The sequence below is a fragment of the Symphalangus syndactylus genome, chromosome 5 (assembly GCF_028878055.3).
Source record: "Symphalangus syndactylus isolate Jambi chromosome 5, NHGRI_mSymSyn1-v2.1_pri, whole genome shotgun sequence".
Taxonomy (NCBI): Eukaryota; Metazoa; Chordata; class Mammalia; order Primates; family Hylobatidae; genus Symphalangus; species Symphalangus syndactylus.
Window position 1 is genome coordinate 117,418,531 of NC_072427.2, and position 144,179 is coordinate 117,562,709.

Consider the following 144,179-nt stretch of genomic DNA (forward strand, 5'->3'; position numbering starts at 1 on the left):
ATTTTTTTCCTGCGAAATTTTTTACTTATTTTTCTCCCATGTTATTTCCAGGAATCCTGGACTTTCCCTTGCCCCGGAAAGGTCGTGTACAGGCCGACCTAAGCCAGGAGCCGCAGGGGCGGGAAGCCAGGGGCAGGGGCGGGAAGCCGGGGGCAGGGCCGGGCCTGGGACGCCGCCTCAGGAGCCGCGCGGACTCGGGAACCCCGGGCGGGGCCGGCACCTCCGGCTGCTACGGTGGCGACCGCGAGCTGATGCCCCGGAAAACACCTTTACAACACGGCTTTTGGGGGAGGTGAATAGGGGAGAGTCCCTAAACGACACCTCGCCGCGCACCGGTCCTTGGTGCAGTTTGTAAATGTCCCTCCTGTGTCCCCAAAACGAAAACACTCCTTTATCTTCTAGCGCCTTCCAGAATGGCGCAGTGGAAACTAGTGTTGGGACAAAGCAGGCGAGCGGGGCCTTTTCGGGGTTCCCAGAGGACCCCTCGGAGGCGCGGCCGCCGGGGAGAGCGAGACAGCCGGGCGGGGGCCGCTCCCGAGGTGACAGGAGGAGGCGGGAGGTGGAGGAGAGAAGGTCCCGCCCCACCTCGCTCTCCTTTACGGGAAGTGATGTGGGGCCAGGCGGAAAATACCCGCCAACGACCCAAAAAAGGCCGGCAGCGGGTGGACGCGGCGCGCGGGGACCCGAGCCGGGCGGGGACAGGACGGCGGGGCGAGCCAGGTGAGGGGGCCTGAGGAGCGGGAGGCGCGCGGCGGGTCCGGTCCCTCCGGGAGGGTCGAGCGAGGCGTCCCCCTGGGGCCGTCCTAGGGCGCCCAAGCCCGCCTGAAAAGTGGCTTCTTTCCCAGGCCCTCAGCGCAGACCCCAGTGATGACAACTGCCTGGTGCTGGCCAGGTGCGGTCCCAGGTCCGGCCAGGGTCTCAGGTCGCCTCCGGGTTGCATCCAGGTGCGAGGGTGCCCATCAGGGGTAGGAAACTTTCCTGGAGGGAAAGGAGGAAAGTCCCCGACCTCCCGCACGCCCCCCCCCGGTTCATTCCTCCCTCTTTTGCTTTCAGTTTAACTGTTTAACCTGGTTGCCCTCCGGTGGGCGAGGGTCTGGACTGCAGACCAGCTGCGAGGGAGGGGCTCTCCCTTCTCCTGTCGGTTAGACTGAAAACTGTACCTGGCAGCCAGGCCCTCCGGCCGGGACTGGCGGTGGGGCTGATAGGATGACAGGCTTTGGTAACTATTGCCAAAGCCTGTCTCTGTCCCAGTAGATCACCAGTTCAGCCAAGTCAGGCCTGAAGCGAAGGGCATCTTGTGAGCCCTGGACTGAGGAGCCTTCCCAGCCTTTCCGTTCCTGCTGGCCACCTGGGCCCATATGGCCTCGGGGTCTTCTGCCACAGGGTCCTCTTCCTTACCCCTACGGTTTGACAGCTGTTCTTTCCTTCTGGATGGATTCTCACTTTTTATGGTTGGTTGATTAGTCAGATGCTGGAGCTGGGGGTAGAGGGATTATAGAGTTGTGCTATGTAAGTTTTCTGTAATCATTGCTAATTAAATTTGTTGATTCTCCACTCACTGTTCTTGTTCTTTTTTTTTTTTTTTTTGGCCTTCTTAAAAACTTGCTTTAGAGGGAAAATACAATCTGGAAAACAGTTTCTGCAGATGGTTAGAAGTGAAGAAAGGTTAATATAATGCTGAAGGAACTTGACTGAGGATCATTATTTTCTGTATTTTATGTTGGTTTATGTTGTTTTACGTTTTCATTCCTACTTTTTTCTTCCTTCCTTTCTACCATTCTCTCTTCTTCCCTCCCTCCCTTTTTTCTTCCTTCCTTAATTTCTGTGACCTGCCTTGACTTTTAATTTTGTTGAAGTATATTTAATCTATTTTTCTTTTTTTTTCTTTTGAGACAGAGTCTCACTCTGTTGCCCAGGTTGGAGTGTGGTGGCATGATCTTGGCTCACAGCAACCTCCGCTTCCTGGGTTGAAGTGATTCTTTTGCTTCAGACTCCAGAGTAGCTGGAATTACAGGCATGCGCCACCATGCTTGGCTAATTTTTGTATTTTTAGTAGAGGCAGGGTTTTGCTATGTTGGCCAGGCTCGTCTCGAACTCCTGACCTCAAGTGATCAACCTGCGTCAGCCTCCCAAAGTGCTGGGATTATAGGCTTGAGCCACTGCACCCAGCCTATTTTTCCTTTTGTTGTTTGTGCTTTTGATGTCAAATTTAAGAAAACATTGTCAAATTCAAGATCATGAAGATTTACACTTATGTTTTCTTCTAAAAGTTTTATAGTTTTTAGCTCTTACATTTCATTCTTTGACTCATTTTAAGTTAATTTTTAAATATGGTGTGAGGTAGGGGGTCTAACTTCAACCTTTTGCATGTGGATATCCAGTTCTTTCAGCACCATTTGTTTAAAAGACTCTTCCTCTTTGAATGGTTTTGGCACCTCTGTTGAGATAAATTGACCATGAATGTGAAGGTTTATTTCTGGACTGTCAGTTCTATTCCATTGATCTGTATGTCTGTCCTCAGGCTAGTTTCATACTACTTTGATTATTGTAGCTACATAGTGTTTTGAAATCAGGATATGTGAGTCCTCCAACCTTGTTCTTTTTCAAGATTGTTTTGACTATCCAGTCCCTTGAATTTCCATATGAATTTTTTTTTTTTTTTTTTTGAGATGGAGTTTTGCTCTGATTTCCCAGGCTGGAGTGCAATGGCACGATCTCGGTTCACTGCAACCTCCGCCTTCCCGGTTCAAGCGATTCTCTTGCCTCAACCTCCTGAGTAGCTGGGATTACAGGCATATGCCACCACGCCTGGCTAATTTTATATTTTTAGTAGAGACAGGGTTTCTCCATGTTGGTCAGGCTGGTCTCGGACTCCCGATCTCAGGTGATCTGTCTGCCTCAGTCTCCCAAAGTGCTGCGATCACAGGCGTGAGCCACCGTGCCTGGCCTTCCACATGAAATTTAAAATCATCTTCTCAGTTTCTGTTGTTTTGGTTCTAGAATAGATGTAAGGGTTTTGAAGTGAGCAACGATCTCTAGGAGCCAGACTTTTGAGTTTTCTCTCCCAAAGCTGCTTTCCCCTAGTTTTCTCCATCTTAGTGAATGGCAACTTCACTCTTCCAGATGCTCACACCAAACACCCTGAAATCACTCCTGATTCTTTCTCTTATACCCCACATTAAATTCCTCAGCAGGCCGGGTGCGGTGGCTCACGCCTGTAATCCCAGCACTTTGGGAGACAGGCGGGCAGATCGCAAGGTCAGGAGATCAAGACCATCTGGCTAACAGAGTGAAATCCTATCTCTACTAAAATACAAAAAATTAGCTGGGCGTGGTGGCATGTGCCTGTAGCCCCAGCTACTCGGGAGGCTGAGGCAGGAGAATCGCTTGCAGCCAGGAGGCAGAGGTTGCAGTGAGCTGAGATCACGCCACTGCACTCTAGCCTCGGCAACCTAGTGAGACTCCATCTCAAAAAAAAAAAAAAAAAAAATTCCTCAGCAAGTCTCACTGATTCTACTTTAAGAATACATCTGGCTGGGCGTGGTGGCTCATGCGTGTAATCCCAGCGCTTTGGGAGGCCGAGACATGTGGATCACCTGAGGTCAGGAGTTCAAGACCAGGCTGGCCAACATGGTGAAACCCTGTGTCTACTACAAATACAAAAATTAGCGGGGCATGGTGGTGGGTGCCTGTAATCACAGCTACTCAGGAGGCTGAGGCAGGAGAATCGCTTGAACCCAGGAGGCAGAGGTTGCAGTGAGCTAAGATCGTGCCACTGCACTCCAGCCTGGGTGACAGAGTGACAGTTCGTCTCAAAAAAAAAAAAAAGAATACATCTAGGATGATAACAATTTCTCACCACTTCTGCTGCTTCCACCAAATTCTATCATCTCCGTCACCTGGATTACTGCAAAAGCCTTCTGAAGGGCTTCCCTGCTTCCACCCTTACTGCTCCACACTCTATTTTTAACACAGCAGCCAGAGTCTATTATGTCACTCTGCTTGAAACTCTCCGATGGCTTTTTATCTCAGAAGAGACAGAGTCCTCACCATGGTCTATACAGCCCTTGCATAGAGTGTGGCTTCATCTGCTATCACTCTTTCCTTTGCTGACTCTGCTCCAGCCATACCTCAGGACCTTTGCACTTGTTTCCTCTGCGTGGAATGCTTTTCCCCTCAGATGTCTGCATGGCTTTCTTATTTATTTCATGCAGGTGAAAAGCTATTTTTCTGGAGAGGCCTTCTTTGACCACCCCATCTAAAATAGTATCCCTCACCCATCCCATCATTTTCTGCCCCCCTACCTTGCCTTGTTTTCTTTAGAGTATTTATAGAACTGTCATACACAAACCAGTACACACACACAACATTTGTCTTTCACTGGTAGAAGACAAGCTCCAGGATGGCCAGTAATCTGCCTTGTTCACTGTGATGTCCATAGCACATAGAATGGTTTCTGACATATATTAAGCACTCAGAAAGATATGTGTTGAACTAATGAAAAAGGGAACGGAAGACGGAGCAATAGGGATCATTCTGCCATTTCTCCCATCCAAGTACTAACCAGGCCCAATCCTGCTTAGCTTCCAAGATCAGAGGAGATTGGGCACATTCAGGATGGCATGTCTGTAGAGGGTTCTGTTATTTCTTTCCCACTATTCCATCCATTTTTTCTAAGAGAAGCGATGTCTATAGATACACCAACATCTCCTAAGTCTCTCGTCTTCTGTCCTACTTTCCCAAAAATAATAGTCTTATCTTCCTTAAAAAGGGAAAGGTCAAATAAGTAGAAAGGTGAGGCTTTTGGTCCTTCCCACAGTGGCAGACTGGAGCCCTCTGTATGTATCCTGGGCAAACTGGACAGGGCCATTCAGTGCCCATCTCCAGGGTGTTGGCCTCTTGTGCTGATTTAAGAAGAGTGAAGTTTTTTGGAAATTTAAGAAAATGGAAATTCATTTCTTATTTATTTATTCAATAGAAACGGGGTTTCACCACATTGGCCAGGCCGCTAAGAAGGGAATTTGTCTTGCCATTGCTAAAACAAGATTGGTTCTTGAAGAGAGTAATTTTTCTCTTCTATAGCCTTCACTTTTTATGCCGCTTACAGGTTTTGCTTGGACCATATTTGTTCTTCTGCCTCTTGGTCAGGAAGTTTGAGTTTATGATTTGGTTTCCCTTAAGCTAGGTGCAGACATGAGCCCTGAGCTGGAGGCAGAGATAAAGGGTTTGTAATTTACTTATGTTTGTAGGGTAAGGTGTGTGGAGTAGAGAGCATTCAGCTCTGTTTGGACTCTCTGGTTGTGCAGGTTCTTGTATGTTTGAGGTCTAGTAACACTCATATTTTATTTAGTGTCAAGTAAAATTAGATGCCTCTCTTACTCAAGAGGAATGCTGAAAGTTTGGTTCCTCCTTTCCTGTTTTTGTTTGTTTTTTCCTCTGTATATGTTGCCCTTAAACGGAAGTTTGCCGTGTAGTGCTTTAGTCAGCCAACCTCCCATGTGTGTGGAGTGAGAGTTTTGATTCTATGTGGGGATGGAGGTGGGGTGCCAGATTTAGCAAATTAAAAAAAAGTTAAAGTTGTGTTGCAGATAAACACCGAATAATTGTTTCATATATCTTATGCATTATTTGGGACATACTTTTACTAAAAAATTGTTCTTTATCCAAAATGCACATTTAACTGGGTGTCTTGTTTTGTGTCTGGCAGCCCTAGCTGGAGGCTATGCTTATGCATAGGAAATGCATCGATCGTGAAAATGTCCAAAGAATGATTGAGCCATGGCTGATTTTTGGTGATTGTGCATGTATCCAAAAGAGAGGATTTGTAAACCCAAGGAGTATTAGAATTAGAAGGAAGTCAGATAACATTTCATTTTACTCTAGTCTTTTATAGTTAAGGGAATTTACTCCAGAGAGGTTAAGTCACTTTGTCAAAGTCACATAGAGTTAGTGGCAGAGCTGGAAGTAGGACTCTGGGACCAGCGGTTGTTCTGCTGCATAATCCCTTCCCTTAAGAGGTCATAAAAAAGTTGCTTATGTTTTCATGTTGACCTTTAATCACGTCTCTAGCCATCCACTCCAGATCACCTCATTATCATACTGTCCTTCAGTCCCCAGATCCAACATGTGGCAGCCAAAGCCATTCTCATGAGACACCTTGACTTTTCTCTGAGAGCCGCATGACTGTTGAAGGCCCCATGTGGTTCTTGTCCCTGCTGTTATGCCAGAAAGCCTATAGTTCAATGTGGTTTTATTTTTTTACGGTTTTGTTAACACTTTTGACCCTCTGGAGTACCTTTTGTAAGGTGCTTTGATTAAGGTGGTCTTACTGAGTATAATTCCACAACAACTAAGTGTTGTCTTATGGAAAGCCTGCTTGCTTTGAGTGGCCTATTCCCACAAAACTCCTCACCCCTTTTTATTTTAGTAGAATAAATATGGAAGATATACATATGACAAGGACCAAGGTAGATGGACAGGTGTATGTGACTTGCTCACTAGAGATCTGTTCTTTTTAAACAAGATTTGATTATTTTTTATTACAATTATTTATACCTATTTAAAAGAAAGCAGCCGGCCGGGCGCGGTGGCTCACGCTTGTAATCCCAGCACTTTGGGAGGCCGAGGCGGGCGGATCACGAGGTCAGGAGATCGAGACCACGGTGAAACCCCGTCTCTACTAAAAATACAAAAAAATTAGCCGGGCGTGGTGGCGGGCGCCTGTAGTCCCAGCTACTCAGAGAGGCTGAGGCAGGAGAATGGCGTGAACCCGGGAGGCGGAGCTTGCAGTGAGCCGAGATTGCGTCAATGCACTCCAGCCTGGGTGACAGAGCCAGACTCCGACTCAAAAAAATAAATAAATAAAATAAAAGAAAGCAGCCTTGAAAATGAACTGCTTTCTCTAACTGCTATTTGAATACCATTATTTCAGAACCACTAATCTTGTTTTTTCATAGTCTCATTGGTTAATTCATATGAAGTCTTACCAGCTGCCAGGTCAAAGCATAATAATAAAATTGGTTGCCAAGAGACTGAAAAATCTGTTCATTCTTACTTGCTACAGTTTATCTACCTCGGCCTGATCCCACCACCTGGGAGGCTGGTCAAGTCCTATCAGGGTATGGCTGAATACTAATCTCCTGTGTATTTGTATCATTAAAAGCAAAGTCAAGGTCTAAATCAGCTAGTTAAACACAATAATAGGATACTTTTATTCTTGCTGTACTAGCCCTAATAAGGGGGGAAATGAAACATACAGAAATAGGTCATGACTTAAATGTTCATTTGCAAAACTAAAGAATTTTAAAATATAACCTATGATTGTGGTCAGGATTTCTTTGTTTCTTGCTAAGAAATCATTATGAAAATAGTGATTTTCATAATAAATCTCATCATTACAAGGAAACAACTCCAAGAATGAGTGAAGAGGTGTAACAGTCCTTGAAAAGATAAGGCATTGTCCTCACAGTCAAATGCTGGAGACCTAATGTGGCTTTTCTCATTAGGGACAAGGTCAGCTGTCCCAGGTCCCACATCTGCCCTAGGCTGTGTAGTGAAGTGCGTTATGTAGTGAAGTGGGTTGTGTAGTGAAGTGGGTTATGTAGTGAAGCGGGCTGTGTAGTGAAGTGGGCTGTGTAGTGAAGTGGGTTGTGTAGTGAAGTGGGTTGTGCAGTGAAGTGGGCTGTGTCGTGAAGTGGGCTGTGCAGTGAAGTGGGTTGTGTAGTGAAGTGGGCTGTGTAGTGAAGCGGGCTGTGTAGTGAAGTGGGTTGTGTAGTGAAGTGGGCTGTGTCGTGAAGTGGGTTGTGTCGTGAAGTGGGCTGTGTCGTGAAGTGGGCTGTGTAGTGAAGTGGGCTGTGCGGTGAAGTGGGTTGTGTAGTGAAGTGGGCTGTGTCGTGAAGTGGGTTGTGTCGTGAAGTGGGCTGTGTCGTGAAGTGGGCTGTGTAGTGAAGTGGGCTGTGTGGTGAAGTGGGCTGTGCGGTGAAGTGGGTAGTGGTATTTCTTCAGGCGGTGGCTCATTCCTGTGTTCCGGAGCTCCTGCTTGAATGTGGAAGAATCAACACAGTCAGGAATCAGTATGTCGGTTTTTAGTCTCCATATTCCTGAGTATTAACTATGTGATATCACCCCAGTGTATGTCAGTTGGGGGTGATTTTCTCCCCTGCCCCACCCCACATGGGACATTTAGCAATGCCTGGAGACATTTTTGACTGTCATAACTGGGGAGTTACTCCTGGCATTTAGTGGGTGGAGGCCAGGGATGCTGCAGAACATTCTCAGTACACAGGATAGCCCCCAGCAAAGGATTATCCTGCCTAAAATGTCAACAGTGCCGAGGCTAAGAAACCCTGCATTAGACAACTCATTCAACCTCTTTGGCTTGCAGTTTCCCAAGTTACACGTTCTCTCCATCATGTAAAACTAACTAAGCCTAACTCTACCACTGTTGTCTTTCTAACCTCTCCCTCACCCCAATTCTAAGTCAGTAAACGTGGGGTAGGGCTCAGGCTGTTATTTATTTATTTATTATTTATTTATTGTCTCCACATGGGATTCTGATGGGCAGTTGCAGTTGAGGCTGAGAACCACTGCCCCCAGGGATCATGCAAAATGGGGTTCTCGTGGAGGTGCCAGGTTGGCCATAGGAGAGCAGTGGACCCTTTGGGAACAGCCTACAAGCAGGAGGAAGTGAGAGGCTGGTCTTCAGTGCCTGTCTACTGTGTGCTTCCACATGAGCGGAAGCCACGTGAGCAGGGGACCACAGAGAACGTGTACCTGAAGGGTTACACAGGGACTTGGGTTCTCAGTCTCTGCACGATAAGCTCTCAGCTGCCAGGAATGTCTACTTCCCATATTTCCAGCTGACCACCATACCCTGGATAGGAAACAATAAAACTGGACAGTTTCTTTATTAACACCCTGATTCTAGCTTCACTAGAGCTTCTCTGGGAGGTTGAAAATCTGTAACAAAAAAACCTCACCCTGAGTCATCAGCCCATTTTGCCACCCAGATAAGGAAACCACATTTGTTACACTTACAGAATTGTGTAATTTAAGAGCTAGTAGGGACCTTGGAAATTGTAGCCCAGGCTCCCCTCCCAGAAGTCCAGAGCTGTGCCTCAGATAACATAGCTAATTGATGGCAGGGATGGTTCCAGAAGCCTGGTCTGATGGTTCCCTGGTGTGTTCTTTTTATGTTCTTATTCTAATACTTCTTGATTGGAGCCAGTTGTACTGTGGACAATCCAAAATTGTATATGTTGTTCAAAAGAAGTGACATCTAGATGGAACTTTGCTAACACCCAGAGTCTCTTCCTTGAGCTCCTCTGAAATACGTTAGGAAGTGAAACAAGTATATTATGATTTCCCTATGTTAAAGCAGTGCAGAAATATCCAAGTGCCTGCCCTGTGCCAGCTGCTGGTTAAAGGCCTGTACTGCTACTTTTCTGTTCCAATTCTTGCCCCTCCCTGCCATAGCCCATTCTTCACACAAAGCCAGCGATGTCCAAAAAAAGGAATTCACACCCTTGAAGAACATGAGACAAAATTTTAAAACATTAAAGGAATTCAGGTCATATCCTTCTGCTTAAAATCCCCTAGTTGCTTTCATTGTAGTAGGTATAAGATCCAAATATGTAGCTGTGGTCTCTAAGGGCCTCTGGTTTCTTATTTTTCCTCCCTTCCTTTCCTACCTTCCTTTTTCCCTTCCGTTCCCCCTTCCCTTCCCCCTTCCTTCCCTTCCTTTCTCTTCTTCCTTCCCTTCTTTCTTGTCTTTGTCACCCAGCTCACTGCAGCCTCAACATCCTGAGCTCAAGTGGATCCTCCTAGCTCAGCCTCCCAAGTAACTAGGACCACAGGAGCGTGTCACCATGCTGGGCTAATTTTTGTATTTTTAGTAGAGATGGGGTTTTACTATGTTGGCCAGGCTGGTCTCGAACTCCTGACCTCCAGTGATCTGCCTGTCTTGGCCTTCCAAAGTGCTGGGATTACAGGTGTGAGCCACTGTGCCCATCCTGGACTTTATTTTTTAAATGAAACCAGAATGCCAGTTTACCGATATATGAGAAATGGAACTGCTAAGCAGAGTAGATTCCTTTTTTTGAGGACAGTGTATGCTTCCTTTAGGAAGAATATCCAGGTGAAGAAAATATAAAAGGAGAAGGCTACTGGGTAAGTATAGACTCAGGACCCAGTGAATTGGAAATCAAAAAGACCCAAGAGCTTTAATGCTGAAGAAAGATTACCATGTTAATGCTTCTCAAAACTGGCCGTACATGAAAATCGCACAGGGAGCTTTTGTTTAAAACATGCTCACAAAAGAGTATAAATTGGTTCAGCCATTGTGGAAGACAGTGTGGCGATTCCTCAAGGATCTAGAACTAGAATTACCATTTGACCCAGCAATCCCATTACTGGGTATATACCCAAAGGATTATAAATCATGCTACTATAAAGACACATGCACACGTATGTATATTGTGGCACTGTTCACAATAGCAAAGACTTGGAACCAACCCAAATGTCCATCAATGATAGACTGGATTAAGAATGTGGCACATATACACCATAGAATACTATGCAGCCATAAAAAAGGATGAGTTCATGTCCTTTGCAGAGACATGGATGAAGCTGGAAACCATCATTCTTAGCAAAGTAACACAGGAACAGAAAACCAAACACCGCATGTTCTCACTCATAGGTGGGAAATGAACAATGAGATCACTTGGATACAGGAAGGGGACCATCACACACCGGGGCCTGTCAGGGGGTGGGGGCTGGGGGAAGGATAGCATTAGGAGAAATACCTAATATAAATTATGAGTTGATGGGGGCAGCAAACCAACATGGCACATGTATACCTATGTATCAAGCCTGCACGTTGTGCACATGTACCCTAGAACTTGAAGTATATGTATATAAAAAAATGCCATACCCACAAGAAACAACAACACATTTTTCAGTGTCTCCTTTGGTGATTCTAATTTATTAGGTTTGTGGCTAGGGCCCGGGAATCTATGTTTTATTTTAAATACTGCTCTAGTGATTGTTGGTGGACAACCTGGTTTGGGAACCAGTGCCTAGCTCACCTTTACTCCCAGCCTGAGTAAACTCAGGCTGGAAGAGATCATATGTCTCATGCCGAGTCACACAGCAAGTGAGTGGGAAGATAGAACTCAAATCTTCCTGTCCTCTCGATGCATTGTTCAAACAACATAGTAAGATTCTCAGGGACACAGGCAGCACAGCCTCAGAAATTGCTGGTTTCTTAGTTTTTTTTCTCTATTTACATGTAACTAACCAGTCTGGTGTCAAACAGGAAATATGCACAGCATAGTTTTTCTTTTTTTATTGCAAAGTGTGAGATTAGGACCAGTAACATCAGCACCACCTGGGAACTTAGGAACGCAGATTTTCAGCCCCACTCCAGACCTACTGAATCTGAAACTCTGGTAGGGCCTAGAGTCTGTGTTTTAAAGCCATCTAGGTGACTGATGCACCCCGAAGCTTGAGAACCACTGTCTACAGGTACATTTCATGACTCAATTGCTGGTTAAAGCTGCTGACCTCGGCCTTTGTAGTTGATGAGTCATTAACATTGAGGCCTTAACTTTCCTAGCCGTCTGCTTTCCTTGGTGATATTTATTCAAAACAGGTGATATTTATTCAAAAACTATTGGTGTAAGTCTTCATTAGAATGCCATACACAAGCGAGGGAATGGACTTTTTTTGAGCGCCTGCTGTATGTGAGACACTGTGTGTGAGGCTATTACTTATTTCATTTAATTCTCACAGCCACCTTGCTAGGTCAGTATTATCCCTATTTTACAGATTTGGTATCTGAGGCTAGTAGAAGTTAAATACGATCTTGATGTACAGGCTATTTGCCTAACTATAGTTGTACATTTTTGCCATCTGTTGTCTCCCTAGAACAGTGGCTTACAAACTTGATTGTGTATAACCAGAAAGCTCCTGGGAAACTTGTTATAAATGCAAATTCCCTAGGCCTCCCTCACAGAGATCCTAATTCAGAGGCCTGGATGGGACCCACAATTTCAGATTTTCATCACATACCCTAGATGATTCTGCTGCCAGTCCTGGATCCATTTTCACCTGCCCTAATTGGTTGACCAGTTGCCCCTCAAGGTTTCTCTGAGGTTCTGTGTTCTCCTGTGTTTTGTGGTCACAGGCCTCAGACACTGGGTGAAGAAGAAATATGAGTATGGGAGGAGAGGCCGTGGGAGCCTTTATGAAGAGTCTTATCTGCCTGGCTCTTTCTGCTGTCTCTACTGCTTCTTAGAGGGTTCCTAGGCCCTATTTTGGCTTTGAGTAACTTGTGATCTTTTCCATTATCTATTCCAAAGTTTGGAACTGTTCTTTTAGCAGCTGTGCCCTTTTGTCTGTGGGGTGCATAGATGTGAGCAATTTCCTTCAGGCTGTAACTAAGAACTGTGGAGTAGGGAGTTGCTTCAGCTTTTGAGTTCAGAAATGGTATTTCATCTGTTTGGTGATAAAAGCCCTTATTTTTCAGGGATAGAATTGACATATTTAGTGAATGACTTGGCTTAGAACTTAGAACTTAGAAATGCAGATTTTCAGCCCCACGCCAATGTACTGAATTCACTAAATAATTAGAAGACTGCACCGGGCGTGGTGGCTCACGCCTGCAATCCCAGCACTTTGGGAGGCCAAGGCGGGCAGATCACAAGGTCAGGAGATTGAGACCATTCTGGCTAACATGGTGAAACCCATCTCTACTAAAAATACAAAAAATTAGCCGGACGTGGTGGTGGGCGCTTATAGTCCCAGCTACTTGGGAGGCTGAGGCAAGAGAATGGTGTGAACCCGGGAGGTGGAGCTTGCAGTGAGCTGAGATCATGCCACTGCACTCCAGCCTGGGTGGCAGAGTGAGACTCCATCTCAAAAAAAAAAAAAAAAAAATACTTAGAAGACTGAATAATCTGGTGCTATTATGAAGGAAGAAAGTGAAATGGAAATTAAAAACAAATTTCAGATATGATGTGTGATGTCCTTCTTTGTGAGGTCACAGGCTGATTTCTGTTCACAAGTTTCGAAGCAGCTACTGACATCAATACCCCAGGCTCCCATAGTGTAAAAGAGTCATGTCTATGAAAGGATAGTGGAAACCTGCCAGGCTTTTGTCCAGTAGAGAAATCAGAAATGTTGAACTATTAAATTTCTTTAATATGTTTTAGTCCCTGAAACAAAATGTGTGTTACAAAATGGGAAGGAAATTCACAAAAGCAAACATTGCAGCTTCCTGAAGTCCACTATACATAAAGCAAATTACAGGTTATGTTTCTAAGAATACTTTCTTTTGCTACCTGATATTAGGGTTGATAATAACAATATGCAAGTGAATATAATAGCTACAGCTACCATATGTGTCAAGAATGATACAAACATTTTCTCATTTAATCCTCAACAATCTTTCAAAGCAGATATTATCCTTCATTTTACAGATGATGAAACAGGTTGTAGAAGATGAAGTAATTTGCCCAGTGCTGGGATATGGTTTCCAGGGATGCATGACTTTCAGTGCTGTAACTCAGTCCCCACTAAACTGGGATGGTTGGTCCCACTGAGTGTCACCCAGCCTACTGACCCATAGTTGATAGTAAGGCCAAAGGGTTCTGAGTTAGACAGATGGTTAATGTATTGAAAATTGCCAACCTGCATCACAGAGCAACTTTCATAACATTTTTTGGTGCCCATTTTTCTTCATTTTACACACAGTTCTAATAAGCTTGGTCATTTGGTTTCCAGGTGTCTTGTCAATTAAAAACAGTGCATCGGAAGGGGTAGGGGTTGTCCCAGGAAGGCACACTGATTACTGTGGTGAGGGATAGCTGCCTGACAGCAAAGGTGAGGGGAGGGAGAAGGAAATATAAATTAACAAAAGACACAAAATCAATACAGCGGTCAGGAGCCATTTATTATGGAGGCAAACAGGCTGGTCTCGAACTCCTGGACTCAAGTGACCTGCCCGCCTCTGCCTCCCAAAGTTCTGGGATTACAAGTATGAGCCATCATGCCCCGCCAAATTTACCAAAGTTATACATGGACATTGTTCTACAAGGGCTGTTAGAAAAAACCAGTAGACTCCTCTCCCCCAGCCCATTTCCTGCTCCCCAGAGTTAACCACTGAAGTCTTGCAGTAGTTTACACATCTGGTCTCTAAATGACATATTTATATTTCTGTGGTCAGTTTTTCAGTTTTAGTCATTATCTATTGACACTTTATTACAGAAGGAGAGAACTCAGCTCATTCCTCCATCCACCCTGCCACAAGTATACCATTTTCATCTCCTCTTTCTTACCTGAGTTTGTTCATTTGTTCCTATGTTTGTTTGTTCGTTCTTTCCTTCCCCTACTTAACAGCTTATTTTTAAAAAAACTACTTTATGGGAGATATTATTGACAGATAAAAAGGCTGTACATATTTAATGTATACATCTTGATGAATTTGGGGATAATTATTCACCCATGAAACCATCGCCACCATCAAGGCCATAAACGCATCCATCACCTCCCAAAGTTTTATCCTGCCTCCTTTATTATTATTATTGCATTTTTTTGTGTGTGTGGTAAGAACAATTAACACTGGATCTATCTTCTTAGCAGATTTTCAGTATATGATACAGTATTATTAGCCATAGACACAATACTGTATAATAGCTTTTCAGAACTTATTTATTTTGCATAACTGAAACTTGTTCTGTTTAACTATGACCTTCCCATTTCCCCCTCCTCCCAGTCCCTGGCAACCATCATTCTGCTCTCTGCTTCTGGGAGTTTGAGTTACTTTTTTTTAAATTAAAAGTTTTTCTTTTAGAAACAAGATCTTGCTCTGCTGCCCAGGCTGGAGTGCAGTGACGTGATCATAGCTCACTGCAGCCTTGAAGTCATGGGCTCAAGCAATTGTCGCGCCTCAGCCTCTTGAGTAGCTGGGGCTACAGGAGTGGCCACCATGCTTGGAGAGTTAGACATTTAGATTCTATATATTAAATATATGGGAGATCACATAGTATTTCTCTTTATGTGTCTGGCTTACTTAACTTAGTGTATTATCTTCCACCTATCCGTATTGTCACGGGTGGCAGGATTTCTTTCTTTTTTAAGGCTGAATACTTTTTCATTGTATGTGTAGACCACATTTTCTTCATTCATTCATTGTCAATGGACATTGAGGTTGTTTCTAAGTCTTGGCTATTGTGAATAACGCTGCAGTGAACATGGGAGTACAGATATCACTTAGAAATCCTGATTTCAATTCTTTCAGATGTATTATACCCAAAAGTAGGATTGCCAAATCCTATGGTATTCTGTTTTTAAAATTTTTGAAAACTTTTTTTTAAAGAAGCCCCATAATGTTTTCAATAGTGGCGGTACCAATTTGTATTCCCACCAACAGTGTACAAGGGTCCCTCTTCTCCATATCTTTGCCAACACTTATCTCTTGTTTTTGTTTTTTTTTAAATTAGTCATCCTAGCAGATGTGAGGTAATCAAAATCACTGTGGTTTTGATTTGCATTTCTCTGATGATTAGTGATGCCGAGCACTTTTTCATATACTTGTTGACCATTTTTTATGTATTCTTTGAAAAAATGTCTATTCAGGTCTTTTGCCCATTAAATTTTTTTTTCTTTTGGGGGGTGTTTTTTGATATTCAGTAGTATGAGGTTCTTGTATATTTTGAATATTAACCCCTTATCAGATTTACATTTTTTTTCCCTTCTATAGGTTGCCTTTTCTTTCTTTCTTTTTTTTTTTTTGAAGTGGAGTGTCATTCTGTCACCTGACTGGAGTTCAGTGGCACAACTTCTGCTCACTGCAACCTCTGCCTCCAGGCTCGAGTGATTCTCGTGCCTCAGCCTCCCGAGTAGCCAGGATTACAGTTGCCCACTACCGTGCCCAGCTAATTTTTGTATTTTTAGTAGAGATGGGGTTTTGCCATGTTGGTCAGGCTGATCTCAAACTGCTGCCCTCAAGTGATCTGCCCTCCTTGGGCTCCCAAAGTGCTGGGATTACAGGTGTGAGCCACTGTGCCCGGCCAGTTGCCTTTCCATTTTGTTGTTTCCTTTGCTGTTCTTTTTTTTTGTGCTTTGCCCACTGTTTTTTTGTCTTTATTTTGTTGTTGTTTTTAGATGGAGTCTCACTCTGTCACCCAGGCTGGAGTGCAATGGAGCAATCTCGGCTCACTGCAACCTCTGCCTCCTGGGTTCAAGTGATTCTCCTGCCTCATCCTCCCAAGTAGCTGGGATTACAGGTGCGCACCACCATGCCCCAGTTAATGTTTGTATTCTTAGTGGAGACGGGCTTTTACCATGTTGGCCAGGCTGGTCTTGAACTCCTGACCTCAAGTGATCCACCTACTTTGGCCTCCCAAAGTGCTCGGATTATAGGCGTGAGCCACTGTGCCCGACCGGATTATTTAGAGTATCTCTTATTATTCTTTGTACCTCTGTGGTATCAGTTGTAACACCTCTTATTTCATTTATAATTTTATTTATTTGAGTTTTTACTCTTTTTTTAGACTAGCTAAAGTTCTCTCTCTCTCTCTCTCTCTATATATATATATATATATATATATAAAATTTACTTTTTTAAGGATGGATTCTTGCTTTGTCACCCAGGCTGGAGTGCAGTGGTGCAATCTCAGCTCATTGCAACCTCTGCTTCCCAGGTTCAAGTGATTCTCCTGCTTCAGCCTCCCAGGCAGCTGGGATTACAGGCACCCGCCACCACACCTGGCTAATTTTTGTATTTTTAATAGAAACGGGGTTTCACCATGTTGGTCAGGCTGGTCTCAAACTCCTGACTTCAGGTTTTCTGCACGCCTTGGCCTCCCAAAGTGCTGGGATTACAGGCGTGAACAACCACGCCCAGCCAGTTTTGTCAATTTTGTTTATTTTTTCAAAAAACAGTCTTAGTTTTATTCATCTTTTCTTTCTTTTCTTTTTTTTTTTTGTCTCTATTTCATTTTGGCTCCAATTTTTATTATTTCATTCCTTCTTCTAATTTTGGGCTTAGTTTGTTCCCTTTTTTCTACTTTGTTGCAATATAAACTTAGGTTGTTTACTGGAGATCTTTCTTTTTCTTAATGGAGGCATTTATCACTGTAAACTTCCCTCTTAAAACTGCTTCTGCAGGCGGGGCGCGGTGGCTCAAGCCTGTGATCCTAGCACTTTGGGAGGCCGAGGTGGGCGGATCACAAGGTCAGGAGTTCGAGACCATCCTGGCCAACATAGTGAAACCCTGTCTCTACTAAAAATACAAAAAAATTAGCAGGGCGTGGTGGCGGGTGCCTGTAGTCCCAGCTACTCGGGAGGCTGAGGCAGGAGAATGGCGTGAACCCGGGAGGCGGAGCTTGCAGTGAGCCGAGATGGTGCCACTGCACTCCAGCCTGGGCCACAGAGCCAGACTCTGTCTCAAAAAACAAAACAAAACCAAAACAAAACAAAACAAAACAAAACTGCTTCTGCTGAATCCCCTAAAATTTTGATGTGTTATATTCTATTTTCATGTATCTCAAGATTTTAAAAAAAATTCCTTTTGATTTTATTTGACCCATTGACTGTTCAGGATTATGTTACTGAATTTCCACATATTTGTGAATTTTTCAGTTTTCTTCCTGTTATTGATTTCTAGTTACATATCAGTGTGGTCAGAAAAGATATTTAATATGATTTCGATCTTCTTAAATTTGTTGAGACTTGTTTTGTGGCCTACCATATGTTCTATCCTGAAGAATATTCCATGTGCACTTGAGAAGAATGTATATTCTCCTCTAGTTGGATAGAAAGTTCTGTATGTGCCGTTAATTCCATTTGTTCTATAATGTTGTTCAGACCTGCCATTTCCTTATTGATTTTCTATCTGGATGATCTGTTCGTTGTTGAAATCAGGGTATTCAAATCCCTTACTGTTATTGTATGGTTATCTATTTCTCTTTGCAGTTTGATTAATATTTGCTTTATATATTTAGGTGCTTTGATGTTGGGTGCCTACATGTTTACAACTGTTATGTCTGCTTGATGAATTCACCTCCTTGTCACCACATAACTACCTTCTTGGTCTCTTGGGACTGTTTTTTACTTGAAGTCTATTCTGATGTAAGTATAGTCACCCCTGCTTTCTTTTGGTTTCCATTTGCATGAAATATTTTTTTCCATCCCTTTACTTCCAGTCTGTCTGCCCTTAAATCTAAAGCAACTCTCTTTCAGGCAGCAAATAATTGCATCTTATTTTTTATATATATTCTGTCATTCTATGTCTTTTATTTATTTTTTATTTTTATTTTTACTTTTTTTGAGATGGAGTCTCGCTCTGTCGCCCAGGCTGGAGTGCAGTGGCACGATCTTGGCTCACTGCAACCTCCGCCTCCCGGGTTCAAGCAATTCTCATGCCTCAGCCTCCCTAGTAGCTGGGATTACACGTGCCCTCCACCATGCCTGGCTAATTTTTTTGTATTTTTAGTAGAGATGGAGTTTCACCATGTTGACTAGGCTGGTTTTGAACTTCTGACCTCAAGTGATCTGCCTGCCTTGGCCTTCCAAAGTGCTAGGATTACAGGCGTGAACCACCGTGTCCAACCTCTATGTCTTTTAATTGGAGAATGTAATACATTTACATTTAAAGTAATTATCGATAGATATGGACTTACTATGCCATTTTGTTCATTATTTTCTATTTGGTAGTTCGTTCTTGCTTTTCTTCTTCTCTTGGTGTGCTGAGCTGCTTTTTAAGCAGATGACCACCATTTGTCTGTTTTGAGTCCCTATTTTACTGTCCCCCAAATTCCAGAAGTTTTGGGGTTCTGAATCCCTGAGACTTTCTGGAGATTCTGTGATGAGTTCCTTCTTGGATTTCCCTACTGGCAGATGAAGAGTCAGCTTTCCGAGGTCTGCTAATCACTTACCTCTAGTCCATCTACTCTCTAGCTTCTACCGTTTTGTTGCTTCCACCACCTGATCTTTGTCCTTGTGAGTTTATGTCTAAAAGAAATAAAACATTCCTTATTGTTATATTAGTGAGATTTTGGGAGGCAGCAGAACCACATGTACATGTTGAGCATGCCATCTTTATTCTGAAGTCTGAAAGATATTTTAGAAAGCTTTCAATACAGAAGCATCCAAAAAAGATTTTGTTGCTTTAAGCAGACTATGAAAAATGGTATTGTCATAATTTTGCTTGCCATTCAAATTGTAGTTCCAGAGTTAGGAATGTTAATATTACCTGGGCATCACCTGGGTGCTTACTAGGAGAAATACAGACTCCTGAGCCCCCTACAGGATTTTCTTGTTTGTTTTTGTTTTTTTGAGACGGAGTCTCGCTCTGTCACCCAAGCTGGAGTGCAGTGGCACGATCTCAGCCCACTGCAAGCTCCACCTCCCGGGTTCATGCCATTCTCCTGCCTCAGCCTCCTGGGTAGCTGGGACTACAGGCGCCCGCCACCACACCCGGCTAATTTTTTGTATTTTTAGTAGAGACGGGGTTTCACCGTGTTAGCCAGGATGGTCTCGATCTCCCTCTACAGTAATCTTGGATCAGAATTAGCATTTTGAAAGATCCCTAGGAGATTCCTATATATCCTGAGGGTTGAGAAGTGCTAATATGAACTTGTAATTAAAGGAAGCTAACTCTGATGAATTTTAATCTGGGATTTAAAAATCTTGATACATTTTCTTACTAAATTGTTCTCAAAATTCTCGAGGTTGCTGTGTGATATAAAAGAGAAAGGGGTGCATTTTCATGAGACTTTCGTCAAGTGTGAAACAAAAATTCCATTTCATTTACCGTGAGAAGAGATGTCAGACTGGTTGTGCTCAGACTTTTCTTAGTTGCCCACAGTTCTTGAGGCCAGTGGCGGTTTTTTTAGATTGGACAGATTGAGTCTTCAGTCACACTTTGAGCTGCCAAAATGAAAGCGTAGCTTTTCCTAGAGGCAAGGGATAGATTGATTAGTTCTATGTCCAACATTTCACCGAATAATTCATAAGTGCTCAATAAGTGATTATGGGGTGAATGAATAAAAAACAAGATACAACCCCTGTCTTCAAGATTGTCACAAAACAACAACAAAGACCAAGAAATAAATTGAATAATTAGCATACAGGGGTGACCAGTTCCAGAAACAGTAAGCACAGGGAAGGTGTATCCAGCTCAGCATTGCTGGCATAAGGAGCCAGGGAGCTGATTGTCTTAGTGAACAGAGCTTGGTGGATTTAGAGCAGCAGCTCTCACACTTTAGTGTTTATCAGAATCACCTGGAGTGCTTGTTGAACCACAGACAGCTGTGCCCTGTCCTCAGAATTTCTGATACAGTGGGGTGGGCCCAAGAATGTGCAAATCTAGTAAGTTCCCAGAAGATGCTGATAATACTGGTCTTGGAACCACAGTTTGAGAACCGCTTAACTTAGAGAATTATAAAAAGTACTGATGGCTGGACTCTAGCGGCTTATAGGCAGGAGGCAGGTGATACTGAAGGCAGAAACTTAAGGAGTAGGGATTTTATTGTGGAGATTGTGGGGAGCCATTAACAGGAGAGTGATGGACTCTCATTTACCTTTTGGAAAGATCACTTTGGGTGTGGTGTGGAGGATGGATCAGAGTCAAGAATACGTGGGGACCAGAAAACCAAATAAGTGGTTTATTATAGCCATCCAAGAAATAATCAAAACTTGGAGTAAGAGCGAGAAGATGAATATCCTTAGGACTTGGTGGCCAATTGGAAGTGGGAAGGGCAGAGAGGGAGGAGTTAATGAGAACCATCAGATTTCTGGCTGTGTTGGGATTGTGTGATTCAAGACACAGGAAGAGAAGTGGGTTTGAAGCAAGGTTGTGGAGAAAAGCAAAGGAGGTGAGTACGGGACATGTTGGATTTGAGATGCCAGCAAGATATCTGGGTGGATTCCCTCGTAGGCAGTTTTACTTGTGGAATTGGAGGCCAGCTGCAAGGTCTGGGTAATCTAGTCCCATCCCTCCTGTCACTTCCATTTGATCTCCCATATTGTTTGTTTGGATCAGGCATTGTATTTGTAAGCAACAATACGAATATAACCTTTAAGGGCCTTGAGAATACAATACTTTTCTAAATGTTTTCTCAAGAAAACAAATGTTGTACTTTTTTGATTCACGGGGTAGGTGGGCAGAAGAAAGAGCTGAAGTGCGAGTCTTCTAACACCAGAAGAGGTTAATAAAGCCGCCCTCTGAGTGGCCAGTCGAATTGGAACTTGGTAAGCTTGAAAGGGGCAAAAATCACTTGACTGGTCTGCAGTGCCATATGACAAACAGCTGAGACTAATTAGCTGGATTGTGGGTTTTTACAGCGATGCCTGTTTTGAAAGTTGATGGAGCGAACTGCTTTTCCAAAGACTCTTTTGAAAAACTTTTTAAGTAGGCCATTCTGACTTTAACATTTCTCTTTGTCTTAACATTAGACAAAAAGTAACCTTCCTGAAGAGGACATGTGATTGGAAGTTGTCAATTGTTGAAGCATCGGTAACTCCAGTCTCTAACGTTTTAGAAAATCGTAACAAGCTGTTCTCTACCCTGTAAAGGTATGGTTTTGTATTTATCTTTTTTTTTTGGTAGTGGTTTTGAGCTCTGTCATGTCAATTTTCATGTGCTTAAATTATGTGTAATATAATATACAATACCATTGCACGTACTGTTTTTAAATTAAAGACTTAATGATGTCTACTAAATTTCTTGGGATTAGTTTGAAAAGTGCATTTTCAGTGACCGGGGAGTGGTTATGAATACTGACTGCATTCTTCCTTTCTTTTCTGTACTTGAATAAAGAAACACAGGTTTTTACTTTCAGGAAATTGTTGAATATGAGAGCTGATTAGGAAATTGAATTATTCTGAGAGACTTGCTTATCCTCTGAGGGTTGTTTGACAAAATTTCAAGCTTATTGGTGTTTTGTTTTTGATAGTGTTAATAGCTTTTTTTTTTTTTTTTTTTTTTTTTTTAAATTTGAGACAGAGTCTTGCTCTGTCACCCAGGCTTGAGTGCAGTGGTGCAATCTTGGGTTACTGCAACCTCTGCCTCCCAGGATCAAGTGATTCTCCTGCCTCAGTGTCCTGAGTAGCTGGGACCCCACGCTACCATGCCTGGCTTATTTTTGTATTTTTAGTAGAGATGGGGTTTCACCATGTTGGCCAGGCTGCTCTCTAACTCCTGACCTCAGGTGATCTGCCCACCTCAGCCTCCCAAAGTGCTGGGATTGCGGGCATGAGCCACCGTACCCAGCCTGATAGTGTTAATAGTTTTAATGGAGGAATGTAAGTGTGTGTTTTAGTATAAGGTTTATTTCTTCTGGGAATTAAATCTGTTAAATTAGTTTTAAATTAAATTAATTCTGTTTTAAATTAGTGTTAATTCTGTTAGGTTTGATAAGGGTATTGTTATGTAAGGAAATGTCCATGTATTTTAGAGATACAATATGAAGTATGCTGGAGTGAAAGATCTGGGTGGTGAGTGTCATGGGAGATTTCACTATATAATTCTACTTCTGGATATTGTGTTAGTTTACTAGAGCTGCCATAACAAAGTACCATAACCTGGGTGGCTTTAAAACTGTGTGATTTCAAAAACAGAAATTTATTGCCTCACAGTTCTGGAGCCTGAAAGTCTAAGATCAAGATGTCAGCGGGGTTGGTCCCTTTTGAGGACTGTGAGGGAGAATCCGTTCCAGGCCTTTCTGCTTAGCTGTGGATGGCTATCTTCTCCCTATGTCTCTTCATACCATCCTCCCTGTGTTCATAGCTGTGATCCCAGTTCCTTTCTTGTAAAGAGACCATGAGGGTGGATTAGGACCCACCCTAACGACCTCTTTTTAACTTGATTCCCTCTATAAAGGTCCTAGCTCCAAGAAACATTGTTTTCTGAGATACTGGGAGTTAGGGCTTCAACATGTGAATTTTAGGGGGACACAATTCAATTCATAACCGACATGTCGGAAAAGCTTCATAATATGACATTTTAGAGATTTGCCTCGAATGCATGCAGTAAACATTTGTTAAGCCCAGTGCCTGGACTGGGCTGGATTTTGAGTGCGTGAAGATGCATGAGACATGGTTCCTGTCTACTAACCCATGGTTTAATCGAATATAGGGATCGAACTTTGTGAGTGTGTATGTGTTTACTTATTGCTTCCATTGAGTTGTAGCCACTCTCATACTTGTGTGTCCCTGGGGGCACAATCAGGGTCCTGACACGTGGACAGCCTAACCACAAGAGTCACCTGGAAGGGTTCCCGTGCCCTGAGCACCCATAAGCATAGGTTAAGAGAGTGGAAGGGCTTCATATTCACCCAGTCCATTCTTCTCATTTCACAGATGAAGAAATTGAGGCTCAGAAGTGCTAAAGTCATTTGCTAATTTGTATTAGTGCCAAGGCATCCTTCAGAATGTCCTGGCTTCCATTCCAGCGTGGTGACCAAACAATACTGTTTTCTTTGCCACAAACTCATGCTTTTCACCTGGGAATGAACCCCAACCCCCAATATCAGAAGTCACCGTGGGAAAGAGCCTTGATAAAAAGCTGACATTCTCTGTCAAGGTTCTTGGATTATAAATACCAAAAAAAAAAAAAAAAAAAAAAAAAGATGTTTTGGGGTTGAGTGTTTATTCACGAGGGCATTTTATCCACAGAATGAAGTTGGATTTAATACATTCCAAAGGAGTTTACCCCCATCTTGGCGGCTTTCTCTGTCTCTTACCACTTTCTCCTTGTCACTTGTAGAAATAGTTAAGTCATAGAGATATGACCCTGCAGCCATAAGAATACAAACAACCATTTTTCTTCTTTCTTGGTGCTTCTGCTGCCCACAAGACAGGAACTGTGGCAGAAAGGGAACAGTCTGGTGAAACCTTGCTGGCTGGCAGGATGGCACCATGGCAACTAGGCTGCCTCTCTCTGCGGCTGTTTCAGCTTCCGCCCTCTCTGGACCCTCGGTACCTGAGTGCTCAAAGGGGAAACTGTCTTCTTCCTGCCTCCATTTCTGTTTTTCCTCCGTAGGATTAAGGTTTCTTGAGATATCTGCTCATCTTTTGCTGTTATTCCTTTCTTCCTCCCTTTGAACTTGTTTGATTTAGAGCCAGAGCTCAGGCTATAGCATACATGATAGCTGATGAGTCATGTGAAGCCCATTAAAAACAAAAGCTGATTATCACAAGAGCCATTATTTGCGCTGTCTATGCAACAGCACGTTTTCTTGTGCGCTTCTGGTGTTGCTGCAGCGTGGCTGGGGCCCTGCCCTCTTGGCAGAGCAGAGGTCCCATGGAGTAGGCTGGGGGGCAGGTAGGGGAAGTGGGTGATGGATGAGATGGGGTGCTGCTTGAGAGATGAGCTAGCTTTGCTGCTGCTTCTCTGAAGGCAGAATCTGCTTTGCTCAAACACGGGTATAAATCATCCTTTCAAGAGCTGAGAGCATCCATTTTTGTTTGTTTGTTTTTCTTGTTTTCCCCATTTCGTACTCTATCAGGCCTCCTTTCTTGATGACATAATCTAAGCTGGAATCTTTTAGCTATCTTTTGGCTAGATGGTAAATCCAGCAAACAGGTAGATGGTAAATCCATTCATCCAGCAAATAGTGAATGGATTCGCCATTTTCACACGGAGAAGGTCCAGACCACTTCAAGTTTGTACCGCTGTGGTGTGGCAACTGAGCCAGCCTGTGGACAGTCACTGCTTGAAAAATCTCCTTCCTAGTGTCCTTCTTGGATCTTTCTTGCTGCTCCTTACATTTTGGTTCTCTCTTCACTCTAAATGTCCATCTCATTTTTCCCATGGCCTCAGGAAATACAATTATGTTGATGACACTAAAATTCATAGCCATATTCTTCTTGTGAGCCCTAGGTCTGTTTTCCAAATGCAAATTAAACACAACTCCCTTGATGTCCCTCAGACATGAGAGATGTTTAACTGGTTGTGTACCATACAGTGTAATGTGGTAGTTGAGAGTGTGTCTGAGTTCACATGTTGGTTCTGCCGTTTCTGGCTGTGTGACCTTGGGCAAATTTATTAACCTTTCTGTGCGCTGGTTTTTTTCATCTGTAGATTTAGGGACCTTATACGGTTGTTGTGAAGACTAAATGAGTTAGTGCTTTAAAGGATTTAGAATAGTGCTCAGTGTTAGTCATAATAATTATCATCTTCTCAAACCATCTTTTCCTTTTTCAGTTAATGATATACCATTTATTTACCAAACTAAAAGTTTCGGTTATCTTTAATTTCTATACTAGTCTGTTAAGAAGTTATATTGATTTCTACCTCCTGAATATATCTCAAATTAATCACTTCTTTTTCATCCCTGCTGTCGCCAACACAAATCAAACCCTCAAAATCTCTTTCCGTATGTCTTAGCCAGTTCAAACTGTTATAACAAAGTACCATAGACCAGATAGCTTGCAAACAACAGAAATTTATTGCTCACTGTTCTAGAGGCTGAAAGTCTGGGATCAGGGTGTCAACATGCTCAGATTTTGGTGAGTGCTCTCTTCCAGGTTGCAGACACTTGACTTTTCACTGTATTGTCACAAGGCAGAAAGGTAGCTCTCTGGCCTCTTCTTAATAGGGGCACTAATCCCCTTCATGAAGGATCTATCCTCAAAACCTAATTACTTCCCAAAGACCGACCTCCTTATACCATCACATTGGGGATTAGATTTCAACATACAAATTTTGGGGAGACACAAACATTCAGTCGGTAACATTAGAGCCTCCTGATGCTCTGTGTATTTCCCATCTCCATGTGGCTGCCATAGAGGTCTTTCTAAGGCACACATCTCATGGTCCTCTCCTGCGTAAAGAGCCCATAGTGGCCTTCCCTTGCCCAGAGGATAACACACAAACTTTTTAGTGCCATGTCACAGTCCTTTCAGGCCCAGGTCTCAAACACTTTCCCATGTTTTCAGCCTCTGTTCTGAATACATTCTCCCCTACCTCCATGTCCACTGCTGAAGTCCTTTAATGCATCCTAATTTACCTTAGCCTCTTATACCTTTGCAAGTGCAAACCCTCAAACCCTTACCCGCCCGCATCAGTCAGCCGAAGATGTGTTCCCTCCTGATGGATTTAAACCTGGTAGTTTTTTTTTTGTTTGTTTGTTTTTTTAATTTTGAGCATCAGGCATTCCTTACCAAATTCCATCAAAACTCAGTTACATGTTTTGGATTGGCATCAAGAATTATTTGCTTACAGTTTCTGTTATCTTGAAAGGATAATGCTTATTTGGCTGACATGTGAGGTAAAGTCGTTCCCCACATTATCTAGTGCACTGTGTAATTTTTGTCCATTCACATTTGTCACTTGTCCCTCTGTGTGCCTGGACACTCACATTCTGACTTTAGTCCTTGGCTCAAATGCCCCTATGTGAAGTTTTTCTGATTCCCTTTTTAGACATGGTGGGCTCCTTCTCCTCCCTCTTGTGCTAGCTCCCCAGCCCTCCCATCTCCCCAACGGCTTGCGCATACTTCTGTTACAGTTCTTCTTCTTCTTTTTTTTTTTTTTTTTTTTTGAGACAGAGTTTCACTCTTGTCGCCCAGGCTGGAGTGCAATGTGCGATCTCGGCTGACTGCAACCTCCACCTCCTGGGTTCAACTGTTGCTCCTGCCTCAGCCTCCCAAGTAGCTGGGATTACAGGCATGCGCCACCAGGCCCGGCTAATTTTCTATTTTTAGTAGAGACGAGGTTTCTCCATGTTGGTCAGGCTGGTCTTGAACTCTCAACCTCGGGTGATCCGCCCACCTCGGCCTCCCAAAGTGCTGGGATTACAGGCATGAGCCATCATGCCAGGCCCTATAGTTCTTCTTTCCATGCATTTTCTTTGGGCATTTCCACGAACAGCTTATCTATTAGACTGTGTTGCTCTTCTAGAGCCACATTCTTGGTTCTTCACATAGTGGCACATCCACAATTCTTGTTTGTTAGATGTTTAATTGATGTGCTCATTAGCTACTGCTTAAATGACTGAATGAATTTCAGTCATTTAAACCAGGCTCTCTTAATCCTCAGTGGCATCAAGCTTTACTAGTATATCTTTGGATCACTGGTGGAGGCCAATTTACTTATCAAACCTCGTTTAAAATTATTAACAGATTTTGGATAGGTATATGTATGCTATTCTGCATTTAACTTCTGTTATATTTGAAGTACATTTAATATATATTTTTTGGGAAATACTTTCCTACGTGCTGTGAACACTGCAACCCTTTCCCACATCCTCCTATGCTTTGTAATTTTGATAATTTCACATTTGTCATTTGAGCCAAGTTTATTTTTCTCTAAAACAGCTTAAAATTTCTGTTAAAAAACAGATCCCCATCTATTCTAGCTTATAGAGGTTGGAAAAATGTTTAAAATCTAAAAGTGAGGCCAGGCGCGGTGGCTCACGCCTGTAATCCCAGCACTTTGGGAGGCCGAGACGGGTGGATCACGAGGTCAGGAGATCGAGACCACGGTGAAACCCCGTCTCTACTAAAAATACAAAAAATTAGCCGGGCGCGGTGGCGGGCGCCTGTAGTCCGAGCTACTCCGGAGGCTGAGGCAGGAGAATGGCGTGAACCCGGGAGGCAGAGCTTGCAGTGAGCCGAGATTGTGCCACTGCACTCCAGCCTGGGCGACAGAGCGAGACTCCGTCTCAAAAAAAAAAAAAAAAAATCTAAAAGTGATTAAAGGTTTGTAGAAATCACAAAATAAAGATTTTGGCCAGGCACAGTGGCTCACACCTGTAATCCCAGTACTTTGGGAGGCTGAGGCCGGCTGATCACCTAAGGTCAAGAGTTTGAGACCAGCCTGGGCAACATGGCGAAACCCCGTCTGTACTAAAAATAGAAAAATTAGCCGGATGTGGTGGTGCATGCCTGTACTCCCAGCTACTTGGGAGGCTGAGGCACGAGAATCACCCGAATCCAGGAGGCAGAGGTTGCAATGAGCTGAGATCGTACCACTGCACTCCAACTCCAGCCTGGGCGACAGAGCGAGACTCTTGTCTCAAAAAAAAAAAAAAAAAAAAAAAAAAAAAAAAAAAATAAATAAATAAATAAATAAAAGTTTTTTTTGGCTATAGTTGAGGGACTCTTTGGAGTCAGGTGTGAACTAAATGTTGTATTCTCTTATGATGTTTAATGTGGTTTTTTGTAAGACTAAAGACTCCAGAATTCCGTTACAGAGTTGTTTGCTGATTTGTTTCTTTTGTGTAAGTGCCCTTTTCATTTCTAGATCATGGTTACTCTAACATCTTTCCTCAAATAGATGCATTTCATGGAGTTAAATGAAATACAGACTTTAGGACAATTAAATATAGACTAATGAAAAAACTTGGCAAAGTTTTTTGAAGTGGGTCCTAAATTGTTAGCTAGAATTCAGAAATTTGGGTTCAGCTTCTTTAATTTTAAAATTAAGAAGAGACATGGGCTGGCCTCTTTAACATACAGTGTTGAATTACAGAATGCATAAACATTATTCCTTGTCTCTTTTAAGATACTTGGCATTTTTATAATCTAGTACCCTACTTTCTAGGTATTAAATGGGGGAACCCAAGCGCTAGTAGTTAAAATTAAATATAGTACTGTGTTCAAAAGAAAATTCGGACGATAGCTAATGCATTTTCGATGTTTCTCTAGAGGGCGAAACCCCATTTCTGTTTAAAGCATTCTACTATAATTCTTCCTCTAGTGACTGCATCTCAAGTAGCTTTTTTTTTTTTTTTTAAGCCCAAGACGGGAACGACTTATATAAATGTAATATGGCACATTTCCAGACTGGTTTTGGGTAAGGTCACCTCAAGGACCTGGCACCTATTAGGTATTTCACTTTTTAGCCATTGAAATGTTTATTAATTACCCTGAGATCTACCTCCCTTTACTCTCCCCTACCCCCGGCGAATACAAAAGGAAGAAACACACTTACTTTGAAAGAGAAATTCTAGGTAGAAAGTATAAGAAAAGAGCAGAAACCAGGAAAGTGAGAGAAGAAGCTAGAAGAAAGGAAAGAAAAATATCAAAGGCAGAATAAACATAAAAGCTGGTAAATTAACAGATTAAGGGAAAAAAGTAGCAGTCTCCTTGATACATGCTGAAACAAAATGTGATAAAGTTGACACCCATTCATACTTAGCAAACTAGGATAGATGAACTTCCTTAACCTGATAAAAATGTGTACCAAAAATCCACAGCAAATGTTATTCTTAACAGTGAAACGTTAGAATCAAGACATGAGGAGACTGGGCTGGGCGTGGTGGCTCACACCTATAATCCCAGCACTTTGGAAGGCTGAGGCAGGTGGGTGGCTTGAGCCCAGGAGTTCCAGACCAGCCTGGACAAGGGAGGCTGGGGCGGGACAGTCGCCTGAGCCTGGGAGACCGAGGCTGCAGTGAGCTGTGATTGTGCCATTGCACTCCAGCTTGGACAACAGAGTGAGATCTTGTCTCAAAAAAAAAAAAAAAAAAAAAAAAGAAAGAAAAAAAGAGGTAAGACTACCTGTGTCACCATGTCTATTCACTGTTTTTTTTTTTTTTTTTTTTTTTTTTTGGAGATTCTCAGTAGCACAGTAAGACAAGAAATAGAAATAAAAGGTATAATTAGACCTTATTTTTTTTTTTTTCTTTGAGTCGGAGTCTCACTCTGTCACCCAGGCTGGAGTGCAGTGGCGCGATCTCGGCTCACTGCAAGCTCCGCCTCCCGGGTTCACGCCATTCTCCTGCCTCAGCCTCCCGAGTACCTGAGACTACAGGTGCCCGCCACCACGCCCAGCTAATTTTTTTGTATTTTTAGTAGAGACGAGGTTTCACTGTGTTAGCCAGGATGGTCTGGATCTCCTGACATTGTGATCTGCCTACCTCGGCCTCCCAAATTGCTAGGATTACAGGCATGAGCCACCGTGCCCGGCCAACTTTTTATAATTAGACTAAAAGGTAAGATTAGAAAAGAAGTAATTTTTTTTTACCTAATATGTTTAACAAACTGCTGGAATTAATATGGCTATGTAAGAAATAGAAGATACATGTTTAAGAGTTATCACTTACAGTAGTGACAAAAACAAAGTATCAATAAGTTGAAAGATGTACAAGATCTTCATGAAAAGTGTTTATTGAAAACTTTTTTTTTTGGGATGGAGTCTTGTCCTGTCACCCAGGCTGGAGTGCAGTTATGCAATTTTGGCTCACTGCAATCTCTGCCTCCCGAGATCAAGCGATTGTTCTGCCTCAGCCTCCTGAGTAGCTGGGATTACAGGTGCATGCCACCATGCCCGGCTAATTTTGTATCTTTAGTGGAGATGGGATTTCACCATGTTGGCCAGGCTGGTTTCTAACTCCTGACCTCATGATCCACCCACCTCAGCCTTCCAGAGTGCTGGGATTACAGGCATGAGCCACCGCACCTGGCCGGAAAACTTTTTAAAAAGATGCTTTTCTTTTTTTTTTTTTTTTTTTTTTGAGATGCAGTGAGCGATCTCGGCTCACTGCAACCTCTGCCTCCTGGGTTCAAGCTATTCTTCTACCTTAGCCTCCCAAGTAGCTGGGACTACGGGCACACGCCACCAAGCCCAACTAACTTTTTTTTTTTTTGGTATTTTTAGGAGAGATGGGGTTTCACCATGTTGGCCAGGCTGGTCTTGAACTCCTGACCTCATAATCCGGCTGCCTTGGCTTCCCAAAGTGCTGGGATTATAGGTATAAGCCAGAGCACCCAGCCAAAAATCTTCTTTTCTTAGAGTTTATTTATTTTTTTTATTTTTTTTGAGACAGAGTCTCACTCTGTCACCCAGGCTGGAGTGCAGTGGCATGATCTCGGCTCCCTGAAACCTCTGCTGCCCGGGTTCCAGCAATTCTCCTGCCTCAGCTTCCTGAGTAGCTGGGATTACAGGTGCCTGCCACCGCGCCTGGCTAATTTTTATATTTTAGTAGAGACGGGGTTTCACCATCTTGGCCAGGCTGGTTTTGAACTCCTGACCTTGTGATCCACCCGCCTCGGCCTTGCAAAGTGCTGGGATTACAGGCCACCGTGAGCCACCATGCCCAGCCGAGTTTATTTTTTAGAGCAGTTTTAGGTTCACAGTAATACTGAGTAGAAAGTACAGTTTTCATATATTCCCTTCCCTCCCAACCCCCCTCCAACATGCACAGCCTCCCCCACTATCAACATCCCATACCAGAGTGGTACGTTTGTTACACATGATGAACCTCTATTGATGCATTATCACCCAAAGTCCATAGTTTAGATTGGAGTTCACTCTTGGTGTTGTACATTCTATGGGTATGTATACAAATGTATAATGACATCTGTCTATGTTATAGTGTCACACAAAATAGTTTCACTGCCTTAAAAATCCTCTGTTCTCTGCCTATTCATCTCTTTCACTTCCCCCACTCCAACCCCTAATAACCACTGATCTTTGTACTATCTCCATAGTTTTGCCTTTCCTAGAATGCCACGTAGTTGGAATCATACAGATTGGCTTCTTTCAGACAGTAATATGCATTTAGGTTTCTTCCATGTTTTTTTCATGGCTTGATAGCTCATTTCTTTTTAGTGCTGAATAATTTTCCATTGTCTGAATGTACCACAGTTGATTTATCCATTCACCTACTGAAGAACATCTTGTTGCTTCTGAGTTCTGGCAATTATGAATAAGCCTGCTATAATAAATATCAGTGTGCAGGTTTTTGTGTGGACATGAGTTCTCCCTTCATTTGGGTAAATACCAAAGAATGTGATGGTAAGAGTAAGTTTAGCTTTGTAAACAACTGCCAAACTGTCTATAACAAAAGGCCTGTACCATTTTGCATTCTTACCAGCAATGAAGGAGAGTTCCGGGTTTCCACATCCTCACCAGCATTTGATGTTGTCAGTGTTTTGGATTTTGGTCATTCTGATAGGTATATAGTGATATCTCATTCTTGTTTTAATTTGCAATTCTCTAATAACATATGATGTTGAGCATCTTCTCATATGCTTATTTGCCATTTGTATATCTTCTTTTGTGAGCCTTGAGAATATTTTTAAAGGCACTAAAATACGTAAATAGATGGAGAAATATGCATGTACTTAGGTAGGTAAATTAAACATCATGAATATGTCAATCTTCTTAATTTGATCTACAGATTTATGCAATCCCAATGCAATGCAATGCAATTCCAATAAAAATCCCCATATGGTTTTCGAGGAGCTCAGATGGAAATGTGAAGGATCCATGTCCGTGGTAAGGGGGGTACCAGTCCTACCAGATAGGAAGTTATATTTTAGGGTCGTAGTGATTAAGGCATTGTGGCACTGGCCCAGGGATGGTCAAAATGGCCAGTGAAACCAAATGTAAAGCCCTGAAACAGATACATTCATTTATTGCATATCACTGGGCAAAAGATAATTTTACCCAATAAATGGTGCTATGACAACTGTATATACTTAAGGGAAAAATAATGAAATTAGATCCCTATATATACCTTGAATTCTCAGTGTATTAAAGACAAATAAAAAGGCAGTATCTTTACAAACATAATATAGAAGAATATCTTTATTGCTTTAGATAAGAATTTCTTGGCTGGGCATGGTGGCTCACACCTGTAATCCTAGCACTTTAGGAGGCTGAGGTGGGAGGATCACTTGAGACTAGGAGTTCAAGACCAGCTTGGGCAATATAGTGAGACCCTAACTGTACCAAAAAGAAAAGAAAATTAGCTGGGCATGGCGACTGATGCCTGTAGTCCCAGTTACTTGGGAGGCTGAGGTGGGAGGATCACTTGAGCCTGAGAAGGTGAGGCTGTAGTGAGCTATGATTGTGTCATTGCACTGGAGTGAGACCCTGTCTCCATTAAAAAAAAGAGACTTTCTTGATAAGATATAAAATAAATAACTATAAAAAAAGAATAAATTTGACTACTTTAAGAGCCACTAAAAAATTGAAAAGACAGACCAAGAACAGTAAGAATATATTTGCAACATACGTAACCGATAAATAGTATCCAGAATATTTGAAGAACTGCACATCCATAGAAAAAGAACCTGGCTGGGCATGGTGGCTTATGTCTATAATCCCAGCACTTTGGACGGCCAAGGTGGGCAGATCACTTGCCACTAGGAGTTCGAGACCAGTCTGGCCAACATGGCGAAACCCCATCTCTACAAAAATTAGCCAGGTGTGGTGGTGCATGCCTGTAGCCCCAGCTACTTGGGAGGCTGAGGGATGAGAATCACTTGAACGCAGGAGGCGGAGGTTGCAGTGAGATGAGATTGTGCCACTGCACACCAGCCTGGGCAACGGAGCGAGACTCTGTCTTAAAGAAAAAGAACCCAATAGAAAAATAGGAGAAAGATACAAATGTGCAGTTTAATAAGAGGAAACTAATGGCCAAGAAACTAATAAAAAATGCTCACACTCATTAGCACTCAGAGAAATGTCAATTTAGATCACAACGTGTTACCATTTTGAGAAGTCTGACAACAAGCACCAAATGTTGGTGAAGATGTGAAGTTGGGAGTGTAAAACAACTATAGTGGACAGCAATTTGACATTATCTTGTATTACTGAACATGTGTGCATAGGTATAGCCCAGGAATTTCACACTTTGATGCCTACCCTAGAGGAGGTGATCTCCCCCTGTTGTGCACTGAAGTAGTTCAGATGTGTTGAGATGTTGAGTCCTTTGTCCCTCAAGGTGGCTGGACAGGGCCTGGCCTTTCTGGGGCCCTCAGACCTATTGCCTTTGATCAAGAGCATATGCCCTGGTAGGTCATACAAATACCATGAACAAGGTTGGAAAGCAATTTTCTAGAGAAACTCTTGCTGGTGTGCATTAGGAGACATGCACATACATATAGCAGTGTTAAGTGAGACCAAAAACATGGTGGACGTGGTATAGGTAGTGAATTCTCCTTCTAGGAAAACACAGAGACATTAAGTAATTAGATAAGGGTAATAAGAGAAGGGTTCTAACCTCTTATTTCTTAGTGTCAGTGGTTTCAAGGAGAGTGAGAGGGGCAGAGAAGGAGCTGGAGGAAAATGATACTACAACTCCTATCCACTGTGTGTTTCCTTTTTTTTTGAGACTGAGTCTCGCTGTATCGCCCAGGCTGGAGTGCAGTGGCACGATCTCAGCTCACTGCAACCTCCGCCTCTCAGGTTCAAGCAATTCTCATGCCTCACCCTGGAGTACAGTGGCATGATCTCAGCTCATTGCAACCTCTGCCTCCCAGGTTCAAGCAATTCTCATGCCTCAGCCTCCTGAGTAGCTGGGATTATAGGTGCCCACCTGCACGCCTGGCTAATTTTTGTATTTTTAGTAGAGACGGGGTTTCGCCATGTTGGCCAGGCTGGTCTCGATCTCTTGACCTCAGGTGATCCGCTGGCTTTGGCCTGCCAAAGTGCTGGGATTACAGGCGTGAGCCACCATGCCCAGCCAGTGTGTGTTTTCATTGAGATACATTCAGATGGGTGGTGGATGATGATGGGCAAGGCCTAAGTTTGGAATCTGAGGAGGTGCCGATTGCAGGCTCCTAAGAGGAGTGAATTCTGTGCAGGACATCTAGCTGTCTTCCCTGACATTTTTTTTTTACTAGCTGCCAGATAAAGAAATTTACAACAGGGAGATAGTATCTGGAAACCAAGTTTAATCAGAACAGCAGGGACTGCCCATCATGTCCTGTGTAATTGAGTTTGGCTGAGAGCACCCTGCTGTTATCCTTGGTCTTGTTCATCCTGGACTAACAGCATGTTCCCTATTCTGTGGCTTGTACAGTCATGGCCCTCTTTTTGGAGCTTTCACTGTTGGCTACTTTGCCTCTGTCTCAAGGACAGAGGTAAATGTGGGCCACAGGGAATGGGGATGATTTTCAAGCATTTCTCGGTGATGTGGCTTTGATCTCTCACACTGAACCTGCCCCAATCCAATCTCATCATCCTTCCCTTCAGAAAATCTGATACCACCCACAAACACCATATGCCCATTCCAGCTCTTTCCCTTCCCCACTTCAAATGTCCTGCTTCTGTCGGCAACATTATTTTGGCCTCCTGGCCCCCTAGGCTTTATTCTTTGGTGTTCTCTTTGCTGTGTCCTTTTCCACCTGATATGGAACTCTGTTTTATTATTTTAAAATTAGTGTCTCTTAGATCCCCTTCTTCCCATTCCCATGTGGCTGCCCTCATCTAGGCTCTCATCTGCAAGGAATGAGAGGTGATAGAAGGGACAACTGTCACCATGACCCCACTTAAATTTCTCATGGCTAAGCTTTGAACTTTGAACCTGGAATCATACAGCATAGAATGTCTGTGTTGGAAAGAGACCATTGAGGTCAAACCTCTTATTTCATATTTGATAAAACAAGGCCTGCAGAGGGATGGTGACTCATCCTGGGTCTACACAGATGGTGGCAGAGGAACCCCATATACCAATGGATTAGTCGTCCTGCTCTCCTCAACTTGCCACATTACCTCATAAGCATTCCTTTGAGTTTACAGCCAGTTTTGTACTTAGAGGATTATATCTTAGGCACATTTATATCCTTTGAAATGATTAGCAAGCCTCCTCAATACTTGTTAAATTGAAGTCAAAACGTGCCCTTGCATGAAACATGCTGTGTATCCTATTCTTCACTATCTAGCTACATCTTGCCTGGCTTTGAAGAAGGTGCTCAGCTCAGGTCCTGGCTCTTGCTTTTAGTCATGGTCAGATTGCTCCCTCTTTCTTTCTTTTTTTGAGACAGGGTCTCCCTCTGCCACCCAGGCTGGAATGTGGTGACACAGTCATGGCTCACTGCAGCCTTGAACTCTTCGGCTCAAGTCATCGTCCCACCTCAGCCTTCTGAGCAGCCAGGACTACTGGCACAGGCCACCTCACCTTTCTAATTAAAAAATTTTTGTACAACAGCGTCTCATTATGTTGCCCAGGTTGGTTTTGATCTCTTGGGCTCAAGTGATCCTCCCACCTCAGTCTCTTGAATAGGTGGGATTACAGGTATGAGCCACCATGCCCAACAGATCGCTCCCCTTTTCTGACCTCCCATACTCTACTTGACTTGTAAAACAACCATCTTACATGTACCCAGTAGTTTACAGTTTATAAAATGCATTTCATGTAATGTACCCTTTAATCCTTCCAATAATCTTGCTAGATAAATATTCCCATATTGAGGAAACAGTGAGGGGAAGCTGTCTGGCTCACCACAGGACACATAGCTAGGAAGGAAGTAGCAGAGGTCAGGTCTTTTGACTTGAAGCCCCTTTCACTTTTGATTTCTTGTGCTGGCTGGTCCACATGGTGTACCAGACGTTTTTCTCCCTGATAATATTGTCTTATCTGTCCTTTTTTTTGTAAATGAGTACATCATTCCACCTCACCCTGATTACCAACTTCTTGAAGGGAGCAGCTGGATCATGTGTTTCTTTCATGCCATTCGTAGTTGCTAGCACAGTACTGGATAGGTAGTAAGTGCTTACCAAATACTGTTGAATTGGATGTAAATATGGTTTAATTATCAAAAAAGCACAGCTATCAGTGGAGTCCTCAAACACTTTTTGAGTCACTCCTAAATAAAATTGGCAGGGAATGGAGGGAACCAGTGGAAGGAAAAGGCTATTAGAGAAAGCAGATGGGAGACACAATTAGCATTTGAGTGACAGCTGGCCAGTTGTCTGTCCAGTGGTGAGGGGTAGTGGAGAAGCAATACACAAAATGAGACTCTTCAGGAAATATGCAACTGTACCAAAGAGATGAAACACACCCATGAGGTGGGAATGGAGTACTTAAAAGTGGCAGATGACCTGTACAATTTAGCCAAAGCATTCATTCATAATAAGAAACATTGATTAAAGGAATACCCCGAGGAGGATGGATTTATGAGAACAGGCTTCCAGGGTGAGAGTGGAAGGGATAGAGATGCAGTGTGGTTTCAGTTTATGATCATTCTGTTAATTACTGGAGCCATGAGTAAAGAGACATACGTAGGTGAGGATGTTGCCATTGAAACAATTTCTCTTCCCTTTCTTCTACTATGTGCAGTCAATAGGACCTCAGCCCTGAGCCCCGGCAGTCAGAAGTGAAGGAAAAACAAATAGTTGCTCATGTCATCTGTGCATAGAGGTGTGTAGTGATGAACAACTTGCTGGATTTTCTGGTACTGCCTCCTTTAACGTATTTTTGTGCATTTTCTTCATAGATCAAAGAGATGCTTTAAAAGTTCTAATACTTGGACAACTAAATTGTGTTTCCAACTCTGCCTTTTCCCAAAAGGGTTACAAAAATCCATAGACATAAGCCCCAGATTTTGATTTGGAAAGTCATGCTGCATTTTATCTTTATGTTTGGGCTGCTCCTGAGTTCATAAATATTTTGTGCCTGAATGAAATGTAAAACCCCTTCCACTGTAATATATGTGAAAAATGTCCAATTTCCTAATAGTAGAAGCCAAACATTTTCTTTTGTGAGTTTCTGTCTCCTACAGAGAACATAAGATGGAGGGCTTTTAGATTAGAAGTGATAGAATTTTAATATCTGTTCCTTCCTGTGTCAGGATTTTTCACAGTTTAGAAGTATATTATAAGAGCTAAAGGAATGTATATCTAAAATGCTTACAAGCATCAGAAATTAATGGAAATTATTTCAAATTAATTAAAAATTATAATTTTTATACAGAATAATTTTATCATGTTCTATGCTGTAGATTCTAAAAGAAAAATAAAAAACTTTTATTTCTTGTACATTCATATATGGTTTTAGAGTGATATATCTAGGAAAATAGATTAGTACCATTGAGGCCTATTGTTAGATGTGTTGGTTTATTTTTAATGCTTGATGGCTATATAGCAATTATTTTTTTATGTGATAAGCAAGTATATACAGGAAAGTAGTAACTTAAAAGGAATATCATTATAATATTTCTTTCTTTAAAAATAGGAAGGTATTTCTCAAGGTCAAAACTCAACTTACAAACCTTTGCAGCCAAATTTATTGGTATATAAAGTCTAACTTTATACTTTAAAATGTGGACATACTAAAATGTGATCGTAGAATTATGAGATTGATTTTCATGTGTGGCTTCTGAAACCTTTTTACTACTTTACAGTTACCTCGCTCATGCAGAATCTCATTTCACCCTCATTTAAAAAATTAAGTGTAATGTTGCTTGTTTTTGTGATTTCCCCTGAACACTCAAACATAGTTTCTGAAGACGTACTCATTGCTTATCAATTATCCATGTTATAAACACGTGGATACTTACATCTTCATGGTTTATGCTCCTCCTGTCTACAATTTCCTTTATCCTCTTGGGTTGTTCTCTTGCCCATTCATAGTCTCTTTGCTAACACAAAGTCTTTATTTCTGTGTTAGTAAATCTGTATTGAGGTTTATCCCCCGACTCTTTTTTTTTTTTTTAAACAAGGCTCTTGTTCTTTCTGAGTCACCCTCTTGCCTGCTTATTTTAGCCCTTATGTTCTTAACCTTTAGGCTTCAAATGTCTTTCTCAGAGGCATGTTAAGAAAATAGGAGCTTTGTTTCCATAGATGGCCTTATCCTGGGCTTAGCTGAGGACAGAGACAAGGTATGGCCTTGGGGGACTAAATTCCAACCTGGATGCCTGGCTTTCCATCTGTCTAGGCAGGAAAAGGAAACTTAGTGAAGGAACCTAGTTGGAATAGTTAGGGAGCCTTTCTCTTTTTTTCCTTTGAGCCGGAGTTTTGCTCTGTCACCCAGGCTGGAGTGCAGTGGCACGATCTTGGCTCACTGCAACCTCTGCCTCCCTGGTTCAGGTGATTCTCCTGCCTTAGCCTCCGGAGTAGCAGGGATTACAGGCACCCGCCACCATGCCTGGCTAATTTTTGTATTTTTAGTAGAGACGGGTTTCACCATGTTGGCCAGGCTGGTCTCGAATACCTGACCTCAGGTGATCTGTCAGCCTTGGCTTTCCAAAGTGCTGGGATTACAGGCATGAGCCACCACGCCTGGCCATTAGGGAGCCTTTCTTTCTTTCTTTTTTTTATTAGAGACAGAGTCTCGCTCTGTCACCCAGGCTGGAGTGCAGTGGCACGATCTTGGCTCACTGCAACCTCTGCCTCGTGAGTTCAAGCGATTCACCTGCCTCAGCCTCCTGAGTAGCTGGGATTACAGGCACACGCCACCATGCCCAGCTAATTTTTGTAATTTTAGTAGAGCTGGGGTTTCACCATGTTGACCAGCTGGTCTCGATCTCTTGACCTCGTGATCTGCCCTCCTTGGCCTCCCAAAGTGCTGGGATTACAGGTGTGAGCCACCGCGCCTGTCCAGGGAACCTTTCAAACTGGATGGGCAGACTAGAGGAAAGCAAGTTGATCAAATAAATTGCTGTAACTTAGAAGGTTAGAAAATTTCTCTGGCTTTTGATAAAGCAACAACTACTATGGGTCTTTTTTTTTTGTATATAGATAGATGGATATAGATATACATATACATTATCTATCTATCTATCTATCTATCTATCTATCTATCTATCTATCTATCTATCAGCTTTTGGGGTTTTTGGCTGCATGGATGAATTATTATTTTATTTTCTATATTTTTTTGAGATGGAATCTCACTCTGTCGCCCAGGCTGGAGTACGGTAGTGCAATCTTGGCTCACTGCAGCCTCCGTCTCCCAGGTTCGAGCCATTCTCGTGCCTCAGCCTTCAGAGTAGCTGGGATTACAGGCATGTGTCCCCACGCCTGGCTAATTTTTGTATTTTTTAGTAGAGACGGGGTTTCACCATGCTGGCCAGGCTATTGAACTCCTGGCCTCAAGTGATCCACCTGCCTTGGCCTCCCAAAGTGCTAGGATTGCAAGTGTGAGCCACTGTGCCCAGCTACTTGGATGAATAATATAGTGGTGAATTCTGAGATTTTAGTGCACCCATCACCTGAATAGTGTACATTGTACCCAATATGTAGTTTTTATATCCCTCACCACCCTCCCCCGGTCTTTTCTAGCTACTGTTACTGTGGGCTGTAATGAACCGTGTTGTCTGCCTAGATGTCCTCTTGAATTCTGGGAATGCTGTCCTCCGAGACTCTCAGATCCATAAACTACTCTTCCCCTTTGTTGACCTGCTCCTTAGTCTCTTGGTGTTTGACCTTGATATGACTTTGAACACCTGTCTGAAAACTCCCTTTGTACTTAATCCCTGTGGGTTGGAGTTGATTTTGTGCTGCCTTGACATGAAGGCAGGTAGGGAATGCTAGGGGTTTCTCTGTCCCCTCTACCTCATGCCCCTTTCTCCTTCCCTGGAACTTTGTAATGGTTTTAAGCAAGGGTACTTTCATATAAAACACTCCTCATGACACAGCCATTAGCTGAGCCTAATACTAGAAATTTCTTCTGAATTCATAGAAAGAAAATGAAGTTAGTAGAGAAAATCTGAAGTTTTACTTTAATCAGTATTTTAAAAAATTTTTGTACCTCTTTATGCTCTTTTATGCTATAATTTAGTATGAAGTGGCTTCTGATACAGCACAAAATAATATATTCTCAGTTATCTGAAAGTTGCTATACCAGCATTTCATTGTGTTCTTCAAACCATATCTTGACTTTTGAGGGTTCCATCCATATATAGATTTTTGAGCCCATCAGGACTAATCTGGTCATATTTTCTAATGGCCTCAAAGTGTCCATTTAGATACAAGAAAGGATCACCAATGTAGCTGGTTACAAAAATCCTCCCAGCAGTTTTCTCTCTTGCCCCTTTAAGGACACCAGTTTCCTATCCCATGGTCGATGCTGCTTCTTTGGTTACCTTTTGGGCACTTTGGCCTCGATTTTTCCCGGACTCATTTCCAGGACCCATTCCCCAGGAATGACCCAATGATGGTTGTTCTCAAGACTCTTCCTATGGTCTTGTTTCATTCTCTCAAGCTTTAAATAGCTCCTCTTGCAGTTCTTACCAGGGACACCCAAAGCATTCCACATCCCTCCCAGATAAGAAGTGTGTTAAGGTGATACCTGAGAGGTGGCATCTTTAGGAGATGCTGAATAAAAGAGTGTGGCAGACTTTACAAATGAGCTGTCAACTGAAGTGGTCAGACAGAGAGGAAGTGTTTAGGGACAAAGCCAAAGGCAAATGAGATGATTCAGAGCTGCATTGTAGGTAGACCTTTCTGCAATGATTTTCCAAATGTGTACAGTGAGATTCTTCTTATGTCCTTGTTGGGTCTATGGGCGTTGGTGTCTTACCCTTCACTCCTTTCATTAGAATCATTCTGCTGCCATCTATTTTATATGTTGGGGTACCATGTAAGATTTTATTTGAAGAAACAGTTTTATTGCTAAAGAAAGTTTGCAACCAGCTGGGCGAGAGCAGTTTTCTGAGGCAATGAAACGTTTGTTGCAATGACATTATGTAGGTTTCCTATGCAGGAACTGACTATGAAGACACTGATCTGCTATGATAAAGAAGTAGCCCAAACCTAGAATAGCCCTTTAATGCTTCTAGAAGTCAGACAACAAGCTTCCCAAAGAATAATCTCTATAGTGATCTGTAATAAAGTGTTATGATGCAACATGTTGTGTTCACTCTTTATTGCTCAATTGACTGTTGTAACAGGATGAAAGCAAACATCTGCTGAAACATGTGCCTGAGCCTTGACTGCCGTTTATTGAATGTTGTTCACATGTGCTTCCTTAAATAATTTCACAATAGACAAAGTAATCTATTCTGATTAAGAAAAGGAGAGCAGTCTAGTGCAAAGTACAGTCTTCTCAACTAATAATTATAGGAATTCCAAATAACATGTATACGTTAAAGGCAGCCATAAATAACAAAGTAGCATAAGTAAATAACTTGGAGGTCTCTAAATTTGGTATATAACTTATTTGACTATATACTTTTTTTATTCCAGTTTTTAAAAAACATAACAGAAGGAGTCCAGGTGCGGTGGCTCATGTCTGTAATCCCAGCACCTTGGAAGGCTGAGGTAGGCGGATCACTTGAGGTCACGAGTTTGAGACCAGCCTGGCCAACATGGTGAAACGCCATCTCTACTAAAAAATACAAAAATTAGCTGGGCGTGGTTGCGCAGGCCTTTAGTCTCAGCCACTCGGGAGGCTGAGGCATAAGAATCGCTTGAACCCGGAAGGCGGTGGTTTCAGTGAGCCTGAGATCAGGCCACTGCACTCCGGCCTGGGTGACAGAGTGAGATTCTGTCTCAAAAAAAAAAAAAAACAACAACAAAAAAACCAAAAAACAAACAATAGAAAAATAAAATCTTAATAAGTTTACAGAACTGTTAAAATATTTTCATGAATCCCAGAGTTTCATAGAACACAAACTGAAAAGCACAAATTTAATGCTTCTCTGAATAAGGACTGCAATGCTTGTTCTTTTATTATGCTTTATATTCATCCTCTTTAAGACATGACCTTGGGCTTATTTTCTAAAAATGAATATGATCTAGGAGTTTCAACACACGTTTCTTAGATGAAGTAGCAAAAAGATAAATAAGGATATATCAGATAAAAAACCACAACTAACTAGCTTGACTAGAATGTATGTAATTTTGCATCCAACTAACAGGGTGTACAGATTGTTTTCACATAATCATGGAACATTTATAAAACTTAATTCAGACCAGGCATGGTGGCTCATGCCTGTAATTTCACCACTTTGGGAGGCTGAGATAGGAGGATCACTTGAGCCCAGGAGTTCAAGACCAGCCTGGGCAGCAACATAGTGACACCTTGTCTTCCAAAAAAAATTAAAAAGAATTATCCATTTTTGGTGGTGCATACCTGTGATCCCAGCTACTTAGGAGGCTGAGGTGGGAGGATTGCTTAAGCTGGGGAGGTCAAGGCTGCGGTGAGACATAACTACGGCAGTGCACTCCAGCCTGGGTGACAGAGTGAGACCCGGTCTCTAAATAAATACACTTAATTCCTCTTAAATTCCACCAAATTTGATGTTATGCAGACCACATTTAGTGATCACAATGCAATAAAATTAGAGATGGACAACATAATAGCAAAAAAGCCAACTGTAATCTGACAGGCTGAGTTAGAAACTGGCTGGATGGCTGTTGTTCCTCAGTCCTTTTGCATAAGCAAACGCAAGTCACACCCCATTCTATAAACAGCTGCTGATAGAAATGCAAACAGTCAGTTCTGAGACTCTGCATATTGAATAATAGGTGAAATAAGGAAAGACTTTGAGAAGCAATAAGAAGTATATCTGACTTGACCTTGCCCATTAGGTGAGTTTCCTTTCTTTTATTTTGGTTCAGTTACTAAAGAATATGATATTTAGGGAACATTTAAACGTGTTGTAAATATCTATTAATGGAGACAGTAGACTTGACAAATACCGAAAAGACCTATATGTCCTATATATAGCTGGCTGTCTACAGCTTATTGACACCAATTGGAAGAAGCTAAGAATCCTAGCATCCTTGGTTTAGTGGTATTAAAACATCAGGAGAAGCCTTGATTTTTCTGAGCCTAGTTTAATGTTTTTAAAAGAACTAAGTTGGCATATAATAAACATATTTATAGATACTAATATTTTAAACACATGACCTATTTGTATCAGAATGCTACCTTTTCATTAACGTTATGGTGAAACCCAAACTGGCATAGTATTAAGAAACACTTGGTTTTCCAGAATGGCTCTTTTCCCAGACTTTGCAGTGGAAAAACTCTTCCTGATTGGAAAAGTAGGAGTCCCTGAAGATACAGCAGCATTATGAATTTATTGAGGAGGGTTGAACACCTTGAAGTTGACGTAGCAACTCAGTGTGTTACAAGAAAAGCACTAGTATTGTTAGTTTCATGTCACTTTTTGCACATGCAAACCGGAGTTTGGCAACAGTACCTGGAGATGAGGGACAGGAAAGCCAGAAGAGGAAGACTGTAGAGAGGCTATGGCACCCAGATGATGGTTGGAAGTGAGGCTGTTGGAACACAGCATGGGGTGTGGTAGGGTGGATGTTTGACTATGGAAATGAAAATCAGCTGTGAAGAGATGGACGTCCTGTGTGCTTTAGCATGCCACCATGTACCTGAAGAACATATTCCTGTGGGCAGAGAATATATCTGCTTAAATGTGGCTAGTGCCTGTAGTCCAGGTGAGGTGGCGGGCGCCTGGAGTCCCAGCTGCTTGGGAGGCTGAGGCAGGAGAATGGCGTGAACCCCGGAGGCGGAGCTTGCAGTGAGCAGAGATTGCGCCACTGCACTCCAGCCTGGGCCACAGAGCGAGAGTCTCAAAAAAAAAAAAAAAAAAAATGTCGTTAGTGAGGATGAGGGTGTGGGGTAGGTAGGACAAGGGAGGCTTGAAGCCATACCTGGTGCCTCTTAGTAGTCTTTGTAAGTATCTATGTGTCAAACTGATGGTACTCATATTCTCATTTTTTAAAAAGTCGATGATAAATGCCTCCCTCTCTTCCCCAGTTACTGCCAACCCATGGTTAGTTGTCTAATTGTTTTTATTATTTGGACAGTCATCTTTAACACGTCTGGCCGCTTCTAATTCATCATTTTTCTTGGAAGGAAAGAAGTATCATTGCTCCTTCAGAAAGCAAAGGGTTTGCTTTTTGAATTGGTGCGTTTCCCTAACAGATTAACATCTTTCCTGTGTTGCAGCAAACAAAAAACTTGAGGAAGGTGAGATGCAAGAGGGGAGTCAGTCTGTGTTGGTCAAAGGCTTTCCATGCATGTTTCATGTTCTAGGAAGATGAATCTTGGCAGATTCCTTGACACTGTTTTTAGGTCTGCGTTTTGCAACTTGGAAATTCTCTTTGCAATGTGAAGTCCTTTGAGTGCTATCTGATTTTTTTTTGAGTGCTGTCTGCTTTGTAATTCTCTCAGTCCTGGCTGTGGTAGCAGTGCTGTCATTTCTATTTTTTTCTGCCTTTGAGCCTTGGGCCCATGAGTTTGGTGGCACTCTGAGATAACCAAAGCTTTTCATTTTACCTCTTCAGAGCTTGTTAATACCAGAATTCCCGGTACTTACCAGTTGGACTTGCAGATGTTCTACCTTCCAGGTAGCTTAAGTTGTTCCTCCTTTTTCATTTTCGGGAAATATTTCTACTCCATTCTTTGATAGCTTTATGAAGTCTTAGTGTCATCCTGAAGGCAGAGTGGAAAAAGCACCAGGCTTAGTGCTCAAGCCTTGTTTAAGCCTTAATCTGTCATAATCATAAGCATAGCTATGATTCATTGATCTTCATCAGGCATTTTGCTGTTCACTTTTACAGGTAGGAGATGGTATACTATTATTTGAATTTAGGAGAACTTGACTCCAAAGTCTGTGTTTCATTGTCTTCTATGTGCTCACAAAAAGCAACCACTCAGTGGGAGCATACTTTATAGATTTTGCACTCATTCCAAATTCTTGGAGACTTCTTGCTTCTTGGTGGTGGTAAGAGGCATGTTTAGCTATGGGTTGAGCAGACTTTTGGAGTGTCAAGTGGTTGTGTCCATTCTGAGACTGCCGTCACATTATTTGAGATATTACTAAGCAAATCAAACAGCCACACCTGTTTCCACTGTATTGCCTGTGTTTTACCAATGACATATATTCTATGTGTGCTTTTTTTTTCTATTACCCTATATATATGAAGCAAGAGGTACTTGTCACAAACTATAAGTACTATAAGACCCAGTATTTTGGTGAATTTACTTTCCATAAATCTCTATAAACATTCATATTCTGATCCTGGAAGAGCCTTGGGCAACAAATAATGTCTTTTGGGTAAATGAAGTCAATGGTTTCCATAAATTAAAAAAAAAAGCCGATATCTCATTTGAGTTATTGACATTGGTCTTCCAGAACCTTTTCTGCTTTCAGGAATCATTTCAATGCCCTCTTGTTTCCCAACATATAGTTGTTTGTGTTATTTGCCTACTGGGTTATGTTGGTCACCCACTGAGGTGATGGTAACATTTCAGAAATAGTTCATGGATTTCTGGGCTATGACTGCTTATTTTTTTCTTCATCTTGGTCTTTCTTTTTAAGAAAAATTATGAACATCTGGAAGATGCTGTTAAAAATGAGGTATGTTTTGGTGTTTTGGAAGCATTTGTAAATGTATATATATATTTATATGTATTTTATATATATCCATATCATATATATATCTTAGACGAAATCTCACTCTGTCGCCCAGGCTGGAGTGCAGTGGCATTATCGCCTGTGAACCTCCCGGATTCAAGTAATTCTCCTGCCTCACCCTCCCGAGTAGCTGGGACTACAGGCTAATTTTTTTGTATTGTTAGTAAAGTCAGGGTTTCGCTATGTTGGTTTTGAACTCCTGACCTCAAGTGATCCGCCTGCCTTGGCCTCCCAAAGTGCTGGGGTTACTGGCGTGAGCCACCATGCCCGGCCTAGAAATGTATATTTAATTCAACAGTATTTACAGATAATTTTATTTTTTGTCTGAAGAACTTGCTATACTGGAATATCACCATCTGCTAGAAGTTGGTCTAGCAGTTTTCTAGCAGTTGGTGAGGGAAATGGAATATTCCTATGTAGCAGGTGCATTTATAAATATTAAGCCAAATGCTATACAACTTAAGATCTCAACAGTTTCTAGCCATGAACTTCTCTGCTGCCTCAACATCACTGTTAAGGATGGACTTATGTTATTATTATAAAACACTGTACTGATAGGAATGAACTTATGATTCTTAGGTTATAGGTGAATATAAAATGCAGTTATCTAATATTCTGAATTTAGATAAAATCAAACTCATCTTTTAATAAGAAACAAGAAAGAATCATGTTCCTGTTTCCTTCTACTTTTCAAAGGTGTTAGATTTCCACTTCTCTCCGCCTGAGATTTTGCACAAACAAGACAAGCTCTTTGTTTATAACGTCATTTTTTCCACTCTTGACATACTAGGGAGGGCACAACCATATCTACGCACATCTAGACCAGAAGTTGAGATGAGTAAACTGCACGGAAGACATAGGCTGTCTCCACTTATGGAAATGGGGTTCCTGCTATTGGGCAGTATGCATCTTGCTTTTGAAGTGAAAGTAGCTGTGTTTCACCTCAGGGTGTAGGAATTGTAATGGTCTGTGAGAGTTGTGGCCAGGGCTCATTTGGTAAATACAAGTGTCCCTACTCATATATCTTGGTACATTATAAAATGCCTCTTCTAGCCTGCCTCATGCCATGTGACTTCTCTTCCTTGCTTTTGGTGTCTCTGTTATGTGTTTCCTTCCAGAATGCTGGGTGTTTGTCCACAATGGCATTATTAAAACAAAAACAAAATAAAACAAAACAAGCAAGAAAAGCCTACTGGTTTTTAACGTTAAACATAAAAACACTGATAAGCTTTATATTTCTATGCCAGTCATTTGTATATGAACATTTTCTCCAAATGAATCACTGAACAAGGGGATGTTAAATTATATGAAAGAACATGTGGTGTTATAATTCACATAAATGCTGATGTTCTGTGCTATCTGAAAAGTAACAGTTATATTCACCTGCCCCTGTTTCTCTGCAAAAATAATTTTGCACTGCAAGAAGTGAAGTCCATAAACTACATAGGAACACTCAAATATTTTATTAACCATTCTAAAAAATTCAAAATATTTTCAGATAAAAAATTCTTTATAATATACCATATGTTTCTCTTTACAAAAATTTCTCCTCTTGAGCTCGGGAGTTTGAGACCAGCCTGGGCAACATGGGGAGACCTCATCTCCCCCCGACAAAAAAAAAAAAAAAAAAGCTGGGAATGGTGTATGGTGTGCACTGCTGTCATCCCAGCTGCTTGGGAGGCTGAGACAGGAGGATCACATGAGCCCAGGAGGTTGAGGCTGTCTCTTTCTTCTCTACTGAGCTTTATGTGTTTTTTTTGTTTTTTGTTTTTTTTTGTTTGTTTTTTTGAGATGGAGTCTCCCTCTGTCTCCCAGCTGGAATGCAGTGGTGCCATCTTTGCTCACTGCAACTTCCACCTCCCAGGTTCAAGTGATTCTCCTGCCTCAACCCCGCTGAGTAGCTGGGATTACAGGCGCCCATCACCACGCCTAGCCATTTGTATTTTTGTATTTTTAGCAGAGATGGGGTTTCACCATGTCAGCCAGGCTGGTCTCGAACTCCTGACCTCAAGTCCCGCCTCAGCCTCCCAAAGTGCTGGGATTACAGGTGTGAGCCACGGTGCCCGCCCAAGCTTCACACTTTTATTCCTTTTGCATCTTTGTCAAACATGTGACTTGGGATATGAATTTTGATGTCATATTGTGTTATGTTTATGAGAGAAGCTTAAAATGTTCAGAAAGATTGACTTAGTTGAAAACCCAAAGGCAGGTATAGTTGTTGGGAGAAGTTAGACTGGGACATGGCTAAGACTATAAGGTCTAAGGCAAGAGTAAGAGATTTTTCACACTGAATATAACTGAGTTGGATCCCCATTGTACCCTGGCACCCAGCATATAATAAGTATTCAATCAATATTTATTGAATGAAGGAAAAAGAGAGAGGGCCAGAAGTATCCTTACAGAGGCATGATGTCAAAGAAAATAATGTTTTTTTTTTTTTTTTTTTTTTTGAGATGGAGTCTTGCTGTGTCGCCCAGGCTGTAGTGCAATGGTGTGATCTCGATGTTATTCTCCTGCCTCAGCCTCCCAAGAAGCTGGGATTACAGGTGCCTGCCACCATGCCCAGCTAATTTTTTGTATTTTTAGTAGAGACAGGGTTTCACCCTGTTGGCCAGGCTGGTCTTGAACTCCTTACTTCAGGTGATGCACCCGCCTCGGCCTCCCAAAGTGCTGGGATTACAGGTGTGAGCCGCTGCACTTGGCCTAAAATAATCTTATTTGAGAGGAAAATACTTATTTGAGAGAAAAGGGGCTGAGCAATTCTACAGGGAAATGAAAAATTTCTTGATTGCTCTGCTTGCTTTTCATTTTGAAACCATAGGAAAGAAAGATGATTTATGGGATATGGTACAAGTATCAAGAAGAGTTATTTTTTTTTCTTGGATTTGCAATGACCAACAAGAAGCAGACAACCTCCCAATTTATGACTTCTGTCCTTGGCAGAGCCCATCAGGATGAAGGGCTTCTTGATAGAGGGGCTCTGAGGACAGAAGTACAGATTCCTCAACCCAACCTCTCTGAGAGCCCAAGCCTTAATTGTAAAGCATTTTATCACTGCTATAACTGCTGGCACTGAAGAAAACTTTTGATTCTTGAATTCAAGCAGCTATAACTGAGCAGCTCTGAAGGAAGGAATACAGACAGAAGAAAAATATGCATACATGACTGGAATTTAGGAGAGTTGAGATCTAGACTAGCCTCATGTCTAACTAGCTGGTTTATTTCAGACTATTCATTTGCCTTCTCTGGGTTTCAGTTTCCTCTTCTGGAAATTAGAGCATTCAACTGATGGGTACTTCTAGGTCTGAAATTACCAAAAATCACCCAGATACAACTCATTTTTAGATTGGAATGCCAAGGTAGATTTTGTGATGGATAGGGCACCCCAAAGTCATTGTACTTAAATTGAATTTCTTTCTATGATTTTTCTGAAGGTTCAGATACTGGTTACATTAAGAATAGGTTATAAAATTACATGCCTTGCTAATGAAGAACTTGGTGAAACTATTAATAATAGTATTTTTAATAAGTCTCAATTATTGAACACTTAGCACAGGGCAAACAATGTGCTAAAAGCTTTCTGTGGGTTATCTCACTTAGTCCTTAAAACAACCCAATGAGATTAGTACTGTTATTATCTCCATTTTACAGTTTAAAGAATAAGGCTGAGTTTAAAAAACTTGGATCAGATCATACAAAGTAGAAAAGTCAGAATTTGAACTCAAGCCTATTTGCCATCACACTGAGAAAACATCACTCTCTCTATGGTATGAGTCTTGTCCAGACATGAAGTTCTTTTTAAGGATGATGAGCAGATAAAATAAAATCAAGTATATTTATTACATGTAGCTGTTCAGTTAATATTATTCCTCCCCTTTCTTTTGTTCTGTACTAAATATGGATAACAGAGGGAAAATTTGGCTTTCAGAAAATGGCTGACCTATCTAGAGTAGTTTTAGAACGATTCTGCCTAATAATGGGGGATCCTAAGGTTGGAGTCTATGATTCACTTTAATGTGACACTTTATGGAAAATCTGGGCTGTGATATGTCTGTGTGTGTGTAGCAGAGAGAGAGAGGGAGAAATAGAACTAGATCTTCTCTTTGCTCTTAACTAAATCTACTCTCTTCTATCTTATTTCCTAAAAAACACTTAAAAATATTTTTAAAAACATTTAAAAATCTTTAAGTGTTTTTTCCTTCAACTTAAGTTCAGGGGTACATGTGCAGTTTTTTTTATTTATTAAATAAATTTATTTAAAGATGGGATGTTAATCTGTTGCCCAGGCTACAATGTAGTGATGTGATCATATCTTACTGAAGCCTTGAACTCCTGGGCTTAAGCAATCCTCCTGCCTCAGCCTCCCAAGTAGCTAGGACTATAGGCTAATGCCACCACACCTGCCTAATTTAAAAAAAAAAAAAAAAAATATATATATATATATATATATATATTTTTTTTTTAAGAGATAGGTCTTGCTAGTTGCCTGGGCTAGTCTTGAACTCCTGACCTCAAGCCATCCTTCTGCCTCAGCCTCCTCAGTCACTGCTATTACAGGTGAAAATATGTTTTATTTTAAAAATAAGGAAGATGATAGACTTTCTCTCACCAGGCAATGAACACCACATGGTACATGTTGAGGAAGTGGGTGTTCCTTGCTTTCTATTGTTAATCTGATGATAGTGAGGGTGGAGAGCACTTTGAAAAAATATTTGTATAAGGAGGAGAGAGAGAAGTGAGCTGAATAAGAAAGTCTTTTGCATATCCCAAATTGAGGTCATTCTTGACTTTTTAGAAGATATTTCCTTGAGGTAGACAGCACTTTTCTCAAGGCGGTACAGAGTTTAAATATGTAACCTTGGCTTCAAATACTCTTAGCAGATCCTTATTTTTAAAAATTAATTTTTGGTTTAGGGGCTCAGTGTACTTTCTTATACTTCTAGGAAAGAAAAGAACATTGCCTGCATATTGACCCTTGGAAGCCAGATTGCTGGATGCTGCTGCTAATAACAGCTAACACTTACATAGGACTTACTATGTCCTGTGCACTGTTCCAAACTTTGTGTGTATACACTAGCTCAGTCCTCACAATAGCCCTCAGAAATAGCTGTATTATTGTGCTTCATTAAGTCTAAAATATATTGATGATGCATTCTTGACCTTGCTAGAAGATGCTAACAAAAAGCTTTCACACAACTGTATCTCTAGTGACACCTGATTTATAATAGCAATTGCAAGATGTCTTGGATTGTAAGACTGAAATGTAAGATGCACCCCAATTTTAAAGAAGTTAAAATAAGAAAGCGTGTTAGAATTGATAAAATAGAATCTCTTTCCTATTTTACAGATGAGGAGCGCAAGGCAAAAGAGATTAAATAAATTTTCCAAAGTTACGTGACTGGACTCAAATACCGGTGGCTTGGTTGTAGAGTTTCTGCCTTTAACCTCCATTTTTTTTTTCCTGTCTCTCAATAATACATTGGAATTGCGCCCATGCTAATATGTGGGTAGACTGGCCAAGACCCAGTTACTTATGCCCTCACTGAAGCACTTATGACAGAACAGCCCCAGATCTTTCTGAGCGAGACTGTGTATATGCTATGTATAGGGCAGTGATGAGGATTGTTGTGCTAATGCGTGTGAAGTGCTTGACATGTGGGCATCTGACCTAGGTTTCAGACCCATTTTCAGCAAGAGAGTGTCAGAGGGAAGCCCCTGTGAACCGGCTTCCCAAACCTCAGTAGGCTGCAGTACAAGCAGGAAATGGTGAGCATACAACGTTGTTTGGGTGCCCCAAATGTCAAATTCTGCTACTGTGTGTTCTCACTGTTGACTCCTTCCTGAAATGAAATGCCAACACAAAAATCATTTACGTTATTAGATTTCTGTATTTGAGGAGTAGAGTATTTTCTTTCTGGAAAACAGGCCCTAGGAATACTACTCAGGACTCGAGTAATAAATAAGAGAACAAAAATTATTTATATGAAAATATACCATCAATTGAGACTTAACATTAAGTTGTCTTCACCTAGTAGTGATCAGTAGCGATGAGAAAACCACGTATGGGCTTGCAGGATGGAGGTGGGAGTATAGTCTGCTGTAGACTAGAATGATCTTCTGCTGAAAGATGGGGTAATTCCATTAACTCCAGGTTTTCACTAATAGGACTGCAAGCTCAGATAAGAAGGCTGTCACCCTCAACACCATGCCCAAACCTTGAAAGATCTGTTATTTTGAAAACTTGCCTGCCCCCAGCTCCCTTTATTTCTCTGAAATTTTCTTATTCTTTGGAATTCTGGTCTCTGTTAACCCAGACCAGCCTGGTCAGCGTGATCAGTTTTGGACAAACTCTAGACAGCCTCCAAATTTGCTAAAGGTTTTCCCCGATCATAATCTTCATTGTTGGGTCATGGGTGAATGTTTTCCTGCCAGGTCTTTCAGGTAAAATGGGAGGTGAATTCTCAACCCAGGAAGCCTGTGTCACTCATCACATCTTTCCTTGTTATCTGTCATCTCTGTCATCTTCTCCTATGCCAGTGCTCCTTCCTCCCAGTCCCTTACTGTGCTCGACACATATATGCTGTTCGAGTGAGATGATACAATATATAATTGTGGAGATAAATTTTTGGATACAGAATATCTACAAATGAGGTAATTTAAAAATCAAATTTTAAGTTCGTTGGTTTGGCACAAGTTTTAAACACCAAACTGTTGTTTTTGGTGCTTCCGATTGTCATTTTACATTTCTAGTTTTGAACTGTTTGAACATCTGAAATTAATTTGAAACATTTCAGACTGTTTTGAACCAATCTATATCAGTCTAAACCAGTAAAAACAATTTTATAGATAACTATAGTTATCAAACTAGTTTCCAGCAGTTTAATAGAGTTAGAACAAGTGTGACTCAATTGAAGGTAGATTTAATTTGTCAGCACAGTTTGATTCAGTAAAATATACTCAGAACCAACTACAACTTATAGAAGCCTGTCAGAACCTGCATGTCCAAGTCAGAGCCTATCTGAGCTAGCTAAAACCAGTCTGAAGCAATTAAAGCTAATTACAGTGAGACTCCAATAATTTTGGTTCGATACATCAGGTTTTAGCCAAAGTCAGAAAGTAGTTTTGTAGGAGAACCTCTTTTAACTCACCTTAACATAATATGAACCAGATTCTTTTGAACAACTATGAACTTGCTAAAATGGATGGGTGTATTTTATATGGATTTGAGTCTGTTTTTAAGTTGATCAGAACTCTTTTGAAGTAAACATATCTGTATTAAATGAATTGCAAATGGTTAGAACCAGCCAAAAAAAGATCAGAATTATTTGAAAGTGATCTTTGTTGACTCAGCTGACCACTTTGAGCCAGTTAGCAATCGTTTGTGCTAGAAAGACATGTTTTAAGCTGGCCAGAGTCAGTCTGAAATTTGTTCTAGATCTTCAGACCCAGTCTGAACTCCCACAATGGAGAGAACAAAGTGAGCTAACAGTTAAGTACCCAGTATATGCCAACCATTGTGCTGGGCACTCCATAAACAGTATTTCATTGAATCCTCAGAACAATGGTGTGAGGTAGTGTATATTCTTTTTGATAGAACAGAAACCTGGAAATCTAAGGCTCAAAGACATCCAAGTAATTGGTGTCTGGGAGATCTGGCATTCAAACCCAGCTCTGCTTGACTTGGTGAGTTTCCTATTAGGTTTTCTTGTGAGATACCGTACTACTGGTCACTTGAAAGCCCATTGTGCATTTGTAACAAAAATGTGTAATGGATATGAAGCTTGGGGTAGAATAGACATTGGACTTGGAGCCAGGAGATCTAGATTCTAGATCGTGCAAATCAGTCTACCTCTCTGGGTTCTGTTTTATCCTTTGGAAAACTGAACCCAGAGAGTGGAAGGTCTGAACATTTATTTTCAGATCAAGAAAGTAGATAATTGTCTTAAAGATACAATCTGAAAATTGCGAACTATGACTAATATTGATGGTGGTGTCTATACCTTCAGTTTGCGGTATGTGGTTTGTTAACAGTCCCTTTATGATTACTTGGTCAGTATTGCCATTGTGAATAGAAAACAAAACTCATGAAGATCATTTGTAGACTTACATGTGTGATTACCCATGGAAATGAAACACCTTAGAGATAGTTTCATTTAAGTCTTTGAATTCCACTTAAGTGGGTTTAGAGAATTCTAGAATATGATGCCTTGGTGACAGCGTTTTTTCCTGTACCTTAAGTGATGTAAAAAACATAGTTATACCAACTTTTTTTTTTCAAATTAAAAATAAATAGGAAATAAGGTAGCCACAGTGTCTTCTTGCATCATTCTCACTGCAGGATTGGTATTGTTTTCTGCTGCTCCATTCAGTTTGAGGGGAAGCCCTCAAATGAGTCAACATTATCTGGACTTGCTTTTCAATTCTTAGCTCTTATTTCCAATAAGTTAGAGCCAGGTGTGATGCTGTGATGTGACATGCTATAATGTTGATGTCCAAGTTGTCGTTTTTTGGAGAGGAATTCTGTTTTATGTCATTAATACTGGTGACCTACACTTGCAAATATCCAAGCTATAAAGATAGGTAAGGCATCATCTGTGAGGTGTCACTCTTTATAGTGTGCAAATAGAATTTTGAATGTTTGTAGAGGCTCTGCCCTTATCCACGGGCTAGCCATACCTGAAACGTGAGGTTGCAGATCTACACTGAAGCACTCTGAGGAAACACACTGCAGTGACTCTTGGGGCTTAGCATTCAGGAGTTTTCAGCATAAGGTGAGTCCCCAAGTTGACGATGGGGTGAGGAAGGCAACACTGAAAACCAGTAAATATTCTTGTCTGAGTTTTTATTAATTTTATGGATATATAGAAATAGTCCTATAGGAAGCACTGAGTATGGTAGCCAAGTTTCTGGATATAGGACTGGGTAAAAAGGGGATAATGCCGGGAGTCAGTAGCATCTAATGTAGGACATCTGGCATGTGTATAGATGGATAAATATGTATGCTTGAATAGTCATGTAGAGTTGTCAGTGTTAATGAGATAACTAGTTATTTTTATGATTTTCAGGACAGTTTATTTGGCATTGGCGGGGGGGAATGGAGAGAGGTCGGTTAATGTGTACAAGTATACGGTTAGATGGAAAGAATAAGTTCTAATGTTCAACAGTAGACTAGGATGACTATAGTTAACAAAAATGTATTGTGTATTTCAAAATAGCTAGAAGAGAGGACTTGAAATGTTCCCAATGCATAGAAATGATAAATATTCAAGGTAATAAATACCCTAAACACCTGGATATGATCATTACATTCTATGCATGTAACAAAATATTACATGTACCCCATAAAAATGTACAAATATTATGTATCAATAGCATTGTAATAAAAAAGTAAACCTCCCCTGGAGAGAGATCCCATTTCTAGTTGGACTGGTATTTTGGGTTTGAATCTATTTAGAACGTAAAAACAAATCATGAAAAGTGCTGATTGCAAAGAACCAAAAATGGCCATGGTTAGGCATTGCTGACATAAATGAATTTTTCTTCTTTAAGGTGGACTTTTGTTTTAGTCAGTATTGAAGTGCTGAATTTTTAGCAATTCTTGATAGCATACCCAGGTAAATATAGGTAGGCGAGCCCTTGGTTGTGGCACTATGGTCTCTCAGCAGTGACTGTTCAAATCTGGAACTCAGTTCCCAAGTGAGCAGTGATACTCCAGAGAAGTCTGACTTAATGTGTAGTACGTATTAATAGTAATACGTAAGGAAGCAGGGACTCAATTTACTTGTGAAATAACAGTGTCTTTGAAGGAGCTGTAATAACAAGTGAAAATGAATAGAATAAATGAAATTGCCTGGATGTCCATGTAAAAAGAGAGAAAAGGCAAGGTTCTAGCACTAGGAGACGTTCTTTCTTTTTTTTTAAATTTCCATAGGTTTTTGGGAGAACAGGTGGTGTTTTGTTACATGAATAAGTTCTTTAGTGGTGATTTCTGAGATTTTGGTGCACCCATCACCCAAGCAGTGTACACTGTATTCAATCTGTAGCCTTTTATCCCTCACCCCCCTCCCACCCTTTCCCCCCCGAGTCCCCAAAGTCCATTGTATCATTCTTATGCCTTTGCATCCTCATAGATTAGCTCCCACTTATGAGTGAGAACATGTGATGTTTGGTTTTCCATTCCTGAGTTACTTCACTTAGAATAATGGTCTTCAATTCCATCCAGATTGCTGTGAATGCCATTATTTCGTTCCTTTTTGTGGCTGAGTAGTATTCCATGGTGTGTGTGTGTGTGTGTGTGTGTGTGTGTGTGTGTGTATATATACATATATACATATATATACACATATATATACGTATATACATATATACGTATATATATATACACACACATATATGTATATATATATATATCACAATTTCTTTACTCATTGATTGGTGAGCATTTGGACTGGTTCCTTATTTTTGCAATTGCAAATTTTAGCACTAGGAGACTTTGAAAAAGGTGGGGAAATTGGAACCACTTGCACTCTAATGATTACTGTTATTCCTTATAACATTCTTCTTCCTCTGTTTTTCTTGTATTAGTTTTTGTTCTATATGGTCTGCAGATAAGACTTAGTGACTATTACCTTCTTGTTGATTATCATTCCCACTTGGAATTTTTGTCCTAATGGTACTATAATATGTATGTTTTTATTTTTATTTTTATTTGTTTTTTTATTTTGAGATGGAGTTTTGCTCTTGTTGCCCAGGCTGGAGTGCAATGGCACGATCTTGGCTCACTGCAACCTCCACCTCCCGGGTTCAAGTGATTCTCCTACCTCAGCCTCCCAAGTAGCTGGGATTATAGGAATGCACCACCATGCCTGGCTAATTTTTGTATTTTCGGTAGAGATGGGGTTTCTCCATGTTGGTCAGGCTGGTCTCGAACTCCCGACCTTAGGTGATCCGCCTGCCTTGGCCTCCCAAAGTGCTGGGATTACCTGCATGTTAAATTAAAACTACACTGTTAATTACTATTTCAATAGCTTCTCATCTAGCTAGTTATTAGGTCTTCAAGGATGGTGAACAATATGTATGTAACTCTCTTTTCATACAACCTGTAGACATACAGGTTAACATTAGGTGTTAAACTGAATATTGTTGTCACTTTTTAAATGGATAATTAATGTTTTCTAATGGATTTTAATTAAAAAAATTTGTGTGCATTTTACAGGTGAACCACTGAGTTCTTCATTATGTCTGATGGAGATTATGATTACCTCATCAAGTTTTTAGCTTTGGGAGACTCTGGCGTAGGGAAGACCAGTGTACTTTACCAATATACAGATGGTAAATTTAACTCCAAATTTATCACAACAGTGGGCATTGATTTCCGGGAAAAGAGAGTGGTAAGTTCTATATCCTTCTATGTAAAAATGTAATCTTTGAGTCAACATTTGCTGGTCTGTTTAGTTTACTTTGTAGGAATTAGGAGGACAAAGGTTGGGATCTGAAATTAAAGGGTACATATGAAAGTGAGTTATGTTCAATCCAGGCAACATGATTGAAAAGGCTGTGCTGACAACACTTCATATAAAACCAGGCAGACAAAGTGGAAGTGGACAGTACTTTAAAATGTCACCTTGGTACTCTTTTGGCTTGTATCTTCCCTCTGAACTCCAGAAATTATTTGTCTACCTTTGTCTTGAAGCCTGCCAACCACCTGGCCCCTCATACTCTTGTATTATGGGCTGTGTCTTCCACCTTTGGTATCTTATTATTTTTAATGGCATTTCTCCTAATAAAGTCTCAGCAGTTCCACATGGAACACTAACTGGAAGAACTCATCACTGCTGCCAGGAGGGTGAGGTTGGAGTAGGAGTGGGGAATGCCAGTAGTGAATGTGATGTTCTGCAGAATGTTGAAGGGAGAAACTTTTATTTATTTATTTTTTAAGGACTTTGAGACTGAAAGTTATTCTAGTGTTGGAGGCGAAGGCAGAAGGTCATGGTGTCACAGTTGCAGATAAGGAAAGATGGCCTTCTCCTTAGACTACATTTCTTGCTGAAAAATCCATTGTTAGCATGAAGCAGGTAAACAAGTGGTCAGGAAATTAATGACAAAGGTCCTTTAATGGATCATATTCTGTCAGGGGGAAAGGTCCCTGGCTTTTACGACAGAAGAATATTCCCTTTTGCCCATTCTAGTATTTTATTCTACAACCAGAGAGTCTTATAGAGATTAAGACCCACTGAATAGCAATAGGGCCTTAATGAAATATTTAGTATTAATGTATATTTGATAGAATCTATATGTATGTATGTGATTATTTTTGTTGGTTACTTATTTTATAACTTAAAAAATAAATTTGTTGAGATATAATTCACAAAAAAAGGAAATTCATCCATCTAAAGTATAAAATTCAGTGGTTTTTAGTATATCTGGAGTTGTGTGGCCATCACAGCCATTTAATTTTAGAAGAGTTTCACCACTTTAAAAAGAAACCTCATACCTATTAGCAGGCATTCCTCTTTCTACCTCCCCTTAGCCACCATGAATTTTCTATCAATGGCTTCTGCACACATCATATAAATGGAATAATACATGTCTTTTTGTGTCTGGCTTCTTACACTCAGCCTGATGTTTTCAAGGATCTTCCATGTTGTAGCGTGTATCAGGACTCCGTTACTTATTGTGGCTACATAATTTTCTATTGTATTGTTACACCGTTTTGTTTATCCATTTGTCTGTTGATAGATATTATTGTTTTTCTATTTTCTAGTGTATCATTTTAATTCCCTTTTTTATTATATATTTTTGAGTTCTTTTTTAATAGTTCCCTTGGGGATTACAATCACAATCTAATTTTGATTAATAGCAGCTTAATTTTAATAGTGTGTAAAACTTTGCTCTTATATGGCTCTGTTTTCTCCCCTCTTTTTGTGCTGTTATTGCTGTACTAATGACATATTTCTACATTGTGTGCCCATCATCAACACAGCTTTACAATTATTGCTGTATGCAGTTAATTTTTTTTCTTTTTCTTTTCTTTTTTTCTTTTTTTTTTTGAGACAGAGTCCCTCTCTGTCGCTCAGGCTGGAGTGCAGTGGTGACATCTCGGCTCACTGCAACCTGTGTCTCCCAGGTTTAAGCGATTCTCCTGCCTTAGTCTCCCAAGTAGCTAGGATTACAGGCACCCACCACCACACCCGGCTAATTGTTTATATTTTTAGTAGTAATGGGGTTTTGCCATGTTGGCCCGGCTGGTCTCAAACTCCTGGCCTCAAGTGATCCACCCATCTTAGCCTCCCAAAGTGCTGGGGGATTACAGGCGTGAGCCACCACTCCCAGCCTGCCGTTAAATTTTAATCTGGTGGAGGAAAAGGGCTACAAAGAAAAACACATTTTTACTGTTTTTTATATTTACTGTACAGTTACATTTTTACTGGTGCTCATTATTTCTTTGTGTGGATTTAAGTTACTGTCTAGTGTCCTTTCAGCTCAGTCTTGAGAGTTGTCTTTAGTATTTCTTGTAGGGCAGGTCTGCTGGAGATGACTTTTCTGTTTTGTCTTAATTTATCCTTTAATTTTAGAGGACAGCTATGTTACTGATTTTTAACTTCTTTGAATAGATTTATAATTCCTGATGTAAAGTCTTTGTCTAATACATTTAACATCTGGGCCTTCTCAGGAATAATTTCTATTAGTTGCTTTTTTCTTGTGCATGAGCCATACGTTCCTGTTTCTTTGTGTGTCTTATAAGTTTTGCTGAAAACTGGACATTTAAAATAATGTGTCTATTCTAGAAACTCAAATTCTTTCCCCTACCTGGGTTTCTTGTTTTTACTGCATATTTAATTTATTTTTGTTGTTGCTATTTGTTTGTTTAATAATGTTTCTGGGATAATTCTGCTAAATCTGTATTCTTTGTTTGCAGCTACTGAAGTCTCTGCTCAGTCAACTTAGTGGACAGCTAATGAGTAGACAGAGTTTATTAAATTCCTTGAACCAATAAGTCTCTTAGCTTTTTCTGAGAGTCTCTGTGTGTTTGTTGGGGTATGTGTTTAATACTACTGCAGGCAGTTTACAACTCTGCCTTAGCTTTTATTTTCTGCCTGAGAAGAACCTCACAGTCAGTCAGAAGTGAGAGATTAGGACCTTTTTAGATCTTTCCTGGGCATTCGTAGAGCCCTGCCCATGAATATGGCCTTTTAGGTTCCAAGGAATATTTGGGAGCATTATAGAAATCTCATTTCCTATTTTTTTCTTTAATTTTGTTTGTTTGTTAGACTTTTGTTAGCCCTAATTGGTATTGTTACCTTTGGTAACTGTGATGTTAGATAATTACTGCTGAGAGTTTTCAACAAATGCCCTCGGGATAGGGCTGTTCTCAAAGAGCAAGCTTTGAGTGAGGTCAAATAAAGACAAAGCTGGGGCATGGAGCTTTCCAAGGGGCTTCCTGACAGTTTTCCTCAGTATGGGACTTTTAGGGAGCTCCAAGCCTATTGTGCCTCACTGTCCACAGTGGTGGCTAGGCTGATGTTTTCACAACTACCACATTTGTGCAAATGGCTTTTAAGTCTTCTAAGAGCTGGAGTGAGGGGGATGGGAATGGGGCAAGGTAAAAAACACCTCAGAGCCTACTGTTTTTACTGATATTCAGCTGGTTTTCTTGAATAAATGCTCCTTTGAATGTTGCAAGTCTTTGTTAATTTCTAGAGTACTGAAAAAATTGATTTGGACAATTTTTACCAGTGTTTTTGTTGCTATTGTGGAGGAAGAAATTTTTGACGGTCCTTTCTCTGCTGTTCTAGGAGTGTTGTCTATAAAATTATTTTAAGAGCACTTTTAAAATGTGGTATGGGACAAGGGAAAATTGTTCTACCAAAAATACACCCGCACTCAAACGTTTATTGTAGCACTATTCACAATAGCAAAGTCATGGAACTAACCTAGGTGCTTATCAGTGGTGGATTAGACAAAGAAAATATGGTACATATACACCATAGAATACTATGCAGCCATGAAAAATGAAATTATGTCTTTTGCAGCAACATGGATAGAGCTGGGGGCCATTATCCTAAGTGAATTAATGCAGAAACAGAAAATCAAATGCCACATGCATTCTCACTTATAAGTGGGAACTAAACAATGGGTATGCGTGGATATAAACACAGAAACAGTAGACACTAGGGACTCCAAAAGGGGGAAGGGAGCGGGACAGGGGCTGAAAAACTACTTATTGGGTACTATGTTCACTGTTTGGGTGATGAGTTCAATATATGCTCAAACCCCAGCATTATGCAATCTATCTACGTAACAAGCCTGCACATGTACCCCCTGGTTAAACAAACAAAAAAGATGAGATTGGGAAAAGCCATAGAAATGTAATATTTCCTGAAACTAGTGACCCAAGAGAACTTTGAGGAAAGGTAAACTAATTATTATATTTTATACATTATTTTATATTCATATTTCACAATATATTTATAAAATATATATGTATATATTTCAATATAACTTATTACATTACCTGGATATAATTATTTGACATAAATACCAACATGGTTGTATTCTGGATGGCATTCTCTTTGGAAGTTTAGATGCCTTAGGGATTTGTACTGAATAAAAAGGTGAGAAGGGTTCACTGGTGTTAGAAGTTCTCCTTTGTCTTCTCTTTCACTTTGCTGTTTTAGGTGTACAGAGCCAATGGGCCGGATGGAGCCATTGGCAGAGGCCAGAGAATCCACCTGCAGTTATGGGACACAGCAGGGCAGGAGAGGTATGAGATCTTCAGTTATGTGCTCCTTACTAAAGGAAAGGGAAAAATAGGTACGTTCTTCCAACAGTGACCTGAGCAGGAAAAAGCCAGCCAATTTGTTGGTTTGCACTTGGATAAAGAATGCTGCCAAATTAGCAGGAAATTTGTCAGTCTGAGATGAGAATGGTGGCCTTATTTCATACAAGGTCAAAGGAGAGGTTAGGATTCTTACTTGTGGACTTTTTTCTTTTCCTTCGTTTAATTTTTTGACTTAGACACTTTGCTCCATTTCCTTTTGCTATTTACTCAACCACAAGAAAGCGGCCAAGTTACATGCATTATTCTTACCCAATTGTTGAAACCTAGTGGGAAATCTGGTTGGAATTAATTCATATGACCAGAGGTTACTTGACCAAAATAAGCCACATGAAATCTTGATATAAAGTTGCTTTCAGTTAGCTAAAACTTCTGTTTTCTCTCACAGCCACCTTGAAAGATTTTGTTTTTTAACTTTTTATTACGGAAAACTTCAAGGATATTCAAAAGTGGAAGGATTATATGATAAACCCATGTACCCATTACTCAGCTTCAACAATTATGAAATTGTGGCCAACAGAATTTCATTTATACCCCTTACCTCTTCTCACCCCCACCCCCTTACCATATAATTTGGAAGCAAATTCCAGACATTATATTATTTAATTGTTAATACTTGTGGTATGTAGCTCTAAAAGATAAGAACTCTTTTGTTTTTGGGTGGAGTTTGATTCTTGTTGCCCAGGCTGGCGTGATCTCAGCTCACTGCAACCTCTACCTCGCTGGTTCAAGTGATTCTCCTGCCTCAGCCTCCTGATTAGCTGGGATTACAGGTGTGCACCACCACACCCAGCTAGTTTTGTATTTTTAGTAGAGATGGGGTTTCTCCATGTTGGTCAGGCTGGTCTCTAACTCCTGACTTCAGGTGATCCTCCTGCCTTGGCCTCCCAAAGTGCTGGGATTACAGGCATGAGCCATGGCCCCTGGCCAAGAACTCTTTTTAGTAAAAACATTGATTAAAAGTATTTGAGAAAAACCTAATATTGCTGATTAGATGACAAATTCATACCAATATTTTCTTCCCTGGAGCCTGCCTGTCAGTTACAGGTTTTACCTATAGGCAAAGACGAGAGGAAAGTGACTGATGATAGGGTGGGGTTGGGGGTGGGGAGAGAGAGAGAGAAGACAGGGAAGACAGGAGGATAAAGCCTTGGAAGGTAGAGTACCAAGACAGAATGTCTGAGTCAAGAGATTCTTACCTTCAAGCCAAACAAATGGCCATCAGAGATAAGAGATCTCTGCATATTCTGAAGTTAAAAGGTCATGGAACACATTGTAATGTCAAGTCAAGCTTTCACAAAAGGAAAACATACACTATATTGCTTTTGGCCAAATTAACTCATAATTGTACAATCAATTCTTGGCTGAGACTAACGTCACAAGCTGGTTCTTGTCATCCCTCTCCAGCAGGTTGGGTTTTCAAATCACATGGTCTGTTAACACTTAAACTGATATAAGTGATAAATAACTATCCTGTACACTTTTGAAATATCACCATGTAGCTTGTTATTGGTAAACTTTTGTAAGAGGCTGAAGGCATTGCTTGTAGCTTTATATTTCAGGAGTGGGGCCATGGTTTAACTGACCATTCTGCTTTTATGTTCCTAGGTTTCGTAGCTTAACAACAGCGTTCTTCAGAGATGCTATGGGTTTTCTTCTACTTTTTGATCTGACAAATGAGCAAAGTTTCCTCAATGTCAGAAACTGGATAAGTAAGTGTTAATGTTCCCCAGTGTCCTGCTACACACTCCCCTCTTATTTATAGAATGCCCTCTTAACGCTCTACTTCTGTGACAAATTGTTTTGGAGGAGATCTTAGTGCAAATACTATTTTAAGGAGCAAGGTTTTTAGTTTAGGGACAAAGATAATTGAAATACTCTGCTTCTCCCTGGTACTGATAACTTTGATTTGTTGAGAACTTCCTGTGCTCCAGGTACAAGGCAGCACTTTATGTGTGTTCTCCTCTTCAGTCTATCCCAGAGAAGAGACTCTTATTCCCATTTTATAGATGAGGAAGTAGAAGCCTAGAGAAGTTAAATCTCTAAGTATCTGCTTGTCTATTGTATGCTATCAATTCTTCTATCATCTCTGGGCATTAAATGGATATTATATATATTATATAGATGCAGATAGCTTTTAAAGACTTAATGGATCATACCCGTGGCTTCATGTCTTTTCTGTGCCTAGAGTCCCCTTCTAGCTTTTAGGGTTAGAGCATCTTTCAGGAGGATTCTGCCATGGAAAATTCTACAACTGCATTGGTAAAAGTGGTCACCAGTGCAATATATGTCAACCTTCATTTTGGAGAGATTTTAACTTCCTAAATGATTGGTTCATAGCCATTTAGAATTCTGCCACTTGACTGCATAACAGCTTTCAAATGTATATTTTCCTTATTTGGTCATGTTAGTGTAACCCTAGAGGATTTATTAGCGAAGGCTGTAATATTAAATTCTTAACATCTAAATCTTTAAAACACTGACTTAAAAAGATCTGCTACTTAAACATTACTTACTGTTTTGGGATTATGAAAGGGTAATTGGCTGTAGTTTTGATAGTAGAAAACCTTAGTTTAAAAATGAGTTTAAAAATAATTTAGTGCACTGTGGTTTTCACATACTTTGTATCTGATCCTCACAATCACCCTGGGCAAAGATTCGGGTCAGTGTCGTGCCCTTATTTCAGGAGAAGGACATTGAGCCTTAAAAAGCAGTAGACTTATCCAAGGATATGAAGCTTTGGCTTTCAGTTTAATGGCCTTTTTTTGCCCGTTCTCAAGTCCGTTGGCCACTAAGAGTTGAAGAGCTATTAATTACTTTAAATATGAGTTCCCCAAATATAGTAATGCTTACTGGGGCTTCACTTCGCTAGATGCCTGGCTAAGTTGCATACCTCATTATTTCCCTTGTAGCTGAATGACAGTGGCTATTTATGGTCCCTTAGTCTCAGCCTGTGTTCATCATCCCTCCTTTGCATCATCAGAACAAGTTCTGGGGCTTTTTAAAATCAACTATTTTATAAGGATCACTAGAGAGTGTTCACAGAATCTTAGCATCAAAAAATAACCTACCTGTTTTTCATAGGTAGACACTAAAACTCTGAGACATTAGATAAATACTGCCTATCCTGGCTAACTAGTTGGATAAAGAACAAAATTATGTGAAAATATGTATACATATGTATGTATTTTGTTTTGTTTTCCTTAGAGAGTAAAAGAATCCTTATTGCTCAGTTAGGTAAAGAACACTGATACGTATTGAAGATTTTATATCTTTAATAGAAAGTATTCTCCACCCCCTACCATTTAAACAAAAAGGTATAATGTTCAGTGTCAGAAGTGGTAATATCAAATCTTAATTAGGAATAAACATTTGTTAATTATCTGTAATTTTATTTTTTCTTCTTCCTGTAAGCATTTTGAGTATTACAACGATCATTCATTTCTTATCTTTTTTTTTTTTTTTTTTTTTGAGATGGTGTTTCTACTCTTGTTGCCCTTGCTAGAGTGCAATGGTGCAGTCTCGGCTCACTGCAACCTCCGCCTCCTGGGTTCAAGCAATTCTCCTGCCTCAGCCTCCCAAGTAGCTGGGATTACAGGCGCACACCAACACCCCCAGCTAATTTTTGTATTTTTGTAGAGATGGGGTTTCACCATGTTGGCCAGGCTGGTCTCCAACTCCTGACCTTAGGTGATCTGCCCGCCTTGGCCTCCCAAAGTGCTGGGATTATAGGTGTGAGCCACGGTGCCCGGCCCATTTCTTATCTTTTAATAAAAATAATAGCTTAATACACACAAATACACACTCTTACACACACACACACACACACACACACAAATATATAAAAATCAGTGGTGAGTGCCAGAACACAGTGTTGCATTAAAGAAGTAGCTGACTCGTGGGTCCTGATTGGCCTGGGAGAGGAGAGAAGGTCTATATACCCTCCCCTTTCCCTTTGCTCCTTTCAGACCCTTCCCTCTCACTCAATCTCTCTATGCCCTCTTGAGAAGGGTGATAAAAGTCTAAAGTAAGCCCCACTCAGTTGAGGAGACAGAACAGAGGCTGAGTCCTCTGGGCCTGGATTGAAATCTAAAAGGAATTTGGTGGTGTGGTAGTCACTGCCCTGTCTTCCTGGAGTTCAGAGGAATAAGCAAGTCATGCCCAGAGTCACTCTTCATCCAATGCTAGTGTGTCTCCTAAGGAAACTTTAAAGTTACCTACATTTCTAAACTTTCTTCTGTAGAGTCACATAAGTGGTGCAACAACCCAACAGTATATATTTTACATATTTTTACCTCTTTATTTTTTATTCCCGTTATTCTCTCTGTCTGAAAAACCCTTTCCACACCTGCCCCCATTTTTTAACCAACTGGAGTTCTGCTTATTCTTTAAAACCTAGCAAAGATGGCCTCTGTAAGATTTTCTGTAATGACCTTAGTTGTGTTAGGTGTTTTCCCTCCTCTTAACCCCTGTTACATTTTATACTGTGTATAGGGTCCTTATCACATCCAGTATCAGATTGTAGTTGTTTATGTAGGTGACTTTTTTCTTACTGAAGTTTTTAAAATAACTGATTAATTTGCTTTTTAGGTAAGTACAATCTTAGTAGAAAAATTAGGAAAAATGAGACAAAAAGAAGAAATTACCAATAATCACGCTTCCTAGACTGCCCAAAATAAATACTGTTAACCGTAATTACTGGTGACACTTACACGCTCTTCTAAATGCTTTAATATATTAACTTCTCAAATGTGAATGTGCATCTCAGTCACCTGGAGGACTTTTTGAAACACAGATTTCTAGCCGCATTTCCAGCATTCCTGATTCAGTAGAGCTGGGGTGGGACCTGAGACTTGCATGTCGACACATTCTTAGGTTATGCTAAGGCTGGTGGCTCACAGTCCTTACCTGCAGAATCGCTGGATTAATTCATTTTAATCCTTACCTTGACTGTATAAAGTAATTAGTATCATTATCACCATTTACAGATGGGGAAACTGAGGCAGTCAAATAACTTCATCAGGGTCACACAGCTAGTAAATGGCAGAGCCAGGATTCAACCCTCGGTACACTGGATCCTGAGTCCGTGCTCATAGCATGACACCGGGCATGGACCTGTAACACCTTATAAGGCATTAACAGAGCACAGAGCCACTCTGGAGACCAGAAAGATAATGAGGTAATCATGAAGCAAGTCTTGAAGGAAGGTTGTGGTTAAGTATTCAACGATGTGGGAACAGCATGTGTAACAACCTGGAGGAAAGAAAGGGCATGGCTTTTCATGAAATGGCACACAGTTTAGTCTCTCCTCTGTAGGTCTTATTACCCCAGTTGCCCCATAAGGGCAAAGAACTGTTGTGAAATTCCGTGCAGAGTATCAGGCCTGTGCTAATGCTCAGTAAACACTTGGCTACTTGACTTTCTTATGATAAGATATAATGAACACGACTTCATAATGAAGAACTAAAATGTCCACACTTTTCTGGTTAACCATGATGAAAAAATAAATTGGGCCATAAACTTTGAAGTATGTCTTACTGTGAACGTTTAGGCCTTAATTTTATTCTGGGGTGTAATGGGTAAGAAATGTGGTGTTATTTTCCTACTTTGAAAGATTAAACTATTTAGCTTAGTGAAGCTCTTTGGTTTGAATCAATTGCTTTTTATAATTATGCCTATTTGCAGGTTTTCAGGTGAAATAAGTGCTGTGGAATAAGAATTATTCCACTATAAGAATTATAGTCCTCTGCTTCTACTTGGTTCTGGTGACAGAGTCACTTACTGTTTATTCTGGGACTTTTCTTCTCATTGAAGCCTGTATCTTGTTTGTTTTAAATGAATTGATTCTGCCCTAGGATAATAGAAAAATGTGAAAAACATTTTGGATTAGTTTGGAGAAAAACAATTCTTTTAGAAATGTCATTGCTATGGAGAAAAAACACATAAAAACAGTTTTAAGATTAGCAGTAAACCCTAGGAACTCCTCCAACTTTCTTTTCAAATAGCCTTCGTAAAAAAGAAAGGTGTTTTGTATGTGTGTGTGTGCATGCGTGTGTGTGTGCACATGTGGGCCCTCACACTTGAGAGGTAGCACATTCTATAAACTCTCTGCTATCAATAAACTGGGGTATGTGCTTAAGAATGGTTTTATATTTCTGCCCCAACTATTCAGCGTTACAGATAAGATTACTGATGCTTTGAAAGCATTATGTCAATTCCCAATATCTGTATATACATTACAGTCTTCAAAGCACTTTTGCATGTATTGTTCATTGATCATACACTTACATTATTATTTACGTATATAATAAACTTTCCTATATTAATAGGCCAGCTACAGATGCATGCATATTGTGAAAACCCAGATATAGTGCTGTGTGGAAACAAGAGTGATCTGGAGGACCAGAGAGTAGTGAAAGAGGAGGAAGCCATAGCACTCGCAGAGAAATATGGGTGAGTATTTTTGTGGAGAAGTCTAGAGAAAACATTTTCAATATAAACATTAGCAGGTGAATGGTAATGAAAAAGACAAAAGTGGAAAATTAAAGCAAAACCTCAGCCATAGGCCTGGGGGCATGTTGAATGTGTCCTTTTTATACGATATGATAGTAGGATCCTTTGAAAATGCATGTGGCAAGGGCCTCTTTCAGTGCTTTGGTCCCATTTTCTCAAGCTCTTGGCATTTGCAGAGAGACAACTTTGAGCTGTCTCAGAGGTGCCTTAGTGTGTAAGGCCTTCTTTCCAAGACGCAAATAGGAGACTCCTGGGGTAAAGAAATCCTCCATGTTGAGCAAGGAAATTTCTTTTTTCTTTTCTTTTCTTTTCCTTTCTTTTTTCTTTCTTTTTTTTTTGAGACAGAGTCTCACACTGTCTCCCAGGCTGGAGTGCAGTGGCACAATCTCGGCTCACTGCAACCTCCGCCTCCCGGGTTCAAGCGATTCTCCTACCTCAGCCTCCCAAGTAGCTGGGACTACAGGAGTCCACCACCACGCCTGGCTAATTTTTGTATTTTTAGTAGAGACGGTGTTTCACCATATTGGCCAGGCTGGTCTCGAACTCCTGACCTTGTGACCCACCTGCCTCAGCCTCCCAAAGTGCTGGGATTACAGGCATGAGCCACCACACCTGGCCTCAGCAAGGAAATTTCAAAGCCACTTCATGTACTATTGTAGAGAATGCTAGCATATAAGAAGGGCTTATTGGTTATTGCAGACTAGGTGCTGTTTTGAAATTTCTATGCTGAGAGAGGAGTGTGAGATCTCCTTTGGCTTAGTCTACGGTCTTGTGGTGGAGGGTCAGCAAAATACTGTCGTTCTCCTTGAGTTCTGGGAATAGGATCATAGCAGCAGCAGCAGCAGCAGCAGCAGCAGCAGCAGCAGCAGCAGCAGCAGCATGAATTGGACATGAAAGAAGTGGTCAGCTGCTGCTTATTAAAGTATTAAAGTGTTAAGGGTGCCTCTAAAAGGAATTTTTACTTTACTTTCTTTCTGCCTCTCACACAATGAGAACCCATATGTAAATTCAAACCCTTACTAGCATTAAAAGAGGAAGGAAGCAAGTGGGTTGAGCAGGGACGGGAGGGAAACAGAGATGGTGTAGATGGTGTAGGGGATGTTACCCAGCTTGTGGCCTTGGTGGTTAGCAGAATCCAAGGAGGCCAAGGGAAAACGTTTCCCTTTTTATTGTGTGATCACTGCTTTATTCTTTCTTTGGTTGATGGAGGTTCAGAAAGCTGGTAGGGTTTATACTGGGAAGGGACGGGGAGGATAGGTGGGCCAGGTAGGAAGAAGCAAGACTCTGGAGAGGTTTGAATACCAGGTAAGGAGATTAGATTTGATCCCTGGGGGACAGAGTTGCTGAAAGCCTTTGAGCATGGAGGGATGTTATGTTTACATTTCCAGATCAGCCTAGAGGCTGTAGGTGGGGAGGGAGGAAAGACTAGAGATTGACAGATTGCAGTGGACTGTGAGGTGGGCAGAGGCTAGCTTTGTGAAAAAGGAAAAGGAAGAATAAATCAGGAAAAATATATAGAGTAGGGCAGGATTTTAGGTTTTTCTCAAGGCTAGCTCAGCTGAAGGATTCTCCTCCACTATAGGCTTACTCTGGCAAGGATTTGCAATTGCATGTAGAGGTTTTTACCCTAGGGCAGATAGTATTTAACCATGTTAGAAACATCCAGAGAACTTTTAACACATTCTCATGTGTGGCCTTCGCCTCTGACCATCAGACATAATTGGTCTGGAGGAGTTTCTCAGGCAGGGTTCAGTTGAAGAAGCATACCTATACATGAAGGGATCTGTTACAGGAATTTGAGCATATGCAATTGTGGGAGCTGGGTAAGTAGTCTCTGTAAGGTGTTGTCTTTGTGTCTGATGCTGAAGCTTGAAGGACAGGACAGGCAGACAGGAAGGGGAGAGGGATGTGAAGTGGGGGATGGATGGAAAAAGTGAGAACCAGCTGGTGCCCATGATGAGGGACTAAAACCCATGTCACTTCCTGTTGCCTGTGACCTGGCTGGTGTGGGTGTCCTGCAGAAACTGGGGCCCTTTGTCACAGGGCTAACGACATTCACCTGGCCCAGGTGCAGGTCTAGTTGCAGGTTTATGCCAACAAGGTGAGCCAGCACATAAGCGACAATATATGAGGGCTATGAAATGGATGTTGCTTCACTTCCCACCCCCAACATTGCCCCCAGATCTCTTTTGTGGCCCACCCTAACCAGAAAGGCATTCTGGGAAATGTTGTTTAGCCTAGCCAAGTGGACTCATTACAAAGCCTGGGCACTGGCATCTTTTGAAATCTCCCCAGGTGATGTTCATGTGCAGTGGTTGACAGCCAGTGACTTAGGTGATTCTGAGGTTGGCAGAGCCTTACCGGCCATTCTGAAATGCCCCCTGCTGCCCTGAGAGGCACTCATGTAATGTAGTGGAAAAGAAACAGGGAGAGATCAAATACCGCAGAGAATACTGAAGTGTTGAAGCTGTGCAGTATGTTGTAATGGGTAAGGAGGAAGTAAGTGATGAAGCAATGGAAACCATGGATCTAGAGCATTCTTTTGAGAGTGTGTCAGCAAATGCAAAGAAAAAAAAAAGAAAGGAAAAGGCAGTTAGAGGAGTTAGCTAGATCAAACAAGCACATTCAAGTATATTCTCAAGTACTAGGAGAGGGTCAGGCTTGCCTTCTTGCCCCTGTGGGCTTTTTCAGCCCTTTGCTTGTTTGCTGTGCCCTGGTTCTTGGGATTCCACAGCCTGTCTGGTATCACGGAGCCTAACCCTGCTTTCTGTCATATGGGGTATCTGAGGGATGTAGGGGACTGTCTTTCACCTGTGCCCAGGTCACGATGGCTATGGAGTATTTCATAGAGAGGAGCTCAATCTATAGTTTTTGAATTGGGTTAAACTGAGAAAAGAGGATTTAGCAAATAATGATTGAAACTCTTGAAGAAAGGAAAGGGCTGGAAACAGTCCCTTAGGATACAGAAAGCATAACATGTAGTTTGGTAGGCTGTTTAACACTTTTAGAGGAAAATATGATGGAACAATTTGGTTCACATGCGTTTCACAAATATGACATATAACTTTAATGATTATTTTCACAGATGTTTTGTTTCATTCTTAGAACGTTTACACTGGTTGTACATGCACTAAAGGACTATGTTGTTTAGTTTATCCATGTGCTAACAGTCAGAAAACAGAATAAAGTTTATGGCATATCTTCATATAATTTGTATGTTGTTTGACAAATTTACATTTTTTGTTACTATTATGCTGTCTTCTATTCTCAATTCATAAAACAGATCATTGGGGCCAGGTGCGGTGGCTCATGCCTGCAATGCCAGCACTCTGGGAGGCCAAGGCAGGTGGATCATCTGAGGCTAGGAGTTCTAGACCAGCCTGGCCAACATGGTGAAACCCCACCTCTACTAAAAATAAAAAAATCAGCTGGGTGTGGTGGCAGGCACCTGTAATCCCAGCTACTCGGGAGGCTGAGGCAGGAGAATCGCTTGAACCCTGGTGAGGCAGAGGTTGCAGTGAGCCAAGATCGCACCATTGCACTTCAGCCTGGGGAACAAGAGCAAAACTCTGTCTCAAAAAAAAAAAAAAAAAAAAGAAAAGAAAAACTAACAAAAATAAAGTAACAAACAAAAAAACCCCAGATCATTGGTTTACAAGTGGTTCTCTGGAATAGGCATACATTCAACGAATCAAACACCATGTCTCAGAAGAACTTGGTAAGCCTAATAAAGAACACTACAGTGCGAATATGGAATATTAATCTGTGTGCTCTGGGACAAGTAAATTTGAGAATGAGGACTTCATACAACAGACAAAAATGTAAAAGGCAAATTGTATACATGATAATGAATGTTAGAAAAAAAATGTGTAGTGGCCTAAGAGTCTACCCCTAATTTTCCATGTTTCTTTGTTGTTGTTGTTTGTTTGTTTGTCTGTGAAACTTGGTTAAATTGTAATATGAAGTTCTTAGGTCACTTCCTAACAAATCAAAGTGATCTCTATAGTAAACCAATTGAATTTTCCTGGAACACATGCAACATAATGGTTTCCAATGTATTATATTGAGTGATATTGCCAATGAAGTTAGAGAAGAGAACAAAGCAGGAAGTTGTTCAAATTTGCACTCCTGCCAGCCAAGTGATTACAGTTCACATGGTTGCTGAAACACTTTAAAAAGATAGCTACGAAGTCAGTGACAAATAGAAGAGAAAGCAGAATGAAATATTGGCAACATTCCTCTTTTGGAAGACACTATTAGATCTCAAGCTTCAGTGTGCGTCAGAATCAATCACCTGAACACTGGGTCCCACAGTTTCTGATTCAGTAGGTCCCACAGTTTCTGATTCAGTAGGTCTGGGTTGGAGCCCACAAATGTATGCTGATGATCAGTTTCCAGATGTTGGTGCTGCTGGTTCAAGACAACACTTTGAGTTCCTATCAAATATGCATGGTAGCAGACATTTTGCTTGACAGGTGAGCATGCTAGCAGATATTTTCTTTGGACAAAGTCATTCTTGTACAGGATATGAACCAGTTGTCTACTTGTGCCATGCATGAGTGAGTGAAATATGGTCAATGACTTCTCATTGGAAAATTCATGTTAAGAGAGGAAGATTTTTTTTCTCACCCAGTTAATTACATCACCTATGATATAGGCTGGGAAGCGACCTTGGCATTGGTAGTGAGGGAGCACCAACCACAAGTGAGCAGACAGGGGCTTCACTCTGTGACTAAATATGGTTGCATTGAAATGTCTGTCCATACTTTATTCACAGAGGATAGTTGGTGGTCATAATAAGCCTTTGTTCTTGATTCAGAGTTGAGGAAAATAGAGAAAAATGTGAATATGATCTAAAGCTGGGCATGGTGGCTCATGCCTGTAATCCCAGCACTTTGGGAGGTTGAGGTAGGTGGATCACCTGAGCTCAGGAGTTCGAGACCAGCCTGGCCAACATGGTGAAACCCCATCTCTACAAAAATATAAAACTTAGCTGGGTATGATGGTGGGTGCCTGTAATCCCAGCTACCTGGGAGGCTGAGGCAGGAGAATCGCTTGAACCCAGGAGGCAGAGGTTGCAGTGAGCCAAGATTATACCATTGCACTCCAGCCTGAGCAAAAGAGCGAGACTCCGTCTATAAAAAAAAACAAAAAACAAAAAAGAATACGAACTAAGAATGACAACTGAATGTACATATTTTGTGTACTGTGCAAAGAAATGGGCAGCAAATTTAAGATGATGTTCTCCCTGCTGAAGGCTGCTGGTTATTGCTGAGGAAGATGATCAAGAGTTTCTGGAATGAAAGAGGAATTAAAAATATTTATTTACAACATAATAATATCAGTATGGATCATTTCAGGGATTTCAACTAGCTTAGTTCAACAGCATGCTCACTGTTTTCTCTAGTTTGAACTAGATGAAATGTGGTACAAATAGCTTGATCTCTAATAGTTTAGTTTTTTACCAACTTGATTACATCTTTTCTTGATTTGAGAAATAACTTAGTGATGTAGCATTGGGCATGTTTGAAAAGTACACAAATAAGCCATAATCAAACATACAAGACTGATTTGCAGAGCTCCATTTAACTCAGCAGAGGATCTGGGTTTCATTTGCCGCAATCTCCCAGGTTCAGACAGTCAGCACACCAGCCGTTTCCTGGAAATGTTGTTCAATTAGCATCCAACAGACTATGAAAAGTAGTGTGAAACTCACTTCTCACTTTAGTGAGACATTTGTTCATAATTTCTAGATCCACATGTGAGCCAAATATCTAGAGCCATTTGACAGAACCACCAAATATACTTGCTGTTATTCCTGGCAACCTCTAACTGAGATTAGGATCTTTTAGTTTTGTGAGAATAAATAATGGAAAATAAATCAGGATGCTGACCTATACCACAAGCAAGATCTTGGTGAAAAACTGCAAATGCTCATGCCCTTCTCATTGATTTGAATCTGTTTACTTAAAGTTTTTATTTTAAAATTTTTGACTAATCTATTTTTGGAAAATGCATTATAATTAATGGTCTGCATGTACTCCAAATGGCCTTTAAGTGGCTGCTTACAGACTGATAATACGATTAGCAGCACTGAATATTTTCGTCTTTGGCAATACGGCTCCATGGTGGTGCTACAGTAGCACCACTATGTGGAGAAAAGGAACAATAGCAATCTTTCTATGGTTAAAATGGGGACAATACATCCTCTTGAATTTGTTTTTTTTTTTTTTTTTTTTTTTGTGAGATGGAGTCTAGCTCTGTCACCCAGCTGGAGTGCAGTGGCACAATCTCGGCTCACTGTAACCTCTGCCTCCCAGGTTCAAGCGATTCTCTTGCCTCAGCCCCCCGAGTAGCTGGGGCTACAGGTGTGCGCAACCGTGCCCAGCTAATTTTTATATGTTTTTTTAAGTAAAGACGGGGTTTCACCATGTTGGCCAGGTTGATCTTGAACTTCTGGCCTCAAGTGATCCACACGTCTTGGCTTCCCAAAGTGCTGGGATTACAGGCGAGCCACCGCATCCAGCCTGGAACATCATTTTCTTATGGAAAGAAAGTCTGAATTGAGGGTCTTTTCTATGGCTCTCATCTAGTTTGCGAGATGAGATTACAGCTCAATTACTGGCACAGAGCTGAGAGTGGAGTGAACTCTATTCACTTATTCCTGTAGAAATGAAAATCTTACTGCCTCAAATTGCTCAGAAGACTCTGAATGATTAGTTTAAGGATTTTAAAGTTGTTAACCTGACTCCTGGTCCCATGACCTAGAGGTTTACAAATGGCAAGAAAATATACTTTTAATTGAAAGAAGTTTGTTACTTGAATTTGAAGTTTGTTACAAATCTAAACTATGTTTTGTTAATATTGTGCATCTTTTAGCATGAGTAACTTGAAAAGTTAGAGCTCTTATACCTTGAAATTATACCAATTAAATATTTGCTTAAGTTAATAAACATTGGACAGTAGCTCACAGCTCTGCTAGAAGCATCAGTCATTTATACCTCAGTATTAATCAGTAGAGTAAGATCCATTTTCTTCCAGCATTTAATGAAGATTGCTTGGAAAGTGAGGAGTTTATTGAGGAGTGAGGGAGGCAAATGCTTTGGGGCACAAAGCACTTTGGCCAGGAAAGGTCTGAGTGCAGCATCTCTGATGTAGGGAGGCATGGTCCCAGGTACCAGAATTAGAGCAGTATTGTAGATTTTATAGATCAGCTACATTGTGGATTAAACCAATGTTCGTGGGTTAGTTTGCGAATTTATTTTTATTTTTTATCCTTTTTTTTTTTTCCCACAACACACAGATTGAGAATTTAATGTTTACCATGTTGCTAGTGACATTGCTTTTTTGGGATGATGTATTCTGAGTTTTTGTTTTTCTTTTCTGAGACAGAGTCTCCCTCTGTTGCTCAGGCTGGAGTGCACTGGCACCATCTTGGCTCACTGCAACCTCTGCCTGCCGGGTTCAGGAGATCCTCCTGTCTCAGCCTCCCTAGTAGCTGGGACTACAGGCACGTGCCACCATGCCCAGCTAATTTTTGTATTTTTAGTAGAGACGGGGTTTCACCATGTTGGCCAGGCTGATCTTGAACTCCTGACCTCAGGTGATCCGCCTGCCTAGGCCTCTCAAAGTGCTGGGATTATATTATAGGTGTGAGCCACTGTGCCCGGCTGTGTTCTGAGTTTTAAATAACATAATTACATATTATATATACATGTATATACAATACACTGCACTGGAGTGTATTATAAATACACACATACATATATGTGTGTATTTATATACACATATAAATATATACACATACATATATACACATATATGCATATATGTATGTGTGTATACACATATACGCATATATGTATGTGTGTGTATACACATATACGCATATATGTATATGTGTATATACATATATGCATATATGTACGCCTATATACACATATACATATATGTATGTGTGCATATACATATATACATACATGTATGTGTGCATATACATATATGTGTAATACATATGTGTATATATACATATATGTATGTATACATCTACATATATGTATATACACACGTATATATGTACATATACATATACACACGTATGTATGTACATATACATATATACACGTATGTATATATACATATATGCATATATGTATGTGTGTATATATACACACGTATATATGTATATATACACATACATATATACGTGTATACGTATATATACACATACATATATACATATGTGTATATATACATCTATACATATGTGTGTGCATATATACATCTATACATATGTGTGTGCATATATACATCTATACATATATGTATATGTGTATATATACATATATGTATGTGTATATATACGTATATACATATATATGTATGTGTATGTATATATACGTGTATACATATATGTGTGTATACATATATACGTGTGTGTATATATACATATATGTATGTGTGTATATACATATATGTGTGTATATACATATATGTACGCGTGTATATATACATATACACATATATGTATGTGTCTATATATGTATACACATATATGTGTGTGTATATACGTATACACATTATGTGTGTTTATATACGTATATACATATACATATGTGTGTATATATGTATGTGTCTATATGTATATATACATATATACATATGTATGTATACACACGTATATACATCTGTATGTGCGCGTATACACGTATATACATGTATGTGTATATATACGTATATATACACATATATGTATGTGTATATATACGTATACACGTATATATGTATGTGTATATATACATATATGTGTGTGTATATATACATATGTACATATGTGTGTATATATACGTGTATACATATATGCGTGTGTGTATATATACATATATACATATATACATATATGCGTGTGTGTATATATACATATATACATATATGCGTGTGTATATATACATGTATACTTCTATGTATTGTATATATACATGTATACATCTATGTATGTGTATATATACATCTATACATGTGTATATATACATCTATACATATGTGTGTGCATATATACATCTATACATATGTGTGTGCATATATACATCTATACATATGTGTGTGCATATATACATCTATACATGTGTGTGCATATATACATCTATACATATGTGTGTGCATATATACATCTATACATATATGTATATGTGTATATATACATATATGTATGTGTATATATACGTATATACATATATATGTATGTGTATATATGTATACGTGTATACATATATGTGTGTATACATATATACATGTGTGTGTATATATACATATATGTATGTGTGTATATACATATATGTGTGTATATACATATATGTATGCGTGTATATATATACATATACACATATATGTATGTGTGTATATATGTATACACATATATGTGTGTGTATATACGTATACACATTATGTGTGTTTATATATGTATATACATATACATATGTGTGTATATATGTGTGTGTCTATATGTATATATACATATATACATATGTATGTATACACACGTATATACATCTGTATGTGCGCATATACACGTATATACATCTGTATGTATGTGTGTATATATATACATCTGTATGTATGTGTGTATATATATATACACATATATATTCTTGGAAGTTTTCTTAAAAGTTTTATGTAAGTTTTCTTAGGAGAGAGATATATATATCCCAAAAGATATATAGAAATGTATATCAGATATATTAAAAAGATTTGCTGTCTGTACTCCCATGTTTATTGCAGCACTATCCATGAGAGCTAAGATATGCAATCAATCTACCCATCAATGGATGAATGGGTAAATAAAATATGGTTTGTATATACAATGGAATGTTATTCCACCATAAAAAAAAAAAGAATGAAATCCTGTCATTTGCAGCAGCTTGGATGGAACTGGAGATCATTATGTTATGTGAAATAGCCAAACACAGAAAGACAAATGTTGCTTGTTCCTACTCATATGTGGGAGCTACAAAGGTGGATCTCGTGAAGATAGAGAGTAGATTGGAGAACACCAGAGGCCAGGAAGGGTAGGAGGGCGTGGAGGATGAAGAGAGACTGATTGATAGGTACAAACATATGGTTTGATAGAAGAAATAAGATGCAGTGTTAGAAGGATCAGTAGGGTGACTATAGTTTACAACAATCTGTTGTATATCTTGAAATAGCTAGGAGGGAAAAATTCAAATCGTTCTAGTATAAAGAAAAGACAAATATTGAAGATTATGGCTATCCCAAGTATACTAATCTTTACAGATTATATCAGTGTATTAAATGATCATATTTACTCTGAAACTATATTATGCATAAATAAAAAATAAAATTTTCTTACAGATACAATTGAAGCCCCTTTTAAAATTCCTTGCTGATTCCATTCTCCTTCCTGCCTCCTCAGAGGGAATCACACTATGTCTGCTTCCTATAGCAGATGTTGTTGGTTGCCTAGACAATATTCATGCCTTTATTTATAGAATCTCAATTTCCTTTAGCTATCTACTCTGCTTCTAGAGGTCATGCCACTTAAGAGAGGCACGTGCCAGCCCCCAGCCCAGGAAGACTGATTGGTTTAAGCCAATGATGGTGGTGTACCATTCCTCTTGCCAGAGTTTGGTTTAGGCATTGGCATGTGATACAGTTTTGACCAATGAAACATGAGGGAAAGTCCTCCAGGGACTTCTGGGAAAGATTTCCTCTCTCCTGAGGGAGGCACACAGAGGAAGAGTCCTTTTTTCCTTGAAACTTTGGTGTGTTGATATGTGATGCCTGGAATGTTTTAACTTCTGGGGTCATGAAGGGAGTCAGACTGTGGACAAAGCTGACATGTGGAGGATGGCAGAACAGAAGGATGAGATGAATCTAGGCTCTTTGTTTCTACTGTTTGGCGAGCGAATTAACACTGGAAACACTCTAGTTCTGTGTTCGTTATGCTTGACAATAAATTCCTACTTGTGATTCATGCCAATTTGAGCCACAATTTTCAGTTACTTTTAGCTAAAAGCAGTCAAAATTATATATTTCTAGTCCAAGAAGTTGTACTTTTACTACATAGATGTTTTTATAATGATGTGTAATTATTTTGTGTTCTTCACACAAATGATCTTGTGTCATACAAGTTGGTTTTTTAATTCAACGTTTAATTTTTGCCATGTTGATACAGTTTAAGCATTGTATAATTCATTGTATGAATATATCACTATTCATGCGCTTATTGATGGACATTTAGGTTAATTTTTTCCCTATTACAAATAGTTCTGCAATATCTATTCCATTAGATGATGCCATGTGTACATATATGAGAGCTTCTCTAGGGCTGCACTATCCAGTATGATAGCCACTAGTCACATGTAGCTATTTAAGTTAAAATTAAAAGTTCAGGTGTTTTGGCCAGGTGTGGTGGCTCATGCCTCTTATCCCAGCACTTTGGGAGGGGAGGCAGACAGATCACTTCAGGTCAGGAGTTTGATACCAGCCTGGCCAACAGGGTAAAATTAGCTGGGAGTGGTGGCATGTTGCTGTAGTCCCAGCTTCTTGGGAGGCTGAGGGACGAGAATCGCTTGAACTTGGGAGGCAGAGGTTGCAATGAGCCAAGATCACACCATTACACTCCAGCCTGGGCAACAGAGTGAGACTCCATCTCTAAAAAACAAAACAAAACAAAACAAAAACAAAAACAAAAAAGTCACGTTTTTGGTTGCATTAGCCACATTTTAAGTGCTCAATAGCTACATGTGGCTAGTAGTTATTGTACTGGATGATATAGATATGGAAAGTTCTTGTCACTGTGGGAAGTTCTATTGGATAGTGCTGCTCCAGGACAGAGTTTCTGAATATTTTTCATAGCATGGCACCTGCAGAAAATGATAATATTTGTACAGCTCACTGGGATAAATAGATAAGGCTGCTCAAGTTTGGAGGAGACTGGTTCAGGGACTCTGGCTGCCCTAAGACCTTCTCAGTTGCCCTAAGGACTGAGGGATTGCTGATGTCTCAGGTATCCCTGTAACTCACTTCCTGCCCATCAACATGCCTTGGCTCTGCTTTAGATGTACACCCAGGAGTGCTGTTGCTGGGTCATAGTGCATGCATGTTTCAGTTTTACCAGATATTACCGTCTTATTTTCCAAAGTAGTTATAAAAGTTTGTACTTACATAAGCAGTAAATGCAAGTTCCTCCTTTCTTCTCCTTGGCAATACTTGATATTGGGAGATTTTTATATTTTTGCCAATCTGACGGGTGTGAGTTAATATACCATTATTTTAACTTGCATTTCCGTTATTTTGGGTGAGGTTGAACATTTTTTCATAAATGTAATTTCTGAGAATTTCCTGTGCATATCCTTAGTCTATTTCATATTATCTTGTTTATTACCTTAATTAATTTGAAGAATTATTTTTTCAGATGCTAACCCATTTGCAAGTTATATGAAACATCATATATTTTGGCCTGTCGCTCATCTTTTAACTTTGCTTATGATATATGTTGTGGCACCAAAGTTTTAAATTTTAACATTGTCAAGATTATCAAACTTGTTCTCTGTGGTTTGAGCTTTTATAGCTATATTAAGAAATCCTTTCTTATTCCAATGTCAAAAAGATAAGTCTGTTATATTTTCTTCTGAAAGTTTTCAAGTTTTACTTTTCACTTAGAGGAATTTAAACAGCTTTCATACCAAGAATGAAGCTTTAAATTCTTAAAACCAGGCCGGGTGCAGCAGCTCACACCTGTAGTCCCAGCACTTTGGAGGCCAAGGCAGGTGGGTAGCTTGAGCTCAGGAGTTAGAAACCAGCCTGGGCAACATGGTAAAACCCTGTCTCTACAAAAAAATACACTAATTAGCCAGGCGTGGTGGTGTGCACCTGTGGTCCCAGCTACTCGGAAAGCTGAGGTAGGAGGATCGATGCCTGGGAAGTCGCCTGGGAACTGAGATCGTGCGACTGCACTACAGCCTGGGTGACAGAGACTCTGTCTCAAAACAAAAAACCCTCCAAAAACTTAAATGAAAAAAGATTTAATTCTGTCTCTGTCTTCCAGAATCCCCTACTTATATCTTTTTATAAATTTTTTATAGTAAATCAATATATATTACCAAAATATATATTGCATAAATATGCTCCTTTAAAAAAATGAAAATTGATTTTTTTTTTGAGACAGTCTAACTCTATTGCCCAGGCTGGAGTGCGGTGGCACAATATTGGCTCACTGCAACCTCTGCCTCCCAGGTTCAAGTGATTCTTGAGCCTCAGCCTCCCCAGTAGCTGGGATTACAGGTGTATGCCAGCATTCCCAGCTAATTTTTGTATTTTTTGTAGAGATGGGGTTTCCGCATGTTGGCCAGGCTGGTCTTGAACTCCTGACCTCAGGTGATCTGCCCACCTGAGCCTCCCGGAGTGCTGGGAGGTGTGAGCCACTGCGCCCAGCCAAAAATTGATATTTTGAAGAGTCTAAAATTTCCAATTTTGCATATCTACTGGAAATGCAGTGTGAATATTTTATTGTCTTTTTCACTTTTTAATGTACTCTGGGGTGGTAAAATGTTTGTCATCTTGTATATTTGTATTCTATCGATTCTCTAATTTGAATTATCAAGAGCAAAGGTCACTGTGCTTTCCCTCCACATGTTGTTACCTGAGTTGTCTCTGTCTTCCAGAATCCCCTACTTTGAAACTAGCGCTGCCAATGGGACAAACATAAGCCAAGCAATTGAGATGCTTCTGGACCTAATAATGAAGCGAATGGAACGGTGTGTGGACAAGTCCTGGATTCCTGAAGGAGTGGTGCGATCAAATGGTCATGCCTCTACGGATCAGTTAAGTGAAGAAAAGGAGAAAGGGGCATGTGGCTGTTGAGAAGTCAAGTAAGCGACATAGTAGTTCAGGTGGCCCATGCCTGGGATCTTCTCTATGATTGATACATGGCACAGCGAGAGATTAATGGGCATTGTGTACAAATTGCTTCTCACCAGCCCCATTAGACCTATGAATAAAGCATCTGGTTCTAAAATTAATTTGTTGCAGCTTTGTAAATATTTCTTTAAGATTCAGCCTGAGAGTTAGGAGAAATATTTCAGAGCCAAAAGTGCCTTATAAAACCTTAGCCTATTATAGTAAATCATTCAAGGATTCAGAATTTTGCAGTCACAGAAGAGTGTATTTATTATGTAGAATGAATGAGGGTACTGTCATCTGCCTTAACGTAGGTAGGCCCAGAGTCTTACATTTAAGATCTTACATGCAATTATAAAACTGCCACAGTCTTCAATCCAGATTTAAAGACTCATGCCATAGGTGACATTCTAAAATACCATTAAAGCCACTTAAATGTTAAATAAGAATATACATGCACATCCGCTCAATGTCTTTGAGTATTAATTTTATGTAAGCATTCTATTTAACATGAATATAGGACAAATCATGGCCATATCTATAGACCTTGGATAAACTGGATTGACCAATTGTACACTCACGGTGCCTTTTTTGTTGGTGGGAAGGGGATTGGGGTGGGGCAGGGTGGCTTAATGTAATATGAGCAACCAAAGTGGGACTTCTGGCTCCCCACTATATTCCCATTGCTCTGAATGGTTGATTGAAGGGTCAGGGAACTAGATTTTATGGCTTTAGTTCACTGTGATTGTACATTTATACTTGGCCTATGTGCTGGCCACATCTGAACATAGCTGGTGCTTATGCGGAGTTATTTGTGATGAGTAAATATTTAGTTTCTTTTTCTTCATATTTATAATGTTGATCTGGCATCCTCAGGCTGCAGCTTAATTAGCTTATAAATTACTCATCTCTGTCTTTACCAGCAGGCTCTGTATTGTTGATATTTGCAACTTGTTTTGCTTTTCCATTGGTGGAATTGAAATAATTAGTTTTTAATTACATAAGATGCCTGTTTGCTATTTGGTGGAAGATAGATGTTCATATTGAAGCAGTTACATTTGTACTGTAGTTCAATAAAAGAAAAATGAAGTATTCTATAGCCTATATTTTTCATAGAGCTCATGAGCGTTTACTGTACTTGCTGGGTCTTGCCAAGATCATGTATTCTGCTGCATTGCCAAAGTGTCTTCATACCAAATTAAAGGTGGTTTTAATATATGTTTCATGGAAGTCGTTTATAAAATTCAAAGGTATTTCATTTAGATGAAAAGTCTTATTTATTAAAGTGGTTTGAATAAAGTAGATCAAAACCTCCAGAGATCTTCTTAGGAAGAAATATCACTCACCATAATTTAAATAAAGAATAAAAATACATGTATTTTGTGGTGGAAAATGTTTGGTAGAACTGTAATTAGAAAAATACAAGTATATTTGGGTGATGGTTACACTTTAGGACTGCACGATATATTCATGTATCTAAACTGTACTTGTATCCCCTAAATTTATTTTTAAAAAAGGAAAATAATAAGTATAATGAAAAAACCTATTTTTTTTCCACTGTCCTTCCACTACTCCCATAACAAACTTAGCCGTGGTTGGTAAAATTTTACGTATTTTTATCCTTGAAATGAAGGCTTCTTTTAGATTCCAAAGAAGTCATGGAGGCCTGTGCATTTGAATTGTATATGCTAGTGAGGATAAGATTTAGACATTGCAAGAGCAGGATTGGTTGGGCGCGGTGGCTCACACCTGTAATCCCAGCACTTTGGGAGGCTGAGGAGGGTGGATCACGAGGTCAGGAGATCGAGACCATCCTGGCTAACATGGTGAAACCCCGTCTCTACTAAAAATAATAAAAAAAAATGAGCCGGGCGTGGTGGCGAGCGCCTGTAGTCCCAGCTACTCAGGAGGATGAGGCAGGAGAATGGCATGAACCTGGGAGGCGGAGCTTGCAGTGAGCCGAGATCGCGCCACTGCACTCCAGCCTGGGCAACAGAGCGAGACTCCAGCCTGGGCAACAGAGCGAGACTCCATCTCAAAAGAGCAGGGTCACAATCACACAGCAGTGCCTTATATAGTTGCCATAAGACTTCAGTGGAGTACGACATAATTTTACAGCTACATATCAGGGCATATTCTATATGGTGTATTTGTGTTAGAATAACACATTAAATGTCTTTAAACATAGAAATAAGAATGTTTGCATGTTTCAGTTGTCAAGAATCAAATGAGTAATTAGTTATAGATTCCACTGGCCTTAAACATACAATTAAGTGTATACATGATATAGGGCACACACAGGAGTCACCTTTAATTATTAAAATAACCTGTATTCTTTTTGGAAATCATTTAAGTTTGGTATTGAAGTACTATATTTTTTGTGCATCAATGTATTTTTCTATTTACAAGCCTATGTGAAAGTGAAGTGTATCTTCAGTGAACCATGTGCCAATTAAGCTGTAATAAAAAAGTGGTCTAGTCTGTCAAATTTGTGTGTGAATGTAACTTTATTTATTATCACGAAGTTTCATACCAGAGGTTGTAATGCCAAAGGAAATGAAATTCAGGGATACACGTTCCATTAGGTGCTAACTGAGGGGCCAGCCAAGACAACATATTCTGGAAAAGTAATTAAAAATGTTATCAGGCTGGGCGCGGTGGCTCACGCCTATAATCCCAGCACTTTGGGAGGCCGAGGCAGGCAGATGACCTGAGGTCAAGAGTTTGAGACCAGCCTGACAAACATGGAGAAATCCCATCTCTACTAAAAATACAAAATTAGCTGGGCGTGGTGGCGCATGACTGTAATCCCAGCTACTTGGGAGGCTGAGGCAGGAGAATCGCTTGAACCCAGGAGGCGGAGGTTGCAGTGAGCCGAGATTGCGCCGCTGCACTCCAGCCTGGGCAACAAGAGCGAAACTCTGTCTCGAAAACAAAAAAAAACAACAACAAAAAAGTTATCAAACGTATTGAGCACCTATATTTGGGAAGTGTTGTAGTAGACGATCTCAGATACACAAAACAAGGATGGTTAAGGCCTGAACTAAGATTAGGCAGGGCTGAGAGGTGATGCAAGAGGCGCTGGGGAGGGAACAGTCATGGATTGGATGAGGAGGGCATATGTGGAGAGATGGCTTCTCTGACCTCCTGACCTTATTTCTTACCACTGTCCACCTCACTCTTCTCAGGCACACTGGTCTCCTTGGAGCAGTCAAGCATGTTCCTGCCTCAGATCTCTTGCATTTGCAGTTCCCTGTGTCTGGAATGCTAGTGTTCCATGTATACTTCTCCTATCCTTTAAGACTGTTCAAATGCCACCTTGTCCAAAGAACTTTACTGACCACCTTAAAGAGCAGTCACTCCCCTTCATGGCCCCAACCAGATTGTCACTCCTTGATCTGTTGTTCTGCTTTGCGTTTCTTCATATCGCTCAATGTAAATATTTCACCACTTGATGTATTTACAATTATTCTTCGCCAAGAGGCTGACAGGTGATTCACTTGACATATTTATGTATTTGTCCACATCCACTAAGATACAAGCTCCACAAACAAGGACAGGGATTTAGGTAGTTTTCTTCAAAACTGTTACCGTCACTCAGAAAAAGGCCTGGTACACAATAGGTACTCAAATGTCTGTTGATTGACTGAGTAAAGGACTTAAAGAGGCAGCAGGGTCAAGAGAAAGAGTTTTCCAAAGGGGCCACTGTTAATGTTCAAAGACAGAAGAATACAATTTGAAAATAAAAACAGCATTAAAAATGTTTAAAAAGGTTCACATACAGTAAGTCCATACTAATTCATTGTAAGAAATCAAGAAATCTAGGCCAGGTGTGGTGGCTCACGCTTGTAATCCCAGCACTTTGGGAGCTGAGGTGGGTAGATCACCTGAGATCAGGAGTTGGAGACCAGCCTGGCCAACATGGTAAAAGCCAGTCTCTACTAAAAATGCAAAATTAGCTGGGCGTGGTGGCTCATGCCTGTAATCCCAGCTACTGGGGAGGCGGAGGCAGGAGAATCGCTTGAACCCGGGAGGCAGATGTTGCATGAGCCGAGATCATGCCACTGAACTCCAGCAAGACTTCGTCTCAAAAAAAAAAAAAAAAATTAAGAAATCTGAGAAATAATTTCTGATCTTTTGAAGTTGATGTCAAGATGGCTAACAATCTATCTAAGACATGTTTCACTTGGTATTTTTATAAATTGGAAATCTCTATGGTGGTATTTCCAGCTCTTCTGTTATTGGTAATATAGGTATTTATATAACTAATAAGCTCTTCCATTATAAGATACTTAGATCATGCTAGATAAAGTATGAACATATTTTTAAAAAATGTACCGATGATTTCTCAAAAAAATACGGGCAATGCCCTAAGACCACCTCCTTCCCCTTAAAAACAGACAACAGACGGAACTTAAAACAACCTGATGCTGATTGTGGTTTGCTTTTGGTTTGTTTTTGCCAGTATCGGTAATCAGGATGCTTTGTTATAATGGCTACGAAGAATTAGTAAAGAAAACCTTGGGCCTGTTGAGAATAGGGTGCTGAAACTGCAGCCCTCTGTCCCCAAACACACAGAAATCCAGGAACTGCTCTATGGTTTTTTTTTTTCTTCTTGTTGAGATGGAGTCTCACTCTGTTGCCCAGGCTGGAGTGCAGTGGTGCGATCTCGGCTCACTGCAACCTCTGCCTCCCGGGTTCAAGCAATTCTCTGCCTCAGCCTCCCGAGTAGCTGGGATTACAGGCACCTACCACCACACTCGGCTAATTTTTGTATTTTTAATAGAGATGGGGTTTCACCATCTTGTCCAGGCTGCTCTTGAACTCCTGATCTTGTGATCCACCCGCCTTGGCCTCCCAAAGTGCTGGGATTAGAGGCGTGAGCCACCATGCCCGGCCGATCTAGTCTATGTCTTTAATCTCTTGTGAAAATTTACAACCACAAGTCGGCTTGAACACAGGTTTAAGGTTAAAGTGTATAATACCTAATTTTTCTGGGTATGTTCAATCAAGAAATTAACAAAAATTAACATTTTAAAGAAGTGATTTGTTCTGGATTACTTGGTGGAAGCAAAGCAAAAATGTTTGCAGATGGAACATTTCTGCACAGGCCAAAAAACACCCTACTATGGATGAGATTACAATGAAAAATTACAATCTATTTCTTCTTCATTCTTATCTCCAATCATTAGCAAGGGCCAGCAGACCAAACAGCCAGCAGGATTTGGCATTTAAGAACCTCAAATAATATACTTATCAGAAGGAGACCATAAAGTCAAAGTGTTTAAGATAATCACAAACATGAAAGGAACTAAAAAATCCAGAAAAGAAGACAATATTAAAGATACCAGACTGGTTTGAATTAAAAAAAGAAAATCAAAAACGTCCAACAATGAAAAATATAGCCATTGATATTCAAAACTTAATGGTTAGAGGTTAAATGACAGGTTTGACAGAGTTGAAGAGAAAATTCTAGAAGGCAGGTCAGAGGAAATTACCCATAATTCAGCAGACAGAGATAAGGAGAAAGTCCTGGAGGGGTTAAAAGACACAGAGGGAAGAAAAAAAGCTCCAACTTATATCTAGTAAGAATTCTATAAGGAGAAATTAGAGAAACTGAAGGAAGAGGCACTATATGAAAAGATAATAGCTGAGAATTTTCCAGTAATGATAAAACACAAATACCTTCAGATTTAGGAATCATAAACCCTAAGAAGGATAAATGGAGTCATATTTCCAAGATTTCAGTTCAATCTTTTATTCCATTAAAATAGGTGGAAAGAAAAGAACAATTTCTAAGGCTGGCTATACATGCACTCATTCTAAAGTGAAGCACTGAATATGTTCATAGACTGAAGGGAACAAAGTATCAGATGAAGCCTTAAGGTATGGAATTAAGAACACAGATAAAGGATGTGGCCTCTGACATCAAAGGTAAGAGGGTAAACCTGGGTGTTCATGTATATGGGAAGGGTATAAAATTTCTTGGTGAAGTAGCAGGAACAAACTGAGAGTTGGGAAGGAATTGTGTAAAGTTTGCTGATTGGTGAGGCTCTTCCATAATTGTTGAGGAGGATAGGAGAGGAAGAATAAAGAAAAGTAAAATAATTTTCCGTTTCTTGGTTAACAATAAAGTATTGGGCAGATGTTTATTACTAAAATTTCTGGTATGTGCCTTTGTTATTTAACATTACTCTGGAATTACTGGTTGAATGACTAGACAAGAAAAAGTATCCAATAAAAGGAAAAATGTGTGTATTTGAAGATTATAACTATACAAACTGATTCTAGAGTTAAAATGAAAAGATAAATGTTGAAGAATAGCCAGATAAAAAATGAATAAGAAGGACAAGGAAGGAAGGGTGATATGGTTTGGCTGTGTCCCCACCCAAATCTCATCTTGAATTATAGCTCCCATAATTCCTATGTGTTGTGGGAGGGACCTGGTGGGAGATAATTGAATCATGGGGCCAGTTTCCCCTACACTGTTCTCATGATGGTGCATAAGTCTCACGAGATCTGATTATTTTAAAGGGGTTTCGCCTTTCATTTGGTTTTCATTCTCTTTGCCTGCTGCCATCCACGTAAGACGTGACTTGCTCCTCCTTGGCTTCTGCTGTGATTGTGAGGTGTCGCTAGCCATGTGGAATTGTGAGTCCATTAAACCTCTTTCCTGTATAAATTGCCCAGTCTAGGGTATGTCTTTATCAGCAGCATGAAAACTAATAGAAAGGGAGAGGAGGTAAACCCAGTTATTCAAAAAATGACAATAAATATTTGGGCAGTGGCACATTAACAAATAAAACAATGGAACCGAGTCCACAAATGGAGCCATAGATGTGACATTATGAGTGAGTGGGGGAAAGGATGCTTTATCAACATACAGTACTGAGGGAAAGACACTGGAGTCCTATGTCATTTATACTTAAATTCCAGACGAGTTGAAAATTCAAATGCAAAAAACTGAAACTACAAAACATAAGAGAAAACATTTTGAAAAACAATTTTGGAGTGAGAAGTGCAGTTTAAAGGAAAGTACCAAATCCAAAATCATAAAAAATTGGATAAATCTTAATATACAAACAACATATTTCTCCATGGAAAAATACCACGAGCAAAGCTTAAAACATTGATAGGGAAATAATTTCTAAATGCATGTCGGCAAAGGATTAACCTTAACGTGTAAAGTGCTGTTGAAAATCAATGAAAGAATAGAAAACTGCGTAGGACCTGAACCGGCAATTCACAGAAAAAAGTTGAAAAACATTGTGAAAGATTCTTAATATCATTGGTAATTAAATTCAAGTTGAAATAAGATAAATTTTCATCTCAGGTTGGCAAAGATCACTTTTCACAGCGGTGTAGTGAAACAGACATCTTATTTGTTGATGAGTGTTAACTGGTAAAAACTTTTGGAAGGCAATTTAGTATTATCTGCCAAATTTTAAAACTATATATCTACATCCAGCTCCTCTGATCCAGCAGTTCTACATAAACCCTCTGTTGAAAAAGCGTACCAATAAAGATACTTATTATACCAAAAGATAAGAATGCCCATCGATTAGTGACCAATTAAAATACTTTCATACAATGGCATATATATATGAAAAAGAATGTTAAATACCCTTTTACAGTAAAATATGCATCAAATGCCTATTATGTGCCAGGGACTATTCTAGATACTGGGATGTAGCTGTAAACCAAACGAACTGAAATCCCTGCCCCTCATGGAGCTCTCATTCCAATGAAGGGAGACAAGGTAACAGCAAGAGGCAGAAAAGAGCAAATAGCATATTAACTAGTATTATAAAGAAGAGGACGTAGAGACAGGCAACGCACAAATATACATGTTTGCCTATGCACAGAAAAGCTCTGGCCGGTAATAAATGGAACTGTTTCGCCCCTGGGGAGGAAGACCGCAGGTCTAGGGAGGGAGTCGTAGTTTCCGGGGAAAATATTTGTTTACTACATATGTATATTGATTAAAATGGGGGGGAGGCGGATAACACGATTTTATATTTAAAAAAAATTGCTGGTAAAGTCCTTGGAGCATCAGCTACTAAACCGTTTTCACCGCAATGTTCGACGCAACGCTAGATTGCAGGTTCTTCGCCGCTTACACCCTGCAAATCACTGTGGGACGAGAATCGAGGGCTGGTCTAGGGCAGGCAGTAAACAAATGAGTTAAGAGAGTGCTCTCGAGAGCACTCCGAGGCAAAGCACAAACCAAAGACACACAATACGTGCATAAATGCCGACACACAGAGAGAAAAAACTAGGCGCTATGGGAGCAAGTTCACAAGGTGGCGCAGAACCACATTTCCCCACAGTAAGAGCGAACAGGTCTAGTCTGCAGCTCTGCGCCTGCGTCAAACGGCAGCGCTTTGGACCACACGGCCGCCGGAGGCACAGTCGTGCTCGCATCTGGTCGAACAAACCCGCGAGAACGAACGACGCTTGCCTTTTTCCGGTCGGGGAAGGGGGAAGAAGGTAACTTCCGGTGACGGGGTTGCGTCACTTCCTCTCAAGCTTGGCGTTTGTTTGGTGGGGTCCCACGCGGGTTCAACATGCGTATCGAGAAGTGTTATTTCTGTTCGGGGCCCATCTATCCTGGACATGGCATGATGTTCGTCCGCAACGATTGCAAGGTGAGGCGGTCGACACCAGTGCTTGCTTCAGCCTAGCTCCCGCGGTTCCTGGGCGCGGCGGCTCGGTGCCGGGTGCTTCTGCGTCTGCCGTGTTTGGCCCGGGTTCCTCCCGTTGTTCCCCGTGGGAGGGTGGCTTAACTGGGCCTCCGGTCTCAACGTTCCGCTTCGGGAATTTCTCCTTGGCCGTCTTCCGGGTGGCGTTGGCAGCGAGGAGCTTCAGGAGCGATCCCAGCTGGCGCCTACCAGGAATCTTGGATGTCTGTGGGGACTGTTTGGCCACTCATGTACGTGGGCCAAGTTCTTGAATCCAGTAAACTTTGTTGAGTGTATACCCTGTCAGGCATTATACTAAGGTCCATACTGAAGTGTAGAGGTTGATGGAAGTGTTCCGTATCGCTTAATGGTAGAGTTATGTATTACATTACTGCAGGTGAGTTGGGGAGGGTCCCGTACGGAAAGACTCAGCATGGAGGTGATATTTATCTTGGATCCTGAATTTTGCAGAAGAAAGCGGAGGGGGCCTTCTAAGTGGAAGGAAAGTGAACATTTTGAGAAAAGGCAGAGAACGGAGCAAATACATTTGTTTGGGGAAGTGACTGGATTGTAAATGATGATAGCGCCTTGGGCGTAGGGCTACAGTATAATAAGTCTGTAAACGTAAATAATAAATATGAGTCCTAGTTGTGAAAGACGTTTTGAATGGTACATGAATTTGTCTTGTCATTACAGAGTGAATCCCGTTCCTCTGTTTCTCAGAGAAACACATTGTTTCTCAGAATTTGATCTCTTACGTTTGCTTCTGAATTACTGGGCGTTTACAGATTCCTGGTTTTCACCACATCTACTGAGTTGGAATCTTTGGGGGGAGGGGAAGAGGGTCTAAGAATCTGTATATTAAGGTGAATTTTACCTGCTAAATAATTACAAGTCTGACTTCATCACCTTATATCTCTGTAACAGATCAAAGATATTGACCTCATTAAATAGATCCAAGGGATTCAGCTGAAAGTGAGGGACCAAAGCTATGTTTGATAACGTAAAAGAACCTAGAAGATTTTGAATACTTGCTCTCAGGAACATGATAAGAAGTTTATAAAAAATGAACCAAAAGATTGCCAGGTTGGGGTCTAATTCAGAGTAGGCAGTATGGTTTTATACATGATCTCGTTACAATTTTGTGATTTTCGTCCAGGATGCTTGTTGGCTGGATATTGGAATTAGAACAGCAGATTGTGAGAACTGTCAAGACCTGGGTATTGATTTGGTAGACACAGTGGAAGTTAAGTTGATGAAGAATAAGGACAGTGTTGAGTTGGTTTGGAGTCACCAGTGGATCCAGAAGAGAGTTGTTGGAGGAAATGAAAGAGGGCCCGAAGCACTAACAAAGAACAAGTATCTCATCTTTTTTTATGTTCTTGATTTCCAAGCCTAAATCTCCTGATCTCCAAATCTGAATTTTCCATTGGATGTACCTAACAGTAGGTACAGTGGGCCTACTGAAAGAGAATTCCTTAGTACCTCAGATCTTTTAGCTCTGTGACTTAATACCACTCTTAAGTGCCCGGATAGTTTTGCTAGAAACATGAGAGTCATCTGAATCTTTTCACCTTTTGTATCTAGTTATCAAGTCTTACCTATCCTGCCTCTGCAAAGATAGTGGTGTCTTTGCCTTCTTTCTACTTTCCTGTCCTAGTTCAGATTAGGCTCTTACCACTTTTATAGCCTCTTATCTAGTCTTTTTTTCTTTTTTGTGAGACGGGGTCTCACTGTCTATTGCCTAGGCTGGAGTGCAGTGGTGTGATCATGGCTCTCTGCAGCCTCAGTCTCCTGGGCTTAAGCAGTCCTCCCTCCTCAGCATCCTGAGTAGCTGGGACTACAGGTGTGCACCACCATGCCCAACATTAAAAAAAATTTTTGTAGAGACGGGGAGATTAACATTGTGTGTGTGTGTGTGTGTGTGTGTCTGTGTAGAGACAGGGGCCTGCTATGTTTCCCAGGCTTTAACCAGTCTTTCTGCCTTCATTCTCTTAGCTTCTGAGACTGTTTTTAATAGAAACTTCACCTTTTACTCTTCTTAGGCATAAATGGGATAAGGGTAGAATTAATGCTGATTCTCCATATTTGCACATAGTTTGCAAACAGGGAAAATACAGTCTTAATGAGGGCTTAATAAATGTTGAATTAGTGGAATAAGAAAGGTTTGAAGAACTTTGAGTCCAAGGTATGGGGGATCATTTGTTAGCATGTTAGCATTTAGGGGACTAAAAAGAGAAACTTGAAATCATAAAGCTTTGCCTGACACATAAGCCATCCACCTCTTACCCCACCACAGATTTAACCACTTTCTCGTATGTGTTTACGTATTACATTATACATGATTATAGCTTTATCCCATTGTATTTTTTGTTTGTTTGTTTTGTTTTTGTTTTTGTTTTTTTTTTGAGACGGAGTCTTTCTCTGTCCCCCAGGCTGGAGTGCAGTGGCGCAATCTCGGCTCACTGCAAGCTCCGCCTCCCGGGTTCACGCCATTCTCCTGCCTCAGCCGCTCCGAGTAGCTGGGACTACAGGCGCCGCCACCACGCCCGGCTAATTTTTTGTATTTTTAGTAGAGACGGGGTTTCACCGTGTTACCCAGGATGGTCTCGATCTCCTGACCTTGTCATCCGCCCGCCTCGGCCTCCCAAAGTGCTGGGATTACAGGCTTGAGCCACCGTGCCCGTCTATCCCATTGTTTATATCCTAGTCAGATCTTGATCTTTCTTGATCGCAAAGTGAGATTATCACATTGCTAGACTAAGCTTCTCAAGGTAGAGTACCAAATTTTAATTGTTCTTGTATCCTTAGCACTAGTACAACATCAGGCACATAGATGCTCTTTATTTGCTGATTGAATCCCCTTTGCACCTCCTCTGGTTCCAGGTCTCTTTAGATCCTTCATTGTGCCTTTCAGGTAATACCTATTAGATAAGGAACCAAGTAGATTCCTCCCTGGGTCTATTTGGAATTGAGAGGAGCCAAAACAAGTTTAGTCCTCCCATTAGATAAACAGTAGAAAAAGGAATTTGCCTAAGGGTTATCTAGTAGATATTAAATGTGGGAGGCTTTTGCTTAAAAAAGTAATAGTATTTTGAGCTGCAAATACTCAAATGAAATATAATTCATTTCACAATGATTTTCATATATTCATTTTTTATTTATGATTTCACAGTAAGCTACTCCAGGAGACTAGTAGTTCTTACATTTTCTAGTCTATTTGAAATTAACTCAAGGATATAGACATGCTTTCACTCTAGTCTCTTAGGAGAAGGCTCTGTAGGAGGTATGGGCTTGGATCAGATTAAACTAATAGCAACAGTTTCTAAGAAAACTGTCCTACTGTGTGTAGTGACCTACTTGAAGTTCCCCATAGGGCAACATATATAAAAGGTGAAAAGTATTATGATTTGTGATACATACACAGGCTTATTTAGTTTGAAGTGTTTGTACTGTTTATTTTGACCTGTTTATCTGTCGTACCTTTTAGGTATGATAATTCAACTTAATTTTCTTTTTTTTTTTTTTTTGAGAGGGAGTCTCGCTCTGTCACCCAGGCTGGAGTGCAGTGGCGCGATCTCGGCTCACTGCAAGCTCCGCCTCCTGGGTTCACGCCATTCTCCTGCCTCAGCCTCTCCGAGTAGCTGGGACTACAGGCGCCCACCACCACGCCCGGCCTCAACTTAATTTTCTTTACCAAGATCCACAAACCCCCAATAATTACTTTTTCTCTTCTCATTTCCTCCAGGGCATACACAAATTGCAGTGTGTTTTAAGGCATTACAAAGTAACAAAATAATACTGTTAGATTTATAAAATGAGTCCTAATAAGCCATTTCAGGAACATGTTGAAGCGTCATCAAGTTGTAAGTTAGCACTATTAAAGGATTAAATCTTTTAGGATGAAGGTGGAGAGTTAAAGTAGTAAAGAATCTTGCTAGCAGATCTATGAATAAGTCAAAAACGAATCTATTGTATCACCAGTTTTAGTTGCTTTTGAAATTATTTTGTGCTTTCAACAAGGAAGATGGAAAGACTCAAAGGAGATTTCAGAATGGTTGTTTGAAACTTTTATCCCCATTGAGGTATAGAGACAGTGAATTTTGAAAATTATCCTGAATTAAGAAAGGACTTAAATAAATGACTTTACTTAAAACTGTTCCGTTTATTTGAAATAATTTTACTGTTATTCTATACAAATGATTAGTAATTTAAAATAATATTTTCAAGGCCCTTAGCCTTTGGTTGCGATGATGTTTGATAGTCAAAAAATAGTTGTTTCCATTTAATCTGATACATCTTACACATTTCTAAATGGCAGTTTAAGTAGAAGGGAAAGTATTTTTTGTCTAGCAGGGGTAACATCTTATGATAGAAAAGTTTTTAATGTTGACTTCTCAATATTTTAACTTTTCTTGTAGGTGTTCAGATTTTGCAAATCTAAATGTCATAAAAACTTTAAAAAGAAGCGCAATCCTCGCAAAGTTAGGTGGACCAAAGCATTCCGGAAAGCAGCTGGTAAAGAGCTTACAGTGGTGAGTACGGTTAGCTATCAATGTAGTTTTTACACGTTTCACAGTTTTAGTATTTGAAGGGTGTATGTCATTTAATCAGTCATAACAAGGCCTCCTATAACATGATTAATAAGTGCCTTATTTGTATTTGGCTGTGGAAATAATCTCATTCTCACATGATCCTTAAAACTGTAATTCTGTGGAGCTACTATTTTTAGCTCTTGCAGACAGAGGAAAATCAGTTAAATGGCTTTGGATGAAGTTGGGAATTGCTACTGAAAGATTTTGAGATGAAGTTAAGAGATAAAGGATTTCTGAACAGCAGTCAAGGCTCAGGTGAAGTTTATAATAGACTCATTTATCAGTTTCTGGATTTCCTTGGCAGGACTTTGTATCTGAGAGCAGAGAAGTTAGTAGTGTTGGTGTGAGGAGGACTAGAGAGAAGTCGGGGGAAAGAGGATTTAATGAGCCTCCATCATTATATTGTTATATTGAATTGATAAAGGATATTTTGAAGCTGTCCACGTTCAGTCCCTGCAAAGGAAGGAGATGAAAATGCAGTACAGGCCACCTTTGAGGGAAGAGGATCTTTTAAACTGTCGCCTCCGTCCATGGCCTCCTTTACCCACCAAACCTATGACCCCTTTCCCACCTTTTTATTGCTAAAAGGCAGTATCTATGAGCATTTTCCATGAAGCCCTTTCCTGGTCTCCTTAATACCAGAGCTTTGCAATGAATGTAAAGAGTATTGTTTGACCAGATGCAAGGCCACATCATAATTACTGTCACAAAAATAATTTTCATTCTGGACGAGAAGCAGCATAGCAACTGCCTGAGGAAACACTGCCAGTCACAGTCATTTACTGATTACCATTTACCTTGTGGCTGAGGTTATTATGATCTGAATAAAGGTGTGTATATATAAAAGAAATAGTAGCTAAATCCAGAGGTAGTGCTGTTTTATATGCCTGTCAGATAGATTTGAAAACCAAGAAATACCTGTAGCTTTTCTAAAATTTTTTTGTGTGTTTTAAGATTAAAAGGATCATTAACTATAAAAATACCAGCCACTAGCAGTGGCAACCATGTTTGCAGGGAATCCGAAGAAGTGTAGGGCCTGACTTATATTCTGCAGAGTAGCACCTCATTTATTTGAAGATGATGTATAGTTTTCATACCTTTTTGCTGTAACAGATATTTAGGTTGAACCATATGAAATTTTCTCTCTCTTTTTTTCTATCTCCTACAGGAAGGACATGGAATTCTTGATGTTGACTTTTTTGATCTGTGAAAAATGGCAATTTCATATGGTTCAACGTAATTCAAAGTTTTCTGGCATTGAATCTTATCTGGGAATGGGAAATTGGGAAGGTTTTTCAGTTTGTAATCCTGATAATTGTTATATGCCATTCTGAGGGATGGGGGTGTTACTGTCTCCTCCTCTCTCTTTGAGAATCTCCGGTATATAAAGAGCTGTTTTCAGTAGGGAGGTGTGTAAAGGAGAAAAAGTTTGAAAACCTATATTCTCTGAGATCACCCTGAGGGGTGAATCTTGATGTATGTTCACTCAGAACACTTATGAAAAGGAAGACGTTTTAAGAAATGTTTCCTTTCTATTTTTCTTAAAACCTTATTTTTATCTCCTCTGTCTCCTTTTACAGGATAATTCATTTGAATTTGAAAAACGTAGAAATGAACCTATCAAATACCAGCGAGAGCTATGGAATAAAACTAGTAAGTTACAAAGAAATACCAGTAATTTTGAGGAGAGGCTGGTTTGGGATAATACTATAACTTTGTCAGTTTGTTGTTTAAATATTGAATTTTCCATTTATCATTGCTTGGCTTTTATTATTTTATCCTCATTTTAATGGTTCTGTTGTAATCGTATCTTTCATCAATTTTTTTTTACAATTGGCTGGTGTGTTCATTTTAAAATAATATAATTATTAACTGATACTACTTGAAGTGCCCACACAGAGGTGTAAAAACTACAAATGGCTGGAAAAAATAAAGATGGAAAATACTGTTTTAGGGTGAGTGTGGGACAGTTAAAATACACACAAAACCTAACACACTTTACATGTTTAGACCATATAGTTTAGGATATAAACTTGTATTCTGTATACCTTATAAAATTCAGTGCTTCTTTAAAATTAAAAAGTGTAGTGCTTAAGGTCATCATTATAAATGTTCTGAGAGAATTTCTAAGTGTTTGACTTAGGTAAAAAATGAAGTTATAATCTTCTGAAATTAAAAGCAATATATCTAGTTCTTGTTTTTTTTTTTTTTTTCCCCTGAAGTAGGCAGAGACTTTAATGAAAAAAGTCCCATATGTAGAACAAGCTAATCCCTTAAGCTAGCTTGTAGATTCTACCACATTTATGTATGTTTGGATGTTTGGGACCCTTGGCCTTGCCTTTTTTTTTTGAGACGGAAGGTCTTGCTCTGTCCCCCTGGCTGGAGTGCGGTGGCACGATCTTGGCTCACTGCAATTGCTACCTTCCAGGTTCAAGCAGTTCTCCTGCCTCAGCTTCCTGGGTAGCTGGGATTACAGGTGCATGCCGCCACACCTGGCTAATTTTTGTATTTTTAGTAGAGATGGGATTTCACCACGTTGTCCAGGGTGGCCTTGAACTCCTGACCTCGGGTGATCCGCCCGCCTTGGCCTCCCAAAGTGTTGCATTACAGGCATGAGCCACCACGCCCGACACCGGCACTGCGTTCTTTTCTTCCCATGGCTACCTCTGTGCAGCCTGTAGCCATTTCTAGTATTGGGTGTGGGAATGATGTGGTTTGTTAACCAGAGTCTGTAAGGCTTAGAATTCCACAAACTTTATTACTCTCCTAATGGATCGTAGGCAGGGGATCCCTTTCTGTACTCCAGTCAGTCACGAGACTTCAGGGGAAGAATTGAAAATTTGTGGACCTTTGTAGTAGTATTTACACCTTCTAAACCAGGGGCATCCAATCTTTGGCTTCCCTGGGCCACATTGGAAGAAGAATTGTCTTGGGGCACACATAAAATACTAACACTAATGATAGCTGATGTGCTACGGGAAAAAAAAATTGCAAAAAAATCTCTTTATGTTTTAAGAAAGTTTATGAATTTATGTTGGGCTGTGGGTTGGTCAAGCTTGTTCTAAAGCTTTGTTTACCCTGGACCATGTGGAGAAATTGGAGTTTAGATTTGGAATTGCCTTTTCTATACTTAGCCCTAATTATTGTACTCTTTCCCCACCCCCTTTTTAAAAAATAAGGTCTTTTCCTTCTGCTTTATAATTAGAGGAAGAGTTAATTTCTGAAAAGCAGTTGATTTTTATTGGGCTTATTTGGTAAGGAAATAACACTCGAACTCAAGGATTTCTGAAGAGATTAACTTATAGGATTCTTAAATTGATTTCAAAAGGCACCCTTATCAAGGACATTATTGGAAACTCCTGAAGCATTTCTTTTTTTTTTTTTTTTTTTTGAGACGGAGTCTCGCTCTGTCACCCAGGCTGGAGTGCAGTGGCGTGATCTCGGCTCACTGCAATCTCTGCCTCCCGGGTTCAAGCAATTTTCCTGCCTCAGCCTCCCGAGTAGCTGGGACTACAGGCGCACACCGCCACGCCCGGCTAGTTTTTTTTTGTATTTTAGTAGAGACGGGGTTTCACCACGTTGCCCAGGCTGGTGGTGAACTTCTGAGCTCAGGCAATCCACCCGCCTTGGCCTCCCAAAGTGCTGGGATTACAGGCGTGAGCCACCGCACTCCGCCAGTCCTGAAGCATTTCTGGACTTCCTTCATTTTTATTTCGTTTTGACCTTTGTTGTTGTTGTTGTTGTTACTACTTGAAGACAGCAGCTCCAGATCATTTTTACATATTTTGTAACTACTTTTACTTAGTGGGTATTTAGGTTGTTGTTGAAATGAGGTTCATATCCAATTTTAGCGATAGGTGTATAATCAGTTCCATGGTCCTCCAGGCTGGTGTCATGTTATTTACATTGCTCGAGAGAAATACTGCAGTGTTCTGTATGACTTCACATACTGTAATGGTAATGTTCTCTGCAGTTCTTAATTTATTTTAATTCAGTGCACATTTATTAAGCACTGCCTGTGGCATACAAAGATGAACAGGTCACACACAGTCTCTGCCCTCTAGGTGCATTTACTGAGTACTCCTATTTTATTGTTTCTGTTAGGTTTTATTACAGAGTCTCATTCTCTTGCCCCCCTCATTTATACATCTGTAAATTCTGTAAGAAGCAGTGCTCTATTGATTTTTTTTTTTTCCTGCACTGATTCTGCTTTCCTTTTTACTGGGATCCTAAAAATAGATTTTTCTAAGGAGATCTGCTAAGTGTACAGTATGAGTGCTAGGTATATAGTATGAGAGTCTTTGGAATTTAAGATTGTTTCCTGGGTTTTACACAATTAATAAAAGTTGTTTTCAGTAGTGTTCCAGAAAAATATATTATTATTCTAAGAGATTCATTGATTCTCCACACCCCTCATATTTCAATATCATTTTGTCTATAAACTAATCTGTTGACAAGATTGTATATTCATTGCTTACATTATCAAATTGTGTGAGGATATGGATTGAACAACCTTTGTTAAGGTGCTGATGTCTGTAGAAACAGTAGTATGTTAGAATTTCAAAAATAGCAGGAAAAATAGTTTGCACTTTATCCCTCATGGCTGTCTGTGTTGCAGGTGAATTTTTAATGTCTGTCAGATTTTTTTTTTTATTTTATTTTAACTTTTTGCATATTTTTGTTGAACTTTTTTTTAATCTTAATAGCTTTTGGGATAAAAGTGGTTTTTTTGGTTACATGGATTAATTGTAGATTGGCAGAATCTGAGATTTTAGTGCATCCATCACCTGAGTAGTGTACATTGTACCCAATTATACTTTTTAGCCCTTACCCCACCCCATTCCCCCTTCTGAGTCCCCATAGTCCATTATACCACTCTGTATGCCTTTGCGTGCCCATAGCTTAGCCCCCACTTAGAAGTGAGAACATACAGTATTAGCTTTTCTATTCCTGGGTTACTTCATTTAGAATGATGGCCTCCAATTCCATCCAAGTTGCTGCAAAAGACATTATTTCATTCCTTTTTTTTGGGTGAGTACTATTCCATCATGTATAAATACCACATTTTCTCTACCCACTTGTTGGTCATGGGCACTTAGGTTGATTCCATATCTTTGCAGTTGTGAACTGTACAGTCAGATGCTTCTTAGGTTCAAAATATTTCAATCTTCTGGAATATTTGGAAATGCAGTATATTGTTTTTTGGAAAGGATTTTCCTGCTGCTTGTGTTTATTTCCCTTCTAAATAAGTTTAAAGTGTGGAAATGCTTTTGAGTACTAGAACTTGTCCTTATTTTTGCTGAAAGACAAAGAAAGTTACATATCCCCCATATTATTAATTCTGAGCTACAGCATATGCAGATTTATAGTTGACAGTTCCTTAGAATTATTTATACAAACGTTGCTTTAATACTAGAGGTCTCAAAGATTGTCCTGGTGGTTTTTGTTAAAATGTAGATTCAGATATAGTAGGTTTGTGTGGGGCCTGAAATCCTTCATTTCTAACAAGTTCCCAAAGGATGCCACTGTTACTGGTCCCAGACTACATTTTTTTAAAAGTTTTTATTTTGACCTAATTTCAGATTACAGAAAAGTTGCAGGAGTAGAGTTCTCTGAATCCTTCATCCAGACTCTCTGAATGTTAACATTTTGTTAAATTAATTTTTTCTTTTTCTCTCTCTTCTTTCTCCCTTTCTCCCTTTATTGTATATTTTTCTGAACTGTTTAAGCATACATAATGCTTCTTGATCCCTAGTTTAATATGTATTTCCAGAAATAAGAGCATTCTCTCACATAACCATACTGCAATTATTAAAATCAAGAAATTAACATTGATAGAATATTATTATCTAATCTTAGACCTATTCATAGTTCTCCAGTTGTCCCAGTAATATCCTTTATAGCAAAATTTGTAAGAATAGTACATGTCGTGTCTCTTTAATCTCTTTTAATCTGGAACATTTCCTGAGTTTGTCTTTATATTTCATGATATTGACAGTTTAGAAGAATATGGGCCAGGCGTTTGGTATAAAATTTCTTAACTGGATTGTTTGATGTTTCCTTCAGATTAAGTTTGGATAATGCACATTTGGCAAGAGCACCAGCGATTTGGTGCTGAGTTTTTTCAGTGTGTTTTGTCAGGAGACACAAGCTGTCCATTAGTTCCATTACTAGCTGTGTTAACTTTGATCATTTGGTTAAGGTGGTGTCTGCCAGGTTTTTCCACTGAAGAGTTACTGTTTTACTCTTTTTGATTAATAAGTATATTTTTCAAGATACTTTAAGACTATATAAATATCTTATTATTATTTAGATCTTTAAAGAGCTAGATCAGAAGTTGTGGTGTCTGAGCTACCGAGCACTTGAAATGTGGCTAGTCTAAATTGCATTGTGCTGTAAATGTGAAATGAATGCTGGATTTTGAAGACTTAATATGAAAACAGGAATAAAATATTTCACTAATAATTTTATATAGATTGCATGTTGAATGACAGTATTTTGGAAATTTAGGTTTAATGAAATGTATCATTAAATTTCCACCTGTTCCTTTTTACTTTAAAAAATATGGCTACTAGAAAATTTAAAATTTCATATGTGGTTTGTCTTTCATAGAGTAGTACTGATAGAGATTTTAGAGCATAGTTGGACTCAGCTCCCTTTTAGCCAATGCTCCTGTAGACATTTTCTAAAACAGTTGGATTTTTGTGATCGAGAACTTATTAGTATTGACTGATTGGATCATTCTGCCAGTATCATGTGCTGACCATAACCCAGGCACTTTAAGTGTTCATAACCAGAAAGATGCTGTCTTTATTCATGGAAATTACAAGTTAAGAATGAGATTAGTTGTCAATAGTCCCAATTCTCTTTATAGTAAAATTTGAAAAGCATTGGATTGGTTTAAAGTGGAAGGAAAATTTAACAGCAATAGAGACTTTTGTCAAATAAAAATTAGAGAAATGATACTTGTGAAAGAGAATGTTGAAAGTCATGATGGCCATGAGTATATACCTTCTTCAGCTTTTTGAGTAGGGATTGTTTTTGTAATGACTTTTTTCATGTAAATTCATTTCTAAATCAGAATAATAAAGAGGTGTTTGTTAATGCAGTTGTTGATCATACTGCTTGAATGTGCATACATTTGCTAACTCTTACGAACTTTTTTGTAGTTGATGCAATGAAGAGAGTTGAAGAGATCAAACAGAAACGCCAAGCTAAATTTATAATGAACAGGTATGAATATTTGTATAGAGTAACTTTTGGGAAATAATTACTAGTAGATATTTAGAGGCATTAGTATTTTTTTAATTTTTAATTTTGACATAACTTCAGACTTACCAGAAACTTCCAGGAATAATATGAAGAACTGTTGTATATTCTGCTAGCATTTTACATTTACTTTATCCTTGTCACAGTGTATTGACATATGCTTTTCCTTCTAAGTATACTTCAGTGTATGTAACCTAAAAATAAGAATATTCTCTTAAATGAGCACAGTGTGGTTGTCTTATCAGTCAGAAAATTAACGTTGATGTAATACTGTTATATAATCTATAAACCTTGTTTAGACCTCACCAGTTATTCTGATTACGTCCATAGCAACACAAAGTCCTTCATATTTCTTCAGGCTCCTTTAACCTGGACAGTTTCTCATCTTTCTTTATTTTACATGACACTGATAGTTTTGAAGAATATAGGTCAAGTTATTGTATAGAATGTTCTTCAATTTGGGTTTGTCTGATATCTTCCTCATTAGATTTTGGGTAGGCACCTTTGGCAGGGATGTCACAGAAATGATGGCGTATCCTTCTCATGCATCATATCAGGAAGCAGATGGTGTCACCTTGCTGGTGATGTTAACTTTGATCACTTGATTAAGGTGATGTCTGTCAGGTTTCTTACTATTTTGTCTTCCTTATAATCAGTATGTATCTTGGGGGAGATACATAGAGATTCAATAAAGAGCCTATTACTCCTCAAACTTGTACCTACTGGTTTTGGTTTTCATTAGAGTCTTGCCTGAATCAGTTATTACTATTGTTGGGATTGTTGCCAAATGGTGGTTTTTCTAATTCCATCGTTTCTTCTACATTTTTTAGTTGACTTTCTCACGTAAGAGCTTTCCCTTTTCCATCAATTTCAAGATTCATTCCTTTATTCATATTACATCTGTGTATTCATGGATTCTTATGGTATACATTGGGTTATAATTCTTTATTGTCATTATTTATTTTGATGTTCTAAGTGGCCCAAGTTTGGCCTGTGGGAGTTCCTTCAGGCAGACTATCATGTCATTTTGACAATTCTCCTCGTTCTTTGAGTGCATTCATGTTTTATAGCTAACAAGATGTTTCCTCTTCCCCAGCTTGGAATCAGCTATTTTTTTTTCAGAGCAGGACCATTAGCTTTTAAATTAATTGCTATGGAATATGTCATGGAAAAGAAGCACGTGCCAGCAGGTTTCTGGCTTAAAAATTTTAAAGCATTTCAGAAAAATGTTTGAGAACTAGTCTGTTGGCATTTCTATTGAATATCATGTGTTTTGTGCTCTTGTAATTACCCAATGGTTTTTTAAAAATTATATAACAGAGACTTATCTATTTGAGGAGAAAAGATATAGGCACTGTAACAGTTAAAGGTTGTTTTATGTAGTAGAGCACTACTTCTTTTCATGAATCACATCCTTCATTTACTCAGCAAATATATATTGAGCTCCCATTTTGTGCCAGTCTAGGGACAAAGAATGAATGAATGAACAAGTGTCGTAGGGTAGGAATCCTATTTTGAGCTAATTACGAACTAAACAACCACTTTGAGTTTGAGTTGTTAGGGAAGAAAATGTACATTTGTGAGGGCTTAACAGGTGACCTTACCTTAGATTTGGGAATAAATGTAAGGTATACATCTCTTTTAGGTTAAGTTCACCACTTGCCATGTGGGAATAATGTGAGAGAACTGAGAGGCTCTTTGTTCACTTGGTGTTGATGCTCCTGCTGGATGGGGGGCGTTGTGGGGAGAAGAAAGGGGAGAGAACAGAAGGGCAGCCATCAGGTTTCCATTCCCCATCTGTGGGGCTAACTTAAGTAACAGAATTTAGAAGCTGTATTGTGAATTGATGCCTCTTAAGGCAGTGTTAGTAACTGAAATTTTGTCTTTAATGTGTTTTGTTGTAGATTGAAGAAAAATAAAGAGCTACAGAAAGTTCAGGATATCAAAGAAGTCAAGCAAAACATCCATCTTATCCGAGCCCCTCTTGCAGGTGAGTACCACATTGCACAGGAGTTTTCTGCTTTAGGAAGAAAAATAAAAAATCTAGATTTTTGTGGTCTGTGTATTTGGGTACCAACTAACTTTGGGTATTTTTTCCTTTAAATATTGTCTTTCATAGTAAATTTATGATATGATTTGGTCTATAAAAATGTAATTTATTCAGTGTATTTCTCAGTTGCAGTCAATCTATTTATATGGTGTTTCTTTTTTCCCTTCATTGAATTCTATATTCCATATTCCCCAAGTTATTCAAAATGATTTGAGTAATAATTTTGTAGATGATTTTTGTCTTGCACTTGTATTGATTAAAGGACAATATTTTTTATTAGTGGTTCTCAAACTTTGGTTGGTATCAGAATTACCAACTTGGGGAACTTAGTATAAATACATAGGCCCAGGCTCTTTGAGTCTGGGCCACTGTTCAGTAACATTCCAGATGATTCTGATACTAAAATTTGGACTACTGTTTGTTTTGCTCAGCTAACACCAGTACAGCCTCTTATGCAATTTACTTATGTAGATCACTTAAAGGGAAGGAAATCTTAGTAAAGGTCAAATTCTGTAATCACATGTTGAGTACAATTATGTAAATCTACTTGTATTATTTTTGTACCAAATTTTATTAAAACAAAATAGACAAAATTCTGGAGCATTTGTTTCTCATATACATGATAACAAACTGATAGTCAAAAAGCATCAGAAATGAACCATTGTTATCTAATTTTTTAGGTAATCCTCTTTGAGGTAGATAGAACAGTGTTAAGAGCAGACATCTTGGATCCAGATGGCTGGGGTTCACGTGCCAATGCTTTGACTTACAAGACTTTCTAGCTGAGTGACCTTCCGCAAGTTAATCTGTCTTTGAGCCTCAGTTTTCTCATATTTAAAATGGGGGTTGTTCTGAGGGTGAAATGAGCAAATGTATGTAGAATGTTTTTTTGATGCATGGCCTATCATAAGACCTATGCTTAGCTATTATTAAATTTTTTAGGAATGGCTAATATTAATTGAAAACATGCAAGATCCATTATAAAGTGTTGATGTGAATTCTGTAAGGTCACATTGAATTAAGTTGTTTATTTTTTACTTATTTTTATTAAAGGCAAAGGCAAGCAGTTGGAAGAGAAAATGGTACAGCAGTTACAAGAGGATGTGGACATGGAAGATGCTGCTTAAAAATCTCTGTAACCATTTCTTTTATGTACATTTGAAAATGCCCTTTGGAGACTTGGAACTGCTAAATTATTTTATTTTTTACATAAGGTCACTTAAATGAAAAGCGATTAAAATACATCTTTCCTATGTTGCCATGTACATAACATCAGATATTACGGATGTTAGATTGCATCTCAGTGTTAAATCTTCACTGATAGATATGCTTAAATAATGAAAATTCGATTTACAACTATAGAATTGTGGATGTAAAATGGTTATGCCATTTGGATAATGGCACTAGGCAGCATTTGTATAGTAACTAATGGCAAAAATTCATGGCTAGTGATGTATAAAATAAAATATTTTTTGCCGTAAAATATTCCCTTTGTTGATGTTATAGAAGGGGGGGATATAAAAAGGAACTAACAATTTATATGGCACTGTCAGATACTATTTTTATTTTAGTATTTCCTGTTTTGGTTTATTTGCGTCTTAGAAGAGCATAATGACATTGTTTGATGAAGCATAATTATGCTGGACTGTTTTGGCCTGGTTTAACCCTTCTGATAGGTAGTTGTGGATGCTGGGGATGAGAACTGAATAATCTTTGCCTGGAGTGACACCACACTCCAGAATTTCCACTTTGGAGAATACTCAGTTCTAACTTGTGATTCCTGATAGAACAAACTTTATTTTTCTAGCCCAGCAGTGATCTAGAAGCAGAGGAATCCCAGTGCCTTTTAAAAGTTATTATGTGGTTTTCTTTTAAAAAGCTCCTATTTTTGGAAAGTAGAATTTATGAGTACAACATATGTTCATTATTTGTACATAAAATAAAACCATTTTAAAAGTAATGCTGATATTTATTATTTAAAGGCACTAAACAAAGATATGAAATATTGATTACTTGGAAGAAGAAATCTTCATACATCCCATTTAAGTAGGAGATAGATTTAATTAAAGAGAAATAGGGCCGGGCGCGGTGGCTCATGCCTGTAATCCCAGCACTTTGGGAGGCCGAGGAGGGCGGATCACGAGGTCAGGAGATCGAGACCATCCTGGCTAACACAGTGAAACCCCGTCTCTACTAAAAATACAAAAAATTAGCCGGGCGAAGTGGCGGGCGCCTGTAGTCCCAGCTACTCGGGAGGCTGAGGCAGGAGAATGGCGTGAACCCCGGGGGTCAGAGCCTGCAGTGAGCCGAGATCGCGCCATTGCACTCCAGCCTGGGCGACAGCAAGACTCTGTCTCAAAAAAAAAAAAAAAAAAAAGAGAAATAGATACAATGTTTCTGTGTTTTTACATTGTTTACAATTTTAAGTATGTTAAAGATATTAAATAACTATCAGTTTGCATAATGGTTTTTTAGGGTAGAATTTAGAAAAAATTACTAATTCTTAGCCTTACATAATTATAAAGTAATGGCTTATTTTTTGTTTCAGTGTTACATAGTAAAACTAAAGCTGTAGACCAATCCCTGGACCAAGTGTTCGAAGACCTAAGTTCCAGTGTGGTTTTGCCTGGGTATTCTTATTTGTAAACAATATTACTGATTGACAATTAGGGGAAATGAGACATCTGAGGAAAGACATTGGTAAAATCTAAGTTTTTACTACATCCCATATTCATTTTTCAAAGAAATAAAACGTTTTAAAAGTTACATTTTATTAGGAAACAAGTGTCCTACCTTGCCAGCGAAGGAGCGAGCTGCCCTTGCCTTGCAACCATCAGTTTGGGGGAAATTGGGCTGAATTGAAGAGCTGATGTTGCATCTTAAGTTTAGCATACAAACAGTTCTCTTCCTCGTCATGATTTCATAGTATTTTGAGAACCCAGATCTCATTCTAAACTATATGGATACAAAGGCCATGATTTCTTTTTTCATCCCACCATCACCCTCTAAGCTTTTTTGGATCACTTCCCATGAAAATGTTGCCTGAGAAGTTGTTATGGTATAATACTTTTAGGCTACTTTGTTTCAGCTTGTTTATGGTAGAGGCCTGTGCTGAGTAGCTAGCAGTGAAACAAAGCATAATGTTTACTACAGGGAACTTTTTTTTTTTTTGAGACAGGGTCTGGCTGTGTTGCACAGACTGGAGTGCAGTGGCGTGATCTTGGCTTACTGCAACCCCTGCTTTCCTGGCTCAAGCCATCCTCCCACCTCAGCCTCCCAAGTAGCTGGTATTAAGGCTTGCACCACCTTGCCTGGTTGATTTTCATCTTATTATTATTATTTTTTTTTTTGTAGAGACAGGGTTTCACCATGTTGCCCAGGTTGGAACAATATAGGATTGGAAATCATGGGAAGGAATATCCTTAACACATATACCTTACAATACCTTGTAAGAATATAGAAAAACTATTTTTAAAAATTCTTATTTCTTAAAAATAGAAACCTTAGGAAGAAGTTTATCTTGTAGATAAACTTCTATATCTGTAAGAGTTTGAGAAGAGTTTAGAAGAATAAGTTTAGAAGAGATTGAGTTTAGAAGAGTTTGAGAAGATTGGCCTATTTCACAATATCTCATGAAGTAGATAGCATTGTTTCCATTTAAATATGTAGGTAGAAAAATTTGAGGATTAGGTAACCTGTTCCTTTACCACAGAACTAGAAGATCAAGGTGTTAGTGATTTGTGTTTATACAAGTCTGTTTCCCTGTATTATGTAGGATTTTATCCAGAGCCTTGTATATCAACTCTTCACAAGCCCAGATAACAGCGAAGAGAGTGACACTCAACTTGACTGTGACTTGGTTTCTTCATCTGAAAAATGAAGATGATAATAGGACCAACCCTGGAATTCTTTGCAAGGATTCAATCAGTTAATACATGTAAAATACTTAAAGGCCACCACCATAGTAAGCTAGTGTTAAAATGTTAGCTATTAGGATTGGTTGTGTGTGGCCACACAAAACTTAACAACAGCAATGGGATTCGACTTGGGAGAAAGGTGGAGAGTGTTAAGGTTTGGGGATAGCTGTGGCTAAACTGAGTGAAGTCCACTTAACAAAAACAGGGACATGTATGGTTTAAAATGTCAATTTTAGCCTTTAAGTCAGCCAGAAAGTTCTGTTATTAAAAAAAGCATCTCATTGCCTCAGCATTTTCTGTTGTGAAGAGTGGGAAGGGGAAATACATTTTTGGTTTCTCTTAGTTTGAAAAAATGAATAGTTTCCCGTAATCTTAAGGGATAATTTAAGTGACATAAGGGAAGTTACTTTTCCCTCTGCCCTTTAATTTACATTTTAAATGAAGATCTGGAAAAAGACAACAGACTTTAATTGCTCACAGCTTAATGTAAATTCAAATATCCAATGAAGAGTTTTGTGTAAAAGTTAACATGGCAGCTTGCTGAATTGTGTTGAAAAGACAATTGTGTTGAAAAGAAAAAGGGAAAAACATCAACATTAAAAACTTAAAAACTAGATTTCAAGGACTCTGGAAGGATTTCCCAGTCTATATTCCTTGATTAATATGTTGTAAGATTGAACAGGAGATCCACAAATTGTACCTTGCATGTCTTCATGTCGATTTGAATCGTTTCTACAAAAGGGGAAATTACCTCTTCTGAAGAGTGTATTCCTTATGCTAAATAAGAGTCTACCTTCTGGTGCTATAGGATGACCTTTGATTTAAGCTCTCCCGTTTTAATTTTTTTTTTTTTTTTTTTTGAGACGGAGCCTCGCTCTGTCGCCCAGGCTGGAGTGCAGTGGCGCAATCTCGGCTCACTGCAAGCTCCGCCTCCCGGGTTCACGCCATTCTCCTGCCTCAGCCTCTCCGAGTAGCTGGGACTACAGGCGCCTGCCACCATGCCCGGCTAATTTTTTTGCATTTTTAGTAGAGACGGGGTTTCACTGTGGTCTCGATCTCCTGACCTCGGGATCCGCCCGCCTCGGCCTCCCAAAGTGCTGGGATTACAAGCGTGAGCCACTGCACCGGCCTTTAATCTTAATCAATTGAAGCTGGCACGTGGGAGAGGTGATTGTTCTGCCGCATGATCTTCCCTGGGGTACCAGTTACCTGGTCTCTTACCTTAGCCTCTGATTGATTCTGTGTCTCCCTATGATCCTGCTAATAAGTTCCTTTTTATCAAAGTTTGCAGCCCCAAATCTTAACTGGAAGGCATCCTCCAACATATCCAGGTAGTGCATTTCTATCATAATTTCCAAGAGTGCGGGGACTGTTTCTTTCTTAGCCCAGGCATGTATTGGGTACCAGGACCATAGAAGGTGCTCAGTAAATGTCAACTAAATGGAAAATGTGTAGCCATATGCTAGGTTTACATTAGTCTATTTTAAAAATAACCAGTAATTTGAAAGATACAAAGAATAAATTAACAACAGAGAGATATACCAAGAAGAGAAGCAGCCTGTGTGACTCTGACATTAATGAAATCTGTGCTGTTGGGAAGGTTTGCTGGGGAGCAGTGCTGGCTTTAGGGTTACATACCTGATTTTGCTGCTTAGATCGTTATCGAATGGTAGTAAATCAAAGCTGCATTTCTGGGTCTGGCTGGAACATACACATGTCAAGGAATCCCAGGAGAAACAGCATGAGCTGTTTTTTGGGCAAGTTTCTTAAAGAACTTTTGTCTGGAACTTGCTTTGTTGATGGAAATAGTCCTTTACTTCAATAGCCAGAGTATAAAATTAGAAATAAGGAGAACGAATTAGGGAGAATCTGTTGAAACAGATTCTCTTCTTCAAGACAAAAATATAGGACATTGGCTCCTTAGTATTGTGAGAAACTCTTTGTTTTCAGAATGCCAACTGTTACATACTTGTTTAGTGTACTATATTTTAGAAAGTGTCTATACATTTGGTTCGACACCAAGCCGTGGAATCTTAAGAGGAACACCAGTGAGAATGCTATTCTCGTCAGTTGCCCCATACAGTTTCTTAAGTCTGTACTTCATGATTTTGTCATGTATTTCCTTTTCTGGTATCAGAAAATGCAATGCAGGCAGCAAGCAACTATTGAAGGCAGTTCACCTGATTACAAGGGTATGCCATCCCAAAGCAGATGAGGATACAAGAGGCTTGTTCATGCTATGTTAAGCTACAGTTGCATACAATCCTGACCCCTGAGTTTTTCTTCACTATTCTCAGATTCTTCATGCTGCCAGAACACAAGAGCTAGAAGCTTTTTGACTCTGTAGAGATACAATTTCTCCATTTCTAGAAGACACAAGAATTACCGGAAGATGCATTAAAAGAATATACAATGGAAATAGCATGGTGGCTCATGCCTGTAATCCCAGTGCTTTGAGAGGCAAAGGTGGAAGGGCCACTTGAGGCCAGGAGTTCAAGGCCAGCTTGGGCAACATAGTGAGACCCTGACTCTTAAAAAAATAGCCAGGCACTGTGGCACATGCCTGTAGTCTTAGCTACTCGGGAGCCTGAGGCAGGAGAATTGCTTGAGCCCAGGAGATCAAGACTGCAGTGAACTATGACTGTGCCACTGCACTCCAGCCTGGGTAACAACAGAGAGATATTGTCTGCCCCCCAACCCCCCAAAAAAGTGTAGGGGGAAAACATCTCAAAAGATGTTGTCCGGGTGTGGTGGCTTACGCCTGTAATCCCAGCACTTTGGGAGGCTGAGGCTGGTGGATCACGAGGTCAGGGGTTCGAGACCAGCCTGACCAATGTGGTGAAACACCGTCTCTACTAAAAATACAAAAATTAGCTGGGCGTGGTGGCAGGCGCCTGTAGTCCCAGCTACTAGGGAGGCTGAGGCAGGAGAATTGCTTGAATCCCGGAGGCGGAGGTTGCAGTGAGCCGAGATCGCACCACTGCACTCTAGCCTGGACGACAGAGCAAGACTCTGTCTCAAAAAAAAAAAAAAAAAAAAAGATAAAGTATCTAGGTCACAACCTCTCAGTGCCTTTGATTACACATTTGCAAACAAGATATAGTACCCCCTAGTCCCAGAGTTGTGAGATTCCAGTGATAGAGCAATAATTAAGGCCAGGTACATTGCATATATTATCTCCCAATATCAACAACCCCTCAAGTTAGCCCTTCTTATTGTGCAGATGAGAAACAGGAAAGTTAGAGAAATTGAATAACTTGATCTATATCACTAACAACTAGCAGAGCTTAGATTCAAGCACGGTCTGTGTGACTCCTAATCACTAGCCGATATCCTAAACAGCATCTAGCATGGCGTCTGCCTGGCACATGGTTGGTCCTCAATATATGCTTTTATTCATTGGAGGAAAAAAATCTAGCAGTAAAAGAAAATGTCTTGGGGAAATGATAGATTTTATGGAGTAGTTTAATTTTTCTTGTGACAAGAATGGATACTTTTTCTTACCAGTTCTTTCAGGACTGACAGGATATCATTTGAGGTTAAGTGTAATTAAGACAGCAAGTTTAATGAAATGACGATTTTCGAAATTTACCGTTCTTAAAAAACTTAGTACAGCAATGACATTAATTCTGGTATAATTGTTGGAGGAACTGTCTTACAGTCAGCGCTGAAATGCCTGCTAATCTTGTTATCATATAAGAATTCTAATTTTATCAATACCCACTTTATGAGCAATTTCAGCATTAGATTTAACAGTGTTTATTGTGTGTCTGCTATGTGTGAGGCATTGCTTACCTCATTTAGCAACAAAATAGTTCATGTTATATTTGAGAAATTTGAATCATAGGGAAGTGTATTCTAGTTATAGTTCATGTCTTTTAGGACCGTTTAAATCTAATAGTTATTTATTGCACTTGTGCCAGTTTTCAGGTTCTCCAAATTGTGGAGATTATTGCCAATAAGAATACTGTCTTTGTTCCAGGGCATGAAAGTTTGAATGCTAAGTGTCAGGTTTCATCTAAGGTGAGAAGTACGCTTTGAAGTTGCCCGATGTGTTACTTGATTTCTTCTTTAAAAAAAAGTTAATTTTATTTTTTTTTTTTGAGACGGAGTCTCACTCTGTCACCCAGGCTGGAGTGCAGTGGCGCAATCTTGGCTCACTGCAAGCTCCGCCTCCCGGGTTCACGCCATTCTCCTGCCTCAGCCTCTCCGAGTAGCTGGGACTACAGGCGCCCGCCACCACGCCCGGCTAATTTTTTGTATTTTTAGTAGAGACGGGGTTTCACCGTGGTCTCGATCTCCTGACCTCATGATCCTCCTGCCTCGGCCTCCCAAAGTGCTGGGATTACAAGCGTGAGCCACCGTGCCCGGCAATTTTATTTTTTTTTTTAGAGACAGGGTCTCGCTCTGTTACCCAGGCTGGAATGCAGTGGTGCATTCTCAGCTCACTGGAAACTCAAACTCCCGGGCTCAAGCAATCCTCCTGCCTTATCCTCCCGACTACCAGTGTGCCATTTGAATTGTCTAGGCAAAGAATCTAAGATCATGTTCTCTCAGTGCACCACACACATGACAATATTTCATCCCCACTGTTAGTTATATGGACTCGCAGAAATAAAGTTTACGTTACTGAACAAGTTTTCTTTCTTTGAGTTGAGGAGAAGTCTCCATTAGAGATTAAGTATCCAGGAAGATTTGGGTCAAAGCAGCAGAGGATGAGCTTCAGTAGTATTGAGAGAGAGGCCTCAAAGCTGATTGCGTATTAGAATTATCTGGGACAGGTTTATAATTACCAGTGCCTGGGCCTCTCCCAGAATAATTAAATGAAAATCTCTGGGATTGGGTCCCAGGTGCTGGTAGTTTTAAAAAGCCACCAGGTGATTCTAATGTGTTCCCAAGGTTCAGAACTACTGATCTATGTAATAGCTAGAATTTCTTAGTTTAGGTAATTAATGTAAAGGTGTTTTCAAATAGTGGCTTTTCAAGAGGCATGTTGTGAAACACTATTTCTTTATGTTATCAAGTGGCTCACCAAAATAATGGGAACATTTTTAGATTGATGCTTGGATAACTACAGTAGCAGTTACATAATTTTCCAAGTACCTAATATGACTGCACTATGATGGTTAGCTGGATGTTCCTTGAGCTGTAAAACAAGGTACAAAGACAATCATTTTCATTTTGTATTGGAGTTTGATTAATATTCTCTCTGGGTCGATGTGACCTTGGAAATAAACAGTGAGGACTGCATGGTCCGTTTGCCAGGATCTACAGATTTTTTCTTTAATTCTCCCAATTACCAAGGCCTGGCTAAGACTTCTGCTTGGATCCTAAATGAGGCACTCATCATCATCTTGTCCTTCCATTGGTGCATGGTTTATCACGCACACAAAAACTCACCTAACTTTAAAAGGACGTGAAGAGGACATAGGCAGGGAAGACACTGGGGTTTTTATTCCAAGATAAGTGAGTTGTACTATCTGTGGATGGGCATAGCAGTAAGTGGAATATTACTTGAAGCATTTTATCAGAACCTCTTTGCTACAGTTTGGACGTTTGTTCCCCCCAAAGCTCATGTTGAAATTTGATTGCTATTGTAATAGTATTGAGACACAGGATCTTTAACAGGTGATTAGGCCATGAAGGCTCCACCCTTGTGGGTGGGTTTAACGCCTTTGAAAAATGGCTCTGGGAGTGAGCTCTGTCTCTCCCATGTGCTTTCTTGCCCTTTGCTTTTCTGCCATTGAATGCCGCAGCTAGAAGGCCCTCACCAGATGCGAGCCCCTCAGCCTTGGACTTCCAGCTTCCAGAACTGTAAGAAACACATTTATTTTCCTTGTAAATTACCCAGTCTCAGGTAGTCTGTTTAGCAGCAGCAAACAGACTAAGACGTTCTACCATCAGATTTGTGTCTCCCCAGTGACACTGGAGTTCAAGGTCCATTAGTGAGATATGGACAGGTACAGTGTGTTAGTGCAGATGAACTATTCAGTCTCATTTTGGAGGGTTTCCATCACAAAACACAAATGATTTAGTCAAAGCAGCATCTTCTGAATTTCTTAGCTGACTTATAAAAACAAATAAACCACTTTCTGTCTTTATTATTTTCTTCCCAGGAAGGGAGCTCTACAGTCATGAGGGTAGTAAATAAGTATTACTTTTTAAAGAAGCTCTGGAGCTATGGGGATTTGATAAATAGTTCATTGCTTCCCTATCTTCACCAAAATCTCTTCACTCTTAACTGTAGCCTTGAAACCCAAGTGTTCTGGTTTGAACTTTTTTTTTTCTTTTTTCTTTTGAGATACAGCCTCACTCTTGCCCAGGTTGGAATGCAGTGGCACGATCTCGACTCATTGCAACCTCTGCCTCCTGGGTTCAAGCGATTCTCCTGTCTCAGCCTCCTGAGTATAGCTGGGACTATAAGCGCCTGCCACCAACTGCCCAGCTAATTTTTGTATTTTCAGTAGAGATGGGGTTTCACCATGTTGCTCAGGGTGGTCTTGAACTCCTGGGCTCAAGTGATTCACCCACCTCAATCTCACAAAGTGCTGGGATTACAGGCGTGATTCACTGCTCCTATCTAGGTTTTGGACTTTTAATCTACCTCTTCTTAATACCCTTCCCTCTTCTCTGAAAGCAAGCTATATTTGTAGCCTATTTATTACTTTGGGATCAATTTCAAATGTTTATTTTTGGAGAAGATGAGTGAGTTACAAAACTAGCAACCTGCAAAGTGTTTGAAAGTTTAACTGCTATTTTTTCATGTCCATTCACCCATTCAATAAATATTATTGAGGTGCTACTATGTGCCAGGCACTTCTAGACATGGTGGGGATATTATGGTAAATGGAATAGATGGCAATCCTTGCACTCATGGAATAGCGAGGGAGAGAAAGCCACAGAGGCTGACACCAATCACAAATGGAAAATGATACAAGGTGTGTCAAGGGTTTTAAAAGAAAAACGACAAAAAAATACCAAAACTTGACTCAGAAATCCTAATTAAGAAATAGATCCTAAGGAAATAATTATGTGCCCAAATATGCACATACAAAAATATTCACTATATTTTTAGCACAACATTGAAAAGAAGAACTGGTTAAATAAAGTTAAGGACTGATTAAGGACTAGTTAAATTAGATGCTGCAGTCATGTTTCTAGTGACATAGAAAGATGCTTACAATAAATACACTAAATGAAAATTGCTGGTTTCAAAATTGTATGATATGATTCCTCTAAAAGAGTGGTTTTCAAGCAGGAGTGAGTTTTGCCTCTGAGGGGCTATTTGTGAATGTCTGGAGATGCTTTAGGTTGTTACAGGCAGGATGGAGGTTGGTGCTACTGGCCTTTAGTGATGAGCAGTCAGGCATGCCGCTGAACATCCTGCAATGCACAGGACAGCCCCTACCACAAGTAATTATTTGGCTCAAAATGTCAGTAGTACTGAGATTTAGAAATCCTGCTTTTAAACAATTGCAAATACCATTGCAAGGAAAAATATTTTCTGAATAAATAGCATTATGGATGTTTTAAATGTTATTTTTCTTTGTGTGTTAATTCAGATGTTGCTTTAAATGAGGAGTACTGACTTTGTAATTAAAAACAAAAACTATTTTAAAATGTGGTGCTAAATTTTGGACCTATCTCAGCCTGAGAAGGTTTTTTTCTAAAAAGGTTCGGGCATTTTTTTCTTTTCCTACTGCTCTCCTTACCTGTGCATACCTCATTGCCTGTATCTGTGATGCCTCTATCTGGATGGAAACTGGGTTATGCCTGGGCCTGGTTTACTCCCATAACATGGGTTGCTGTACTTGCCCACTTGATTGTGAGCTCTATGCATCCAGGAAAGTAATCTGTTCCTTATTTTGCATAGCGTGTTCTTAGAAGTTCATGGGTTCTAATTGAAGGAAGCTAGAGGGACCCCTTCCATCCTTCAGCAAGGGTCCCCAAAGATAGGCAGGGTGCCCAGAGAATGCCTCAACTGCTGAGAACTCCATCCTTTCAGGTCCAATGCAGGCTCATCTCCAGAAAAGCAGGGGTAGAGTTGTCTCACTGTTTGGGTTGGAATATTGTGATTTCTAGGAGTCGAAATGCACTTGCTAATTTAGCTACCTCCTCTTTATAAGACCCTCATGGAAATAAAGATTAGCCATAAAATACCTTTAATGAGCTTCCAAATTTTATCTGCAAGGAACCCAGGGCCTGTGGCATTATACTGGTTTGTAGAAGACTCCTGTGGTGTCTGCAGAAACTTTCTCTGGTGAATATCTAGAATTTCCATTACTTTGAATATGTACATGTTATTAATCAAGGAATTAATCATCCCCATTCTCTTTGATTGAAAGTCACATTACCTTGGAAGGACAAGGTGTTGTCAAATGGGCAAGGCAGATCATATGTTTTCTTTTACTGGACTCCTTATTTTTCTAATTACAGCCTGTGTATCCTGTGCTAGAGAGCCTCTTGAAATTAACTTAATTTACAATCACACTTGTAACATACCCATTTATTTGGGCCTGTGAATGTGTGTGCACTCCATTTGATTACATCTAATGTTCTCCCCAAATAAAGAGTACAATTAATTCATTAGAGGATGGTTTGTTTCCAGGGGTAAGTGCCAGTTTATGATGATTCCATCAACACTTGCACCACATTAATTTATTTCCAATTTAATCAGTGTTTAAATTGAACTGGGATCAGGCAGAACAAAACACATGGTTTTGCATAATTATAATGGAGCAAATGGAAATAGTCATAGCACTTCAGCATTAGAAACCTCACTGCAGAAGCACAGATGGGTTAGGAGATGTTGATTAAAAAAGATGTCTAGGAATAAATCCTCTCTAAGTACTGTATTAAAATCCAGATGCCTGCAGGACAAGCGACTTTGCATTAATTACTTAAAAATTTCTTATTCTGGGTATAGCTCTCTGTAGAAATCCTACAGATTGAGTAAACTGTGGAGGCACTCCTTTTCATGCTCCATTTAACTTAAATTATTAGGTGGTTCAGAAAGTTGTTTCTTCCCAGACTTGTCTAGGTAGTAAGTTCAATATTTAGCAATTACCCCTTTGTGCTTCTTGAACCTTCTCGAAGCCAGTGTCGTTGAAGGACAGATTTGCCATGTGGGAAGGTGGGCTACCTTGGAAAACAGATTTTTGGGTCGGAGCTTGTCTGAAACTCTATAGATTAAGAATTGTGGCCGGGCGCGGTGGCTCACGCCTGTAATCCCAGCACTTTGGGAGACGGATCACTTGAGGTCGAGAGTTCGAGACCAGCCTGACCAACATGGAGAAATCCCATCTCTACTAAAAACACAAAATTAGCCGGGTGTGGTGGCGCATGCCTGTAATCCCAGCTACTCGGGAGGCTGAGGCAGAAGAATCGCTGGAACCTGGGAGGCAGAGGTTGCATTGAGCTGAGATTGCTCCATTGCACTCCAGCCTGGGCAACAAGAGCAAAACTCCATCTCAAAAAAAAAAAGAGAGAGAGAGAGAGAAAGAAAAAAAAAGAATTGCACTGGGTGGGTTTGCTCCTTCAAAACTAACAGGACAGAGAGAGGCTGAACAAATGGTGTTCTTCAGGCGAGGGGCTGCCTGATGTGTAGTCATTTGTGAACTGCCCGAGTTTTGGTCTTAGCATTTCTTTTCCCTCTCCTCCTCCTCCTTCTTAATAAATCATTGCCAATACAGTTGAAGTCTCCCCTTCCACACTGTGTTCCATTTCTCTCCATCCAGAGAACCCCTAGAGAACCACCCCCTTTTTTTAAATTAAAATTTATTTTGAAATAATTTCAAACTTAGAGAAAAATCACAAGGACTGCGCAAAGAACTCCCCATATCCCCTTTAAAGGAATAGTGATAATGATGAAGTGTTCTTAATTCCTGGCAGGTATTTTATTGGAGGCATTTCTGTGATTGGAACAGGAGTTGAGGCAATGTCAAATGTATTATAACCAAGTAATGTATTATTTGTAACAAAGTAAATTCCTTAAATTGTCGCACAGTGAAACAGTAACAACAATAACTACCCCTTCAAATTCCTTCTAGTTTTCAATAGAAAGGGCCAGAAAGTGCCTTTACATTTTTGTCTTGGAACAACTCTGCTATTTCATCTTGATTTAATATTTCTAGTAATAAAGCTTCTTCTGACTCCACATTCTTATTTCTGGGCAGACATTTTATCTCAAGAATTGTAGTGATGGATAAGAAGCTAAATTGAAATGATTAATGTATCAATGATTAATTTAATAATTATACCAACATCCAAACCTTAGAAATTATAATATTTCATCAGCTGTCTTTTTAAAGAAGCATTTCTAGCCGGTTGTGGTGGCTGACCTTTGGGAGGCTGGGATGGGTGGATCACTTGAGGTCAGGAGTTCGAGTCGAGCCTGGCCAACATGATGAAAACCCTTCTCTACTAAAAAAAAAACAAAAAAAAAACAACAAAAATTAGCCAGGCATGATGGCAGGCACCTGTAATCCCAGCTATTCAGGAGGCTGAGACACGGGAACCACTTGAACCTGGGAGGCAGAGGTTGCAGTGAGCTGAGATTGCCCCACTGCACTCCAGCCTGGGGTGACAGAATGAGACTCAGTCTCCAAAAAAAAAAAAAAAAAAAAAAAAAGAGGCATTTCTGTGAGAAGAACAGCAGGTAGCCAAGCCAGCTTTCCCGGGGCCTATAGCCCCCTTTCCCCGATTGTAGAGCATCCTTCCTTTGGTCCCCTGTGAGGGGCCAGCAGATTTCTCTGCTCTCTGGGGTGGGGGTGGGGGGTGGGGGAGAACCACTCTTCTGAAGTGGATATTTACCTTTTCAGGCATGTTTTCATCATTTAGCTTCATCAGTCTATATTCACAAACAATATATTATATTATTTTGCAAGTACTTATACTTTTAAAAAATGGTCTTATGTGAAGATATCCTATTGTATCATATATTTTTTCATGAAATATTATTATTGTTATATCCATGTTGTGCATACAGGTAGAACTAGTTTATTAATTTAAATGAGTTATAATATTCCATCACATGAATGTACCACAAGTTGTTATTCATTTGCTGAGTGTTAATTTTCCATTAAATAAATGCCTGCTTTCTCACAATTACAATTAGTGAAGATCCTTTCATCTGTTCTTTTGCTGGGATTTGAACTTGAGATCATCTGACTTAAGCCCGTGCTTTCCTCATTATATTAAGATTGCCTCTCAAGTAATAGACTTCTGTCATAATCCAGGTTGATTTGGTGGAACACATTAGCTAAGTATTTAAATTTGGTAATGCCATTTTCTCTCCAGATGGAAACACTTCACTCATTTCATCAGACATGAAAAGTGGATTTAGTGTCTCAGGGTGAGTTGTCGACTATAGCAGCCACTAGCCCACACGTGGCAACTGAGTGCCTAAAAAGCGGCTAATTACGTGTATGTGTGTTTAAATATACCTTTCCCATGGTGCTGAGATGTATTTTAATTGTAAAAATATATACCAGATTTTGATGGAAAAAGTGTGTAAAATATCATTAATTTTTGGTATTGAAATAATATTTTGGATATATAAGTTTAAATACAAATGTAGCCAGGCGTGGTGGCTCTCACCTGTAATCCCAGCACTTTGGGAGGCCAAGGCTGAGGATTGCTTGAGCCCAGGAGTTTGACACTAGCCTGGGCAACATGGCGAAACCGTCTCTACTAAAAATAGAAAAATTAGCAGGGCGTGGTGTCACGCGCCTGTAGTCCCAGCTACTCGGGAGGCTGAGGTGGGAGGATCACCGGAGCCTGGGACTTGGAGGTTGGAATGAGCCGAGATCACGCCAGGCCGCTGCACTCCAGCCTGGGCCACAGAGCGAGACCCTGTTCCAAACAAAGTAATGAAAATTGATTTCATCCATTTCTTTCTACTTTGTTAATGTAGCTTCTTGCAAACTTAGCTGCATATTGTGGCTATTGGATAGTGCTGGTGAGGGATTTACTAGGTTGAAATGATCGAGTATGTGCTTCTGGGTGCCAGGTGGGGGCAGCAGAGAGTTGCTAGAATCAGGAGTCCTAAAGGTGCTGTCCTACCAGTCCTAGAGGCTCAGAAAGACAGGATGTCAGTCAGCAAAGGGGTTAAATGGGAACGTAGTCAACAAGGACCCACAGATCAAATGCTGCATCCTGGTTGAGAGGGATGACAGCTAGGGCCACCTAGAGGAGAGGGGCTGCTTAACAAATGAAACCTCTAATAAAGCACAGTTTTGAAGTCACACAATTCTGTGTTTGAATTTTGACTTTGTTAACTTGGGTAAGTTATTTGACCTCTGCAAATCTCAGTTTTCACATCTGTAAATTGGGGATGATAGTACATATTTATATTTTTTGTTGATGCATGTAAAGAGCTTATCACATATATTGAATATTTTCCATTATTATTTTCCTTATTTTAATGTGTCATCGAGAAAGCATAAGAAGGTACCTCTTGCCTTTTGAAGCAGTAGACTCAGGCTGCAGGTCTTACCACATATGGGTTTAAAGTGACTCACATAAGGCTCACCATTTCTTATCCACTTTTCATCTTCAGGTAGAGATGAGAAAGTTCTCTATTTGGAATGGTGTTCCTTGTACATTGGAGTTCTTACTGTTTTATCTCTTGCCAAACAAAAGCCTTAAATAAATTTTTTTTTTGGCTCTAAGTTGGGTAATACATGCATTTGTTCATCACAGAAGTTGCCCCTTCCTGTGTTAAGCAAGCCTTAGGGATGCAGAGATGAATGAAATGTAGTCAAAATACCTACAGCTAGGTGAAAGAGCTAGATGAAGGCCACCTAGCTATGACACAGTGTGATGGGCACCAAAGCCAAGTTGTGAGAAAGTTAATTCCATGCGGAGGGCAGCAAGGGTTTCAGCGATGGCCTTGAAAAGGAGAGGACACTATTGAGCTCCTCATCATCCCGTTTTCTAAAATTCCCAGTCTTGCAAGTTTCAATGACCTTCATCTCTACCAATCACCAGCAAAGCGACAGGCTAGAATGCATCACCAATAGAAACTGCTTTATTTTTTAAGTGCTGAGCTCTGATTTTCCTCTCAGTACTGCCCAATATCTCTTATCCTCCTAACTCTGTTTAGGAAACTTTTATTGAGCAGTTTGTAAGTACAAAGATGGTGTTTCTTCATAGGCATGGGCCTTGACACTCTTGCTATGATTCTTCTTACTGCATTGATTGCCTCCACACAGACCTCAGGAAACTGAATAGTGTTCTTCCTGTCTGCTCTCTAGGTAGAAGACAGTAGACATGGCTCTGTCCAGAATTATTGCTTAGATCATTTTCCCTTTCCACGGAGTTCCAGATGTGTCAATTTGGAATGCTGTTCTTTTTTGAAATATTTGCAATTTGAATATATAATTAAAAGCTAATGATCGGGCATCTGCTTATAATAGGAGAATTTGATTCTGAAGGTTTTTGTTAGATTGCAGTCATATTATTGACAACGCTGGCATTCTGAAGAAAAGCCTATTGTCCAATATGGCTTCAGGTAGTAAACCATTAGGTTGGTACTATTCTTTAATGAAGTGGTCTCTAAAGTGGGATGTGGCTATTCAGGGGCTTGCAAGGTAATTCAAAGGGATTCAGAAAGAAAAGATTAAGCTATTATTTATATTTAGCTTTTAATCATCCTTTGATAATGTATATGTTTTGTGTATGCTTTGTAATATTTGTACCACAATACAAGTATATAATTAATGTACATATACTAAGGGTGAGGAAAACTTTTTAGTGATGGGACACACATAATGAAAGAATTCTATAGACAACTAACTGCCCTAATGTGTTAGAATTTTTGTGATTTCTAGCGACAGAAACCCAACTCAAAAGAGCTTCTAGAAAGAAGGCACTTATTGACACTCTACACTGAAAAGACCAGATGTGCAGTTAGCCTCAGGTATGAGGGGCCAGACACTTTGTGGTGTTGTCAGGGTGCACGCACTCTGTCCCTCAGCTGTGTATGTGGGGAAAGATGGCAAACTGAGCTCTGAACTCACACTCTTCCAACTTAGCACCCAGTGGCAAGAGACTCTCTTCCTTGGCATTCCAGACTGATTGGCATGAGTGGGTCCTGTGCCCATATCTGAACCAATCACTGTGGTCAGTGGGAATGGAATATTCAGGTTATCTGGATTGATCCTGTTCTTAGGGAAAGGAGGCAATATGGTTTGGCTCTGTGTCCCCACCCAAATCTCACCTTGAATTGTAATAATCCTCACGTGTCAAGGGTGGGACCAGGTGGAGGTCATTGAATCATGGCAGCGATTTCCCCCATACTGTTCTCGTGTTAATGAGCGAGTCTCACGAGATCTGATGGTTTTATAAGCTCTGGCATTTCCCCATTCTCTCTCCTGCCGTCCTGAGGAGGTGCTTTCCGACATGATTGTAATTTTCCTGAGGCCTCCCTAGCCATGCAGAACTGTGAGTCAATTAAACCTCTTTCCTTTGTAAATTACCCAGTCTCTGGTATTTCTTCATAGCAACGTGAGAATGGACTACTACGGGAGGCTATGGATTAACCCCGTGGGAACCACATGGTGAAGGTTTCTGCCAGGAAAGAAAAAGGCGATCTAGGAAAGTGGACAGACTGAACATGTAGCAATTTCAATGAAATTAGAACTGATTGCCACGGGAGAGGTCAGGACAAAGCAGCCAATCCAAAGATGTTAAGATCCGTAACCCAATCAGTAACTTTTACAAAAATAAGTGGGCATGAGAAACTGAAGTGAGCTGCCAGGTTCATTCCTAGGATAAGAAAAGTTGTATGTTACATGTGTATTAAGGTGACACCACCAAGTCTAGGTTAACATTGCTTTTGATACCCTATGTTAAAGAAAGGCTGAGATGTAATTTCTCCCCTTCTAGCACTGCCAGTCGGCTTTCTCAGCGTGAACCTTATGGTGCTTATCATATCAAAAGCTTTGGGGTCAGAGTGGCCTTGGTTTGCATCTTGATTCTGCCACACACTAGCTGTGTATATGCTGGCCAGTTTACCAGAAGTCTCTTAATCTCACCGACTTCACTTGTACCTCCCTGGTAGGGTTGTTGGGAAGAGAATATCCAGCATAGTTCCTAGCACTTGATAAACAGAAAGTTTTATGTTGATACTGCTAATGCTGATGTTTTCCTCTTCAATGAGTTTGGTCAAATTCCTAGTCTGGGATCCAGGCAGGGTTGATTCATCTTTGGAAAGCTCACTGAGTCTCCAACAAACCTGGCATGTAGTAGGTGTTCAATAAATAACTGTTGAATAATGAATGAGGGAATGAATGTAGCTTATTTTGTTTCAAATCTTTCTCAAAGGGTTCCATTATGAAATACTGCTTAAACTTGCAGCTCTACCAAAGAACAAATTATTCTTTGAACAAGAAAATTACTTCTTAGTGTTTTCCCTCTAGCCTTCTGAAATGTGGACCAATATTACTGCAGGGAAATTTTTCAGTGTGTTGGGATTTTAGCACTGGCTTTCTGCTGAAGTATATAATTTTTCATGGCTTATTTTTACACCTCATAAAATATTTTGATCTGTTTTCCTAAACTGACCATGGAAGACCTGAGTAGCTGTCTTCACCGACTTCTCCGGAGACCCTTTCTCACTAGAGAAGAGCTGAGAAAGCTGACCTGGTCTGTAATGGTCTGAGATGCTTGAAAAATCAACTTGGGAGTAAAAGTTACAGGTTTTCTTGGGCCAACTTTGGACCAGTCTTGTGACTCTCAGTGTAGAGGAAGTTGCCATGGAAAACAATCATTTTCTTTTGGGAGATGGTGATCAAGAGGAAAGTCATACACATTTTCTTACATGCTACTGAAGGACTGACTCATTTTTGATAACCCCTATTTGCCCAAGAATCTGGTATACTCGAGTTTTTGCTCAAAGGGAAGCAAACTAGTAACCTGCCCAAGATGCTGTCAGAACTTCTAGCCTTGGGAAGATGCTGAGGTCTCCAGGACTCTCAACTCAAACCCCAAACTTCATGCTTACTGAAGACACAGCGATGATACTGGAAGGGCTGGCCAGCTGCCAAGAGAACATTCCCGTCACCCTGATTTTAAGAGTAAAACAGACAAATGAAGTTGGTGTCTTCAGGGCTAATGATTGACCACAGCCAAAGTCACTTTGGATTTTTTTTCTAAAGATAAGAAAAACTACTGGGAAGATTAGACATTCTTTTGGTCTGATCTACAGGAGGAACTGTGTCTCCAGATGGCAATGTAGCTTTGCTCCACTGCTGGAGAGAAGAAAAATAAGTAATAGTGTTTGTGTGAGCTGGGCAGCAAATAAGGGCCTGAGGACCCAGGCTGAGGAATGGTGAGCAGAGGAGGGCATGAAGTGGGCTTCTGCTGAAGATGCGGTGGAAGGCTGCGCATCTCTCTGGCTGACCTTACTGCTGCAATTTTCACGGATGTGAAATGCAATACAAGCAGGTAGGCGAACCCGCTGAGGCCACTGACAGCAATGTGATCAGCCTACCAGTCAGGGTGAAATGTCTCCAAGGCAGTGACAAGAGCTGTAACAGGGAATATTTTCACCAATAAGAGAAGCTAAGGACCTAGGACGGATTCCAGGCAAGGTCTCTGACGGAAATACAAAAAGGGATGGCTTTGCTCTCTTCTGCCCTCATTTTTTCTCATCTCCATTGTTAGTCCTGCCAGCGGAAGGCAGTGGGCTTACAGACATGGGTTGAATTATTCAGCTGTTGATTTTGAATAGAAAAACACTGTGAAAGAAAATAATCATGAAAAATGTGTTTACGAGGATGACTTGGGATATTTTTCATCAATAAAGCATCAAGAAGCGATTTCAGATTATATACCAGGGAATGGAGCAAATATGACTTAGGTTCTGTAACTTTTAGAACTAGCTGTCTCCCCAAATACTATGAGATTTCATTCAGTGGTGATTGCAACCTGGCATTTTTACAGAGATCTAAACTTTTCAGGGTACGTTTGCATAATTCTTTCATTTGAGGTGTGTTACAACCCTGCACAGTTTGAAGGGCCCATATTATTATTCCCCTAGGACAGATGATCAAACTGAAACTCATAAAGGCCCCACAGACTTGCTCGAGGTCACATATCCAGTTAAAGGCAGCACTAGGGCTGGAAATCAGGCCTCCATTCTCTTAGCTGTTTTCATGTCATCACACAAAGCTACCTCTGTTTCAGCATAATAACATCTCCTGCTTTGACCTGGACCAGTTTGTAGATAACCCAGCCTTTCAGAGAAACATGCTGGAGCTTCCTCTGTGGGAATTCCAGCATATTTTGGTGATCAGAAGGGCAGCTAGATGCTAACAGTGGGAGGAGGCTTATACTGCTGCTTTCCAAGAGGGACAGGATAGTTTGGACAGACTTGCAAGGGGAACGTTTCCTCTTCAAAATCTTTGTTTTGTAAAAATAGACGCCATTTAGTAGCAGCCTAGTGCAGAGATAATTAGAATGGCTTGAATAAATTGAGCTCCTGGCAGGTAGTTTGATTTCTCCAACACTATGCTTAAGGAGTTTTAAATGACCAAGATTTCTCAAAATATTAAGCAGGAAATGAGCAAATACAATTCCAACTACTTTTATGAATCCAATATCGTAATAATGTTTCTTAGTGAAATAAAAATACATTTACCTAGACATAAATACATAGGAGAATGGGCAAAGGCAGCTATATCCTTAGAAATAATGTTTTATCTTCCCTTTGTAGACATTTATTTGGTTATCAAAAGATAATCACTAGGCGCTATTTCCTGTGAATAATTCCAGGAGTAAAGAACAAATTTCTATTTTTTTTGAGGACTCTCATTTGGTTTTCCATTGATAAGGCTGCATACAATATAATTTAGGATTCCTTTTTTCAATCACTGGCCATTTGCCATAGGGGAAACCAGTGTTCAGTCACTCATCCAAAAATGGGCATTTGTTTGTAGTAACCATTATTGTGGGCCTTGGGGAGCTGTTTAAGATGAAACACTGTTCATGACTCTCTCCCTTTCCTCAAGACCAAGAGTTGGTTATCATCAGGTATCCCACCAACAGCACAGACAGGGGACAGGACCTTGCTGTCTCAGGCATTTGTTCTGGATCGGGGTTCAGATTTCCCCCCTCACAAAGTTTGCAGCTTTATGGAGCTGCTGTAGGGACTTTCCCTGCTTGACTGGATTCTCAGTGGCAAGGATTCTGCTTGTGGGCGGGCCTCGACCACAAGGTGGGGACCTTGGCCACAAGGACTTGCAGGCCACTTAGGGGCCAGGCTGAACTGAAGAGCGTATTTACTGAGAGTGGCAGGAGGCATCCTAACTAGGAACTGAGTGCCAAATCATAGTCCAGGGCTGAAACAGGGTGTTGGAGCTGGAGAAGTTGTCTGGAAGGTAAAGTAATACTATAAACAGGAAACAGAGTCAGAGCTGGTAGACTGAGAAAAGAGTGGAGAATTGAGGGGGAGTTGGGTTGGGGTGTGTGACTCGGGACAGAGGCACTGAATAAGGAGAGATTCTTCTGAAAGCCTGCAGAAGCATCCTAAGAAGGGTGTACTTTACCTGTTCGAAGCAAAGGCTAATTGCAACAAAACAGCCCTTTCTTTTATAAAAAATTAATATTAAAAAACTATAATTGTATGCATTTATGGGGATGCAATGTGATGTTTTGATATATGCAATGTGGAATGATTAAATCAAGCTATTAGTAATTAATATGTCCATCATCTCCTTTACCTGTCATTTTTATGGTGAGACATTTGAAATTTACTCTCTTGGTTATTTTGAAATGTGTAATACGTTATTATTGACTATAGTCACCTTGTGGCGCAATAGATCAATACTGATTTCTTCTGACTATCACACTTTGTCTTCCTTGACCAGTAACTCCCCATTCCCTCCCTCACCTTACCACACAGCCTCTGGCAACCATGACTCTACTCTCTATTTCTATCAGTTGCTATATAATTCACATTCCTACTAACAATGTACAACAGTTCCCCTTTTTCTAAATCCTCAACAACACTTATCTTTCATCTTTTTGATAAAAGGCATTCTAACAGGTGTGAGGTGAGATCTCATCGGGGTTTTAATTTCCCTAATCATTAGTGATGCTGTGTATTTTTTCATGTCTGTTGGCCTTTTGTATGTTGTCTTTTGAGAAATGTTTGCTCAGGTTCTTTGCCCATTAAAAAAATCTGTTTGTTGGCTGCGTGCAGTGACTCATGCCTGTAATCCCAGCACCTTGGGAGGCCGAGGCGGGAGGATCACGAGTTCAGGAGATCGAGACCATCCTGGCTAACACAGTGAAACCGCCCTCTCTACTAAAAATACAAAAATTTAGCCGGGCGTGGTGGCGGGCGCCTGTAGTCCCAGCTACTCGGGAGGCTGAGGCAGGAGAATGGCGTGAACCCTGGAGGCGGAGGTTCTAGTGAGCCGAGATCGCGCCACTGCACTCCAGCCTGTGTGACAGAGTGAGACTCTGCCTCAAAAAAAAAAAAAAAAAAAAAAAAAATCTGGTTGTTTTCTTGTTATTGAATAGTTTGAGTTCTTGAGTTCTGTATATATTTTGTATATTAACCCCTTGTCAGATGCATGTTTTGAAAATATTTTCTCTCATTCTGTGGGCTGTCTCTTTACTCTGTTTTTTCCTTTGTTTGCGGAAGCTTTTTAGTTTGATGCAATTACCTTTGTCTGATTTTACTTTTGTAACCTGTTCTTTCAGGATTATATAGAAAAAAGCTGTTTCCCAGAACAATGTTGTAGAGCTTTTTTCCTGTGTTTGCTTCTAGCTGTTTTACAGTTTCAGATCTTACATTTAAGTTTTTAATCTATTTTGAGTTATTTTTGTATATGATGTGAGAGAAGCATCCAATTTCATATCCAGTTTTCCCAATACCACATTTATTGAAGAGACTCTCCTGTCCCCATGGTATATTCTTGGCAACTTTGTTGAAAATCAGTTGACCACAAATGTGTGGTTTTATTTCTGGGCTGGGCTTTTCCATCCTGTTTCATTTGTAGATGGGTCTGTTTTTATGCTGATACCATGTTGTTTTGATTACACTTGGTTTATAATATATTTTGAGATCAGGTAGTGAGATGCTTCCAACTTTTTTTCTTTTTGTTCAAGAGTGTTTTCGCTATTTGTGGTCTTTTGTGGTTCCATACAAATTTAAGGATTGTTTTTTCTATTTCTGTGGAAAATGACATTGTAATTTTGATGGGAATTTTGTGTTAAAACTGTAGATTGCTTTGGGTAGTGTGGATGTTCTAACAATAATAATTCTTTCGGTCTATCAGTATGGAATATCCCTCCATTTACTTGTGTTTTCTTCAGTTTCTTTAATCAGTATTTTATAGTTTTCAGTGTACAGGTTTTTTACCTCCTTAGTTAAATTTACACCTAAGTATTGAAATTTTTTTGTTACTATTGCAAATAGAATTATCTTGATTTTCTTTTTTTCCAGGTAGTTTGTTATTTCTATACAGTAACGCTACTGATGGTTGTATGTTGATTTTTGTATCCTGCAACTTTACTGAATTTTTATCAGTTCTAACAGTTTTTGGGGATATCTAAAGTATTTGGGGTTTTCCATATATAACATCATGTCATCAGCAAATATAAACAATTTAACTTCTTCCTTTCCTATTAGGGTGTCTTAATAAAAAAATCTTGCCTAATTTATCTGGCTAGGACTCCCAGTACTATGCTGAATAGAAGTGGTGAGAGTGAATATCTTTGCCTTGTCCCTCATCTTAGAGGAAAAGCTTTTGGTTTTTCACCATTGAGTATGACGTTAGCTAGGACTTTGTCATATATGTCGTTTATTACGTCCTTCTATACCTAATGTGTTGAGAATTTTTGTTATGAAAGGATGGTGAATTTTGTCAACCACTATTTCTGCTTCTGTTTGGATGATCATGTGATTTGTATCCTTCATTCTATTAATGTGGTATATTACTTTTATTGAGTTGAATTTGTTGAACCATCCTTTATTCCTGGGAGAAATCTAACTTGATTATGACAATGATTCTTTTAATGTTGTGGAGTTAGGTCTGCTAACATTTTGTTGAGCAGTTTTGCACCTCTGTTCATCATGGTCTATAATTTTTGCACCTCTGTTCATCATGGTCTATAATTTTTGCACCTCTGTTCATCATGGTCTATAATTTTTGCACCTCTGTTCATCATGGTCTATAATTTTTGCACCTCTGTTCATCATGGTCTATAATTTTTGCACCTCTGTTCATCATGGTCTATAATTTTTGCACCTCTGTTCATCATTGGTCTATAATTTTCTTGTAGAGTCTTTGTCTGGCTTTGGTATCAGGATAATGCTGGCCTCGTAGAATGAGTTTGAAAGTATTCCCTCCACTTCAGTTTTCTGGAAGAATTTGAGAAGAATTGGAATGAGTTCTTTAAATGTTGGGTAAAATTCAGCAGTAAAACCATCAGGTTCTGGGCTTTTCTTGGGTAGACTTTTTATTATTGATTCCATCTTCTTACTCATTATTAATCTGTTCAGATTTTCTATTTCTTCAGAATTCCGTCTTTGTATGTTGTGTCTAGGAATTTATTTCTTCTAGATGATCCAATTTGTTAGCATAAAATTGTATGTGGTGATTTCTTATGATCCTCTGTATTTCTGTGGTATCAGTGAAAACATGTTCTAAGGAGAAAGTTAGGAAACACCTCCTGTCTGGGCTCAGCAGTAAACAGTCCAGTAAGTGGATGATGGGAGACACTGTTTCTGAGTTTGTTGCCACAAGACGTCAGGAGAAGGGTAGATACAAGAGGACCAAGGTGATGGCAAAACCAAGCTCAGGGTAGACACTAAAAGAAATTAACCTAAATGATTCTGTTTTTCAGGCTCTGTGAGTAACATGCGAAAAACTCAGAACAGGGATTTAATTCTTTTAACTAGGCTTGAGGTTTCTCTAGACAAAAATTTCACCAGATTGGAGTTGCTGTGTAATAAATGATTGAGTGGTTGCAAATCTTCAGTGCGGCAGACAGCTGTCTCTCTCTGGGTCTTTCTAATGTCTCTCCACTAGCTGCCTCCTGCAACAGAACTTTTCTCAGCCTGGAAAGATTGAATGCATACTTTAGAGGGAAAGAGCAGGCTTTTCAGCGTTAATGCTTCTCTTGCCTAACTCCTCATAGTCTGCATTTCATTCACTTCTAGTACAAAGTACCTTAGCTCTGACCTATTTTGGAATTTTTATGTAAGGAGTTTATCATAGAGCATTGAAGTTGAAAGGAGCATTGGAAATCATTCTTGTGTAAAGATGTTATTTTACAGATGAGAAAATTGAGGCCCATGGTATTTACCCATAGTGGTAGATGGTAGAGCTGCATTCAGAATACAGGTGTCTTGACTTCATCACAACACATGTAAGAAATGGGAAATAATGAACTTATTTCAAAGGTAAATTTAATATTTTGTTTTCTTCTCAACTTTTATTTTAAGTTCAGAGGTGCATACGCAGGTGTGTTATATAGGTAAACTGCATGTCATGGGTGTTTGGTGTACAGATTGTTTCATCACCCAGGTAATAAGCATAGTACCCAACAGGTATTTTTTCTGATCCTCTCCCTCCTTCCACCCTCCCCCATCAAGTAGGCCCAGGCGCCAGTGTCTGTTGTTCCCCTCTGTGTGTCCATGTGTTCTTATCATGTAGCTCCCACTTAAAAATGAGAACGTGGTATTTGGTTTTCTGTTCCTCCATTAGTTTGCTTAAAATAATGATCTCCAGCTCCTTCCCTGTTGCTGCAAAGGACATGACCTTGTTTTTTTTATGGCTGCATACTATTTCATAGTGTATATATACCACACTTTATTTATACAGTCTACCGTTGATGGGCATTTAGGTTGATTTCATGTCTTTGCAGTTGTGAATAGTGTTGCAATGAACATACATGTGCGTGTGTCTTTATGGTAGAATAATTTGTTTTTCTTTGGGTGTATACCCAATAATGAGATTACTGGATTGAATGGTAATTCTATTTTAAGTTTTTTGAAGAATCACCACACTACTTTCCAGAATGGCTGAACTAATTTACAGTGCAATTAGCACTGTATAAGCATTCCCTTTTCTCCACAACTTTGCCAGCATCTCTTATTTTTTGACTTTTTAGTAACAGCCTTTTTGAACTGGCATGAGATGGTATCTTATTTTTGTTTTGATTTGCATTTATCTAATGATTAGTGATATTGAGGATTGAAGCATATGCTTCTTGGCCACATGTATGTCTGCTTTTGAAAAGTCTGTTCATGTCCTTTGCCCACCTTGGGGGTTGTTCATTTTTTTGCTTGTAAATTTGTTTAAGTTCCTTATAGATGCTGGATATTAGACCTTTGTCAGACAGATAGATTGCAAAAATTTTCTCTTATTTTGTAGACTTTATTCTGTTGATAGTTTCTTTTGCTGTACAGAAGCTCTTTAATTTATTTAGGTCCCATTTGTCAATTTTTGTTTTTATTGCAATTGCTTTTGGTGTCTTCATCATGAAATCTTTGCCAGGTCCTATCTCCAGAATGGTATTGCCTAAGTCGTCTTTCAGGGTTTTTATAGTTTTAGGTTTTACATTTCAGTCTTTAATCCATCGTGAGTTGATTTTTGTATATGGTATAAAAAAGGGGTCCAGTTTCAATCTTTGGCAGATGGCTAGCCAGTAATCTCAGCATCATTTATCGAATAGGAAGTCTTTTCCCCATTACTTTTGTCAGCTTTGTCAGAGATCAGATGGTTGTAGGTGTGTGGCCTTATTTCTGGGCTCTTTATTCTGTCCCATTGGTCTATGTGTCTGTCTTGGTACCAGTACCATGCTGTTTTGGTTACTGTAGCATTGTAGTGTAGTTTGAAGTCAGGTAACGTGATGCCTCCAGCTTTGTTCTTTTTGCTCAGAGTTGCCTTGGCTATTTGGGTTCTTTTTTGGTTTCTAGTGATTTTGATTTATTTTTTTGAGACAGAGTCTCACTCTGTCGCCCAGGCTGGAGTGCAGCAGTGCAATCTCGGGTCACTGCAGCCTCCGCCTCCCAAGTTCAAGTGATTCTTCTGCCTCAGTCTCCCGAGGAGCTGGAATTACAGGTGTGTGCCACCACACCCAGCTAATTTTTGTATTTTTAGTAGGGATAGGGTTTCACAGTGTTGGCCAGGCTAGTCTCAAACTCCTGACCTCAAGTGATCCACCTGCCTTGGCCTCCCAAAGTGCTGGGATTACAGGTGTGAGCCACTGTGCCTGGCCCCAAGTGATTTTTAAAATAGTTTTTTCTAATTCTGTGAAGAATGTCATTGGTAGTTTGATAGGAATAGCATTGAATCTGTAAATTGCTTTGGGCAGTGTGGACATTGGAATGATCTTAATTCTTTCCAGCCATGAGCATGGGATGTTTTTCCATTTGTTTGTGTCATCTCTGATTTCTTTGAGCAGTGTTTTGTAATTCTTGTTGTAGAGATCTTTCACCTCCCTGGTTAGCTGTATTCCTAGGTATTTTATTCTTTTTGTGGCAATTGTGAATGTGATTCAACGGTAAATTTTAAAGGAATGTGTAGTAAACATGAGAATACCATCATAGTGTGGGGAAGGTGATTATTTTACTGTTTACAGTTTTGATTACTAACCTAGATGTGGTAATTAACTTTTAGTAGCTAGTTAAAAGGCAACTGATACAATGTGAACAAAAACTAAAAAGTAGCACTTCACTGTTTGCTCCTAAAACTGGTCAGTCTGGTAAGTTAAAATGAGTTATAATAAAGATTTATTTCTAGGTCAAATATCAATGAATCAGTATGACTTTAACAGTTTAGTTAATCAAATTCCTACATTTCATAATAAACCATTGTTTCCTTGTTCCTATAATATTTTTGCCCCAAATCTCTTAGATTTGAGAAGGAATCATCTTGAAATCGATTAGATCAAACTGCTGACTCTACCTCTGTGATCACTAACACCGATGCCCATTTCACTTCTAGTTGTTTTATGTTGTAACTTGTGTAACCAGACTAGTGGAAGAGGTAAGAAGATTCATCCTGTGCTGTTAATGTTAGGAGTGGGGAGAGGAGGGAGTGTCGGGCAGTGGTGTGTAGCTGGAAAAATATTTTGGGGCTATTAACCAATGATCTTTTGTTCTCTTTTGGAAAATTTCCCTTTGCTCCTCCTATTCACACAGCTACATAGCAGCTCATGCTCATTCCTTTAGCAAGGGTAGAGCAGTGGAGAGAGAAGAAAACATCTGCATTTCTTCACTGGATTTGGTTTCAAAAGCCTCAGCCCATTCTCCAGCGGCTTTCTGAGATGACGAGTCTTGGAAGTACATTGAGATTTTGTGTATCTTTTCAACAACTGAAATTTTTTCATTTATGCTTATGTAGAGTTTTATATGAATATATAGCTGCGATCACAGGACACATGCTTTGAGGCCTTACATGACTTAAACAGGTCTTTATTTTACCTTCACACTTGGTTGATAGTTTAGCCATATAAAGAGCTTTTGGGGTGATGAAGACCTGGCAACAAGGCTAAGCATTTATGCAGAATTTAAAGCAATCCTCTTTTCAGTCTCCTCTGCATTATCTGGTGTTTCCAGTTCCTGACTTTTTGAAGAACTTGAGATCGTGTGACGGCACACCATATCCGTCCTCTCACCTTCCTCCTGGTTGCTGAGCCTTTAACCACTTCTCCACCAGCGTCTATCTTCATGTGGGTGGTGCTTTGGAGGCACATCAGGTTGGTGTGTATATGTCTGTTTCTGGTTCTAATTGTTTTGAGGTCTTAGATTAAATCTCTCATGTGGCCTTGCTGGCCTTTGCACTCGAGGCCACTTCTACCAGAGCAGAGAACGTGAGAAGGGGCACCAGCAAGCATCTGGATCAGTATTTCCCAAAGAGGACTGAATTATTCCCAGTGGTGTAGGAAACCATATCCAGGTAGTACAGCCAGTGCACAACCAAGTAGGCTTTTGTTTTAATGATGTGCTTATTTTACTGTGTACTAGGAAAAATCATAACCAACCCGTTGTGTCAATCAGGATTGCATTTAGGTCTGTGTAAAAGAAAACCCAAAGAACAGTGGCCTAAACAGATGGGGATAGGAGTGTTTTTTACATAACAGGGAATTATAGCAAAGGCAGTTTCCCATGAATTTAATAAAGCAATAAGCTCCAGGACCACACACCTGCATGGGCTCCTTTCAAGGCCCTGGGAGAGTCTAACAATATTGGTTTCCTAATCTTAGATTCTTTTGTAGCCGTTCCCCAAACTGCATAAACTTTAGAACTTAGAAAACCTGTATCCACCCCTATAGTCTGAGGCTGGTACAGCAGCTCTGTGACATTAGTGTCCTGGAAATTAAATATTATTGTTAAAGTTTTCTGGGTTCAACCCAAGGAGAAAAAGGGAGCTTGGAAGGGCTTTGGAGTGGTCACTTCACAGTGTCTGCCTCATGTACATTTTCACAGATATCTTTGCCTAGAATGAGGCTATGAAAAAAGAATGAATAGGTTCAAAGACAAACATTAAGCAAGTAGCATCGAGAGCATGTAATCTAAAAAAAGTAATTAGGGTGGTATATGAATTAGTAAGTTTGGAAAACAGTAAATAATTTTACAGAGACAAAAGAAGGCTAGAGAAATTATGCACGTAGTTGTATAGCATGGCTATTAAGAACAGTAGCTCTAGAATCAACTCTCGCTTAAATTTGAATCCCAACTCTGCCTTCTTCTGCTTGGGTAATACTTAGCAAGTTATATACCATTTTTCTTTCTTTCTTTCTTTCTTTCTTTCTTTCTTTCTTTCTTTCTTTCTTTCTTTCTTCTTTCTTTCTTTCTTTCTTTCTTTTCTTTCTTTCTTTCTTTTCTTCTTTCCTTCTTTCCTTTTCTCTCTTTCTTTTCTTTTCTCTCTTTCTTTCTTCTTTCCTTCTTTCTTTTTCTTTTCTTTTCTTTTCTTTTCTTTTCTTTTCTTTTCTTTTCTTTTCTTTTCTTTTCTTTTTATACGGAGTCTTGCTCTTGTCGCCCAGCCTGGAGTGTGGTGGCAAGATCTTGGCTCATTGCAATCTCCACCTCCTGGGTTCCAGTGATTCTCCTGCCTCAGCCTCCTGAGTAGCTGGGATTACGGGTGCCTGCCACCATGCCCAGCTAATTTTTGTATTTTTAGTAGAGACGAGGTTTCACCATATTGGCCAGGCTGGTCCCAAACTCCTGACCTCAGGTGATCCGCCCACCTTGGCCTCCCAAAGTGCTGGGATTGCAGTCATAAGCCACCATGCCCGGCCCAAGTTTATAACCTTTCTGAGTCTCAGTCGTCTTATCTGTAAAATGGGGATGAAAATAACACCTATCTCAGGGGGTTGTTCTCAGAGGACTAAATAATTAAAGGGTTGATATCTGGCACATGGTAAGTGCTCAATAAATGGTAACTGTTGTGATAATTATTAGCAATGGTATGTTACTGAAACCTCTGGTCAGTTTTTCAGAAACGTAGCAGAAAAGAAAGAAGATAAAGAAATAAGGCAAGGCCAGTGGGTTGTCAATGTTGAGACTGAACCTTATAGGTCAGGCTTTCTCAAACTCAGCACTTTTTTTTTTTTTTGAGACAGAGTGTTGCTCTGTCATGCAGGCTGGAGTGCGGTGGTGTGATCATGGCTCACTGCAGCCTTGACCTCCTGGGTTCAAGCAACCCTCCCCGCTCAGCCTCCTGAGTAGTTAGGACTAAAGGTGCCACCACCACCCATGCCTAATTAAAAATAAAATCTTTTTGTAGAGATGGGATCTCACTATGTTGCCCAGGCTGGTCTTGAACTCCTGGGCTCAAGTGATCCTCCTGCCTTAGCCTCTCAAAGGGCAGGGATTACAGGTATGGGCTGCTGTGCCTGGCTAACCTCAGCACTATTGACATCTTGGGCTGGATAATTCTTTGTTGTGGGGCTGTTCCATGTATCATAAGATGTTTAGCAGCATCCGTGGCCTTTACCCACTAGATGCCAGTAGCACCTCCCATGGATGTGACAACCAAGAATATGTACACTTACATCTACGTGTGTATGTATATGTATCTCACAGTGCTGAGGTTATGAAACAAGGAGACTGCTGCCATTCAGAGAGGCAAAAGGTAGCCATCAAACCTTGTGCCATATGCCTTTGGACCATATTTCTAATGACATCCTGAAAAGTGATCCCCTTTGGGGAAACTGAGGCAACAATAAACATATCTACTGTCAGACCATTCTATAGGTCAATGGAGTGATTCGAGTGATGGCCCCTCTTCTTTATAGGGCCGACCCTGCAGATGTCCTAAACCCATCAACTCTGACTACTATTGCACAGAAGTCCAAACCTGGACACTGTCTACCAGCCTGGACATAGGGCCTTCCTCTGCACCATATAGGTGGGAGGACTTGTGCAATGGATGACTGAGGGAAAGACAGCTTGTTAGATACTGTACAGTGAGGTGTAAGGCTGTCACTATGACAAGTGTAGGAATAGGAAGGTCTCAACACTGCCTCAGATAAAATGGCACTGAGGAGCTTGCTGAGCAGCTGCACAAATAGAATCATGTTGCATATGGAAACCAGAGACAGGACCAACAGGCCGCAGGTGGGGAGACAGCAGAACGAGTACTAGATGAGGAGTCAGGGTTTGCCTTCTTGATTTTTTTTTTCTTTGCCACTTAATAGCAGCCTGCAAATCACTCCGTCTAACCCACCCCACACCTCAATTTCCACCTCTATAAAACAATAAAGCTTACTCTGCTACCTCTCAGGGTATTGTAAAAATCAAATAGGCAACATACATGAATGAAAAACTGAAGCTCTGAATGTGGCAGGTGTTACTGTTCTGAGTAAGGCCTAATGTAGTGTTAGAGGCCAAGAAACAAAAATCAAGAAGCAGCATATGGTGCCAGCGATGGGTAACAGTAATAGTGAGTGATGTACTGAGTGCCTATGTGGCTGGAGAACTGCATGCATTATTGATAATCTTGACAACTCCGGAAACTGGCGTTTTTATTCCCATTTGCCAATCAAGTTAAGTGATTTGTTCAAGGAAGGAATTAAACTCAGTCCTGCCCATTTCTAGAGATTGTGCTTGCTTCACTATCTCACATGCCTCCCCCAAATTCTTTGCACATCTATAGGCACTAAGTATGGGGAATTAAAAAGATGACTCTTATTTTTATGCTTTCGATTCTTTGTAACTTCATTCTCAGCCCTGTTCTTCCCCACCTTAGAAACGTATGTAGGCTTTGACCTAGCAAATCTGTTGTTGAAACGCTGTCAGGAGACTGGCATTCCCGCTTGCTTCCGTACTGAGTTCTGACCACGCAGGATTTGGGCATCCTTGTCATGGCCCTGGGGACAGCATGACAGACCACCTGTGTATAGGCTTTCCTTCAACGCCCGTAGAAAACCACAGTAGCTGCAGCAAGGCTGAGGTGAGGATGTGTGTGCATGGAGAGGATGAGGTATTTAATCCCTGAATTCATTTTCTGTTGTTGCTGTAACAAATTGCCACAAATATATGGTGGCTTAAAACAACATAAATTTATTACTTCACAGCCTGCAGGTCAGAAGTCTGGCATGGGTCTGACCGGGCTAACATCAAGGTGTCAGCAGGGCTCTTGCATTCCTTTCTGGCAGGTCTAGGGGAGAGGCGGTTTCCTTGCCTTTTTCACCGTCTAGAGACTGTCCACATCCCTTGGCTCCTGGCCCGCTTGCTCTGTCTTTAAAGCCAGAAACTCTCGGAACCATTCACATCACATTTCTCTCTGACTGACTACAGCTGGACAGGACTTTTCACTTTCAAGGATTCATGTGCCTAGATTGGGCCACCTGGACAATGCAGGCAAATCTCCCATCTCAAGGTCCTTAACCTCAATCACATTTGCAAAGTTCTTGTTGCCATGAAATGTATTCACAAATTCTGGGTATTAGGATATGAACATCTTTGGGAGGCATGTTTCTGTCTATCACAGTCCCCATTCAGATCACAAGTACAACAGGCACAAACAGGTTTGGGAACAAACACAAATGACTCTTGGTAAACATGGAACTCACTTATGAGTGGAAACAGAAGTGTATGGGGGTACCGGGATGGCTGACTAGCTGACATACTGTGACTGTTCAGTATGCACGGTGCATCTGTTGGTTTGTTTTATGGAGAGAATAGACAGAGATGATTAATCTGATAAAATGAGTAAATGGGGGCCAATATGGAAATAGAATTTATACTGCCATTTGGTAGGGCATATTTGGGAAGCCGAGTTTGACAGTGTTGCAAGGACTTTGAGTTCTGCTGTTTTAGCCCCATATAGTTAAAACAATGGCAAACAATCTCTTAACCCCATCTAATAGTGGAGGGAGACCATCTGCTGGCCTCCTGGACTAGGCACCCATTGATTCTTTTTTGGGGTAATAGCTTGTGGGCAGCTGAATAGTTACTGAAGGTAACTGATATGAGGATATGGAGGGACAGGAATCAATAGATATTAAATATTTTGAACTTGGCTTGATAATTTCTACTCTATGAAGATGCTGTTTTCTCTCTGCTCAGAGATTTTAACATCCTTCTTAGTCCCAACTGTACCATGTGTGTATGCCTCATTTTCAGCTCTTATAACACGAGGCTGTCATTATTTGATTTCTTTTCTTGCTAAAATTCTTTATTCTCTAGCCAAAGATGATGTCCGTTGTTAATATCTTAAGGTTCTGAAGTCCATCTGGAATTACAGTGCAAGTAAGTTGTAGTCTGATCATGTGCAGTATCTGTAATGCAAGGTGTGACCATCAGCTTATAGATATAGTTGAATCTTAGCATTATTCTAAGGCTTGGAAGTTAAACATAGAATTATATACAGAGAAACAAAGCCTTTCATACATTAAAATAGAAACTATTTCTGTTGATCTGTAAAATGTCCTTCTTGTGGATATTTTCAGATAATTTTCCAAGCTTTTACTATATATATCTATATGTATATATGTGTATGTGAATACATACATATGTTTTATGTACTGCAAAACTGTAGTCACAAGATCTTTTTTAATTTTTTTATTTTTTTTATACTTTAAGTTCTAGGGTACATGTGCACAACGTGCAGGTTTGTCACATATGTATACATGTGCCATGTTGGTGTGCTGTACCCATTTACTCATCATTTACATTAGGTATATCTCCTAATGTTATCCCTCCCCCCGCCCCCCACCTCATGACAGGCCCCAGTGTGTGATGTTCCCCTTCCTGTGTCCAAGTGTTGTCATTGTTCAGTTCCCACCTATGAGTGAGAACATGTGGTGTTTGGTTTTTTGTCCTTGCGATAGTTTGCTGAGAATGATGGTTTCCAGCTTCATCCATGTCCCTACAAACGACATGAACTCATACATTTTTATGGCTGCATAGTATTCCATGGTGTATATGTGCCATATTTTCTTAATCCAGTCTATCATTGATGGACATTTGGGTTGGTTCCAAGTCTTTGCTATTGTGAATAGTGCCGCAACAAACATACATGTGCATGTGTCTTTATAGCAGCATAATTTATAATCCTTTGGGTATATACCCAGTAATGGGATTGCTGGGACAAATGGTATTTCTAGTTCTAGATCCCTGAGGAATCGCCACACTGACTTCCACAATGGTTGAACTAGTTTACAGTCCCACCAACAGTGTAAAAGTGTTCCTATTACTCCACATCCTCTCCAGCACCTGTTGTTTCCTGACTTTTTAATGATGGCCATTCTAACTGGTGTGAGATGGTATCTCATTGTGGTTTTGATTTGCATTTCTCTGATGGCCAGTGATGATGAGCAGTTTTTCATGTGTCTGTTGGCTGCATAAATGTCTTCTTTTGAGAAGTGTCTGTTCATATCCTTCGCCCACTTTTTGATGGGATTGTTTGTTTTTTTCTTGTAAGTTTGTTTGGGTTCTTTGTCGATTCTGGATATTAGCCCTTTGTCAGATGAGTAGATTGCAAAAATTTTCTCTCATTCTGTAGGTTGCCTGTTCACTCTGATGGTAGTTTCTTTTGCTGTGCAGAAGCTCGTTAGTTTAATTAGATCCCGTTTGTCAATTTTGGCTTTTGTTGCCATTGCTTTTGGTGTTTCAGACATGAAGTCCTTGCCCACGCCTATGTCCTGAATGGTATTGCCTAGGTTTTCTTCTAGGGTTTCTATGGTTTTAGGTCTAATGTTTAAGTCTTCAATCCATCTTGAATTAATTTTTATATAAGGTGTAAGGAAGGGATCCAGTTTCAGCTTTCTACCTATGGCTAGCCAGTCTTCCCAGCACCATTTATTAAATAGGGAATCCTTTCCCCATTTCTTGTTTTTGTCAGGTTTTTCAAAGATTAGATGGTTGTAGATGTGTGGTATTATTTCTGAGGGCTCTGTTCTGTTCCATTGGTCTATATCTCTGTTTTGGTACCAGTACCATGCTGTTTTGGTTACTGTAGCCTTGCAGTATAGTTTGAAGTCAGGTAGCATGATGCCTCCACCTTTGTTTTTTTGGCTTAGGATTGTCTTGGCAATGTGGGCCCTTTTTTGGTTCCATATGAACTTTAAAGTAGTTTTTCCCAATTCTGTGAAGAAAGTCATTGGTTGCTTGATGGGGATGGCATTGAATCTATAAATTACCTTGGGCAGTGTGGCCATTTTCATGATATTGATTCTTCCTATCCATGAGCATGGAATGTTCTTCCATTTGTTTGTGTTGTCTTTTATTTCTTTGAGCAGTGGTTTGTAGTTCTCCTTGAAGAGGTCCTTCACATACCTAAGTTGGATTCCTAGGTATTTTATCCTCTTTGCTGCAATTGTGAATGGGAGTTCACTCATGATTTGGCTCTCTGTTTGTCTGTTACTGGTGTATAAGAATGCTTGTGATTTTTGCACATTGATTTTGTATCCTGAGACTTTGCTGAAGTTGCTTATCAGCTTAAGGAGATTTTGGGCTGAGATGATGGGGTTTTCTAAATATACAATCATGTCATCTGCAAACAGGGACAATTTGACTTCCTCTTTTCTTAACTGAATACCCTTTATTTCTTTCTCTTGCCTGGTTGCCCTGGCTAGAACTTCCAACACTATGTTGAATAGGAGTGGTGAGAGAGGGCATCCCTGTCTTGTGCCAGTTTTCAAAGGGAATCCTTCCAGTTTTTGCCCCTTCAGTATGATATTGGCTGTGGGTTTGTCATAAATAGCTCTTATTATTTTGAGATGTGTCCCATCAATACCCAATTTATTGAGAGTTTTTAGCATGAAGGGCTGTTGAATTTTGTCAAAGGCCTTTTCTGCATCTATTGAGATAATCATGCGGTTTTTATCTTTGGTTCTGTTTATATGTGGGATTGCATTTATTGATTTGTGTATATTGAACCAGCCTTGCATCCCAAGGATGAGGCCCACTTAATCATGGTGGATAAGCTTTTTGATGTGCTGCTGGATTCGGTTTGCCAGTATTTTATTGAGGATTTTTGCATCGATGTTCGTCAGGGATATTGGCCTAAAATTTTCTTTTTTTGTTTTGTCTCTGCCAGCCTTTGGTATCAGGATGATGCTGGCCTCATAAAATGAGTTAGGGAGGAGTCCCTCTTTTTCTATTGATTGGAATAGTTTCAGAAGGAATGGTACCAGCTCCTCCTTGTACCTCTGGTAGAATTCGGCTGTGAATCCATCTGGTCCTGGACTTTTTTTGGTTGGTAGGCTATTAATTATTGCCTCAATTTCAGAGCCTGTTATTGGTCTATTGAGGGATTCAACTTCTTCCTTGTTTAGGCTTGGGATGGAGTATGTGTCCAGGAATGTATCCATTTCTTCTAGATTTTCTAGTTTATCTGCATGTAGGTGTTTGTAGTATTCTCTGATGGCAGTTTGTATTTCTGTGGGATCGGTGGTGATACCCCCTTTCTCATTTTTTATTGCGTCTATTTGATTCTTCTCTCTTTTCTTCTTTATTAGTCTGGCTAGCGGTCTATCAATTTTGTGGATCTTTTCAAAAAAACCAGCTCTTGGATTCATTGATTTTTTGAAGGGTTTTTTGTGTCTCTATTTCCTTCAGTTCTGCTCTGATCTTAATTATTTCTTGCCTTCTGCTAGCTTTTGAATGTGTTTGCTCTTGCTTCTCTAGTTCTTTTAATTGTGATGTTAGGGTGTCAATTTTAGATCTTTCCTGCTTTCTCTTGTGGGCATTTAGTGCTACAAACTTCCCTCTACACACTGCTTTAAATGTGTCCCAGAGATTTTGGTATGTTGTGTCTTTGTTTTCATTGGTTTCAAAGAACATCTTTGTTTCTGCCTTCATTTCCTTATGTACCCAGTAGTCATTCAGGAACAGGTTGTTCAGTTTCCATGTAGTTGAGTGATTTTGAGTGAGTTTCTTAATCCTGAGTTCTAGTTTGATTGCACTGTGGTTTGAGAGACAGTTTGTTATAATTTCTGCTCTTTTACATTTGCTGAGGAGTGCTTTACTTCCAACTATGTGGTCAATTTTGGAATAAGTGTGATGTGGTGCTGAGAAGAATGTATATTCTGTTGATTTGGGGTGGAGAGTTCTGTAGATGTCTATTAGGTCTGCTTGGTGCAGAGCTGAGTTCAATTCCTGGGTATCCTTGTTAACTTTCTGTCTCGTTGATCTGTCTAATGTTGACAGTGGGGTGTTAAAGTATCCCATTATTATTGTGTCGGAGTCTAAGTCTCTTTTAGGCCTCCAAGGACTTGCTTTATGAATCTGGGTGCTCCTGTATTGGGTGCATATATGTTTAGGATAGTTAGCTCTTCTTGTTGGATTGATCCCTTTACCATTATGTAATGGCCTTCTTTGTCTCTTTTGATCTTTGTTGTTTTAAAGTCTGTTTTATCAGAGACTAGGATTGCAACCCCTGCCTTTTTTTGTTTTCCATTTGCTTGGTAGATCTTCCTCCATCCTTTTTATTTTGAGCCTATGTGTGTTTATGCACGTGAGATGGGTCTCCTGAATACAGCACACTGATAGGTCTTGACTCTTTATCCAATTTGCCAGTCTGTGTCTTTTAATTGGCGCATTTAGCCCATTTACATTTAAGGTTAATATTGTTATGTGTGAATTTCATCTTGTCATTATGATGTTAGCTGGTTATTTTGCTCGTTAGTTGATGCAGTTTCTTCCTAGCATCGATGATCTTTAAAATTTGGCAAGTTTTTGCAGTGGCTGGTACTAGTTGTTCCTTTGCATGTTTAGTGCTTCCTTCAGGAGCTCTTGTAGGGCAGGCCTGGTGGTGACAAAATCTCTCAGCATTTGCTTGTCTGTAAAGGATTTTATTTCTCCTTCACTTATGAAGCTTAGTTTGGCTGGATATGAGATTCTGGGTTGAAAATTCT

General features: G+C 40.0%; 2 protein-coding genes across 5 annotated transcripts; both read left to right on the forward strand.

Moving 5' to 3' along the window:
- The first annotated feature begins 475 nt into the window (after positions 1 to 475).
- RAB27A (RAB27A, member RAS oncogene family) lies at positions 476 to 84,824 on the forward strand. 4 transcript variants are annotated; one of them, XM_055279227.2, is made up of 8 exons: positions 476 to 720; positions 18,006 to 18,132; positions 21,460 to 21,579; positions 57,284 to 57,458; positions 61,746 to 61,831; positions 63,515 to 63,618; positions 68,236 to 68,359; positions 82,102 to 84,824. In XM_055279227.2, the coding sequence occupies exons 4-8, from the start codon at positions 57,306 to 57,308 to the stop codon at positions 82,298 to 82,300; spliced, it is 666 nt and encodes a 221-aa protein (XP_055135202.1). In that variant the 5' UTR covers positions 476 to 720; positions 18,006 to 18,132; positions 21,460 to 21,579; positions 57,284 to 57,305; the 3' UTR covers positions 82,301 to 84,824. The 4 variants fall into 4 exon arrangements, with proteins under 4 accessions (XP_055135202.1, XP_055135201.1, XP_063495503.1 ...); XM_063639433.1 differs by lacking the exon at positions 18,006 to 18,132 and adding an exon at positions 846 to 944 and having other exon boundaries at positions 573 to 720; XM_055279226.2 differs by lacking the exon at positions 18,006 to 18,132 and having other exon boundaries at positions 478 to 720.
- A 5,883-nt stretch (positions 84,825 to 90,707) lies between these two features.
- Positions 90,708 to 106,891, forward strand: RSL24D1 (ribosomal L24 domain containing 1). Its single transcript, XM_055279203.2, has 6 exons — positions 90,708 to 90,984; positions 95,439 to 95,552; positions 97,193 to 97,265; positions 102,782 to 102,845; positions 104,786 to 104,871; positions 105,985 to 106,891. Exons 1-6 carry the CDS (start codon positions 90,904 to 90,906, stop codon positions 106,056 to 106,058), a joined length of 492 nt encoding a protein of 163 aa, XP_055135178.1. The 5' UTR covers positions 90,708 to 90,903; the 3' UTR covers positions 106,059 to 106,891.
- The last annotated feature ends 37,288 nt before the right edge of the window (positions 106,892 to 144,179 follow it).

What these genes read in the sequence shown, in the direction of transcription:
- RSL24D1 (XM_055279203.2), top strand. Translation starts at nt 90,904, where the DNA reads ATGCGTATCGAGAAGTGTTATTTCTGTTCGGGGCCCATCTATCCTGGA. An exon ending in CTGGTAAAGAGCTTACAGTG is followed by an intron (nt 95,553 to 97,192) that starts GTGAGTACGGTT and finishes CTCCTTTTACAG; the next exon opens with GATAATTCATTTGAATTTGA. An exon ending in TATCCGAGCCCCTCTTGCAG is followed by an intron (nt 104,872 to 105,984) that starts GTGAGTACCACA and finishes TTTTTATTAAAG; the next exon opens with GCAAAGGCAAGCAGTTGGAA.
- RAB27A (XM_055279227.2), top strand. Translation starts at nt 57,306, where the DNA reads ATGTCTGATGGAGATTATGATTACCTCATCAAGTTTTTAGCTTTGGGA. An exon ending in CAATGTCAGAAACTGGATAA is followed by an intron (nt 63,619 to 68,235) that starts GTAAGTGTTAAT and finishes CTATATTAATAG; the next exon opens with GCCAGCTACAGATGCATGCA. An exon ending in GCACTCGCAGAGAAATATGG is followed by an intron (nt 68,360 to 82,101) that starts GTGAGTATTTTT and finishes TCTGTCTTCCAG; the next exon opens with AATCCCCTACTTTGAAACTA.